This window comes from Trachemys scripta, chromosome 20 (genome assembly GCF_013100865.1).
Source record: "Trachemys scripta elegans isolate TJP31775 chromosome 20, CAS_Tse_1.0, whole genome shotgun sequence".
Lineage (NCBI taxonomy): Eukaryota > Metazoa > Chordata > Testudines > Emydidae > Trachemys > Trachemys scripta.
In genome coordinates this window covers 5,723,281-5,860,193 of record NC_048317.1, presented here as the reverse complement: position 1 = coordinate 5,860,193, position 136,913 = coordinate 5,723,281, and the positions used below count along the sequence as shown (strand labels likewise).

Sequence of the window (136,913 nt, the reverse complement as noted above, 5' to 3'; positions counted from 1 at the left end):
GGCCCCGCACAGCTCTGCCGGTGCCCCTCACTCCCAGCCCCCTGCCCCTGCTGCTCCAGTCCTGGGCCCCGCACAGCTCTGCCAGTTCCCTCACTCCCAGTCCCCTGCCCGTCCAGTCCTGGGCCCCGCACAGCTCTGCCGGTGCCCCTCACTCCCAGCTCCCTGTCCCTGCTGCTCCAGTCCTGGGCCCCGCACAGCTCTGCCGATGCCCCTCACTCGCAGCCCCGTGTCCCTGCTGCTCCAGTCCTGGGCCCCGCACAGCTCTGGCGGTGCCCCTCACTCCCTGCCCCCTTCCCCTGCTGCTCCAGTCCTGCAGCCAAGTGTGCCAATGCACCTCAACCCTTATCTGCAGCCCCCATTGCTGGCCCTGGCTTAGCTGATACAGGTACTAGAGATGCCGTTCATTTACCCGTCACTGTCCACTCCAAAGAGGAAAGGTGGCTGCATTAACCCTCTCCACCTTGGGTCTCTCATGCCCCCTTGGCACTGCAGCTGGGCCAGAATATACAGGTGCAGCTGCCTTTATCCCGCTCGGGCAGGAGCTGAGTTCCAGGGTGCTGAAGGAGCTGCAGGAACCAGATTTGCTTTGGCTGAGGGATCTGACTGTGGCTGTAGGGGCGCGGCTATTGGCCCACACCCTGCAACCGTTTGGCCCCGCTGCCTGGCCTACCTGCAAGAAACCAGCCAGATACGGGCAGACCCGGCTGGAAAGGGACCTGGAACATTTCCAAGAGCTCATTCCAAGCTCCCCGGGGCCTGGGGCCAAGTCACCCCGGGGCAGCAGCACGTCAGCCCAAACCCGAGCCAAGCGGCTTGCGGGCCCAGGAAGCCAGCAAGCCGGGGCAGCTACCCAGAGGTGGAAACACAGCAGGCTTGTGTCCTTCGTGTCTGCCTGGCAGCGCCCCGAGCGGGTGGCGGAGGCTGACATGCTATTCTTGGCTCTACCTGCTGGACTGGATCAAACCCTGCTAGAAACAGGACATTCCACGGTCCCCAGGGCTCCGCCCAGTCTTGTTCTGCATGTCCCTGGGGTGCCTGTTGCACAGCTTAACAATCCTCCCTGGAAGGTCTGCGGCTAAGGGTTTGATGCCACAGACTCCCTGTGCGACCTTGGACACGTCCCTTAGTCTCGCAGAGCCTCGGTTCCCCACCTGTGAAATGGGGGCATAATCCTTCCTTTGTCTGCTTGGACCAGCTCCCCCTCCGGCTGCGCCTGGCACAACGGGGCTCAGATCTCACCTAGGGCAGCTCAGTGCTCCTGCAGCATAAACTTTAAATACCGCCCTCTCTTGACCCCCATGCTACCCTCCTTCATGCCAGCCCCTCACCCCTGCTCCAACCCCTCCGCCTCCACTGCTCAACCCCCCGGTATCGGACAGTCTGAGCTGGCTGCATCCCCGCCACCTGGACATGCTGGGCTGCTGTCCTCTCCCCAGCCTGCTCTCCAGCCCGAACCCATCCCATTTGCTGCTGCCTTCCCCAGAAGGAGGTGCCTGACCAGCAGGGCTGCAGGGGAGCTCAGCTAGCTAGCGGCAGTAGTAGGTGTCCCAGTGTGAGCCCCATCACTAGGGGGTGCTGTAGACCACACCGCCCTCCTCCGGAGGGCACAGCCGGCCGCCAGTGTGGTTCGTCTGATCTCTGCGTCCCCGGCGGCTCGATCGGTGCAAACCTGGGGTTCGATCCACTCCTCTCTGAGCGACGCAAAGCGCCGGAGCGTGACTCACCGCAGGCTGGGCCCAAAGCACGGGACCCGCTTCCCCCTCCTTTCATCTCTCCCCACACATACGCTTCCTCTCCAGCCCAAGGAAGGGGAACTCCCTTCCTCCACCGCAGGGAAAATGTCTTCGCAGACCGAGGGAGCTTTTCCCACGAGCAGCGCCTAGAACTGACTCAGTGAAGGGCTCAGGCAGGACCAGGAGTCAGGGCGGGACGTGCTCCCAGCTGGGCCGTCTGTGCCATCCTGGGGACACGGGCAGATGGTGCCAATGGGGGGGACAGTCATTCGGGGTAATAGTGAGAACAAGGCAGGTGAAAACAGGGCTGTCAGCGCATACGGCACCCACCACACAGGTACCAGCGTCTGTACAGCCCAGGATGCTTCCCCGGGCGCAGGACGTGCTGGAGTTACGCCATATCCCTCACCCCTCTGACCATTGCTCCAGCCCCGATCCTGCACCACGAGGGGCCCAGGGGCCTTTTGCCATTAACTGCCATAGGGGCAGGATCCCGGTCTCAGCCTCCCAGGCGGCATCAGCTTTTCACAGCTGCTTCTAAGCACAAACCCAACGCCCGGCCTGCAACCGAGCCCCGCAGCCTGGCGCGCTGCACTCAGCGCAGAAGCTCGGAGGTGGAAGAGCAGCGGGGCTGCGGATCGGGGTTGAGGGGCACCAGCAGAGCTGCACGCGGGGCCCCAGGACGGGAAGAGCAGAGGGCAGGGCAGGCTGGTACAACTATTCCAGCCTGTGCCAGGCTTTGGCAGCCTCCTGCTCCCACGAGAACGAAACCCAGCCTGGGTTTTTCTTAAAGCAAAGGAAACGTATTTGTTTCTCCTCTTGGCTTGAACTGGCCCAGAGGGCACCGGGGGGGGGGGGGGGGGGGCCACCAGGGCCGGACCGGGCTGCTGGAAACGCTGGGCTGCAATTTGTCCTGCGACAACAAGCGCTGGCCCACACTGGGGCTGGTTCTTTGGCCCTGTCTCTCCTGTAGGCCTGCGGGGAGGGGGGAAGGGGAGGGGCGCTGGGCAGGCTGGCTCAGGCAGGGGGTCTCTTGGGAGACTGTTCTGCCATGCAGCCTCCACCCCACAGAGTCCAGTGGCTCCCAGAGATGACCTGCCCACCCCCGGGACACCGCCAGAGGAAAAACTCTCAACCTCCTCCCTCCAGAGGGGAATGGCCCTGTCTGGCTGCCATCCTTCCTCCGGCCTCTGCCCTCCCCGCAGGGCCCCCCAATGTACTTTGGTTCCTCATTCCAGGAAGGGCGCCGGCCTGGCACATGTTCAGTGCCACTCACCATGGCCCCCCCTCCAAATACACAGCGCCCTGCCCCTTCAGCAAACAGCCTAGTGTCTCAGTGTGACACCTCCCCCGATACACCCAGCCAGCCAACAGCCTCCCACCAACACCCCCTCGTTCTGGCCTCCGTGCGCATGCCCACACACCGCCCCGACGGCCCTTGCAAACGCCTCACCCGTGCGCGACACCCCACTAATTCCACGCCCCCATCTCCCTCCCCGACACCTTCTCAAACAGCCACATAACCCTGCCCGACACCTCTGGCACGCGGGCGCAGACACAAAATTGCTACGGCACGAGAGGCCCTCCTTACCCTGTGATTTTCACTGAGTGGGTGCCGTGTCTCCGGTGGTGCTCCGGCTTCCCAGCCATCACCGGCGTGTGCCGATAGACTCCACTCTTGTACACGAAGAAATCCTCGTGAACCTCCATGATGGCTGCAGACAGGGAGGAAAGAACAGTGTCACCATGGGGTGAGGGGACAGCTACACATCATCTGGGTGAGCAGGGCCCATGGTGCCCCCTTCAAGCCAGATTTCTTTCCCGGGTGATGCCCCTCTATCCTCTGCCCCTCTGGTGTTGGTAATTAGGTGACCTTGGTGGAGGGAGGTTGTGTGTACTGCACCTTTAAATTTCCTGAGCCATTTTGTGAGAGGTGGAGTTAATGCAGCATGCTCGGACAGAGACGCACACACTGTGCTCTCTCTCCCCCAAGCAGACTTGACTTTTGTTCTTTGTTGTTTGATTTAAATGGAAAGTCAGCCAGGCTAAACATATAGGGAAGTCTAGTGCAGATGGGGTGAACACAGCTGGGTTTTCGAGCAGGATTTCTCCCTCCCCTTTGGACTACTCCTGCCAAGGGAGCTTTTACAAAATTTATTATCACCCCGATTAAAAATCAAACCAATGGGAATTTGAGATCAGCTCCCTGCAGTTAATAACTGAACATGGTCCTAGCGATGCGCAGCCCCCATTTGTGACGAGAACAGGATGGGTTCCCCAGCACCAGAGACCATTAATCAGCTTAACTGCGGCTTTACCAATCACACAGCTTGTTAAACATTAACCCGCCTCGCCCTGCCTGCCAAAGGGAGCGTGTAGCGTGTGGGTATCCTGTGGTGCTGAGATGGGGAGGGGAGGCCACTAGCTAGCTGGGCGGGACACGTGAGGCCCTTGGTTTTCACTTTTTACTGATTTTTACTGAAAATGTCCCAGGTTTTACAAAAGCTCGTATTGGGTTTTTAGTGAGTTTCACCCGGAATTTTGGACCACTCAAGTACAGGAAAAAAACAATGATGTTAAGAAAATCCAGTCCAGCAGAGCTGTGTTTAGGTTGTAATAAGTTAGACAAAGTGTACCCGGGAGGCTGTTAAAGTGAGACCGCGGAGTGCGTGTGAACCATTAATGTGCAATTCATGAACTAAACCACAGTATGCAGCAGCTTTTACTTTCAGTACTCTTCCTTTTCTCAATTTGCTGCTGTTTCTGTCCTCCAACCCAATCTGGCTTCCAATATTAATCCTGGTATTTACCCAGAAAACTGTGAAGTTAATTTTTTGGCACTGATTTTTGATCCTTTTTTAAAATGTTTGTAATAAACACTAGTACAGTCCTGGGAAATTGTAAAGAAAAATAAAAACTGAAAACAAAGGGCCTTTGGTATATTCCATGAAACGGACTCACCACAGATTGAAATGCTGACGGACCATTTTTTGGTAAATGTTGAAATGAACACTTGCAAAGACAAAATGACGCAAGTCTGCTGCTTTGTGTCTGTACGCTGCCTGGAACAATGGGATTTTGGCTAGCCTTTAATGAACATGATTACTAATAGGTCGCTCAGGCCCATAACCTGGGCATCATCTTGTATTTGGCCTTCTCTATTGTTATTTATTATAATTTGTATTGTGGGACAATTGTGGGGCCCTGAGTCACAGACCAGGACCGCGCTGTGCTAGGAGCTGTACAAACACAGTACAAAGAGATGGTCCTTGCCCTAGACCCACACCCAGGCTGCGTCTAATTCTTGCCCCCTCTTTCTACATGATGGGATCCTGCTCCCTGAATCAGGAACGGGCCCCGTTTGCTGTCCCATTGGGAAGCACACAGTATTAAGTGTGGCCTCTGGCAGGTAACACTCAGGACACTAGCCCATGCCGAAAGGGCCAGCCTATTCTATTCCAAGCAGGTTCTCAGACCACGCTCCCCACCACAGCACCCGAGGGCTGGATTCACAAAGCACCTATGCCCAACATTTAGACATCAAAACCCTGCTGAGCGGCTGCCTAACCCACATTTCCACCAGGAAAATCCCCTATTTTTCAGCCATCCGGCACGCACAGCCCCCTGACGTCACTGAGCTGCTCTGTGCCTAAGCCCTGATGGGATCCTCAAAGCCCAGCACTTGAGGCTAATGTCTCCCCTGCCAGCTCCACCCCGAGGTTCTGGAGACGGGCGCCGGATGCGGCCAGTGATAGCAACAGAGGGGCATGCCCCCTTTACCCCACTCCCGGGGGGGGGAAGGAGCAGCCCAAATGGAAGCCAACCCCCTAGCCCCCCTCCTCTGCACTAGCCAGGGACTAGTAACAGGGTCTGCGGGAGAGGGAGGGGGCTCCCTGGGGCTGGACGGGTAGCAGGGTCTGTGCCGGAGTCGGATGGGGAGGGGATTCCCTGCGGCAGGTGGTGGGTAGGTCCAGTCCAGTGGCGCATCCCTTACCTTGCACGGGCCCATTCTCCATCAGCTCCTTCATGATCTCCTTCTCCTGCAAACACAGAGCAGGGCTGGGTCACACCCGGGCCGGGAGGTGGTGGCAGCTGGGCGACCCTGGGCTTTAATCTCGGCACGGCCCTCACCCCACCCCTCCAATGCCCTCCCGATTGGAGCCTGACGTCCCTGAGCGAGTGGGACTGGGCCAGCCCAGGTCCAGCCAGCGTTAACCCCTCAGGGGCTGGGCTCCGCCCGCAGAGGGCTCCGGGCGGGGCAGCGGCACTTACGCTGGAGGAGAGGCGGTAGGCGGGGGTCGACTGGTAGATCTCGTTGGAGTGGGTCTGGGGGTTAGGGCACTGCTGGGTGGCTTGTCTCTTCCCTCTGCCCGTGGAGCGACTTTGCATCATGCAGGGCCGGCTTGAGGGGGCGCTGTCCTTCTCCCGGCTGGTGAAGGGGTAGCAGCTGTCAGTCACCACCCTGGGAGGCAAGAGTGGGGGGTAAGAGAGGGCTGCAGAGCGGCAGGTGGGACAAAGCGCCAGCCCCCGGCACAGGGACGATGGGCCGGGGAGGGCTGGGACACCCAGTGCAGCTCCAGGATGGCTTGACCAATGCTGGCTCCGTCTCAGATTGGAGGCGACCGTGCCAGGGGATGGATCATTCTCTGGGCAATGCCAGCCTGTTCCTGGGCACAGTGCAACAAGTCCTGCCCTCTCTCTCCCCCCCTGGTTTTGCCAATGCCCCTCGATCCCAACCCATCGCTCTTCTGCTGTTCCAGCCCTGGGCTTCCCTCTCCACCTGCAGCTTTGCCAGTGCCCCACAGCCCCCCTGCTATATTCCTGCCCCCCGCCATACACACAGCCCCCCACTCTGAGCCCTGAACTCCCAGACACAGCTCGGCTGATTCATTCCACCTCTGCCCTGCAGCCCTCTCCCCCGCTGCCCCACTCCGGGGCTCCCTCCCCTGCCCAAAGCTCTGCTGACGCCCTTCCACCCTTTGTACCACACTCACCCTCTCCTGCGCAGATACCACCAGGCCCGGTCGATCCGGCCCCCGCTGCAGCCCTGCTGGTTCCGAGTGTCGCACGAGATCAGGTTCTGGGGGGACAGGGCGGGCGTCATGTGCCCCATGGAATGGATGGAGATCCTGTCCGATGCCACCGCTTGGAGGAAACTCACACGGTTAGGAGGTTCCTAACGTAGCAGATACAACTCTTCTCCCTTCCCCCAGCCAATCAGCCTCAGCCCCAGGGGCCCAAGCCCCAGGGGCCCGAGCCGGGACAGGGAGCAGCTGGCACTTGGCACGACGGACGGGCCCATTCTATGCACCACGCCAATGGGCAGAGCCATGGCAGCAAGGGGAGAGAGTGGCAGGGGTCTTCCAGTGAGCAGATACGGAGGGCTCCTTCTCTCTGCACCGGCCACCTCCTGCCGGGGCACGCTGCCCGGCACTGCTGCCCGACGGGCGCCTTACCTGCCGTGGAGAAAGCCCAGGAGCCAGCACAATTGCCCTGGTCCAGGGGCTCAAGGACCAACCCGGGCCACTTGTCAGCTGCGTTGAAATGGCTGGGGAGCCGCTCGTTGGTGTCCATGCTCATCTGCAGAGGCAGAGACAGGGAGCCTCAGCGGGCCACAGGGGCTCAGTGCCAGAGCACCAGGGACACCACGGCCGAGGGCGGCTGGAGTTCCAGGCTGCATTCAAGAGAGGAGCCCTTCTAGAGACAATACCCCAGGGCCAGCTGAGAGCCTGGCCTCTTCCCCTTTCCCCAGGAGCCTTTGCTTCCCCCCCGCCCCCCGCCAAAAGCCTCCTGTAGGATCCAAACCTCCCCCAAGCAGGCAATCAACCCCGACCCACTTGGTGGGTGTTAAACTGGAGATGGGCTTGTGGTAAAGGCCCTGGGCTGGGGCTTGGGAGCTCTGGGCCAGTTCCTGGCTTTGCCACTGACTCTGCACCAGTCACTTAGGCTCAGAGGTATGTAGGTGCCTAACTCCCATTGGCTTGGGTAAGTTTTCAAAGTGCCTAAGTCCCTTCTTCAAAAGGGACAGGCATGTAAGAGCCTCTTTGGAAGTCAATGGGCTTTGGGCTCCTAATTGACTTGGGTTCTTTGGAAATTTTCACCCTCTGCAGCTCTGTTCCCCAACTGCAAACTGGGGATACGAATCCTTCCTCTGTCTTGTCTAGTGACACTGCCAGCGCCGTGGGGCAGGGCTGTCTTCCCCTGGGTGTGCGCACCAGGGTGCCCTGAGCTCAGGTGCCGGCTTCTTGGGCTACTGGAACAACAACAGGCTTTCTTTAAACCTGGCTGAATTGCAACCCTCCAATTGCAGAACAAATGGCTGCCTTTCGTTTTGGAGTGAATTCAGGGAGTCCTTCCTGGGCAACGCTGCCCAGCCCCCGGCCGGCCGCCAGCCATGCACCGGGGCGGATGCAATTCAAATGCGGAGCATTTATGTGTGATCAGGAAACGTCTCTAAAAATACACATGGTCAGGGAGTGAAGGACACTGCGGCCTCGGACCGTGGTCCGCCCTTGCCCCCAAGCTCAGAGGGGAAGGCGCGTTGATGTTTGCGCTATGTTCTCTCTTGAGCGATCTCGCGCCAACGATAGGGGCACTCCAAGAAAAACAAAGCCAGGCCATAACAACAGAGACCCTTCTTTCCATCCTCCGCACCTTGATGATTTCAAGGTTCCCAGTGGGAGGAGGGATAAATATGAACTGCTGGGACTGGGGTCAGCACAAGACTATTTCAGGGCTCTGGTCTGGCCTTCCTTCCTTGGGGGAAAGAGGCCGCCAGCCGGCAAGGTGTGGAGGTGAAGGAGAATGGTGTAAACGCCTCGACCGTACAGACTTGCCCCGTCCCTGCAATGCAGCGAGAGAGTTCCCAGCCAGGATCGCACCCAAGGTCTCTGACCCCAAAGTACAGGCCTCTAAAGCACTAGCTCTGTTCAGCGAGAGCAGGGTAGGGTGTGGATCGACCGCCTAGCGCACTTGGCCAGGGTGCTACCCGCAGCTTGGCCTGGCATGGGGTTGCTGCACTTCTGCCTGCCGTCACCACCAGGAGGCGCTGTTGGGGCTGCTGCCCCGAGGTCGTTAATGGAATCTGAGCATGCTACCGCCTGACCGCCCCGATCTTTGCCACCCCCACGTCATGGCAACATGTGTCGGGCAGGAACAGCCCCCACCCGATTGGACGCAGCCCCCGCGCCTGGCTCAGATGAGTACAGGGAATCCCCAAAAACGGGAAAGCAAAATGAAAACTGGCCTTTCCCCCCATTCGCACCTCTTCCTGCCCTGGCTTAGACCACCCCCGAGTCCCGGGTCAAGCAGAAGCGCCAAGAGACAAAAAAAAAAAAAGCAGCAGGCGAACAATAGCGCAAGTTGGACTAACGACCTGTCCCATCCGCTGACAGCCTGGGTTTCCTGCCCGGCCGAGCCAGCTGACTTCCCCCCCAGCCCCCACTGGAAAAACAGCGTCTTGCTCTCCAAGAACGTGCTTGGAACAGAATGAGTCTGAGCAGTGCCCCGTCGCTTTTCCACACGCACCGGCAGGGGCCACCTTCCACGGGAAACTGTCAGTGTCGTGCCCTGGCAGCCCCTGCCCGCGTGTTTGTTCTGGCAGGAGCCTGGAGGGACAGACTGCGTCCGGGGTAATGCACCGTGCAGCAGGCTGGCTTTGCAGACTCAGCAGCGGCACAGCGGGGGCCCGGGGGCCGGCGCGGACCTCGCTTTCCGATGGGAAACAAACAGGGGAAGGAAAGGAAAAGATTCCAGGGATCGCAAGGCTGAAGCTACTGAGCTGGGGTTTCCAGAGGAACAGGTCCAATGAGACCCCCACGGAGCCTCCACTACAGGCCTGGGAGTATCGGCCCACTTCAGTCTTCCAAAAAATCCGACGTGGCTTTGTACCCCTGGACTGGGGGTTCCCTGGGGTAGCCTGCAGCCTCCTCCAGAGAACACGCCCCTTTCCCCTGCCCGCAGCCTGAGCCGGCTGTCAAAGGAGGCCGCCGTAACTGGGCAGTGACTGGCCCATAGCCGGCGGCTGCCCTGCCTCCTGGGGTTCTGGACAGAAGCACACGATCCCAGTCCCTGATCCCACGTGTGTGCTAGCATCACTGCCTGCGGGCGAGCAGCACGCTTCTGGGCACGTCCGCACGCCGGTGAGCATTGTGGGCAGGCAGGCCCTGATAGTGCTCCCCGCCACGTGGATCCTCACGGGCGTTAGCCCCAGCTCAGGAACTTGCCCGGGAAGGCTGTGCGGTGAAAGGCTGCCGGTGTGTGAAATCGAATCGGGACAGCCCGGAGCTTCCGCAGCTCGGCAATAATCAACGGCAGAGAGCAACAGCCCTGAGCCAAAGCATGGAGCCGTTTCCAGCACAAGGGGGAAGGCCCTGCCAGGATAGGAAGGAAGGTCAGTGCTGGACTGGGCCAATTCCCAGCTCAGGCACAGACACCCAGTATGACCTTGGTCTGGTCACTTAATCTACCCCGTGCCTCAGTGCTCATCTGTAGAATGGGGATAATGCCCCCCACAGGGATCAAATCCCAGCTGCAGGCTGGGACGGGAGAGTTAGTCTCAAGTGGGCAGGAACTAAACCCAACCCCCACGCTATTCAAGGCCTGGGCCAGGCAAGACAGACTCACCTGCAGCTCGTTCATGTGCATGACCGTGGGGGGTGGTTTGATGGTCCCCAGCCGGTAGTGGATCCCTTCGTCCAGCGTCATCCCCCAGAAATGGCTGTAGTTGGCGGCTCTCCAGCTAGCGAGGGACAGGCGCAGGTCCGATTAGAGAGCAAAGCACCCCCGACACGCTCACGACCCCAGGCGTGGACGGCTCAGCCTGAAGCTGTAGGGTGTTGACCAGCTCCACCCCCTGGAAGTGCTAGTTGGGGGCATGCGGGTGTTTAACGCAGAGATGGGTCTGGGCTGCAGGGCCCACGTCTGGCCACTTCAGGGCTTGTGAAGGGTCAGCGCCGGATTCCTCCCCGCCCTGACACGGAGAGGGGACTTAGCCACGCCATCCTAGGCCCTTATCTGGGCCCCGTTACTGTGGCATCAGCATTTTAATACATTCACTCTCTCGCTCCCGGGGAGGCAGGGGAGGGCGGTGCTAGTATCCCCAATGTACAGATGGGGAATGGAGCCACAGACAGGCTAAGGGACTTGCCCAAGGTCACTCTAGTGGTCTACAGCCGTGGTTGGTACGGAACCCAGGTGTCCGGCCAGTGCCTTAACCGCAAATCCAGCCGTGCTTTCTAGGTGGTAAGGGGCGTCTAACAGCATTTTAAGGGAAGGGTTTGGCTACCAGACGCTCACATGTCTCAGGAGAGGTTCCATCCCCCACCCTGGCCCTGATGTGCCAAGGCAATGGGGTGCAGGGGCTGTACCCTAGAGCGGGACGACATTTTTCTAACCAGAAAGGGCCCTTTTTTCTAAACCGAAAATTTTCATTCAAAATTGGTCGGTGGGTGGAATTTTTCTTTTTTTCGCAAAACCCCCCCCCCCCAACGTGCTGCCTTTTTGGGGGACCACGGGTACTGAAAATGTTCTCAGAACGGTTGTCAGGACTTTTCATTTACCAAAAGCAGGCTTGGAGGCACAAGGCAGAACGTTAACCCTCGCTTGCCCAGCATTTCTCCCTCTGTAATGAACTCTTCCTTCCTCCCGCCTTGCATCCGGCTTGTCGGTACAGACTGTAAGCTCTGTGGGACCGGCACTCTCTCTCGCTGGGTGTCTGTACAGCGCTGAGCACAATGGGGCCGTGATCTCAGCTGGGGGCTCTCGGAGCTACCAGGACCCAAACACTCACAGCGAACCTGGCCCAGCATTTTGCAGGTTTCTCAGAGCATCGGGCTGCCCCGTGGACCCGCAGTGGAATGCCGACACTTCCAACCTTCAGGCTTTCGAATGCCATGGCAAACCGTTCTCCCCGCCCACCCGGCAGAGGGCTCTTACCCATAATTCCCTCTGTTGATGGCATCAATCATCTCGCCATCGATGAGGCAGGCGTGCTGCTCACAGTCCCACTTCCCGTTCCCGCTGCAGGTGCTGGGAAGAGAAGGAGATAAGGGAAGGGTCAGCCAGGGAAGCAGATCCAGCTGGGGAACTGTGGGACAAGGCCTTGCCAACGGCGCGGGACGGACCCGCTACGTATCTGCCTGCGCTAGAGATCCGTCGTGTGAGGCCAGGACCAGTCGTTCCCTCTCACTCGCTCCCCGGCTGCGCCCAAAGTCACCTCAGCCACACATTGCCCATAGCACAAGTTGGGGGAGCTACCCCAGGTGGCAGCCGATAGTGGATCTTGAGGAAGCTGCATCCATTGTTGCTCCAGAGTTGTGATTCAGCTATCGGCCTCAGCTCCTGTGCCTTCCCACAACCCACCCCCAGCAGCCCATCTGCCTACGCTCTGCTCCGTTTGCAAGCCAGCACTCAGGGCCGGCTCCAGGCACCAGCATTCCAAGCAGGTGCTCGGGGCGGCAGTCTGCAAGGGGAGGCACTCCGTGTGTTTTTGCCGCCCCAAGCAGCGCGCTGAATTGCCGCCGTTGCCGGCGGGGGCAGTCCGTGTGCCGTTAGGGCAGCACGTGCGTTTCCGCGGTGGTGGCAATTCGGCGGCAGCTTCTATGTTCAGCTGCCCGCGGCGGCAATTCGGCGGCTTCTGTCTTCCGGCTGAAGACACCGAATTGCCGCTACCGCAGAAACGCGCGTGCCGCCCTAACGGCACATGGACAGCCCCCGCCATCCCCGGCGGCAATTTGGCACGCTGCTTGGGGCGGCAAAAACAGGAGAGCCGGCCCTGCCAGCACTTAAAGGGTTGGATGCTGCCTTCAGAGCAGCAACTAAACTCACTTCTCTGCACCTTTGGAGACACGTGGGTCTGCAAAACTGAGCCAGAAAGTCCTTGGCATGAGACTGTGACCCGTTCCCCTGCTGGTCCCTGCTGGAGCTTGGAAGGGCAAAGGAGCATGGGATGAAAACTAATGAGGCTGAAAGTTAGCCAGGCTTTTGCAAACATCAACAAACTCTGGAGCTGGGGGAAGGTTCAGAGCAGCTATTGCTGCCTTTCCATTAGTTCAGCAGCCCGTGTTAAAACCAGGGAACACGAGAGAGTCTGTACTAAACCTTCGGGGAAACCTAGCCAGCCCATGTCTGCGTTACGGGTTCGGCAGCGACATAACACTGTATCCCCACGGGTTTCTCCATCCCACCTTCCCCATCAAAGGCACCATTCTTCCGCCGCCCTGGCTTCATCTACGGAGCACCAGGGTGTGGGTTTTTCACACCCCTCCCTGACAGAGTCACCCTGATATCACGTCTCTGTGGAGACCAGGCCTGGGATGCATTAGAAGAGCTGGGGAGGAAAGGAAGAGCAGGCCCTGCTCAGAGACTTTCAGGCCCGAAGGACCCATCCTGATCATCTCTGACCTCCTGCACGGCACAGGCTGCAGAACCGAGTCGCCCACCGGCTCCTGCAGCAGGCCCAGCGCCTCTGGCTGAGTCACTGAAATCCTCAGATTTGACTGCAAGACTCCAAGTTACAGAGCAGCCACCGCTGTCTCTAGTTCAGTCCAGCAAGTGTCCTGTGCCCTACGTGGCAGGGGATCCGCGGGGCTGCGTGGGGGAGGGGGGGCTGCAGCTCTGGATCAGGGTGCAGCAGCAGAGCTGTGGAGAGCTGGGGGTGGGGAGCATGAAGCAGACCCCTGAGCTCCCTCACTCTCATAGGCACCGAATGAAACCCATCCCCCGCCCCCCACACCATTCCAGCACCTCCAGTCCCCTGGCGCCCACGGGGAGCTCACACAAGCCTTCTCCAGCATTAACCAAGCTCCAAGCAATGCTCGGTATTTTCTCCAAGAGCCCCGCTGGTTTTTGCTCCTTTTCCAGCCCAGAGAGGCTGCGCTTCCTTTTAAGGCGATGGAGCTGCCGTCAGGACTCTCCGAGGATAGACAGAGCTGAGCCGGCAGACCCGGGCCCAGCCTTAACACTTCACTCCCCGGGACGCTGAGTGGGAGATCTCGCCTGCCTTCCGCTCAGCAGGGGACGACTGCCCCTCTGGGGGACATTGGATGTCCAGTGTCCCTGCAACCCTGCTTCCAGGCAACCCACTGGGTGCACGGGGCTGCCTGGCTAGTCTGGGCGGGCGCCGCTGGGCAGATGAAGGCAGGTGTTCCACTGGGGTGTGGATAGCGACACCCTCGCCGCCACCCCACAGAGGAGAGAGGGTGGGAACGCAGCCAGGGTGGGGGAGAGGAGATATCCCCCCCGCCCCCCCACAGCCAGCTGCCCAGGACCAATGAAGAGCTGTGTGCCCCTCATCCTGTTCCCCGGCTCAATGGAGCTCTCAGCAACCAGGTGGAGGGAGAGGACAGTTTATAACCTGCTAGAAACCATCAGCAGTTTGAAGAGTAACCGGCCATCCCTCCCCAGGGATCACAGGAGACGCCCCTCCCTGCCCCGAGGCCCCAAGCAGCAGAGCTGTGAGGGCTGAGAAGCATTTCTGCTCCTGGAAGGGCTGCCGGGAGGGTGGCAGCCTCTGTGCCGGGCGCCAGGGGCACAGGGCTGAATGTGACTGCCCACGCCCCGGGCCGCTCCTCTCCCCTGGTCCTGGGGTCCATGAATTCACCCCACCCCAACTCATCAGCGACTGGCAGCTCCGCTGCACTCGCTAGCACTGAAAGACTCCGGGGTTCCATTCCTGGCTCTGACAAGCTGCCCTCCCGGAGCCTCAGTTTCCCATCTGACATGGAGATACGACTCTGGGGTGGAGGGGATCACTTCACTGATGACCCTTGTATTAAGCGATTTCAGATCCTTGCACGGATGGGACTATAGAAAAGCAAGACAGTCACATCCAATTAACCCTTCCCACCCCACTCCCGCCGAATGCCCCAGCCACGTCCCGACAGTCCACGTGGGTCTAGGTGGGCCCACAGCCCAGCCGGGAGGGAAGCACATCACTGTTCAGGGGGGAAAGGGCTGACCCGAAACAGGAACAACCATGATAGCCTCCCCTGGGGCCGGGGGTCGCAGGCTCCTCTCTCAGGCCCAACATTCCTGTGTGTGTTATAACCCCGGGGGATCTTCCCTCCCCTCTGCCTGGCGATCGCGCCGCTGCCTTGCGCCCATGAGGCAATGGAAAAAGCCAGAGTTCAAATTCCATGGCCTCCCAGATGCTTTCCAAGCCCTCCGCTCCCCCTCCTTGCTGTTTGATCTCCGCACACAAGGTGGTGCCCGGGTTGCTAGAGCATCTTGTTATTAACCCCTGGGGAGAGGATCTCGCCCCGCTGCAATCCACAGGGCGGAGCCCAGCCCGGGGAACTGCCCCGGGTGCAGACACTGCATCACTCTCAGGAACTAAATCAAGGAGCAGAGCAGGCCCTGTTAAAAATGGGGGGGAGGAGGGGTCATCTGTAAGGTGCCCAGTAGTCCCGTGGCAGGAAGTAAACAGAGGTTTCACAGACGTTCACACCACTTCTACCTCCTAGACTCTAGGCCGCTCTGGGGGCTGGAGTGGCCCCGGGGTAAGTTAGAGCAGCCCCTTGCGGCAACCATACCAGGTCACCAGTGACCCTTCCTACCTGCCCTAGCATGATGCTGTGCTGGAGGCTGGGAGGGGGAGCAGCAGGGCACTCCTTATGGCTGGAGAGAGACCTAATGGCCTCTAACTCTGGGCCAGAGCAGGGCTGGATCTGCCTGGGGGGTCTAGTAGGACAGGGGAGAGATAACTGAGTGGGAGTAGCTGGGGGTCACACAAGATGCAGATGCATCTGGAGTAAGAGCTGAAAGGGGAATTGCTTATTAAGTCCGACGTGGGGTCAGGACTGGGAATATTTTGGCAGGAGGAGCGTTCAGCCCCCAAAGGCCCAGCCCTGCTGGAAGACACTTCCCCTTCTGCAGGAAAGGCGGCCGGTTAATCTTGGGAACCTTGAGCCCTTACTGAAGCCCCCGCCCTGGGCAGGGTCTGACCCCTGCGGCCCCAGGAGCTTGGGAACTGGTCAGGGAAGAGTTTGCTTCAACACTGAGTGCATCCCACCCCCGCTTTCCTGCTGATAAAACACCAGCGAGAGTTGGCTCCTGAGACAGCCAGGCTGGGGAGTGGGGGGATTTCCAGAGATGCTCTGCTGTGATTGTCCTACACTCTGTATCCTCCCAACTCAATGCTGGGCTGCATGGGCTCGCGGGTGAGCTTCCTACCAGCTGATACACGGTGCTGCACTAACATCCGTATAAATCAGTGGAGTCACTCCGGATTCACACCAGTGTAACGGAGACAAGCATCCGGCCCATTATGAGCATGCAGGGATATCCCTGATCTACAGTAAGGCTCAGTTGGTGTATTTAGCTCTGATGCTTTTATGCCTTCGTTTTCTGTATCCTGCACCTTTAAATCTACAGGGCTCCTGCTCTCTGGAGAGGTGGGCAGCCATTTTGTGCTGAGTTCAGTACAGACTGTTAGGCGACACAGGCGCGCGCACATTGCGCTCTCTCATAGAGACGTCTTTTGTTCTCCGTTGTTCTCCTCATCTAAAATAAATGCCATTCGCACCTAAATCATCTGTTTGCTCTTTGCACCTGGAGAGGCATAACAGCCCAATCTGTCGTTCCCATCTCGATTTCTAGGATTCCAGAGATACTTTAGATTAGAAAGGGCTGTAAAGACTGGAATCAACTCTCAGCATGCCGCTGAGAAAGGAGGTTCATTCGTGATGCAACCATAGCCAGCTTTCATAAAGGGAGGCCAACCATTGCCTGTACTGGGGCTGCAGCCTGGGGGGTTTGACTAGATCACCTCTTGAGGTCTCTTCCAGACCTACATTGGGGTTATCAGGGCAGAATTTGGTCTCGGTGACACCTCTGCAGGAAACAGTGATGAACCCGAAACTGACCCAACCTGGGATTTCATCACCAATTTAACACTGGGCAAGTCGAAGGATTCGCTGTGGGTCATTAAACATGCAGGCCGAGTTTCCAGAAACCCCACGGCTGCGTTATGGCTCTGCCGTGGAAATTCTGGGCAGCCTGTGCCATTCCATTGCAGGCCAGGGAAAAGCTGGCAGTTCCCAAGGAGACTGGCACCCAAATCTCAGTGCCAGCCAAACCCCCGTGGATTGGCATCAGAGAACGCTGGAATCTGTGACAGGTCATGCCTCTGGCCCCACTCTCCTGCCAGTGCAGATGGCCCCTACAACACATTTTCTGATGCTCTGTGCAGTCTCATTTTACAAGCGATGGGTCTCCCGCTGAGCACACTGGGAGCCTTGTGAGATCTCTCTGTCAGGGGACGAGGCGGAAATCTTGGGGACGGGGTTCCACTAAGGAAAAATACATTTTGAATGGTTTAAAGAGAAACCTGAGTCATCGGACTTAGCTGATGGCAAACAGCTCATTAGCAGCTCAGGAAATAATTAGCAACGCCTGGCGTCAGCAAGACCCGTGATCAGAAGCCAATGCACTCACCAGAGGTTGCAGTTTTCTCTGTAGGTGGCTCCGGTTGGGTACTTGTGTCCACCACGATCACAACCTGGACAGGAGAGAGGTGAAGAACAGACCACGGTGAGGAACTGTTCTACAGGGGTACACGTGAGACTAGTTAGATCACTGCTACCACAAAGCAACTCCCCATAGCGTCCGTGGGAATCTTTCCATTGACTTCAAAGGAGCAGCACCAGGACCATAAGCCATACCACCAGCCCACGCAGAATAAGGAGCCGTGGTCACAGAGAGACTAAGTGAGTCGCCCAGGGTCACACAGGGAGTCTGTGGCAGAGCAGGGAACGGATCCCAAGTGAGCGCCCGAACCCCTGGCCCACCCTTCCAAACTAATCCCCCTGCCCATTTAGAATGGTTTGGGGTCTGCCTTGGAAATATTCTGCACCTCTCTGTATCACAGCCAATCTCAGACAGGTTTTCCAGGCCTACCTGAGCTGTACCAGAGGGCACCGCTCTTGTGTCTCAGGACATGAAAGGGTTTAATTCTGACTCATGGGAGGAGGAGCCAGGTACTACCAACTATTCCGGGGGCCAGTAGGTTGTGCAGTTATGCAGCTGTTGCTGGAACTGAGCTGAACTGCCCTGCCGGCCTTTAACCCACTCCTCCCCTTGCTGGTTCCCAGCCAGGAGGTGTGCCAAGGCAGCTGGACAAAGTGCAATTGGAGACGAGGGGGTGGGGGTGACTTATCACCCTCTGATTTATTGGTTCGTGGTGCAGGGGAGGCTGTTTGTGCGGTTTTGGGTTCGGTGCCAGACAAGCGAAGCGTGTCCCAGGTGTGATTCATGCCCTGCACCCTCTGATGTAAACGCGCCCCAGGCTTTCCTCTTTCCCCCCCCCGGCGCGGGGGGGGGGGGGGGGGGGGGACACACACAGGCTTTGCTCTCAGCTGCACGGATGTAAATCCAGAATAGTTCCGGATTCCCACCGGTGTAACAGATCAGAACTTGCCCCCTGGCTTAGGGGCCAGCTCCCCACACTCCCAGCATGGAACCCTCATGTCCCAGCGTGGCCGCCGCAGAGCCCCCTCTCGGGCCAACCCCTCCGTGACTCCGAAAAGGGTGCACACCGGCCCCCTGATTGGGATGGAGTAAAGAGCGCCCGGTGGTTTGTGCCACAACCATGGGACTCTGCGGTGGGGAGGGCAGGAGTCATTCCCAGAGAGCGGCGTTCACAGGGTGAGATCATGCGACAGACTCGCCCACGCCCCTGTGGATTGGAAACATTTCCGATAAAGGCCCCAGTTACAAACGCTTTATTCATCTTTGTACGCCGGCTGGTTCCTCAATGGCTTCTTAGAAAGAGTTTTGTGACACGCATCAGAGGGAGGGACACACAGCCCAGCGGATGCAGTCTCCCCAGCAAGGTACATCAGGGTTAACATGACAGTGAAACATAGGTGGCTCTGAGGACCATGATCTTGACTGATCAGGTTCTGATCTCAATGACAGCAGCATCAACGCAAGGCCCTGAGCACCGGACAATGAAAGGTCCCATTTTCAAGCATAGGGATGTTACGCATGGAACTGGCCAAATTCCAGCCCAGCTCCTTATCCTGGAATTCCCCTGACAGGGTCAAAGCAGACACCATCGTCTTGTTCACTCCCCATCCCAGCTGGCCAGGCAGCGTTGCTAAGCGATAGCTGCCACATTTCAACCCCGGGCAAAGGGACCCATTTATCTACCTAGGGTCAGATTCTGTGTCCAGTTGCACCAGGCGATGTTTTGGAGTGAGTCCGCTGAAGGCAAAAGCGTTATCTGGATTTACTCTGGCGTAACGGCACACAGAATATAGCCCACAGGCTGTCCTGCGCTGCAGGGCCTTCAGACGAAGGGTGCTAAGGAACGGTCAATAACTAATGTGGGCCAGATTCTCCGTTGGTGGAAGTCACCAGGGCGCCAGTGCATTTACATTGATTTACACCAGCTGAGGCTCTATGTTCCTAGAAATGGAACTGGAATGTACTGGGCCATATTCTGCTCTCAGTTACCCCCCAGGGCAAAGTCAGACAGGGCATTAGGAAGCCAAACCTCCATTGTCTCCAGTGGCATTTACATCTCTTACGCCAGGACTGGGTTTGCCCAGGAACAGGATCCGAGGTCTCCCTTCCCGGCCCATGAGTTTTCCAGCGCCTGGCACCTCTGGGGTTACGACTCTTCGCTCAAGAGGCGGGCAGAGCTCTAGGAAAGGCTGCTGGCAGCCCCCCCCTGCAGCCCAGGGCCAGAGAAAAGCCGTTATGACGCGTGTGAAGTGCACACATTCCCAGCCGCTGTTGGGCTGAGTTCTTGCAGCTGCCAAGGAAATGATCACATCTTAAGTAGGATCTGCGATAAGGGAGAGACCGATGACTGGCAACGTCCGCTGGGAAGGCTCCAAAGGCAGCCCGGTGCCGAGCAGACCGGCAGGGGGCGCAGGGAGACGCCTCCCCCATGTCTGGGGGTTTGACCCTGGGGTGGTCCCCTTATGGATGGGGACAGGGGGATGGCTGCTGAACAGCAGCCAAGTGGGCAGGAGAGGGAACAGAGGCCCTGTTGAGTGGAATTGCTGTTGACTCCACAGGAGAATAGAGGGGCGGGGGTCATTGAGAGCCAGGAAACACTGAGATTGCAGGTTCAAATCCTGTAGCAGGTGGGACCACACGTTATCCCCGTTCGATAGATGTCTGGGTGGCGAGGGTGGGTCCCAGCCTAGTTTGACCTACACAAACTCCACCAGAATGATTGGTCTGTCATTGGCAGCCTCAGTGGAGAAGCCAAGCGCTGAACAGGACCTGGGGACTGAGCTATGGGGGTCGCTCTGGGGCAGGCAGACAGGTGGGAGCTGTGTGGATGTGAGGGATGGTGCTTACATTGCTGCTGACCCCATGGGGATACCCAGAGGCCGTGGGCCAGGCCAGAGCGAGCTGCTGGAGGGGGTTTCCCCCACCTACCTTTGTGCACAGGCACGGGGGGCGGGATGCCCAGGCAGTACTCCCAGAAATCAGGGCAGCAGTCGGAGATGGTGCGGTTGCAGAAGAGGTCGCAGTAGCAGATGGTATCCAGGTAGGGCACGGTGCAGGCGTCGTCCCTGCCGGCACAACAGGCATCGCTCCTCTCACAGTACGAGCCGCCGGCGTCACGGATCCCCCGCTCGTGCAAGCCCGGTGCCAGCTCTCTGCGGGTCCGGGCCCCGTGGGCAGAGAGATCCTCTGCTGCCAACAGCCAGAGGGTCGGGAGAGTCCACAGCAGCCTCATCTCTGGGCCGACGTCCCTGGATCTGCAGGGGCCAGGCAGGGAGAGAGAAGGACGGGACGTGAGGAAGGCAGGGTCCGGAGTGGACACAGGCACCTCCTGGCCACAGCCTCGTTCCTAGGGCTGGGCTAAGAGCTCAGAGGGGGACATGAACCCTGCGGGACACTAGCGTCGCCATGATCTCACCTCGGGCCCCAGGCCACTGGCAGGTGCGTGGCAGCAGGGCTTCCGAACACAGGCAAGTGGGACTTGCCATGGGGGCTAGTGAATTGGTGGCTGCCAGGAGACCCTGGAACGGAGCTTTCCCAGCTTTGCCCAGAACCAGCCCGAGGACACCCAGGCCACACTGCCACCTGCACCGGTGCTTGCTTCGGGTCATCAGCATGACATGGGCCACAGTGCCGCCATGAGACGTCCTCCTTTAGGGCAGCCACTCAGGTGGCCAGCAGAGGATCTCCAGATAAGCCCCACTGCAGCCTCATAAAATGCGACATGCGGCTAGCACCAGTGGATGCACGAGTACGGGGGACAAGGGAGCTAAGGCAGCGACCTACCCTCCAGGGGAGCTGTCAGCTAGTTCCACTCTCCAGGAACGATCCCCCATAATCCCTCGCCAGACTTGCATGCACGGCTCTGCAGGAGACACCATGCATCCTCTGCGCCCCTGTGCAGGACAGCGTGAAACACCGGCCAGCCGGTCGCCCAGCTAGCAAAAGTGACTCTGCTCTGGAAACTCACTAGCAAGGGCATCGCCCAGAGGGAGAGGGGGAGATTTAACAAATGGCTCTGTCCTAAGTGCTGTGGGCAGAGGACAGATTCCCTTCCCTTTTGTGTTTCTTGCCATGGAAGCCACCCCAGAAGGTGGTTGATTCATCAGAGCTACTGATGCAGAGCTTGGGAGCTATCACTCAGAGCCGCAAAGGTATTTAGGCACCATCTGGGAGTTAAGTACCCAAATACCTTTCAGGGTCTGGCCCTAAGAGACCAGAGGGAGATGCAAGTCGGGGGTGTTCCCTTCCCAAGCAGATTGACAGCTGTCAGTCACATAGCATCACACCTGGCTGGGAAAAGGCAGGAGCTGGGGTGCTGATTGTTTGCAAGGTGTGGGAAGAAATGATCTGTTTGTTGCTTCCCAAATCTTTACCAGGATAAAGGTACAAAATACCTGGGTTCCCTGCACATCAGATAACCAAGGTGAGGGCTCCCAGCGGGTTAGATAGGATCAAGGCTGCAGGTTATGTAGGATCAAAGCCCAGGCTAGCAGGGAGTTTGATAAAATTGGGCCCCAAGCTCCCAGCAGCTCAGACAGCAGAAGCCAGCTGTAAGCTCTGTGCACGCTTAATATAAGACCAGGCTTTGGCTGCTAGTGTTGCCATCTCTCCTGATTCTGTTGCAAGCCTCGGGATCTTTGCGATTTTACCTTAAAGCCCCAGCTCCCGGAGTCAGGTGATTCCCCGAGAATCTCAGCTTCCGTTTAAAAAACTAAGTAAGTTTCTAGCCCTGCTGGTTGCAGAGAGAAACTGGAAAATGGGACCCCTGAGTGCTCCCCCACCAGGAGAAGCAGCTGATCTTTATTCTTCATTAAATCCCATGATTGTGCAGGGCCTGGCTTATGAGGAGGTGATACCAGCTTTGCCTTCACCATCAGGTCAGCCGCGGTGCAATGCTGCTCCCAGACTAGTCCGGGCAGCGAGAAGCTGCCAGGAACGTATCGGAGCATGTTCCTGTTTAATCCCCTCAAACTGGAGAAAGAAAGCAAGAACATGCCAGGGCAGCCAGCACGGCCTTCGTCTCCAGCGCCGGGCAGCCAAGGGCAGCCTCTGAAAGGGGGTGGGAGCAGCATGGCGGGCCACAGCCTATGAGGCACTCCATGGCTGGGCCAGGCTGTGTGTCTGGACCGCACACGCTGCCTCAGCATTGCTGTTACCAGGGCATAGCGTGGGGCGGGGAGGGGCCCCGTCTGATCGCAGCTTGGTGAGCTCCATGCAGCAGCTCAAATGCACTCGGGGGTTTCAGTTCTAAAGGGAGGGGGCTGCCGGACATGCGGCTGTACATGTCCTCCCCTGACCCCACCCCCATCATGCACTGGCCTGCGGTACATGGACCAAGGTTTTCTCGCACGCTCCTCTGCAGCGACACAGGCTCAGAGCAAAATCAGGCCCTACATGCCAACGCCAGGGGGAGTCTGGTCCATGGTGTGGCATTCATGTGGGGCCGGAGGGGCCCAATCCTGCATCTGGAATCCCCCCTCCCCGGGAATCGTCCAGCACTCCTGCTCTGGTAGCCTGCCTGCACTGGGGTGTTTTGCACCAATGTAACCTCGGGGCCCGATCCTCCCACGTACAGCACCTAGTGCAGGCACGTTCACCAGTGCAGAGTGGGTGGGAATCAACACCCCCGTGAGGGGCAGCGTCTCACGCTCACTCCGCACTGCTGTAAGTGACAGCACAAGGGACTGGGCGATGGAGACACAGGTCTCCAGCTGCTGCACTGGGGTAAAGGCTGAGACGTGCCCAGCGCAAGCCTCTTTTCACGCGGCAGTACCCCATCTACACTAGGGCTTCGCATGGGCATCGCTGCACCATTGCAGCCCCTGCCCGCAGTGACCCAGGTATAACTGTATGAATCCAGGCGTCGACACAAGAATTGGCACTGGTTTAGTTACATGGGTGCGAGCCCCTGGGGGGGATGTTCTGAATCTGGTGTAAGAGCAGTTTATTCCTGTCCATCTCTGGGACTTAGCTGGCCCCCATCACTCTCGTCTCTGAGCACCTCACAATCTTTAATGGATTTAGCCCAACTTCCTGTGAGGCAGGGCAGTGGGGAAACTGAGGCACAGAGCAACTAAGTGATTTGCCCAAGGACACCTACGGGGTCTGTGGCAGAGCAGGGACTTGAACCCAGGTCTCTTACAGCCTAGCCTCTTGCCCTAACCACTGGACCTTCCGACCTCTTAACCCTGTGGCTAAGCTCAAAAAGCCTGGTTGTAACCGAAATCACTGTCCACATGCTCGTGCACCAGGTCAGTTAAACCAGTTTAAAATCGCCCCTTTTGTTAAACCAGTGCAGCGAGCCCTGGAGACAAGCCCTGAGCCTACCGACATCTCTGCAATCACGGGCTAGGCTACGCCAAAACCAGAGTCCGTTATTTCTGTGGGAGTCTGTGCCTGGAACATGCTGGTTTCGCATTCAGAGTGTCCCATTTTGCTGTAGCTTGAGTCTTTTTTTTTTTTTAAACTTAAACCATTAAAAACTAAATAACTCAGGATCAATCGGGTTTAGGCTCCAAAGTCACTTGGGCACTTTTGAAACTGTTACCCTTCAACTCACTCAATCTGTGATGCTTTTAATCTGAAACCAGAGCGTCCAGCCCCAGTTTGCACCAGCGTCGCCAAAGCGGGGGATTAAACCGATTTTGTTCTTTCGGTGGCCGCTTGAGGGTGGATCCGGCCTGAGAGCGGGATCCACCCGCCCACCAAGAGTGAAAATAATTGGAAGTGTGTGTGACTTTTTGCCCTGCAATGCAACACCTCAGGGATGTTTCCTGCAACTCTTCCCCTCACGCCAATCCCTGCCCAGAGGTTTTATTCGCCTTCCTCTCAGTATTGTTCGGGGACATGTCAGAACGGAGCTTTCCTCTCTCCGTCTCTTTGATCTGCAAGGGCCAGTGTAGTATCCCGGACTGCAGGACTGAGCTCACTACAGGGCAGAATTGAGGGGCACTGGCTGAGCTGTGGATAGGGTGACCAGATATCCCGATTTTATAGGGACAGTCCCGATTTTGGGGTCTTTTTCTTATATAGGCTCCTATTACCCGCCACCCCGTCCCAGTTTTTCACACTTGCTGTCTGGTCACCCTAGCTGTGGGTGGGGAGGCCTGACCTGGGGCAGCAGGGGGCTGTGGGAATAGCAGAGCATTGCAGGACAGGATTGAGGGGAAATTAGTCCAGTACCTGCTCACGCTGTTCCTGGCTCCAGCCTGCGTTCAATCCTTCCCTCCCTTTCCTAGTCACTTGGGTGATAGCAGCCTTGCCTGTAAGTCCCTGGCCAGTCCTCCTGATAGGGGGTTTGAAAGTGCATCTCAATGTACAGTGCTGTGATCTAGGACTTAGACAATGTGATGAGTTTCCAGAGCTCAGCAGCTAACTTAGGCGGGGAAGGGGAGGGGGACGAAGGTCAAAAGGCAGGGAAGGAATTTCAATCTGTTTTTGCCAGCGCCTGTGCTTACTGCAAGGTAAGCAAGATGCCTTCATTTTGTTAGCTTAACCCTCTGACCTAGGTCTGGGACAAGCAACACAGGGCATAAATCCCAGAGCTGCAAAGCTAAAGTGGGCTCAGGAAAATGCTTGGAATCTGGCGGCCGGTGGTAATTAAACTTCCGCATACAGTAGCATCGCTGGGCGACTGTACAACACCCAGAGGTGGCTGCATTTCACTGCTGGGCGAGCGTTCCCCGGGCAGCATTGCTGTGTGACTGTAAAACAGCAGTTAGGTCCCACCCCAGAGGAGGCTGCATTTCAGTGTTGGGTGAAGTCATCTCTGCAAATGCGGGGCCAAATCTGGATCCCATTCCCCTTCTTGCAACCCTGCTGAAGTCAAGTAGGGGGGCGTAACATGAGGGCAGATCTTGCCCCCGGTCTGTAAAGCGTGGTGCGTATCCCTGGTGGGAAAGGAAGCCGGCAAAAAGGGGAAATCAGCTCCCCCCGGAAAGGCTGTTTTCCAGCCCCAGCCCAAACAAACCCTGCCTTCAGATCTTAGCAGCTGGCTGTTCGGGGCCGTGTTCTTTCCTCCCGGCTACACCTCTGTTACACACACCAGGGATAAGGAATCTAGGAGCTGTCCCAGTCCCTCCCAGTAACCCCCCCCAACCTTCCCACTCCACACAACCCCCATCGATAGTGCATCTACCCAGGCAGGTATGAAATATTTGCAAAGCCTTCCAACATTCACCCCAGCCCAGCCAGCCCCTCTGGGCTGGGACCGGCTGGCAGCTGATCCTCCTGGACTGCAACCAGCTCTGAACCTAAAGCTGAATCCAGGTCTTCAAGAAACAAAATCATGTCTCTCCCGTTCCCCTAAAGCAGTGAGAAATCCATGAAGCGGATTCCTTCCCCCTCCTCCTCCCCGGCTGCTCCCTGCAGAAATCGTCGCCCACAGCTCCAGCAAAACCCACAGGGAGGAGGCAAACCCCACTAGAGCCCAGCTCCCTGCCAGGAAAGAAGAGGATTTTACCTGAAACTTGCCTGTCCCAGCACAGCCGCAGTCTGGGCTCGCCAGCAAAAGCCCTGTCGTCCCCCTGCAGGACAGACTCCTAACGCAGGCAGAGCAGCGGAGCCACTCCTCTGGGCCTGGCTGTCTCGCACACACTGGTGCAAAGGGGCCCGGGCACTCCTTATGTAGCACCCGCCTTCCCACCTCCACTCATCCGCTGTCAGCCAGCCTCCCCTGGCTCCAGGGGGAAAGGCTGCAGCCTTCACATGCACAGCCCAGAGCAGAGCTCCACATTCCCAGACAAAGGATGGGGTTTCGGGGAGCTTCGGCTTGGCTTAGGGGACGGGAGCTGGGCAGGGAGATTTATGTCCCAATCCCAGCACTCTTTCTTCCCCTCGCCAGCACAGACACAGAGCAATCACCAGGCCAGATCAGAACTACGCTCCATCTAGCCCAGCCCCAGCCACATGAGAACCAACCCCATACGGTGTACCCGCTCCGTACCAGGCACATTCCCCGAAAGCTACACTGCCCTACCCTCTCGCAACCCCTGGCACCCGAAATAACGCCCCAGGGTGCCACTGTGCTGCAGCTTGTTCCTAGAGAATACGTAGGGTTGGCAGAATTTCAACGGCTAATGTAGGTGTTTATTTTTAAGCATTTTTTCCTCTTTTTATTGATTTAAATTCCCACAGTCGTGGGAAATCGTGGAGGGGCTCAGACAATTGGTGAACGGCTCCGAATGAGAAAGCTTTAGAAACCGCTCAGACACAAAGGGTCAGCATCACACCTCAAAATACACCCAGCAAATACCCCTAAGGCGACAAATCCGCCCTGGTTTTACTGTTCAGTCGCTGGTCCTTTTGTAACAAGCCTAGGTCAGACGTCTACTTGGCGGGATTGGGACTCTAAATTCTCCAGCAGCATTTCTCTGACTGGGCCAGGCTGTCGATTTTGATATTATGTGTCAGTTTGGGTGTGGGCAGTGAAATCAATGTTTATCGACATGTACCAGGAAAAATCGAATCCCGCCAAGTCTAAGGATCCTGCAGTGGTCCCAGGGCACATGGGCACTCCGGGCGCTACCAGGGAACAGCTGCAGATACGCTGCTGTAACCCCCAGAGCGTAGACACTTCCTATATTGACGGAAGGGATTTTTCAGTCAATGTAAATAATCCACACCCCTCCTGAGCCGTGATAGCAAGTATACACGAGAGGTTCACGTTTTACACCCCGAGCGATGCAGATAGGTCGATCACGATTGTAAAGTGTAGACCGGGGCCTGGTTAAGAAAGAAGCCCCTTGTGAGAAGGAGCAAGTCGCCTTCTACCAGTGTAAATCCATTGACTGCACTGGGGTTACTGCTGATTTTCACCAGTGTATGTGAGCCAGCCCAGGAGGGCTGGATGGTAGTTCATGTCCAGACCGCTTGGGGCAGAGCAGAGGGAGCAGTTTCCCAAATGTACCAACAACCGAACGGGGTATCCCCACTTGTTTAGGGCCCCTGCAAAGATGGGGGTAGCCCAGTCCCCAAGCGGGGACACAGCCAAGTTTAGTTGCTAGAGCAGGGGACTGGAAGTCCAGATGCCTAGGTTCTACGTCCCTGCCACTGACTCACTGCGTCACCTTGGGCAAGTCCCTTCCTTGCTCTGTGGCTCAGTTTCCCCCCCTTTGTGAAACAGGGATATCGTATTTATTGACCCACCTTGGTAAAACACTCGAGACCCCCCAGATGAAACAGACAGGCAAGCAGGCCAGCTGGCCCCGAAGAGATGTCAGGGCATGCGAGCGACAAAGCGACCTGCCTTAACGAGACACCACTCACGATTACAGCGAGGCGCGCCTGTAGCTCTTGTCAGGCTGAGGGCGTGAGCTGAGCGTGGGCGCTCAGGTCAGAGGGGATGGGGAAGGGAGGGCTCATACGTTTTAACTTCTTCCAGCTGCTCATTGTAAATTACATGGACTGATTTTCAGAGCAGCTCAGATCCTACTGAGGCTCCATGTAAGGGGACAGATTTTCAAGAACACTCAGGACATTGGGCACTAAGAACCTTTGAAAATCTGGCTCCTAGCGTCCCTTAGGCTCAGGTATCAGCAGGTAACTTCCTTCCTTACATGTGCCTTCGGCATCTTTCACTAGACCACCCTTACGGACTGTTAATCCATGCCACCGGCTAAGCAGCAGGCGATCACCAAGTAGGGTGACCAGATGTCCCGATTTTATAGGGACAGTCCCGATTTTTGGGTCTGTCATAACTATAAAGGGAAGGGTAACAGCCCTCCTGTGTACAATACTATAATCCCTCCTGGCCAGAGACACCAAAATCCTTTTACCTGTAAAGGGTTAAGAAGCTCAGGTAACCTGGCTGACACCTTACGCAAAGGACCAATAAGGGGACAAGATACTTTCAAATCTTGGTGGGGGGGGGAAGGCTTTTGTTTGTGCTCTTTGTTTTTGGGGAGAGTTCGCTCTTGGGACTGAGAGGGACCAGACATCAATCCATGCTCTCCAAATCTTTCTGAACAAGTCTCTCATATTTCAAACTTGTAAGTAAATAGCCAGGCAAGGCGTGTTAGTTTTATCTTTGTTTTCTCAACTTGTAAATGTACCTTTTACTAGGGTGTTTACCTCTGTTTGCTGTAACTTTGAACCCAAGGCTGGGGGGGGGTCCTCTGGGCTCTTTAAGTTTGATTACCCTGTAAAGTTATTTTCCATCCTGATTTTACAGAGATGATTTTTACCTTTTTCTTTAATTAAAAGCCTTCTTTTTAAGAACCTGATTGATTTTTCCTTGTTTTTAGATCCAAGGGGGTTGGATCTTGATCCACCAGGAGTTGGTGGGAGAAAGGAGGGGGGATGGTTAATTTCTCCTTGTTTTAAGATCCAAGGGGTTTGGATCTGTATTCACCAGGGAATTGGTGAAGAGTCTCTCAAGGCTACCCAGGGAAGGGAATTAGCACATTGGGAGTGGTGGCAGCGGACCAGATCTAAGCTGGTAGTTAAGCTTAGAAGTTTTCATGCAGGCCCCCACATCTATACCCTAAAGTTCAGAGTGGGGAAGGAGCCTTGACAGGGTTTTTTTTCTTATACAGGATCCTATTACTCCCCACCCCTGTCCCGATTTTTCACACTTGCTGTTTGGTCACCCTATCACCAAGGCAGCTGTGAATGGGATTGGTGTGGATAACACTGGTCCCCATTCGCACCCAGCCTTTTAGCCTGTGTCCAGGGTGTGGTGGAAAGTTAACCACGCATTGTGTTTGGATCAGAACAGCCTGAGGTTCCTTTATTACAAGCATGCAGGGAGAGGCAGCGAGCCCAGCTGCTCTGTTTAACAAAGAAATACAGAAGCTTATATAACTAAAAACCACATCTAGTTCAACACGCTTCCCCATTAATATTTTTCCCCAATACAGAAAAACAACACCTTATTAGGAATATAGAAGTACAAGCTTTTCCTGTATGATTAACAGGTTGCACTTGTGCGGTTAACACAGAAGCTTATATTTCTCAAGATTTGCTGTTGCAGTTGTGTCAAAGTTGTAATTTTCCTCACTCTCTCCTCCTGCCTTTTGACCACATATACCGTTATTTTGACCAGAGTTTTAGGCCTACTCAAATTTTTCTCTTACAAGGGATAAAAGGTGTGATGGCAGCAGGTGTTAACTAACATGCTAGAACAGGCCAGTGTAGACAAGGCTTTATCATGGTTAAGTTATAGTTTAGGGGCAGCCTAGGGTTTTCCTCAGCTAGCTAATGAGTTGAAACTACGACCTAGGATCTTGGGACACAGGAGACATGGGTTCCAGTCCCAGCTCTGCCACCAGCCTGCGAGTGACCTTGGGCAAGTCACCCCCCCCCCCTGCCTCAGTTACCCCATCTGTAAAATGGGGATAATGATATTGACCACCTTGATCAAGCGTTTAAAGATCTATGGAGGAAAAGCACTATATGACAATTAGGTGTTGTTATCAGCACGTGTTAAAGTCAATCCTGCATCCCTACTGGCCTGCTCCCTTGTAACACATTGCCCTGAGGGGTATGGAGCGGGGGACTGCTCGATCCAATAACAGACCACCCCCCAATTCCTCTCGACCCCAGCTCGCCCACCTGCCTGCTGCAGCCACTTTGCACCCTCCCCCTACCTGGCTGCTTGCGGTGCCAATCTCGGGTTGCAAAGTTCAGGGGAGTGCGTGCGTAACACGAGGGCGCTGCTTGTTTGAATCAGATTCCGTCGTAAGAGAATTAACCGCAGCGAGAGGGAACTTGACCTTAGAAATAAACTCCGTCCTTGAGGCAGGGATGGAATGCGGCTGGCTCTGAAAGTGAGGGACTGAAAGAACTAGTTGGAACTAGGCACAGGGCGGGCAGGACCCATGCTGGCTTCCAGACGATAATGCTGCCAATGCACCAATCCTGACCTGCACCCCCCTGCTATTCCAACCCTGGACTCCTCACACGCAGCTCAGCTGATGTACCCCAACCCTGACCTGCAGCAGCCCCGGCTAGTTCAGTCCCAGCATATCATGGGCATACCCTGCCCCTTGTGCTAGGAAAGGAACTCATATCTGCTGGTGCGGGGCCAATATCGGGAAGCTCATCCCAGTGGCAAGGTGACCCGGCTCCTTTGCAACCCCAGCCTCTAGATGCCAAAGGCTCGTGCATTAAATCCCCCGGTTTAGCAACCCCTGGGCATGGACGGAACGTCACAGAAGGGAGGTGCGCTGCTATCTCAGCCTTCCGTGGCCACGGCTGCTGGGTTTCACTTTCGGCGACAACTGCTGAAGGCAAGGAAGCCAGCGGGTTCGGTCTGGCTGAGTCTGGCCTGGAGGTGAGGCAAGCTACAGAGATGTGCAGATTAGTTCTACTTGTGTCCTTATGTAACCCTTCTGCCAGGTGCAGCCAGCAGCAGCAGGGGCCGGGTTCAGTATCTACGGGTTCCTTTTCAACAATTCAACACAAAACTGACTGGAGCCCCCACCCAGTGACCTGGGACAATTACACACCACGCGTGGGCACCTCTAAGAGGCAATACTTCCCCTCTCACAAGCACAGAGTCTGAGTGTAGCAAAAACTTTTGGTAAAAGGAGGGAAGTAACTCAGCACTAATTTGGGAAAACACCACAACTAGGATTCATAAACACAAACCATGAGCAAAAGACCCACCCCCAATTAAGTTGATCAGTGTCCTTTTCCCCTCAGGGTCCAGCAACCCAAAAGTCCCTTTAACATGCCCATCCCTTCTCTGTACCCCACTCACAGTTGCTGTCCTTGGCCAGGGCAGCCCCAGAGTTCAGAGGCTCATCTGCAGAGTTCACCTCCCACCCTGCATAGAAGGTGTGTGGGGGAGGGCAAGGAGGCACCTTACACACTGCACTGCTTGGGCACTTGCTTTTCACCCCAATGGCCCATTGCCACTCCTCTGGCCCTCTCCACCAGCCCCCCTGCTAGCCACTTACCACACTGCCTTCAGAACCTCCTCCACTTATTGGGCTTTGGAACCCATGTCCCCTGCCTAGTGAGTGCCATTTAGTTGAGGGTGAGTCCCTCCGTCAGGATAGGCCAGGTACAGTTCTGCTGCCCTCAGTTCACACAACAAAGATAACAACCCTTTATTACTCCTGCCCCAATAACAAGGAGACTGGGGATCCAACACCAGCCACACATGATCATTTGGGCAAGCAATCCCATCATGCTGAGCACCTAGGCAGGTGGGCGTGTCCATGCAAACGAGATCAGCTTCTGAACTCTTTTTCCACAGCTCACTACTAGATGTCAGGGGAGAGCTCACCCAGACTCTGCTTACACTTACATCACACCCGTCATCACCACGGTAACTGAACCCCTAATGAAACCTTAGTAGAACCCTATTGGACCGCTGTTGTCAGCCTATGAACTTCGCAGCCACAGGAGACCCTGGAGTATGGACTCATACAAGTAACCCTACATACGCCTCCCTAGATACATCTCGCCCACAGGGCACCATCATGCCATCACCCACGATGCATTGCTGTTTGCGCTCCGCACTGCGTTTGTATTTCGGACATTCAGACCTGGAGCTATTTGGGATTTGGAATCCCTGTCAGTTTCGGGAGGTGGGGGGCATCTCTACAAAATCCCAGGGGGCTCCCCCACTTCCCAGTGGTGATGTAATAGCAAAGGCAGTATGGAGTTCACTGAGCTGCACCCAGCAGGTACCGGGGCTGCAGGGTAAAGTCAGAGTAGAACAGAAGACTGTTCCCCTCACAAAACCTGCTGGGGTCTCTTGATGGCGCACCCTGACAGGAAAGCTAACCCGCCCTTGACAGAGCCAATGAAAAAAGCCGGACGCAAGAGCCCCCAGGTCATGCATCGGGACAGTCTCGCTGACAGGTCACAACCCTGAGCGACACACACCGGATCTCGTGTGCACCGCGAATGCAACTTCGTTTTGCTGGGCGTGTAGCAGCTGCGTCGCCGCAGGGCGCTTTAGGGAATAAAATGCAACAAGAGAGGGGCTGGGGGTGGGCGTCAGCTTCTGAAACCAGCGATGCTGAGAGATTATGCTGGGATGAATGGAGGTGACACACGGGCGGAAGTGACACATGCACCACTGAGGAGCGAGACTCCCTTATTCCCAAATAAATGCCGTGGCTAAAAGGGGCGGGGACATGGGATTCAGCCCCCTCCTCCACCTGCTAAGGGGGTGCTGAGCTACCCCCCTCGCCATGACAGCACTCGCTGGAGGCCTCCTGCAGAGGGCTGGTCTCCGATGAGCTCCGAAAGGAGATGGGGGGTTGAGGGTGTGGGTGGAGGGGTGCAGGGAGCCCACACCGGCCTGGGCGACAATCAGCTGTGCTGGGTTTCTTGGTACAGAGACCAGATCCTCCTGCAGCCCTGTCTCTCATCCGCTCAGGACCCCACCTGCCTGCCCTGCAATCGGGCTGACCCCCTCCTGCCCCCTGCGAGCCATCACACAACCGCCAAGTCACTGGAGCGGCTGCCCCGGCCTGCATCGCGATAGGCATTGCTGTGGAATAAAGAAGGTGACGTGAAACGGAGACCACAGAGGTCCTCTGTAAAGATCAGGGGTGACCCGAGGGGCCCTGAGACGGCAAAGGAAGCAAAAGGACGAGGCTGAATCATCCCGTGCTAACGTCTCCTCCGCCCAGTGAGTTTGCAAAATGCAGAATGGGCCACGCTGAGTCACACCGGCATGCGGGGGGCACAATGCCCCGTCAGCAGGCGTGTGGGTCAGCCAAGGCCCGTAGGCTGGGTGAGAACAAGCTGCACTCAGTACCCCAGTGTGTCACTTCCGGGGGACACTGTCAGCCCTCCAGCGCAAGGCCAGCCGGGTCAGACGCCCAGTGGCTCCAGTGAGGTGGGTGGACGGGGTCTGGATTTGGAGCTGGTGACGGACTGGCCGGGTAGCGTGGGGTCTGGGGGAGCTGAGCAGCAGGGTGACTACGGCCATTTCCAGACATTGCTCTCTGCTGCGACTGGGAGGAGCCTGGGATAAGAGGGAGAATGAATGAAGGAATAAATGAATGAATGAATGAATGAATGAATGGCAGACAAGCCTACAGGATGCCTCAGACCAAAATAATAACAATAATATTACCAGCTTCTCCATTTTCCGACCCTCCTGCCCTGCTGAGCCCTGTAACGAACACACAGCTGTCCACACGTCATGTCTGCTGCGTGCGACAGCAGCGCGCGATGGCTTGGCCTCAGAGCCACGACCCTACAGGCCCCTCCCAAGCATGGGAGCTGAAGGAGACAGAGACATGGAAGCCTCGGAGCGCCAAGATCCCCTCACACCCGCAGCCAGGGAACAGCTGGAATGAGCAGCATCCACAGGGGAAGAGGAAACAGGGTGTGCGTGGGGGTCGGGGCAGGCAGGAGTGAGAGTTGCACCCAGCTGAGAGGGTCGCCCGGCTGATGGGAGGAACAAATCCAGAGCCTCACTGGGGGTCCCAACCTGTGACTAAAGCACTGGGCTGGGACTCAGGACATCTGGGTTCAACCTTGTGTCTGCCACTGACTCCCTGCGTTACCTTGGCCAACTCGCTGTTGGCCAGATTTTCAAAAGCAGCTCCCACTCTTCCCTGGCCACCTCATTTAGATGCTGACAGGGCAACGGTTGGGCGTGGAGCCCTTTAGAAACTCTGGCCCTTAAATGTCTCCATTTCCCCTTGTGTGTAAAAGGGGGATAATAACCCTTCCCTGCCTCATGGGGATACGGGGGAAGGGGCCAGAGGGGGAATGCTTGGGAGGTGCTCATGTACTACAGTGGTGGGGGCCCTTGGTGGGCTAAGCAGCTGACAGACAGGCCGCTGGCTTGTCGGGCATGCATAGGCCAGTTCGGACCTGAGAGGCTCACTCCCGTGCCCTGAGCTAAAGACAGCTGGCTCCTCGGAGGAGCTGCTGTTAGACAATGTGTAATTAACCTGCAAAGTGCGCTGCTACGGGAGGCTATAAAGGCAAAGGCTCCAGAAAGGACCAGGGCTTTCTCTGACTAGCGGAGGTGTTGACAACAGGGGGCGCGACTACCCCTGAAATGGATTTTTTACTTGCGCCCAGTGGAGCAGATTATTGTTATACCAGTGAAAAAGGTTCATAGGAATTATCTTCAGTACACAGCAGTTTATTGAGAAGGAATTACACAAGCCGTAAAGGGTTATATTAAGCACATAACTTCTAAGTTAGACATTAGGAGCTATACATTAAGAGCTATAAATATTTTTTTTTACAAACATACACAAACAGGCCCTGCGCTAGCCTCACGCAGTTTCTGCTTGGCAAACACAGAAGGTGGTGACCAGTTTTATAGACGGCTTCTTCTCTCCTTGGTTTTTTTAGCCCTCTGGTCTGTTTTGGATTCCCCCAAAGTAAGGCCTTGGTCGCCTTGTGACCCCTCTCGTTTACAATCCTCCTTGAGCCCATGGAGCAGAGTTTGGGCTATTTGTAGCAGTGTTGCTTTTTTAAGCGTTAATTAAGGAATTCCAACCACAGTCATTTACTTTGCTTGATTTTTATACTTTTTTTTAAAGGAGTTACATGTCTTAAAAGCATGCCCAGTGGGCGTGTGGTTACTAATTTTTACTTGATTAGTGTTTTAGAAGGGGCTGGGGTGATGTGGGGGTGTGGTATTGAATGAAGCTCATCTTACGTTTACTCACTTATTAATTATTCACTCTATCTCTCTGCATGACATCCTTGCTGTAGGGTCACTATAACCAGGTCGACCTGTGCTCCATGCTGGAACTTTATACACGTGGTATTTACTTTTGCATGGGCCCCTATTTGCTGACCAATAGGTCCAATATCAATCGTACACACAGACTTTGCCGGTTCTTTATCAAATTTGCTTCTGCTTAAGGAGAACCTGCTCCTAGGATCCTCTGCAGCCCTTCAGCCATGTTTAAGGTATGTCAGGTTATGCTCACACCCTTCATTCAGTATGGCGACACTAATATGGCACTATCCCAACAGGCGGTACCTGCAATGACGCCAGCTCTGGGAAAACATACGTGAAAGACCACACCATGGGCATGCTTCAGGGCAGAAGCAGATCGCCCGATGCGGGCAGGAGGAAACGGCTTGCTCCTGGGACAGTATTGCACAATGAGGTGCCTCACGGGAATGTCCGCCCTTTCTCTGCAGCATCCAGCTGCGGTTGCATCCCAGGTACCAGGTTAGATGGGCCTGTAGTCTGTTCATGCCTTCCTGAGCTGGCGCCTCGGTGCGCTTTTGGGTTGTGCGAATAAAGGCGTCTCCACCCTGGGAGGAAGTTGCATGCTTCGTGTCAGGAGCACAAGGTCAACAGCTCTGTGTCGTTCGCTTGCTCGGTCCTTGACACTGCTTTTATGTGACAGCACACAGGCCCAGATCCGCAAAGATATTTAGACGCTTAATTCCCGCTGATTTCAGGATTTGGGCCTTAGCTCTTATACAGGCATGTTTCAGCCACAGATCTCAAAGTGCTTTACAAAGGAGAGGACAGTGGCATGAGGGAAACTGAGGTACAGAACAGCGACGTGACTGCTGTGAGGTCGCACGGTCAGTCAGTCACACAGCCAGGAGCAGGCCACTGGAATTGCCACCTGGATCAGACCAGTGGGTCCACCCAGCCCTGACGAGAATCCCCTGGAGTAAGGGGATATTGTGCCCTCCAGGGAAGTTTCCTCCTGACCTTCTGAATTAGAGATTAGCTCATGCCCTGAAGCATGAAGGTTTAGATCCCTTCCCAAACTCCTGGTTTGTTTTTTTTAACCCTCACTCTTGTGACTCTCATTAGCCACATAACTGGCCAGTCCCGCTGGGGAATCCTGCTAAACACTTTGGCCCCAAATAAGTCCTGATGCGCAGCCCTGGGCTCATCCCACTCCCAGATTTAGGCACAGAGCTGCCTGCTTGAGACAGCCACCCAGGCAGAATGCCTCCTCCGGGAACTGGTCCGGGTTGAGTCCCTGCGTTTGAGAGGGGACCTGCTCAGCCATGGGCCAGACAGGGCCCAGTGGGGTGCAGCACAACGGCCCAGGGCTGACCTTGGCCCACCGTGCTTTCCTGCACCACAGCAGCTCCTTGAAATGACTTCCTGTGCCGAGCGCTTCCCGGTCCCTCCCTGCTGCACCGGCGGCCGAGGACACAGCTCAGGGAACGGACAGGGTGATACCAATGGGATGTGCCGCAGGAAGGCATGGCAGGCTAGGCCGAGACCTGCAGGCTCCACTGCGCATACTTTCTCCATGACAAGGAAGGGATGGGAATCCATGGTGAGTCATGTCTTTCCAAGCGCCCCTGGGGAGCCAGAGCAGTCCCTGACTCCAAGGACGCCCCTGGCTTTGCTTTATTGTAACCCCTTCACTGCTGCTGGGCTGAACCCCATGGCGGTTCCCTGTCTGACATCGGTTGGGGGGAGGAGGGCGCGTGTGGGAGACCATCCAGCACACAGGGGGTTAAACAGTTTTAAGAAGGAATTTTCCTTGGTCGGCCAAGTCGGATTTATAGTCCCCAGACCCAGGACGTTCCCAAAGCCTGTTACCAGAATAGCTTTAGGGTCAGCACCTTCCCCCAATGACCGAGGCGTCCCTTCCAGAATTCCCCATTTCCCCCTGAGAGCCGCAATCTGGAGCTCCCTGTCCGGTTCTCAACAGGAGCCATTTGATCCAACTCCTGCTCAGCGTGAACCCACGCGCACACATCCCATAGCAATAACAGCCTGGCCTTCATAAAGCCACGGCCATCCACTGGCTCATTGGATCGGCTCATTTCACCTACCACTGAAAGGCAGCCGCCTCTGGTAACACAGCGCCGCCACACTGGGGTATTGCAGCAATACCGACTCCGAGGGCAGAGCGCCCCCCGCTGAATCACCCATACCACTGCCTCCGTCTGCAGGTTTCGCAGCCAGTCCAGCTCCCAGCTCAAGCAGCCCCAGCTGCGGAAAGCGTTACCCGGCCTTTATAGCAAACGCCCGCTGGGACGCGATTCGGCCCCTGTGCGTGCTGGGGGTGGACAGGTTAACGACGCCCGCAGAAGAGGCCGGGTGATGGGGTTTCTGCTGAAGAAAGTTGAGGCATCGCCGAAGTATTTTGGCTCTTTCCCCCCAGCCTCTTCCTGCGTTTGTGCCCAGCGCAGAGATCAGATACCACCGTCCCTGGAGGGGTGTGAGTGGGGGTGACAGCTGGGCAGGGCGCAGTGCTCTGGGCAGGGGCAGGGTGAGTAACGCTTCCTGGCGTTTGCCGGACTGTCAGCCAGATCCGTGCTGCTGGGGATCCCTGGGTGCCCCAGAGCCTCGGCCTCAGATCTAGACCCCCCCTCACCTACTTCCCCACACAGCCTATCAGCGGGGTGCAGCTCTGATACTCGGTGCCTGGTCCCAACCTCTCACTCCCCCGGCCAGCACAGAGGAGGGAATCTCAGCAGTGACCCCTCCTGGCTGACACAGACACACCGAATGGCCTCAGCGGAAGATCTAGTCTCCCTGTCCCAAGAGTCGGCAAAGAGGGTAACAGTTGGAGGGAAACTGAGGCGAGGGAGCCTCAGTCAAAGGAGAAGGACCCTAGGAGACCGACGCACCCCCGAGGGAAGCTGGCTGATCCAGGGTGACTCCAGGCTAACAAAGGGCCTTTACGAGTCGCTTCTATCCTGCCAGATTTTCTGGGGAGGCCCTGAGAGTGCGACGGGGAGTACGTGATGGGCACGTGACGGGGAGTACGAGAGAGCGCGTGAGCGAGGGACGGAGCGGTGGGCAGAAAGACAGCAATGATCTTCTAGCCTAGCCTCCTAGGTGAGGCCAGAGAACACAGGACAGCGCTTCCTGCACCAAGCCCTTCGATGGTAGGTGGATGGAGGAGTACAGCTGGGGACAGACAGACAGACAAATGTACATGGGGAGAGAGAGAGCGTGTGTGTGGGGGGGGGTGCTATGCATGCTGGTAGGTGGAGATCTCCTCTCTGCCCCCCATGCGCCCTGTCCCAGACACCCCATCTATATCCCAGCCAAACACTGCCGTCCTGTCTCTCTCCCCCCGCAAGCAGACTCACCGCGCGCAGGTGAGCAAAGGACACGCCCTGCCATGCGCCAGGTGCTGCCTGTGGTGCAATGCGGCAACCTTTTCTCCCCACCCACGGGCGAGATAGGGATCGTAATCTCTGCACGCACCGAGCACCTGGGCGGGCGGGCGGTGCGGGGACTCGCTGCTTTGGGGAGGGGCTCTCGGAAATGGCTTGAGACAGTGGCCTGCAAAGCTCTCATGGGGAGGAGGGCAGGGGGAAAGGCTTTGTCCTCTTCCAAAATCACCCAGACTTGCCTCTCCAATGTGCCGTCTCCTGTGCACTGCTTGCCATCGGACGGACCCCACTCTGCTTCCACCTCATCCTTTTGCAGCCTTGTGCGGGGTCGGCTCCCCTGGCATGGTCCAGAAGCCCCTGGATGGGAGCTGAGCCAGACCATCTCGGATTCCCAGCACTCCACAAGCTCCAGCCCCCAGGCCAGCCACTGTGTGTGAGGGCAGCATGGCCACTCGCTCTGGTGGGGAAGCAACTCGCCACCTACCTTGGGAGGGGTCTGAAAAATGCCCAGCGGGGCGCCGGCCGGGTCCTCAGCCTGGGTGTGTCGTTTGGGCCTTGGGCATGTCAGATACGACCCCCTTCAAGCAAGGCACGGAGAGGAGACAGGGCCACATGGAGGGAGGCGCTTTATTGATCACACCTGCACAGCACGGCTCTGACCAGCCCTGGCTAAACTCCCATCCCAGCATGCCCTGCGCTTCCTATCAAATCTGGGGTGAAGCATCTCAGGCAGCCCCCCCCCGGCTGGCTGCTCCAAAGTTCTGGTCCCGGATCTAGAGGGAATATTACAGGTCGTGCCCCTAGGAGTTTATCCCCTAGGGACAATTTACCTGCCCAGTCTCTCCCCACCTTCCCCCAGAGGGCGGCCACATGCAGGTGAGCCCCACGACAAGGTGACTCGGCTCGCGGGAGCATCTAGCACCCCAGCTGTCTGGCCATATTCAGCAGGTTGGGTGCAATACCACACCGCGTCCTCCTGGGGGCGCTGTGGGGGAAAGAGCCTGAACTGCCCTGCTCCTGTAGTTGAATTCAGCCTCTTGACCCCGTTATTTTTCAGACTGGGCCGCTTACAATGAGCAGAAAAGCGACCGATCGGCAGGGTTTGGTACTTGATTGCCCCTGGCTCCACCTTCAAAGCTCTGGCTCCACTGCAGGCTTGGCTCCAGCCAAGTGGGCCGGAGGGGTGCGTCTCTCGCTCTGGCCCCTGTGGTCCTGGCTGGGGTGCGGCAGGAGGGCGTCCCCAAAGGCCCAGGCACCTAGTGCTCATGCCCAGCTATTCCAGCAGCACTGGGGGCATCCCGCAGATTTGCTGAGCGCTGCCGGAAAACAACCCCGGCCTCTTCCCGGAGCCCCAGCAAAAGTTCACGGCCCCAGCGGGCTCGTCAAAGGCGGCTCTTGTCCCTGCCAGGCAGATCCGTGGACTGTGGGGGATGGAGGCGGAATAGTTTAGCAAGTGCAGGAAAGAACATTGTTGGAATGTGAAGGACTTGGCATGTGGCAGACTCGTTCCTAAACAAGCGGGGAACATATTAGCTGGCTAGACACACGGCCAAGGACAGGGCGGGCAGGGTATTGACCTGGACTGGTTCCCCTTTGCGAGCCAAGCAGGGGCTTTGGATGAACCAAAGGAAAAGGATGTCTACCCCCAGAGCGACCACCTGCCCTTGGGTTTGACAGGCGGTGGTGCAAGCTAGGAGGAGGCTGGGAGAGGGAGCGGGGCGGGGTAAGAAATTTGCAGTACCTCTGGCCCAGATGCTCAAAGGTATTTCAGTGCCTAACTCCCATGGGGGCGGGGGGGATCTGGGCCTCTGTGCAGCTGTCCAAGCAAAGCGCCTGGTTGGCAGGACCTGGTGGCTCGGCCCTCTACGACAGTCCTGGGGGTGTGCACCTGGGACGGGGGCTGCGAGGGAGGCCTGTGCGGTGCGAGAAGCGGGTGTCTCTCCCACGCAACCGATGGGGCAAACAATTCATGCAGGCCCTGATCAGGCGTGCGGAGCCTTCTGCCCTGCGTTAAGCTCCAGACCTGCGGGTGGAGCCCCCACCCCCCATCACACCCATCCCTGCATGCGTCCGGCTCCATTCCTGTGCAGCCTTGTTTGGTGGGGGGGATTCCACCTCCACCTGCCTGAATGAGCCTAGTAACGGGAGCCCCTTGGGAAGGCAGGAGGGAGGGAATGAGCTGGGAGCCTGAGCACACCTGGAAAGGAGCTTCCAAGTCTCCATGCTAAGAACAACGGCCCCTACCCTGGCTGATTGATCCTGGCTGGTCCGGGGCCCTGTGGTGGGGCCATGCTGCCGGTCGCCAGTCTGGACGTGCAGCAGAGCCACTCAGCTTGTCTGCCCACCCCTTTGCCCCGGGCGCTATCCCCCTCGCCAGCAGCCGGCTCTGGGAGTGCCGGGCACCATGCAGGAGGGAGGGAGAGACACAAGCGGGAGGTACGTCCTGTTTGTAAAGCTGTACCAGGATCGCACCATTTTGCTGCATGGTGCCAATGGGCTGTGCACTGCACCATGCACGCTGCGTCACACACAGTTACACTGTGTCACATGGCGTTGCTCAGTGCGTTGTTGCTGGGTGTTACATTGTGTAGCATTGAGTCACGCAGTGAGGTGTTGCTGGGTGTTGTATTGTGAAGCATTGAGTTGCACAGTGGGGTGTTGCTGGGTGTTACATTGCGTAGCATTGTGTTGCTCAGTGAGGTGTTGCATTGTGTAGCATTGCGTTGCTCAGTGCAGTGTTGCTGGGTGTTGCATTGAGTCGCACAGTGGGGTGTTGCATTGCGTAATATTGCATTGCTGGGTGGGGTGTTGCTGAGTGTTGCATGGCCCAACAGGGAGCTGCGGGATTCCACCTCACTGTGGTGTGCGCTGCTCGGTCGCATGGCGGAGCGTTGCACACGGGACGTTGTGCAGGGCCCTGATGCTGGGTCCGTCGTGCGGTGTTGTGCTCAGGGGGGAGCAGGTTGTGCAGTCTCCTGCTCCTTCCCTGACCCCAGCTCCCAAGGATCCTCCACTCCCTCTCTGAACACGAGCCAGCGATTCGGCCCCCAGCCTGCAGCAGGCCCACACTCTCCTCAGCCTGCCCTGCTCGTGGGCTCGCTCTCCCAGTGGGCACGGACCCCAAGCGTTCGCTGGCTGCTCCCCAAAGATCTGATGAGCCAATCGAACTTGCCAGCAGCCCGAGGAAACCCCGGGGGCTGAACACGCTGTGCGTGACACAGGCCAGCCTAGTACTTGTGACACACCCTCTCCGGCGGGATGCGTGTCCCTGACCCCCGCTGAGCAGCGCTAGGCAAGCCGGGGCATTGCTTCCAGGGGCTCTTCTTACCTGCCAGGGCGAGCCGCGTACTTGAGACGCAGTGCGCTCCTGCTGGGACCAGACGGCGCCCTCGGGCAGCCAGGGAATGCCAAGTGCCCAGTGACTGCAGCAGGGGAGGCTGGGAAGCTGCTGATAGCAGGAGGTGGCGGGGATGGGGTGGGGACAATTGGTCCAGGTGCCTTTGCACCTGGCCTCCTGGGGAGGGGGGGGGTTTCACATTCTTGAGATTCCTCGGCCCAGCACAGCTCCCTTGTGGCTAGTAGCTCAGACGCCTGCGAGCCCCGGGGGATGGGTTTGGAGCCCTCCGTGCGCTGCACCAGGGGGCCATGCTTCTGGGCTTCTGGCAGGGCAGGGGCTTGTCAAACAAGCCCGAGCAGCTCCGAGTTATGCCACCAGCTCCTCAGCCGGGCGCTGCCCCCCTACCACAGAGCCAACGGCGACGGTGTCCCAATCCCAGCAATGGTGAGTGTCCCCCCTGTGGGCGTCGCTGGCTCCATGTCTCCTCTCCCCTGCCAGTGCTAGAAATACCCTGACGGCGCGCCCGGTCGACCCCTCAACTCTGCCACCGGCTGCGTCGCCCCTAGGGAGAGAGGGTGGCCTACCAGAGCAGGACTCCTGGGTTCCATAACCAGCTCTAGGGCAGAGGAGGGTAATAGTTAGGGGTTAGAGCAGGGGCTGCTGGGCTCTATTCTACCGCTTTCTCGTGTGACTTTGGGTGAGTGACGCTCTGGGCCTCAGTTTCCCCATCTGTAGCTCAGGGGACTGATGCCCCCAGGGGAGGGGCTTGGGTGGTTAAACCAGCGTCGGCAAAGGGCTTTCAGCACCCCAGGCGGAAGGGGCTATCATCTAATAAATACAATGCCTACCGTGGTGACGGGGGCTGGGAGTAGCTCAAGACCGGGGGCCTGATTCTCCGCTGGCTCAGGCTACCTGTGACTTCCCTTGAGCTGATGACCGATACCCTGCGGGGGCGGGGTGGAGCTGGCCTGGGACCCCGAAATGTTGCCCTCCAGGATGGCTCCACTAGCATCATTCTGTCCAAAAGCAGTACACGGCCGCAGTGACTCTGGCATGGGTCTGGGGTGCCACCTACTGGGGCAATGAAGAAGCGACTGAGGCGAGTCCACCCCAGGTCCCTTACGGTCCGGGGCCGCCTGTGGAGGGATCGAAGAGGAAGAAGGAGGCAGGCAAGCAGCCGTCTACGTAAAACTTTAATGAAACAAATAAGTTAATAAGTTAGTAAAGTGAGGTAACTATCTTCGTCTCGGAAACAAGGGTCGCTGGGAATCACCTGGAGGGGTTTCCTACTTCTTCTCCTTTGGCCGAAGCCTTGGCCCCCCCAACCCCGACCGCATCCCCATCCTGTACAGACACGAGACATGTCTGCCCCGGAGAGGGGGCCGGCGGCTGCCCTCCCCCGCCGCAGCGCGATGGGTGCCATGCTCGGGGCAGGGGCCCGGGGCGGAGGGTCTCGGTGCACAAGTCAAGACAATGCTGGAGCATGCAAGCAGGTTGGGATGAGACCAGCTCCGGGCAGGGGTGTCCGCGGGGGCGGGCGGCATGCACTACCTAGGCATGGAATGCAAGCAAGACGCAGCTGAACGGGGAGGCTGCCCCCCATGTCCTAGCTCCGGTGCACGGCCCTACAGCAGGCACCTCTCCCACCCCGCCGCCGGTCGATCCGGGGAGTTGGCTGGGAGCTGGAAGGGGGGGGGGCAGGTTATACTGTACTCACGTCCCCCTCACCCCTTTAGAGACCTGCTGGGGCGGGTGAAGGGAGAGGGAGGTCCTTTTGACCTGACCTGCACCCCCACCATCTCAAGAAGGTCAGGGAGCCCCCAAGGGTGGTGAAAGGAGGCATTGGTGGGGCCAGGGGCCGGCGAGGCCCCCGCTCTGCCAGGGAATGGCACAGCAGCACGCATGCATGGGAGGGCACGTTCCAGAGCCAGGCTCTCTACTCCACACTTGCAGGCTGGACAATTGCCCAGCCATTCCCAAAAGCCACCCCTTGTACTAGCCTCCTTGCGGGACAGAGCTGGCCCCCGGCAGCCTCCCCGCCCCGCCCCACATCCCTCTCCAGCGGGGGTGGGGGGGTAGGATGCCAACCCTTCATGTCGAAATTCAAGAGCTGCTCTTGGCCACCCCGGAAGGCTGGTGCCGGATGCAACTTAACTGCAGGACGGGGCAGCGCTGCCCGGCTCTGCAGGGGTTTGCCTCGGACCGAGGGGCAGGGGGACAGAGCGCGCACGGTGACCCTGGAAGACATTTAACTGCATAGAAGGGGTAACGCGCAGGCACAAGAAACACATCCCACCTCTCCTTCCAGGCAGAGATCCTGCGTTAGGGGAGATCTATCCCGCACCCACCCTCTCGGGAGCACCAGCAGATATGGGGAAACGGTGGTGTTCAGCTTGGGAAGAGGGCTCCGGGGTCAAAGCCAAATCCGTTCCAAGATGGATTTGACGCCGCTGAAATCTCAGGGCTTTGGCTACCTTGGGCCAAAAATATCCCTCTTATGCCAGTGACCGTTCCTGTTGGATTTCAGTCACAGACCCACCAGGAAACAGGCCGGGGAAGGGGTTCTGAGTCCAGGTCTGACCCAGACAGCTCCAACGGATACTGAATAGTCCTGACCGCAGAGGATGTGCAAGGGAAATCAGGGCTCTTTTGGGAGCCAGAGTGGGGGCTAAGGCCCCCATCCTGCAGTGAACTCCCTTATGGTGCCCACGGGGGATCGGGGCCCAGGGTTTGAAATGAATGGGCTATCAATGGTGGGGGGGGAGGATCTATGGGTAAAGCACCAAAGTGCTGAGACGCACTCGAGCTGGGTGACTAAGGGCAGCAGGTACCCAAGTGAAGCCCCGTGCCCAGCTCTGAAGGGTGAGGCTGTAGAAGGGGGCAGGGGAGAGAAGCCATCCAGTTGGGGAACCACCTCTGGGAAAACGAGGTCTGGAGATATCCGGTACCCTAAGCTACCAGTGCCTCCCATGCCACTAGGAGATGTACGGAAGCCACAGCGGGCAAGCTGGGCCGCCTGAGCTGGGCAGACTAGACATGGTGGGGGGAGGAAGAGCTAACGCTAAGCTACAGCATCCTTACCCTCCTCCTGGCTGTGCCCACCCCCACCTATGCACCCCCCCCCCCCACCCCCCAACAGCCACGTGCAATGGACCAGATCCAGGCCTGCTGTTAACTCCACGGACTCGTGCAACAGGGCTGCATTTGGTCCAATGGGCCAGTTATCCCCTTTCAAGTCAAGGGCTTGATCTAAAGTCCGTCCGAGTCTGTCCGCCAGGCTCCAAAGGAGCAGCGTTTGCCCCGTGAAACCCCACTGACTCGAGCAGCCCCGGATCTGGTTCCAGGGGCATGGGATAAACAGCTATTGCCTAGGCCGACGGGCCACTCATCCGCCCCGCCCGTCGGGATCGAAGGTTGCATATTGAAACGCTGCCGTGCAGACGGTTCCGCTGTGCCTACAGAATCACAGTCACGGCTGCCGGAATCGGAGCCCCCTGCTCGCTGGGAGACAGGAAACACCCCCCGGGCATTCCCCAACTCTTTCCTAGGTCCGGAAGAAACCACATTCAGTCGAGTCACAGTGCCCCTTGTCTAGCACTGGACAGTAAAGGGTTATCTAGCCTTGCATAGCTGTTAGTAAGAACCCTGCTCTGCCTCCCTGGAGGGGCAATGGCGTAGAGCCGCAGGGTGAAGAGATCAGAACCGCCAACCTTGGAATTCAGAGGCTCTCCGTCATTCCATACCCTGTGTCAACGCTCATTCCGAGGACGGTTCCCGGAGAGGCGCCCAGAAGAAAGACCGAGTGACAAGGCGTGCTGGCCCGTTGCATCCCTGGCCAACTCGCCCTCCCGCTGCCCGGGGGCAGCGCCACCCCAACCAGGGATGTGCCCGGAGAGGGGGATTTCCTCCGCAGAGAAGACTGCCTGCAGAGGACAAAGTCTAGAGAGGCTGATCCTATAAATAAAAGAGCTTCTTAGATACCAGGCGTTTCTCTCGTCGGCTTTGTAGGTTTAACGCTTTAAGAAACTCTCACACCGCTGCATCCCCCGGGGTCCCGGCCCCAGCTGGCTCCCAGGTGCTGAAGACTAGTTGCTTAATAGTTCCTGCTTGTGCACGGTCAGAAGGAAGACTTGTTCAAGTAAAATCAAGGTGAGGCTCATAGTGCATCAGGACGTGTTAGACGAGGCCGCGTGGTCCCCAGCCCAGAAGCTGGCTGGGTTCACGGGTCGGTCTTCTTGCCTGCTAGCTATCAGTGTGTCTGTCTACAAGAACGTTCACCACCAGGCTCACGACCGGTCCCCCCAGCTCTCCCCCGGGACCGCCCCACCTGTGCTGGGAACCCCTCTCAGTCCATGTTGGTGCTGGCCGACCTGGAGATGTTTAAGGTCTGCGCGGACACTGAGATGTCCTCGTGCTCTACGGGGCTGTGGTAGTCGGAGGTGATGTCCGGGTCAAAGCTGGAGATCTGCATGCCGGCCAGGGCAAAGGAGTTTGTGGAGCCTTTCCGCAGGCACTGGGAATAGAAGCCCAGTAACAAGTCCAGCTTGTGCTCTATGGATTGCACCTGGAGGGGATGGGGAAGAAGAGGAGGATTGAGCCAAGCCTGGTGTAATCAGAATGGGGATTCAGCATGTGGGGAAGCAGGGGCTCCCCAGATTAAGGGGGGAGCAGGTTGCATGGTGAGGCAGAAGAGGGGGCTGGAGGGTGCAGTAGCTTTTCAGTTCTAGCCAGTTTGGGTCCAAATCCCGGTCAAGTTACATGTGAAAGCATTTTACTAACATGATGAACTGAACCTGTGTAGGTAGAGATGGGGCCCATTTCATAGCTGGGTAAACAGAGAGATTAAGTGACTCTCCCAGGGTCTATGAAGAAGCTGCCTGTCGGCCCCAGCAGTCCCAACTCCCAGTCCTCTCCTCTGTCCATTGGACCCCCCCACTCCCCTCCCGGAGCTGGGCATAGAACCCAGGAGTCCAGGCTCCCAGTCCCCCTGCTTTAACCACTAGAGAACACTCCCCTCCTAGAGCTGGAGATAGCACCCAGGAATCCTGGCTCCCAGCCCCCCTGCTCTAACCACCGGAGAACACTCCCCTCCTAGAGCTGGAGATAGCACCCAGGAATCCTGGCTCCCAGCCCCCCTGCTCTAACCACTGGAGAACACTCCCCTCCTAGAGCTGGAGATAGCACCCAGGAATCCTGGCTCCCAGCCCCTCTGCTCTTACCACTAGACGGCTAAAGAAAAAGAAAGTAACGTGACCTATGGTCTAGCTTCTCTTTCAACCGTAACAACCCCAGGATGTGGATGGCCAGACAGGCAGCCAGCTGGTTTCTCTCCAGCTGACACACACACATACAGGCATAGCAAGCGTGGGGGCCGGGCTGCGTGTTCGGGTGCGTGCATGGTGCTGCATGTGCCCCCCTGACTTCAGCCTTACTTGTTTCTCCACTTTGACCACTCGGCCCATCATGCTGAGCTCGTCCACCAGGTCAGCCTCCAGGGATTTTTCTCCCTTCTCCCGGGTCTTCTTATCGACAGTGATGGCTCCTCTTCCCACGATCTGGTCCACGCTGTGGGCAAGAAGAAAGGATGGAGGGGCGGAATGGGGGGGAGCAGAAGCTCAAGGGCCTTATTGCCAGCAAGAATCAGGCCCGGAGACGTAAGGCCCAGCAATCAATGGGAGTTCGGCCTGTACGTACCTTGGAGGGTCTGGGCCGCCTGGCCTCCTAGTCACTGTCACTACAGGTTGGGGGGAACCCACCTTTTCAGCCCGAGGGCCAAACAAATCATTTCAAGCAAAATCAATAGGGAAGCCTCCCTATTGACTCCCTGGAGTCTCTGCACATCTCCCTTTTCAGGGTCAAAATTCTGCTTGACGCAGAGGGTTTGGTTTTGATTTTATCCTTTTTTTGGGGTGGAAGGGTTGGGGTTTTAAGGGGTAGAAGGGGTATCAGTGTAGGGGTTTGTTGGCAGAAGGGGGGTCAGAGTAGGAGCTCAGGGTGGAAGGAGAGGGCAGTATTGGGTTTTGGGGTGTCAGTGTTTAGGGGTACAAGGGGGTCAATGTCAGGGTTTAGGGGTGTCCGTGTTGGGTTTAGGGCAGAAGGGGTCACTGTCAGGGTTTAGGGGTGTCCGTGTTGGGTTTAGGGGTGCAAGGGGATCAATGTCAGGGTTTAGGGGGTCAATGTCTGGGTTTAGGGGTGTCTGTGCTGGGTTTAGGGGTGCAAGGGGGTCACTGTCAGGGTTTAGAGGGTCAGTGTCTGGGTTTAGGGATACAAGGGGGTCAGTGTCTGGGTTTAGGGGTGTCTGCGTCGGGGTTTAGGGATACAAGGGATGCGAATGTGACCCTTCTCCAGCTGTCACTGGCTCCCCAGATGGGCCATCTCCTCAGGGAAAGCACAAGCCTTCTCGGCCTTCAGTGAGGTTTGGACGTGGGCCCTTCGCGTCTCAAAGCGCCAGCCTCTGCTGGTTACGCTAAAGGGCGAAGGCCCAGATTTTTAATGGTGCTTTGGCACTGCCTAAGTGATTTAGGCACCCACATCTCACTTTCAACATGATTTAGGTACCAAGGAGCCTCAATCCCATGGGCTGTCAAAGGGCTCTTGGCTCCTAACTGCCTACATCACAATGAACATACCTTTCAACGGCTGGGCCTAAGGGCTCAATCCAAAGCTCACTGACAGTGGGTGGCCTTTTCCCACTGATTTCAAAGGGCTTTGGGCCAGGCCAGGCTGGGAGCAGAGTCAAAGTCAAACCTCTTCTCTGGCCCTGCCCTGCATTGGGTGCATGGGGGGGTCACAGAGTCACTCTCCCAGCGTGCGTGACGTCAGCTATTGCGGCACCGCGTCCCGCCTGGCTAGGGGCTGCGGAAGCAGCTATGGGACGGGTCCCTGTGGGCTGGGAGTCGCTGTCCCCTGCAGTGGCCCTGGGCAGCAGGAGCAGCTGGGCTGGGCCCTTCACGCGCCAGCTCACCGTGACTGGAGGCTCTTGATGCGGCCCAGCATGTCGAGGTGGCCGGCTGAGTACTGCTCGATGACGTCCTTGACATCGTAGGGCCGCAGGGTCTCCTTGAACTTCCTCTTCGCAACTAGGAACTTCAGGATCCTGCCAGGGCACAAGCGGTTGCCTCAGAGAGGGGCGGTGTGGGGACGGGTCTGAGCAACAGACGTGACACGGGTCACGGCCCAGCTCTCTCAGAGGCCCTAGAACCCACCGGGACGGCTGAAGTCCAACAAGTCTCCAGCGCTCTCTTTAAGCCCTGGTCCCTGGGGATGGGACAGACTCTCACCTGTGGAACTCCCCACCACTGGAAGTCTGGATGACCCCCCAGGCCTTACCACCTTCAGTGTAAGGGCGACCTCTTGGCACAAGGGCTTTCCCCTTGGAGACCGTGACTACAGACTGGTCTGTCATCTGTTCCAGCTGCGTCAGGGTACAAGTTACACTCCTTGAAGTGACACGATTGCACCCCTGACACCCAGAGGTGCGGTGTGCAGCCAGCCGTGTCTGTCCCAGCCGCACCATTTCCAGAGCCTGGGAACAAACAGGCACACTGCAGGTGTTGGGGGAGGAGGGGAGACAATCTCTTTGGCCTTTGCAAGATGCCGAGAGCAGTTACTGGATCTTGGCTCCCCTCTTGCCATGGGAAATAACCTGCCTGCCTGTTTTCCATGACAGTGAAACCTGCTCTGGGAAGGAAGCAGAGGGGAAGAGAATAACCCAGCCTCTATCTAACAGGCTCCCCGCACCCTGGCTCTTTAGTCCTTGTCAAACGACTAGCAGCAATGCTGCTAACGCAGCGGAGGGAGAGATGCCGGGGGAGAGGGCTCATTAGCAGGGCCGTGATGGAGAATTTCATAACTCCGCAGACGGGGGTGGGGAGGAACATCTCTTGTGCAAACAGGCATCGTGAGCCAGCACAAGCCACTTGGGAACCTTGAGCTTGTGTTCTTCCAGCTTGTGTTAAGTGGTTTCAATTAGCTGGCGATGTTAGACATGCATACGCTGCAGGACCAAAGGCCAGCGCTGCGGGAAGGGATGGTGGCACGGACCGGCCAGGGCTAGGACATGTCACAGCATGGAGGAGCGCCTGCTGCTAACTCAGGAAAAGGGAAAAGGCCAGGGTTAGATTTCTCCAAAGCTGCCCCCCGTTCAGTGCCAGCAAACTGCAGGCACAAGAACCCGGTCTGGGGGTGCAAAGGACTATTGGGATGGTCAGGTCACAGCAGCTGATCTTGAAAAATGCAGACAGAATTGCACCCGCAACTGTTTGCATCCATGATAGAACCCAGGAGTCCTGACTTCTGCCTCCTCCCCGCTCTAACCCTAGACCTCACTCGCCTTCCAGAGCTGGCAATAGAATCCAGGTGTCCAGCCCTCTGCTCCGATCATTAATGATCTGGATGATGGGATGGATTGCACCCTCAGCAAGTTCGCAGATGACTCGAAGCTGGGGGGAGAGGTAGACACACTGGAGGGTAGGGACAGGGTCCAGAGTGACCTAGACAAATTGGAGGATTGGGCCAAAAGAAATCTGATGAGGTTCAACAAAGACAAGTGCAGAGTCCTGCACTTAGGATGGAATAATCCCATGCACTGCCACAGACTAGGAACTGAGTGGCTAGGCAGCAGTTCTGCCGAAAAGGACCTAGGGATTACAGTGGATGAGAAGCTGGATATGAGTCAACAGTGTGCCCTTGTTGCCAAGAAGGCTAACAGCATTTTGGGCTGTGTAAGTAGGAGCATTGCCAGCAGACTGAGGGACGCGATTATTCCCCTCTATTTGGCATTGGTGAGGCCTCATCTGGAGTACTGTGTCCAGTTTTGGTCCCCCCACTACAGAAGGGATGTGGACAAATTGGAGAGAGTCCAGCGGAGGGCAACGAAAATGATTACGGGGCTGGGGCACATGACTTACGAGGAGAGGCTGAGGGAACTGGGGTTATTTAGCTGCAGAAGAGAAGAGTGAGGGGGGATTTGATAGCAGCCTGCAACTACCTGAAGGGGGGTTCCAGAGAGGATGGAGCTCGGCTGTTCTCAGTGGTGGCAGATGACAGAACAAGGAGCAATGGTCTCAAGTTGCAGGGGGGAGGTCTAGGTTGGACATTAGGAAAAACTATTTCACTAGGAGGGTGGTGAAGCACTGGAATGGCTTACTGGTGGTGGAATCTCCATCCTTGGAGGTTTTTAAGGTCAGGCTTGACAAAGCCCTGGCTGGGATGATTTAGTTGGGGGTTGGTCCTGCTTTGAGCAGGGGGTTGGACTAGATGACCTCCTGAGGTCCCTTCCAACCCTGATCTTCTATGATTCTATGATGTGTTCTGTTCTCACAGCATCTACTTCACTCCTCTTAATGCCCCACTTCACCTCCCCGTTAGAGAGCCATCATGTTGTATGGGGGATATTTCAACCTATCTTCCCCCACCCCGTCTCCCAGTCTCCCCCACCATGCTCTCCGCAGACAGGAGCATTGCTACAGCCTTGGTACCCCAATCCAGCCAGAAGAGGTGACTAGAGATAGCGAGGTCCCTGTTCCAGTGGCACTGCCATTAGCAATGGCTCTATTCAGAACAGTCTCTTCAGATGGGTGGCGAGCGGCCAGGGAGGCCTGGCTTGTGTCTGCAGTATGGCACGTGCAGACCAGAAAAAGAATTAACCCAGACACATGAAAGCAGGAAAGCTCCTGTGACCAAACCAGCGTCTCCACCCACCCTGCTCCCTGTCTGCCTGCCCCTTTCAGTCCCGGTGCTGGATAGCTCAGTTCCCCAGGCTCAGGTGGCTACGCTGAAGTCAAAACGCACCTACTCAGCAGAGCCATACATTTGTGTCAGGGACCCTTACCGGGGAACAAAACTGTTGGCAAATCACTGAGACAGAAAGAGGGGGCGAGACTGGCCAGTCCTCAGCGTGCACAGAAGCTGCCGCTCTGGCACGCAGGTGCAGGGAGTTCCGAGGATGGCAAAGTCCACCTGGGCAAGAACCTCAGCCCTCCCGTCCCTGCCAGAACCTCGACCCTCTGAGGCTCGGAAGGAGCAACGGTCGGGCTGGCACGGAGACGAGGGGAAATGCCATTTGCTGTCGGCACACATTGGACGCCACCCTGGCTCAAAATTCCCAGGGTCTGGCTCAAAAGGGGCCTGGGCTGGAGCACAAAGAGTTGGACGCTGCAGAGAGCTGGTGCATGGACTGTGGAATGGGCCACTCTATTGTTTGAGAGTTTCAGGGCAAATTGTTAGCACGGCCTCAGAGGCTGGGCACAGAGCTTGCCTGCTCTCCTCCCCCATCACCCTCCCCACTCGCTGGCTACCCCGACCAGCCCGAGACCTAGTTTCCCCACCGCAGCAGCCAAAACCCTAATGAAGAACCTCCGAGAGCCCACCCAGGGGCAGCTGCCTGGGAGAGGCCCCAACCCAAACCTCCCGCAGGATGGAGGTGGCCAACGATTGCCAGGCCTGCTCCCTGCCATGGGCTGAGAACTGGTACCGGTGGGCGGGTGGGTGCAGGGATGGCTGGTGAGCTGGACTCACCTGACAGCCCGAATGAGCGTTTTCACAGCTGGCATGATGTCCTCGAAGGTCAGGTCGCACTGATAGCCCTTCTCCTCAGTGCTCTCCTCCACCAGGCCGTCAACTGAGGACAGAAAACAGGGACTTCCCATAAAGGGCTGGGGACGTGCTTCCCCCTTCCCAATTCAGGTGTGTTACATGGGGTGCAAATCTCCCTTTGAGCGATCCTCACCCTAGTCCTCTCTCCGCACAGGCACGGGTCTGGGTTCGAGGTCTCCTTCGGTTCACCATGAATAACATGGGCTCTACACAGTTCAGCTGCGGGTCCTGTGGCATTTGCCACCAGGCTCCTCTCTAGCTCCTCCCAACTGATGACCTCCCAGCATTTCCGCATCTTCACAGGCTCCCCATCCCCCTCTTGGGCAGGCCCGTCCCCAATCCACAGAGGGGGAAACTGAGGCACAGCGCGGCGGGTAACATTCCTGAAGTTGTGCAGTGGGTCAGTGGCCGAGAAGCGTGGCATCCTGGCTCCCACTCCTGTGCTCTAGCTACACAACTGCCCATGGAGGGGGGGAAGAGTCCATTCTGCAGGGCAACTCACATTCAAAAGACTTGGGTGCAAAATAGAAATGGGGGGGGAGAGAATGGGACTTACCCTCCACCGGTGGCCGAGGTTTGAGCCTCAGCGACGCCCGGAACCTGGTGCGGTCGTTGAAACTCCAGCTCTTCTGCACCTTGGTGGGGCTGGAGGCCTCCTGCACGTTCTCAGTGCTGGGGGAGCGGCGCATGGGCGGGGCCAGGTGCTGCTTTCCCCGGCTGCCCTGCCTCTGCGAGTTGTTGAGGCGGATGCGGTCCTTGATGCCCATTTTGTTGCTGCGGGGCGGGGGGGGAAGGACAGCCGGCATTAGCCCAGGGAGGGGGAGCTGCCGCGGAGGCCGGGAACCTGGAGGGGCACGTGCGGCTTCTTCCTACTGGACTGGGCCAGACCCTGAGCCCCTTGCTCTGGCCCTCTCCAGTGACGCCACATGGAAGAGCTCAGGCTGTGTCCTAGTGTTGGGGCTCGCCTGGAGCCGGCCCCGGCCACAATGGCACCACGAGCGCCTGGCACAAGTGACAAGTGTCAGAGGGGTAGCCGTGTTAGTCTGAATCTGTAAAAAGCAACAGAGGGTCCTGTGGCACCTTTAAGACTAACAGAAGTATTGGGAGCATAAGCTTTCATGGGTCAGAACCTCACTTCTTCAGATGCGACTTGCATCTGCGACTTGCATCTGAAGAAGTGAGGTTCTTACCCACGAAAGCTTATGCTCCCAGTACTTCTGTTAGTCTCAAAGGTGCCACAGGACCCTCTGTTGCTTGGCACAAGTGAGAATCCCTGGATTGGGCCGGGAAGTCGGATCCTTGGTGCAAACTTCGCAGCTCGGGTGCTGACTCCAGTAGCTGGTGCAATGAGCAGGGTGTGTGTGTGTGTGTGTGTGTGTGTGTGTGTTTATAGGAGCGTGATTCAGGAAAGCACTTTACCAAGCGCTTAAGTCCCGTTGACTTTAATGGGCTAGAAGCCCCGTGCTTCAGTGCTGCTCTGGATAAGGGGCCTTTGTGAATGCGGATGCTTTATGGTGACTGTATGCCCTGAACTGAAGGAATGATTGACCCTGATTATCCAATGGGGAAGGGTGCCTGGGTATTTCAGTTGAAACATTTTTCTGACAGCAAAGAGAGCGCCAGTGGGGCGGGGACAGCGGATGGGGTGGAGGGTGGAGAGAGACACAGACAGAGCACACGGTAGCTGGGACAGAAACCACCTGGTATGAAATGAAGCTAGACGAGAGACAGCAGGGAGGGGAGGAGACAGACAAACCCCGAGCTGAGCCCCGAGGGCGCAGAAGATACTTGTGTCTTGGCTGCAAGCAGCCTGGGGAAGCAGTGGCATTGGGCTAACTCCAAGCTGACTCCCGCCCCGCCAATGCCCTGAAGCACGTCCAATGGAGTAAGTCACCTTCTCCATCGCCTCGCTCAACCAGGGCCTTGCAGCCTACAATATCCAGCTGATTCTCTTGGCTCCACCTTCCCACCTCTCACCCTGGACTAAGAGGCCGGGTCAAGCTCTCAGCAGAGGACTAGATAAAACGACGCTATGTGCCGATGGCTAAACTTTGCCCAGCCTGCGGAGGGGGAAAGAGACCCATTGGCAATTCTTTATTTAGGTGGGTCAGGCCCTGAATTCCCTCCATTGGAACTATCTTCCAAATTCTCAACTCTTTTGTAGTTGTTTTTTAAATCTGCCCCTCCGCGGAAGGTCTGTAATAAAAACAGACCTCCTTTATGTAGGACCTACACCAAAACAATGTTCTGTGCTCACCCCTTGTGGCTGGAGAGCCGCAGCAGTTAGCTCACCCTCATAATCTCAAAGGCCACGGACAAATGAGGAAATACAACAAGAGAGACTTATGCTTGTTGCCACAGAGATGGACAATTAATAAGGGCCAAAACGAGGGTTATAAAAGAGACACAAATCAATAAGGAAACACAGTCCAGAGAGGGTGTTGGCAGACAATGGAGGGCGAAGACAAAGAGTCTGATTCGTGTCTCTGACACGGGGTTAGATCAGCTGCTGAAGTCAGCCGAGTTCCCCCCCAGCGCACACAAGAGGAGAATCGGGGCCTAACTCTTTCTGGTTTTATTATTCGTCATCATTTGTACTGCGGTAGCCCTTAGGAACCCAGGGCCCAACAGTGCCAGGCACTGCCTATGTCGAATGGCGGCCTTTTTGCACGATTCCCTTTATAATTCATTATGTGGACGATGTCTGGAATTGCCATCGTTCTGGTGAGTTTCCAGACCACAGTGGCATCTGCATAAAATCCAGCAGGGCCATAAGGGTGGGTGGGGTAGTAAAGACAGCAGTGGAGGCAAGTATGAAGGGGAAGTCAACCAGGCCTCAGTTCAGCAAGGTACTTCAGCACGTGCTTACGTGCTTTGCTGAATCAGGGCCCGAGGATGGAGCGAGAGGAAAGCAGAGGGGCGGAGCCCACGAAGGCCATGTGAGCAGAATCTCAGAAAGGCTCATGTCTGGGGTTTGCTTATAAGACAAAAACGTCATCAGAATTGGGGAGGGGTAAGAACTTGGAGGTGCTAAGGGACAACGGGCATTTGCAACACAGCTGGACCCTAAGCCCCGGACACAACCTTAGTACTTACTGCACAGGCTGAAAACAAAGGGAAGGATGAGAATGGCGACAGATGCACGTGACGTGGAACGGGACAGGCATGCCTGGCCACTGGAAACATGGCGAGGAGGTGTTTGGATGTGTCGGTTTGGAGGAGCGGGCCTGGCCCAGCCATAGAAGGCTCAAATCAAACAGATCTTCCCATGAGCAGCAGCAGGTTCTGACTCCAAGCAGCTGGCTCCCCGGCGCACAGAACATCCGTCACAGGGAGCAGTGTGCAGCAGCACGCCTGGATCCCAAGCCCATCTGGACCGCAGTGGGCTTGGGATCTGGCTTACAATGCAGAGCTTTAACTGAAGCTTGCATCCCTCTCCCACAAGCCGGTAGAGAAAGCTGCGTGGACGACCGACCGATACCCCGCAGGCATCATCTGTGGCTTCTGGAAGCCTGGTGGGCTCTAGAACGCGTGGCATTTTGTTAGGTTCTGAACCTAGAACCTTTTAGAACTTTGAGAGGCTCCGGTTCTGTGCTGGGATCGGGGAGCGGAGAGAGAGGTGGAGACACAAAGTTCTAGAAGTTCTCGCTGGGTCGTAAACCTCCAAAAGCCCTGCCCCGTTCTAGACCGTCTCTTGAATCCCTTTCCCCACCCACCCAAACCTGTCCGAGTTCTGCCATCGCGTCGCGGGCAGATCCCCAGCATGCCAGCAAGCACGACCGCCACATACCATGCAAAAATGGAGGCAGAGCCCTACAGCCCATGATCAATACTGAACAGGAGGGGCGGGGCCTGGTGGTTTGTCATCAGCGATCGGTTCGGTCTCTCGATCGGCCCTTTCGCTGTGGAGAGAACAACATGACCATTTCCGCTTCGGTCTCTTTCGAATGGAAAGGCAGGGGGAGGGACACTAAGTTTGAGCCAGAGATGGGAGACAACCCCCAAACATCCCCACAACCCCAGAACATGTCAGAGCGTGGCCCATTGCAGGATTCTGCAGCTCACAGAAAAACATTTTCAGGTTTTCATCTGGACCGGGGTCAGGGTGGAGGGTCCTCATCATTCTTGGGGAAAATAGATCACTTTGCACACACACACAAAAATAAAGTTTGCAACATTCACTGCCACTGTGCCCTCCCTTAGCACTTTTCATCCGGAGATCTCAAAGCACTCTACTGTTAATTTAACCTCATCTCTCCCCCTGGAGGTAGGGAAGATTTATTACAGATGGAGAAACTGAGGCACAGAGCCATTAAACAGCCTGGTCAAGGTTACAGAACAAATCAGGGCTGGGAATAGAACCCAGGCGTCCGGACTCGCTCTTTACTCCACTAACCTTCTGAAAGGAGGGACAGTTGAGCCCTGGTGGTTGGAGCATCTGCTCCACCAAGTGCCCAGCAAATGGCAGTTAAGATAGAATATCAAGGTTGGGTCTCCAAGCCCTCTGCCCAAAGGCCCCAGAACTTCAGTTCTCCCCCACTCCTCAAGACCAGCTTAATCCCCAGATAGGAGTCTGGATCAAACACGGGACAGAGCACCCTTGGCCCGGCCCAGCCCAGCGGAGATTAACCACCCCTGTTCAGATTCATCATGGATTTGGCTACGGCTCGATGGGCGATTCACTAACCTTCCCAATGGCAGCATTTGGCCCCGGGGCACGGGGTTCCCACTAGTGATGGCATGACCTCTGTCTGAGGCCAGACAGCCCCCCGCAGTGGCCAGGAGTGGGCCTATGGCCAGGCAGGCGAATTCATTGCACATACACAGTTCAGTAGCTACTCCGCTAGCACGGAATAAGCCCGGCCAAAGAGACGCTGGTGGCCCAGGGCTTGGCAACCTCTCCCCTGGCTTCTCCACCGCCCTGGCAATAAGCTAACGGCGCCGTTATCCTCGGACGTGAGCTGACTCACCCTACGTTACACAGGGTGTAACAGGGAAGGGGGCTGGTTTTTGGCCCAGCGTCAGCTGGGGGGCTCAGCTCATACAGTAACTGGATAGGACAGCGCACATTCTTCTGGTCATTGGCTCCCAGCCGGGTGGGGAAGGGCAGAAACTGGGGTTAATACGGCCGCTCTGGGGAGCCTAAAACCTCACGAGCAGAGTTGGCTCCAAAGCAGAATTTCCATCCCTGGGAAATTCTGAGATTTGGAAACGTGCTTTCATCTCAAAGCGGGATGAGAAGCTGAAATCTCGGAATTTTTCGCCCAAGAAAACATTCCAAAATGTTTCATTTCCACCAGGCGAAAATGTTTCGTTGCCACTTCATTGTTTTGACTTTTCTCGCCGATCATGAATTATTAACATAAAAGCGCATACATCTAAATGAAAGGTCTGGAGACTTTCCTGCTGAAAGGTCAACGGAATCAATAACGTTCCCACAGAATAGGTCCGTTCCGCTGACCCAGCGTTTTCCAATGGAAACCGATTCCACTGGAAAATTTCCCACTGGCTGTGCTTCTGAGTGTCCATTTGCTAATCTACGAGGGGTGCTGATGGGAGCTGAAATTCAAGGAGCTGTAGTAGAGGGGCAGATTGCAGAGAGCGGGGGCTCCGGGTTCTCATTTCCTCCCCAAGCAGTTCAACGAAGCAATCTAGAATAGCTAAGAGTCATTCCAGAAACGGTTTGTATTCAGGCACCCACAGAACCGCCGCGGGGTAGATTTTCAGCACAGCATTTCATGGGGTTATAGGCAGAGATGGAGAACACACCCAGACAGGTTTGGAATTTGCAGAACTTCATCAGGTTTTGATCTTTTGCAGAACAAAACCCCAAGGTGGTTGGGGTGCAGATTTGGTTTTTATCCAGACGCCCAAGGTGTATTATGGGGGTTGGATAAACACTTGCACAGCGCTTCCAACACATTCAGCTTATCCACTGTCATGATGCCAGTAAGCAGCATCCCCATTTTACAGATGGGGAAACTGAGGCACAAAGCAGTGACGTGACTAGTCTAAGGCCACAGAAGGGGCCAGCATCAGAGCCTACTCTGTACTCTGATCACTTCCATTATAATGCTGCAAGTTTTGATCCATCTCTACCCATATACTTAATTCCCCCATACAGCTGCACTGGAGATGCACCAGTCTACATACAGGAGAGCAGGCATATCTCCATTACCTCAGCCCTCGTTGCAAGGCACAGAGGGACCATCATGCACATCCCCGACAATCTGTTGCATTCCACACGGGCTCTGCCCCCAAAGCAAAAAGAGCCCCCAACACCTGGCCCCCAAACAAGTCATGGGAAGCGTATCCAAGCACGCGATACCTCTGTTTCCAGCCGGCGGGAATCCGAAAGAAATTCCGCTTACTACTAAAGATCTGGCTAGAGGGTGGAGAATAAAAGATACAGAAGAAAGAGAAAGAGAAAGTTAGTGAGACAAAAAGGGGTGTGGTGCGGGGGGGTGGCCTCGGAGCCCGGCTCTGCTGAGGCCTGGAGCAGTGGCATTGAGTGTGGACATCGCCACCTTCCGGCTGGGAAAAGGAGAGCAGCGTCCAGCGAGGAACATCCCCCGGCAGTAAAGCCAGCAATGCGCGGTGTGGCAGGAAGACTACAAAAGTAAAGCTGGACCCTGAGAATCTTGTTCCACGCGGGCTCACGTGGCTAAGAAGAGCGTTGGGAGGGTGCTCTGTCGACGAGAGAGGGCTGTGTACATGGAAGGAGCTAGTTAACAGAGACGGCGCCAGCAGGTGGCACTCAGGACTACATGGCATCGTCTGATCCTACAGAGCCCAGGCAAACGGATTCTCCCCTCTGAGCTCTTCACCGTGGTATCAGTGGTGGGCTCTGAGCCCTCGAGGGCTCTGCCCATACCCTTGTCATGGTTTGATGCATCTCCCCTAAAGAGCCCCATTTATCGAAACAAAACGCTGCTGGTCAATTTGACTGGCGGGCAGAGCCCTGGGCCAGAGTTAAACACCATCCGAGGAGAGAGGGCCAAACAGCAGGCACCAGCTCGGGCACACCTCTCCTCACCCCCATGAGAGGACACGCAGAGACCTCTGGCCTTCCGAAGCAGGAGTGGCAAACCACCCGAACTGCAGCCAAGCGACCCACGGAGGCCGTGACCCCGAGGTGTTTGGGGCGGGAGTGACCCCACCGGTGATTGCGCCGAGGAGAGACAAAGGGCTTTCCCTTCTGACCTTACCCTGAAGGGGGCATCATGGCAGTTCCCTAGATTTTATTTCAAGCCAAGATCTTACTGATGGCGTCGCGCGACCAGGGCCCCCTAAGGTGCGCTGGGAAGGTCCTGTGGTACAGTTTGGAACCAGCTAAACAGCACCCGTTGCACGTAAAAGGCAAAGAGCACAAAGCACTGTAGTTTGTGTAGGTCCTACATAAACACCACCACATTTCCCCCTCAGGAAGGAGGGGTGTGTGTGTCAAATTTCTCAGCAATGGAGCTCTCTGTAAAAACAGGTCGTTAGATGGATATTAAATAAAAACAAAAACATTTTGAATCTGAGCAACTCCCCTCCGCCCCTGACCTCCAACTGGCTACTGTAGCAATCTTAGGACAGATTAATATTTTGATCACAAGCTACTTGGCAGCATCTCTTTCAACACCACACAGGTTATTTTCCGCTCGTACCCCCCCAAATGGGTTCCCTGGCCCCGAGTACATTTCCTGGAGCAGCGGCTGAAGAATGTCAAAACACCTGGAGGGAACCTACCGTATGGTGACTCTTTGGGTGGGGGAAAAAATATACAGACACTGCGGCTTTAAGAGGAAGGTTACCTGAGACGTAAACACCTTGGGGGCGGTGCGTCTTCCTCTTTCCAGCTTCCGGGAATGAATGGGGATGCAAGAGGAATGGCAGGGAGGTGGAGATGGGGAGGAGAGAAAAAGAAGATGATAATGTCATGAGAGGTGATGTTAGCACAGGAGACGAAAGGACCAGGTGGGGGGGATACATGGACCCTTCCAACAGCATCTCACCTTAGGCCCAGTCCAATCAGGTGGCTGAATGCTATGTTGGACTGGCCCATCAAGATTGCAATACCTGCAGACTTCCAGATACCCTCTAGCATGCCCCAGCCCGAGGCCCCACCGCTGGGCCAACCACTGGGAACGCTGGTGTTATAGTGATGGGGCGATTCTCATCTCAGCGCCCGTGGGGTGGGCAGCAATTGACTCAGTGCCCCCCTGGCCCCCTTTGATTCGGCAGCCCAGAGCACCCAGGCTTGTGTGACCACAGTGCCATGCTCAGTTCCTGTGCATTGCCTCCAGGGAAGCAGGCCAGGAGTGGGGGAGGCTGGATGGCATCTTCTCTGGATAAGAACATGGACAAGGAGAGAGATTCATCCTGCATTTCGCCCTAGGGCCCAGGGAGCTGGCTCCGTGGGAACAGGAACGGACTCGTAGCGTCTCCAGAGACTCGCAAACGAACCTTCTGGGAGGTTTGACCAAAGTTCCGTTTTTCAACGTTGAGTAATTGTTCATATTTGCCGCGTCTTCCCCGCCTGGTGAAGAGGGAGGGAGCGTCACCAGGTGCTGGAGAGGTTCTAACACAGGTATCTCCAGCCTGAACAGAAGCAGGGTGCAATGATCATCCCAGCACTCAGCCCTTTGCACCCCAAGATCTCGATGCTCTTCACAGATGTTGGGGGTCAGTGTCATTCCCCCTGTTTTCCAGATGGGGAAATTGAGGCTAAAGGCAATGCAGGAGCAGAATTCTTATTGTCCGACCCCTAGCCATGGGCTCTAACTACACCGGGCTGCCTCCCGGAAGCTTTCCGCGAAGGAAAAGCCAGTTCTTGTTAGGCGTCCGTCTAACTTTGCAAACCGCTCTGAATTCCAGGCGGCTAAGCCAGTTTGAACCACTGCTTTGGGGTTTGCCTGGGGCTATTTAGTTCTTTTTGTGTTCTTCCAAACACAGCCTTACTCTGGGACCGCAGGTTTCCTGGATGCTACCTTCAGACACCGCATCCGCTGCAAGTGAGCACATGGGCCAGAGGGCAAGGGCGAGCCCTGGCACGCAGACCTCATCACGAGCCCCCACTGTCTCCTCTACTGCAGCTCCTGGTCACAAAGCCCCAGGGTCATTACGTCACCGTTAGGGACTGATTCTGCATTCACCGCACACCCACGTCAGGAACGCAGGATTGGGCCCATTCGGTGTCACCACAAGGCAATTTCTGTCTTTGCAGGACACTTACCAGAAGGATCCTTCAGTGTTTTCCCCAATTCGGAACTGGAGGGCTGGTTACCAGGCGGTTTCGCTCGGATCCCTGCTAGGCACAGTTGACTGCTGCAGAAGCATGACACAACTACGGAGTAGCTGAAGGCAAAGCAGGGCCTTGTAATTATGGCTCACGGAAGAAACTGGAACAGAGTTAGCTGAGCCCATGAGCTCAGAAAGGTGAGAGGTCTGCGGGAGCTAAGCGGTTGGGATAGTCTCCTGGCATCATGCATCAGCTCTAATGAAAACTAGAGCAGTCCGGTGCGCCGAGAGCCAAGCCAGCTTCTCTTCGTTTAACCGGTTCGCCCCCATTCCTCGGAGTCCCACGAATCCCTCTGGGACATCATGATGCACCTGGGCCAGAAATGGACGAGCACTTCGCACCATCCAGCCGACACATCTGCCAAGGGGCCGAACCCAAGAACCGGCTGGGATTTCACAGGCTGTTTGACACATACCTGGGTGCTTCACAAGCATCGTAGACTGGCTGTGTATTGACCAAAATAGTGCTCTGCTCTCAGAGGCCAGAGCCTCCTGCTCCATTCTCTCCCATCCAGCTGAGAAACCGCTGGCCTGCATCTTCCACGTTGCATCTCCCGGAACCTCCCGTTGCCCAGGAGAAAGTTCCAATATGGGCATTCTGGGGGTGGGTTTCTTCCAGCTTCTTAACCCCCGGAGTGGAAGAAAAGTCTGCAGGAAAATCTTCCATTCACCAGCTTTTACATTCATTTTCATCCTAGCTGGGGCTCTGTAGTGCTGGTATTTACTAGAGACGACCAGGGGACATTCTGGAAGTGCAGAGTGCCACCTAGCTGGGCCCCACAGCAAACGCACAAGTCTCCATGATTAGCCTGATTCCTCTTCATGACGCTAATGGAGTTAATAGACCTTCCAGCTCTCCGAATCTCCACATCCCCGTCACGGTGGGGGCACCCCTTCTGTGGACTCTGGATTTATGCTCATCAAATGCCCCACTCCTAATGGTGCTTTCTAGAGAAAGGCACCTGCCCCCTTTAACCAAAGCCTGCCTCAGACGAGCAAAGGAAGAAGGCCTGGCAAAGAACACCCGCCCCCCCCCCCCCCCGCAGGTCAGTTGGAGTCGGGGAAGAAAACTAGGAGAGGAATTAGGACCCGGTAAGAGTAAAGCCCATGGGAGTGTGTATTACCCTGTGGGGCCACGAGAGAACAGCAGGGGAATCACATGCTCGGGATCCGTGCGACCCTAACCCTCGTACCCAGCGTGTGGGGATGAAACACCCTCGCAGGCGACCTGCTCCCCCAAGACCAAACTAGCTCAGGACACTTGGGAGAAGCGATTTCCTTGTTCTCGGGGAACAGCACCTCCAGTCACACCGGGAGGGGCTCCCCAGAGCACTCGCCCCCCCAATTTCAATGGGAGCAGAGTTAGGCCAATGCCGAGTGCTTCTGAAAACCCCTGCCGGCCTGTCCTCCAGCCTGCGTGCATGGCCTACCAACTCGGTGCTCTGAGCCCAGCAGGTCCCCTCCTCTTCCGTCCCGCAGAGCCACTGGTCATCACAACTAGCTGCCTCTCACTCCGCAGAGCCAGCGTTAGCGCCTTCCTGCTGCGATTACCACAGCGCTTCGGGCCCTACCTCCGTATCCACGCGACTCCTAACCCAAGGGGAAGCCATGTCGCCAGAGGGGGCGAGCCTCCTTCCTTCCTTCCTAGCACCCCTCAAGAGACCACTCCTGCTCACGAATTAACCTCCACAGAGCATCCCTATGTACACACCATTACACAGTATATTAAGAATAATACATAAGCAACCAATTCATCCCAGACTGTAATTCCACTGGGGGGTCATGGAGACATCACAAACCACGAATACCTAGCACTTTTAATACCTAGCACTAATATCACCTAGCACTTTTCATCAGGAGATCTCAGAGCGCTTCATAATCTTTCAATGTATTTATCCTCACGGCCCCCTGTGAGAGAGTCCTTCCCACTTAGCCCCATTTTCCAGATGGGAAACTGAGGCACAGAGAGACTATGTGACTTGCCCAAGATCACAAAGGAAGCCTGAGACATAGCAGGGACTTGAACCAGGTCTCCCAAGCCTTCCTCTAGTGCTGTAACCTCTGCACCGCCCTTCCTCTCTGCTGGGAGTTTCAAATGCAGGGTTCCATTCTGCAGCACACTGGAGCTGACCTGCCTCGGCATCTGTCATTAGGAGCCTCTTTGAAGAGAGGCTGAAGACACATTTGGAAAGGAGACAAGCAAGAGGAGATACGTGAGCGGTAAAGAAAGTACAGAACAGCACAGTGCACAGGGCAGTCTAATTTACCCTTTCCCATAATGCCCAGGCAAAGAGGCACTCAGTGACACGGAAAGGCAATGTGTTTAAAAAAAAACCAACACCACAGATGAAGGGAAATTCTTTTTTTTAAAACCCAGCATTTGGTTAACCTGGGGAACTCACTGCTACAAGACAAGCTTGAGGCAAATTCCTCAGTGAAATTCAAAACAGAATTAGGCATGTCTATGAATCAGATCACTAGCTAGGATTAAAGTGAGAGAGACCCGTCCGTTTCTCCTACTTCAGGGTTTTGCCATCTCGGGTGGTAGCTCATGAAGAAATTTACCAGCGAGATATCATCACACAATTAGGGGCACGCTACAAAATTAGTTGCACGTTGGGGCATTTGCTTTTTCACCTGCAGCATCGGCGTTGGCCATGGATAAGGGAGCAGAAGGGCAAGCTGTCTCTTACGCTGTGTTGATACATACAATTCCTGGAGTTAGCTAGGATGCATCACATGTAATACACATTTATTCAGGGTGTGCACCTAGGCATATGCTCAGGTCACCAGTTTAAAATGTCCCGAGTGATGTTACTGCACAAGAGGTAGGTTTGACCGTTATGAGCGATTCTGATTATATGACGCTGCACGGACACTCAGAGTCCGTCTGCAGGGCAGTGTGAGGTGTGGCTGCAGCTGGAGCAGACAGACCTACGTTAGTTTTAATTGCAAGATGCACGGGCGTGGGCTTCAGCAGCACGAGTACCCATAGGCGCCGACTCCGTGGGTGCGGCGGGGTTGGAGCACCCATGGGGAAAATTTAGCGAATGCTCTGCACCCAGTGGCAGCCAAGCTCCCCCCTCCTCGCCTCCTTCTCCCACCCCCCCGAGCATGCCGTGTGCCCGCTCCTCCCCCGCCCTCCCAGCACTTCCTGCCCCCCAACAGCTGTTTGGCGGCGCTTAGGACTTTCCGGGAGGGAGGGGGAGGAGCGAGGACGTGGGCGCGCTCAGGGGAGGAGGTGGAGATGAGGCGGGGACTTGGGGGAAGAGGATGGAATGGGGGCGGGAAGGGGGTGGGGACTTTCGGGAAGGGGTGGAATGGGGGTAGGGCGAGGGTAGTGCAGGGGTGGGAAGAGGCGGGGCAGGGGCGGAGCCAGGGGCGGGGGGGCATCGAGCACCCACTGGGCAGAGGGGAAGTCGGCACTTATGTAATTACTCAGGCTCCGGGTGCACTTGTATAGCCCAGGTTGCCACGTCAACATTACGATTTGTAGCTATGCCAGCCTGGGTGTGTCTACCTGAGCTGCAATCGCGGTAGTGTAGACGTACCCTAAGAGCACCGGCGCACTGGGAATCCTAGCATTGGGATCCTAGCACCTCGGGCATTGGCTTGGGATGCTGGATTCCCCCTGGGTGCTGGAGAGCCCCTGGGAACACAGAGCACAGCCAGGTGGATTAGGGGTGATCTGTGCACAAGGGTGTGTAACACCCCTGCGCGAGTTGTCTGTGGGGACTGAACCTGCCACCTTTGAATCTGACAAGCAGAATCTCTAGTGCCTGTACTAAATGACTAGATCCATCAGCAGACACATAAACCTCTATACATGGTCCAGCCACTACAGGGAGACCAGGAGCCAGCCAGGGGTTACACCTGCCACCAACACGGACAAAAGCCAAACCACGCTCAGAAGACAGGAGGAGAGCAGTGCCGGCGACACACACACGCACAGGGCCAACACTGGGGGGGGGGAGAGACAAAGGACACACCAAGGAGCGGTAGCTGGGGGCACCCTACCTTTCCCCAGAGCAAAAAGCAGGGGCGATGGTTTTCTGGCCAGAGGTGAAGGAGTGATATGGCGGTGGGGCTCCGTCAGGAAACCTTTTCACCTCTGAATTCCTAACTCCTCCGTTGCGGACTCGGTGCAAATGCTCAAACATAAGGACCAGCTCTCTGGGGGTGGGTTCAAATAAAAACACGGAGAAATTAAACCTTCCAAGGCAAAAAGAAATCATAGCCACATGAATGAACAAAGCAGGGATCCAGGCAGGCGTAAAGCAACCCCCCCCCAACTTTAAAGACAGTTTCTTAGCAGCTTCTATCAGGCATTTGTAGGGGTCGAACTGGGCCAGCTCATGATAGCTTGGGGGGGCTGAGGGGGGCTGGTACGTTCCTGTGCTCCACAATCTCCGCTTTCTTTTTTTTTAAATAATTAAGTCTCTAGCCTTATGGCGGTGAAGATATCCTTCAAAATAGGACATGAAGGAATGACGTCTGTCTGAGTCTGCAGACAGCCTAAAACAATAGCTTTGAGGGAGCTTCCCCATTTAGCTCAATGAACTGTTTACTCTGAAGCCTAGTGATAGCAGTTTAAATGTCACCTTTGTTTGGTATATCACCAGGGGCGGCTCTAGCTTTTTTGCTGCCCCAAGCACAGCAGGCAGGCTGCCTTCGGCGGCATGTCTGCTGGAGGTCCCCGGTCCCGCGGATTCGGCGTACCCGCCGCCGAATTGCCGCCGAATCTGCAGGACCGGCAGACCTCCTGCAGACATGCTGCTGAAGGCTGCCTGACTGCCGCCCTCGCAGGGACCGGCAGGGCGCCCCCCACAGCTTGCCGCCCCAGGCATGCTCTTGGAGCGCTGGTGCCCGGAGCCGCCGCTGTATATCACAAGAAAGAAGAGGAATGATCCAGTCACGAAGATTTTCACAATCTACAGTGAGTGGCGTCTCGTGTTGTCGCGAGTGGGCAGAGCTGGGAAAGAACCACCATGTTTTCAGGCAGTTTGATCGCTGGGATTGTTTACAAGGAGTTTGGCTGCAGGCAGACACAGTTGGGTCTGTCCCAATTTTTCAGTGCTCTGCACAAACTCAGACGATACAAGAGAGACCGTGACATGTTGCTCACGCTGTATGTCTGAGAAGACCCTTTGCATAGAGACGTAAATCGTGCAATGAAACAAACGGGCCCGATGCGCCTCGTTCCCCCCGGCTGTAAATCAGAAGCAGGGGCACTGCTGGAAAGCCAGTATCGGGGAGCGGAGGGGCAGCCCCCCTGTTTCTAATCCTCTCTCCTGCAACTGACCCGATGCAGAATTCTGGCCCTGCTTATGCCAGTGGGGAGCACATCACGCACATGAGCTTGCACGGCAAGGTCTCCTTTTAGCACGATACGGTTGATGTTACAGTCTCTAGCCTTGAGCCAAAGCCCATTGAAATCGATGGAATGACTCCCGTTGATTTCAGAAGGGCTTTGGGTCAGGCCCCCGGGTGTCTTAATGCCAGTCACTGAATGACTGGCAGACCTGACAGCATTTTGCATCTTCCTTCTGAATATTTTACATCTGTGTGCTGTCTCTCCTAGGTACTTGAGTGCCTCTCAATCTTCCAGGTATTTATCCTCACCACACCACCGTGCTATGGTAGAGATGGGAAATTGAGGCACGGGGAAGCTAAGGAACATGCCAAAAGCTCACACAGGAAGTCTGTGGCAGAGCAGGGACTTGAACTATCATGTCACAGGGCCATCCTATCTCTCTCAAATTGTGGAATCGCATGAGAGCATAGGTATAGTTTGACTTCTATATTTGGGGGGGCAGCTCCAGTCAGGCCAATGGGGCCTCATGTTGGGGAGCAAATTCTGTGCCTGCCTGAAACTTGCAGTTGTGGAGGACAACACCTCCCCCGGCCCCTTTAAACTACGCCTGTGTCTGAGAGCTGCTGAACTCTGGGGAAGTTTGGATCCAACTCTGGGCGCCACCTCTGTTGTTTATTTTAAAAACAACCCCCACACTAGACAGTCTTCTGAACGGGACGGGCTCAAAAGTGACAGAGAAGCGAATGGGGATTCTAACGTAGGGCAGTTCTTCGCAGTTTGGTACCTCGGGTTAATTTCTGTGCCGTGGTGCTGCTGGGAATTGAGGGATTTGTGTTTCAGGCTGCTAAGAATTCTGTCTTTGTAAAATAAAACCACGGGTCATGGCAAAGAAACAAAACCACCCACTGTAGGACAAAGCAGACAAAACCTAAATCCATGGTCAGCAGCAGAAGGGGGGGAGGGTCAAGCTCGGGGGGAGGGGAGGGCATGTTTCCTTCCCTGACTCAAGCATGCTGGTGTAAAGTGGGGCAATTTTATTATTTGCCTAATATCAGTGAGCTTGGCGCTGTACAATTGACAACACAGAGCCAGGCTCTGCCCCGTGCAGACCAGCAACACAGATACGTGGTGGATGGACACAACTGGACAATCCAGAAGCAATGACGATTCCGGGTGTTGTTTCCCTACACAACGCTATTTCTTAGCATCAGAGGCCTTGGGAATTCCCCTTCCAACAATGTATTCCTAGGGGATCAGGGGGAAGAGCAAAGGAGGTGGGTTGATTTAACAGGGGAGGCAGCGTCCATGGATACCCAAAGGGCCTGCGCCTCCTTCCTCCCTTACACAGACATTGTCTTTCCTACTCTGCCCTCCCACCTCCCCAGAGGCGACACATGGGGCTGGCCTGCAGCCCGTCAAGCCCAGGTCTCAGAGCGCCGAGCAATCCTCCCGGCTCCAGCTAATTTCAACAACAGCCACCAGCGGAATCCGTCCATTTCGGTCCCATCAGCAGCAGGGCTCCAGCTTATCTGGGAAACGTTATGGGAGGGGAGAGAGAGACAGAGCGGGCAGGGCTGGAATGGATGCAGCGGCGGCGGGTCTCCAAAGGGAGTGGCCCCTGGGGGTGATGGAGGATGATGGAGGAGGAAATCAGGAATTTTCGCAGCGGCTCCATTCCGCCCCTGCGCCCCATAGACACTAACTCTGCAGGAGGCAGAGGATGATGGGGGAGAGCAAAGCCGATTTTGCCCTTTATGGATGGGCTGGATAGAAAGTTCAGCTCTGCCTCCTTCTCCCAACCCACCTGGATGAGAAGGGGCGCCATCCTGGGGAAGCTATTAACTGCAAAACCTTTGGCAACCCAAGCACCCCTATTCCTCCCCCGGCCCCGCCATTAAGTTAAGTTATTTCCACTGTCAAAAGGAATTCTGGTCCTCAGGGCTGTGTATATAGATTCAATGGACTGGCGGGCTGGGAAATGCCGGCACAGGAAGGGTTAACAGAAATCTCAGCCTGACTGCGTTTCAGGTCTCGGACCATCGAGCCAACATAGGGGCCTTGAGCCCGGTTCTGATCGCACCTAACACCCGGTTTACCCCAGAGCAATGCCACTGACTTCAGCGGGACGGCTCCCGTTTGACTCCAATGTAAACGGGGGAGAACAGACACTGGCTTGCAGCATTTGACATCTCAGCTCCAGGGGTGCCTCAAAGTCTGGAATCATAGACCAGGGTCCAGTCTGTGCCCCACTTTCCCGCCCTCCTCCCCAAAAAGGATGCTAGGAATTCTACCATTAGATGCCCACAGTACATGCCTGGGGTGAGCATGCGGAGTCTTGCCTCATTAAACCAAGTGGGCTGTGGCATACGTGCCTGATGGCACCAGCTCTGATAAACTGCTCTCTCTGGAAGCGCATCTGAGCATCACGGTCACGTGACCCCTGGTCAAGGTGCAGAGGTTTCAGCGTTCTCCCGCACGGAGAATGCATCTCCAGAGAGTGACCAGGGGGCACCGGCTCTGGAGTTTTGAACTGTCATGACGCTGAAAGGGTTAACTCCATCAGCTAACCCGGGACTCGTCCCTCTCCCTGCGTCAATGCCCGTGGGGCCAGGGGGGTAATTCTGCACCCTGCCTCGGTGACCCCCCCCCTTTTCTGGGGGGAGCAATGGGACTCCAGCCTCTGCAGCCACACGAGGCATCTCCACCACCTCTGCTGTGCCCGGCAGCCAGCGGGCTGGCGGGGAAGGTGGTGATGAGCAACATCAGGCTACATACCCAGTTCCTGGGGCAAAGCTGCTCACATCCACGCTGCTCCTAAGCCCTGCGGGGTCGTCCAGTGGGCAGGGCCGAATCCTGCCCTCAACAGACACGGAGGCAATTGACCTTCAGAGCCCTGCATACGCCACTGCTCTCGGAGGAGGAGACTGCTAGATGGCAGGGACCACCCTTCCCCTTCCCCCCACAGCACCCGGTCTGTGGTCACCCGCGTGGCGTGGCGCCTACCTGAAGGATGGGAGAATGCTGTCATAGTAACACCAGGTGGCGGTCAGGTAGGCTCGGCTCACGTCTGTCGAATACAGGCGCCAGGCAGCCTGCACCAGAGAGAGAGGGATGGTGTGGTAGTGTCCACGGAGGAGACGCCAGGAACTGGCAGGGCAGGGAGAGGTGCTGTTGGCAGGACCGAGGGGCACTGGCAGGGTGGTGCCCAGGGATGCTAAGGGATTGGTGGGTGAGTGAACGGGGAGCCCAGGACTGGAATAATAGTGAATGCTTCAGGGTCAGGCCAGAGGTGGCTGGGCACGTGGGAACTCGCAGTGCCCTGCTCTATGACTCGGGGTCTAGGTTGGATGCTGCAGGCAGGAGTTCTCATCCTGGCATCTCAAAACAGCCTGGCCCCTCTGAGGGCGTCAAAATTCACTCCCAGTTCCACCCCCTTCCCTTGAACAGACAGCAAACAGCAGCCGCAGGCCGTGAGCCAGCACCTCCTGCTGCCACCTGGAGCCCATTGATCCACAGACCCCATTCCTGCTGGTGGTGCTTTGGGTGCATTAGCACCCCGTCTTTGGACGGTGCAAATGCCTCTGCCCCAGCCGGACGCCCAGGCTGCGGGGTGGGAAACGGTCCAACTGGCTCAGATCAGACGGACCAAGCGCAGACCTGGAGGCCTTTTGGGGGTTCTGTGTCTGAGTCAATCAGAGGGGAGCACAGGAAAGAGGGGTATGTGCGGGGGGGATCCACTCCCTTCCAGGGGCATGGCGGGGACAGCTAGGAAAGCAGAGCTAGTGGGAAGCTCTCCTGGTGCTTCGCTGGGGATGAGGGGGGGACAGCGCAGGGCCTAGCCCCCCCAGCAGCTCTGCCCACGCCAGACATGCTGACGTGAAACTGGCGTAGCTGGAGTGGAGAACCAGGCCCCCTGTTCTTCTCACCCACCCCCCGCACCTGCCTGTTTCAAGCCGTTCTCCCCAGTCTAGCCTCTCGCTGAGGCTTCAGGTAACACTCCCAAGAAGCTGGTGCCATTAATTAAGGAGCGATCACAATGGAGGAGCCTTATCGGAGACCTCACGGCTTCCCATCTGCACCCACGGCACATCAGCGCCTGATGAATGCCGGGCAGCGATGGCCAGAGTTATTGGGGCGGGGGGGTGGCCGCGTGTCCCGGTCCTTGCTTTGTATTGTGGGGCGACAGGCAGGTGGGGCCCTTTGTCTCGTCCCGTGCCCAGCTCCATTAATTAACGTCAGGTTTTTTCCTTCCCCGCCGCTGAGATGAAAGGAGGAGTAGGGCTGCATTCAGAGGGCCGGGGAGCTGTGAAAGCCGGGGCCAGCTGACTGGCTGGCAGCTGCAGATAGACGAGGGGCATCGGGGGCTTCCTTTTGTGTGCCTGTTCTCTGAAACTGGGGAGATAAGGAGGGATTCTAAAGTTTCACTTCTCTAGCAAGCTGATCTAGACAAGGGGACTGATTTGCCAGGGCCCCCCTCCGGCTCGGCTACAGGCACGGCGGACCCTCGCCAAGGGACATGTCAGATGTGCTGAAGCATGCAAATGCGGACGGAGCTGCCCTGGCAGAGCTGTGTGCATGGAGAGCCCAAGGCTGGAAGAGCAGGGGGGCTGTATCTGCAGAGCCGTACCTGCCGGGGCAGAGAGGGGGGAATGCAGGATTGGGATAGCTGTGGGGCTGCAGACTGGACTGAGGGGTATCTGCAGAGTGGGGGTGCTGGGGCACTAGATTGGGACAGCAGGCAGTGCTGGGCTGGATGTTCAGATCGAGGGGCATTGGCAGAGTTATGTGTATATGGGGGAGAGGAAGTCTGGAACAGCAGAGGGGCCAGGCCGCTTGTGCGGATCGAGGGGCATCGGCAGAGCTGTACGGGGGGGGGGGGGGGGGGGGGGGGGGGGCGCCCCACAGACTGAGCTCAGGGCCATCGGCAGAGGTGTACGGGGCGGGGGAGCTGGGGGCGACCCACAGACTGAGCTCAGGCCCATCGGCAGAGCTGGGTAGTGACTCCAGACCGAGGTGGAGGAGGGGTTTCCCCAGGGAGAGGCGTGGGTGTCCGACGGTACCTGGATCAGGTTCGCTGCCGGCGTCCGCCTCTTCTCAAAGTGTTTCTGGCGATGCTGCTCCTGGACTTTCAGGGCGAAGCCGGAGCCCAGAATCCCCTGCAGGAGAAAGGGGCCAGCATGCGTGAAACGGGATCCAGAACCTGCCTGGCCCGTGCGGCAGCTGGACAAACTGCCCCGACACAGTCTGAGCCCCACCGGCCTGCGGGGTCCCAAGGAAGCATCCCTCTGTCCCCCGGCATGAACACAGAGTGCTCAGAGCCCGGGGGAGGAGACGGGCTCCAAACTCGCCAACGCCCCCCGTCTGGCTAGCAGGACGATCCACTCTTTGGGAGGGAGCAAAGAGGGCCCCCCCAGAGTAGGACTCTGTTGGCTCTGCCAGACCATCTCTCCTCCCACAGGGCCCTGGCAGCTCCAGAGGCAAGCTAGGAGCCGGCAGTCCCACTGGGGCAGGGTGGGGTATTGGGTGCCACCGTCCCTGCGGTGACATGGTAGGGCATTGCTCTTCTCTTGAGGGAAGGAAGGGGGGGGGGGGAAGAAGGAAAAAAGGGACAAAGAGAACATAGAAAGGAAGAGAGGAAAGAAAAGAAGGAAAGTGAAAAGAAAACGAAGGAAGAGAATGATCTCTATTGCAGGGACTATTCTGGAGCCACTGGGCTGTGACCCTTTAAGGCGCACTGGGGAGGGGGGGTTTCTTCCAGCTGTCTGCCCTGTCCAGGGCAGCCCCGACTGCCAGCCTAGGGTCCCCGAGGCCTGGCTCTCCCTCCCCCTGGTAGCGCCGGGCGTTACCGGGATGCCGCAAGGGGCTACTCACGGCAGGCAGAGCGAAGAAGGAGATGCCCAGGAGCGCGAAGCCGGCCGCCAGCACCCTGCCCAGCCACGTATTGGGGGTCTTGTCCCCGTAGCCGATGGTGGTGAGCGTGATCTGCGGGGGGAGAGAACACAGAGAGGCCTTGACGGAGCTCTCCTCGCCCCCGCGCCCCCCAGTCCGCGCCGTCCTCCCAGTGGGAGGGGGGTTTTGCAGCCACACTTACTGTGCCCCACCAGAGCGAGTCAGCATAGGTGGCGAACTCCGTGTTGGCGTCTTTCTCGGCCAGGTAGACGAGGAAGGAGGCGAAAATGAGCACCAGGAAGCCGATGTACCAGGCTGTGATCAGCTCCTGCCAAGGGCAGACGGGGAAGGGAGGGGACCAAAGCCAAGATGGGGGGGGGGGGGGTGTGAAGGCCCAATACACGACACAACACAATGCAATGTTCCCTCTGCAGAGCGCCCCGGACGCCACCCCAGCCAGAGCTGAGCACTCACTACCGGCAAAGGGGCAGAGAGGCTCCAATGGCAGGGAGCACTGGAGGGGGTGGGGGTACTCCCAGCTGTCTGCCCTCTGCGGGGCAGCCCCGACTGCCAGCCTGAGCTCCTAGGGACCAGGTACGTGGAGCTGATCTCACCCAGCAGCTGCAGAGGAGAAGGCTCTTGCGCACGCGTTGGGCGGGCACAGAGAGGCCGCCGGCGCTAAGTGACTGGAGGGGAACGTTCTGCGTGGTTGACTGGGGCGAGGCCATGGGGGGGCTGGGTCCGTTTCAAAATGAACGGGGAGACGTAGGCGGTTAACGGGGAAGAGCAGAAGGACGGCTCAGTGGTGAGGGTGAGGGTGCCCTCCTAGGACTAGGGAGACCGCTGGGTTCAAGTCCCTGCTCTACTGTAGACGCCCCTGGGCAATCTTGGACAAGTCACTCTGTGCCTCAGTGTCCCCATCTGGACTGTGGGGATCATAGCCCTTCTGTGAGGTTAAATACATTCAAGCCTGTGAGATGCTCAGATACTAGTGATGGGGGCCATAGAAGGAGCCAGTCCAGACCTATCTGTGCAGGGTGAAGAGGGTGCGCAGGGTGAAGGGGGCCCAGGCCTGGGTAGAGCAGGGGGCTGTCGGCCAGGATTGAGTGGCAGGGGCAAAGCTGGATGCACCAGTCCACCCTGTGCCCGGCTCTGCCCTGTCTGTTTTACCACCGCCCGCCTCCCATGGCACCGACGCTGAAACCCAGCCCTGCCCCCGGGCCAGCGCCATCTTCCAGCTCACCTTGCTGTGGGCATAGACCACTGAGCCCAGTAGCTTCCAGGTGCCCCCCCTGCGGTCCATGCGCACCATCCGCAGGATCTGCAGGAAGCGCATGCTGCGCAGTGCCGAGGTAGCGAAGATATTCCCCTGCGTGCCGGCGGCGATAACGGCCAGCGAGGCGATGAACACGATGAAATCTGTGACCCAGAGCACAGGGAGATGGGTGAGGGGTTAGCTGGCTAGCAGGGTGGCAGGGATAGCTCGGTGGTTTGAGCATTGGCCTGCTAACCCAGGGTTGTGAGTTCAATCCTTGAGGGGGCCACTTAGGAATCTGGGGCAAAAATCTGTCTGGGGATTGGTCCCCTTTGAGCAGGGGGTTGGACTAGATACCTCCTGAGGTCCCTTCCAACCCTGATAGTCTATGATCCTAGCTTTGCCCAGCATGGGATACATCCCAGCCCACCTGCCTAGGAGCTCGCATGGGTCTCATCCCCAGAGCATCACATCTCCCTGGACTGCTTCTGAGCGCTCCTGGAACAGGCTAGCAGGGGGGGGAAGTCTATCACTGGTTTTCCCCCCTGTCCCCCCCACGCATATGCCCTGAGGTTTCCATTCTCCCCAGACTGCCCCTGCACGGCCCTTTGAAAGTGGGTCAGTCTCCGAGAGCCCGGGGAAAGGCCATTGGGTCCATCAAGAATATCCTCCTTGGCTGATCCCCTCGCCCTGGTCACTTATCGTAGGAGCATGCCAGCAGTGATGGTGGTGCTGCTACAACTCTCCAGTAGGAGGCAGTCAATGCCTCGCTCTATTCTCTGGGCTGGAGGAGCTCTCTCCACCGGGCGTTTGGGGGAGGGGGACCATCCTGCTGCCCTCTTCAGAAGTTCTCCACTTTTGCATCTCCCTCCCCATCCAGATGTGACCCTGTGTCCCTGATCAAAGCCACCGACCCTTCCCTGCCTACCCTAGGCTAGCCATCGCCCCCAAACGGTGACCAGCGCCACCCCAAAGGGGCACGGATGGGGCAGGAATGGGAACCCCCCTGCCTCAAGCCCACTTCAAATTGAAATCTTAGCCCCAGTCAGGTCCTAGAACCACTGCTCTTCTCTAGAACTCGGCCCGACCCAAAACCGCTGCCAGCTCCCGAAACACTGGGATAAGCCCCAGGAGCCCCAGAGAAAAGGCTCCACCCCACTCTCAGCTGGCCCTGTCAGTACTCACATCAGGTCCTTCCCCGAACGCGGCCTGGGTTCCAGCCGCTCTGAGGTCTCCCCACACCCCATCACTGAGCAGGACACTCATACACAGCGTTTAACTGGGCTTGGAGAAAATGTGGACTTGAACTTGGACTTCCCAGAAGTTCTGGATCCAGGTGCCCTTGATGGGGACAACATTTGGATTCTGCTCCTTCTTGCTCTCCCCACCTCACTGCACCCCGATTTGAGGAGGTGGGGGTTGAATTTTGGGGCACTTTACTCTTAGGGCGGGATTTTCCAAGGAGTCTAAGGCTCCCAAATTCAGCAGAGACCTGGGCACCTCCGTCCTTCCATAACCCCGGGCACAACCTATTCTGATCCCATCTCCTTTCAGCTTTGCTCCTGAGGGTGCCATGGGGCTGTCTGGCCTGGTAACCATGAGCGCTTGCGAGGAGTTGGACGAGGGGGCTCTCCTGTGTGTTAAGGCTCTCCTGATGTGCCCATCACCATTGCCTCCAAGTGGCCCCAAAGAGACCTAGGATGCCCTTCCCATCTCTAGTTCCTATGATAACCAGGGACCAGTGGGAGCCCTAGAGATGGGTGCAGAGAGCAATTCCCTGCGGTGCACCTCTGGGTGCCCCATGGGGAGGATCACAGGGTGCATCGGGTGGCTTTCCTTGCCCACACGTACCTATTATGCAGAAGGGTTTCCTGGCAAAGCGGAACCGCCCCTGCCAGCCCCGGTAACGGCAGCAGCAGCCAGCTGCCCAGATGCGGATGATGTACTCCATGCCGAACACCACAATCATGACGAACTCCTGCCGGGGGCGCAGAGAGAGAGAGAGAGAGAGAGAGACTGGGTTGGTTAATCTGGGAGGGCCCGGAGTGCGGCTGCCTGTAAAAGCCTCTAGAACTGTGTATGAACCTTCATTTAAGTCACGCCTGAGGGGGTTAGCTGGCTCCTCGCTCCCTTTGCAGAGAGGCATCCTCCAGGTGACCTGCCCAGCTAGACAAACCTGCCCAGACCTTGCAGCCAGAAACAGGAGCCTGCACGGGCAGAGAGACCCAGGGACCTGCTTCCTAAATATAAAATCCCTTCCCATAAATAATCGATCCCTCTTGGTGCTAGGCCCAGCCCTGCTGGCCCCACTGGTTCCATGTCTGCAGCAAAGGCTCTCTCAGGAGGAGGACGACATGGGTGTTTGCTGCAAGGCTCGGCGCTGGATTCCAGTCTCCACCGCTCAGGCGGTTCTCAGGCACCCTCAGCACGAGCGTGGACTGAAATCAGCCGTAGAGCGCCGGGGCAAATTGGCGCGTATGGGCCTCAGTTCACATCCACTCCTGCTGGCCTCTCGGAGAAAGCGTGTGAATGGGACACGAAAGAATTCCCTAAGCCACTGTGACTATAGCCCTGGTGTGAGAAGAGGGGGAAACTGGGAGCACACGACTAACTAGGAGATAAGAATAGAGAGGTTTATAAAGTCCCCTCCTTACCAGGGCCCAACCTCAAACCCATGCCAATCAATGCAGAGATTCCCATGGACTTCACTGGGTTTTGGCTCAGTTCCTTAGGAAACCAGAGCTTCAATGCTGAGCAGCAAAGCAAACCTCTCCGCGCCTCCTTGTTCACCGGGAAAGTCAAGGAGACAAGCCAGGAGCCCTCAACTGTGGAGCCTTTCGGAGCCGCCCTGCTCCTCCTGCATGTGCCCAGCTTAAATATATATGGGTAATTTTCCTCCGCTGTCAGCATTGTACTGCTTTGCCTGCTACCTTTTGTACACACCAGCCCCTATTTTGCTTACTAGCGAGAAAGTCACAAGGACCTTCCTAATTTAGTCTCCATCACAGTCGGGAGAAATCCAGCGTCAGCTGTTTCTGACAGTTTGGGGGAAAGTTGCTTTTTTTAGGTTTCTTTCCCCCTCCCTTTCCAGTTGTTTTTTTGCATGTCCATACATTTGGCTATAGGCTTCCCAGACACATTCCACTAGAGCGTCTCCATTTCAAAATCCTCCAGGAGATTGTGCAGCTACGCTGTGCTGCCTTCCACTCACTCCTGCAAACATCGCGCAGCCATGAGAGCCCTGGAGGAGGCTGCAGAGTGGGTTCTCTTGGGTTCGAGGCCCAGTCGTGCCACAGATCTTGGGCAAACCACGTCACTTGGAATTCACACGTGCAAGTTACACCAGGAACGAAAGCCAGGTTAAAACCCATCAGGTAAGAACGTCCAGGTGCAAAGTTGCACAGATTTAAAATCACCCCTACAGCTAAACTGGTGCAATTGCTGCATGTAGGAGAGACCGTAGTTCCCCTCCTGTATGCTGATGCTGGCCTCAGTTCACATCCACTCCTAATGGGACATGAAAGAATTCCCTAGGGCATCATGGCTATAGCCCTGGTGTGAAAACTGGGAGCACACAGCTAGTTAGGAGATGAGGCTAGAGAGGTTTATAAAGTCCCCTCCTTACCAGGATGAACAGACATTGGTTGGCTAGTTTCTGATGCTCTGGGATGGTGGAGAACACGGACAGCACCAAGCAACTGAAGACTAGGAGGAATCTGAAATAACAAATGATTAGAACGGATTAGCAGGCATTGATGCATCAACCTGGCGCTAGAGCAGGTGCAGTGAGCCCATCTGGATGGGTGAGACGGAATCCATTCCAGCCCGGTGCCCACCATAGCTGCCAGCTTCCCCGGATCAGCTGGAACGCAGCCATGGCCAGACCTTACCCTGCTCTGCATTGGGGCGACTGGATACTGCTGAGGGGAGAGGGCATTCTGGCATTTCAGGCAGATGCAAACAGCCAAGCCACCCAACCTAATCACCAGTCCCACATGGGCACCAGCTATCCCAAATGCCCAGCTGGTACCAAGTATGCCAGAACCAGCTGCATCGTCCAGCCAGACTTTGGTAACACCTGCAAGACCAGGTCATCCCGAATTAGACCCAGGACAGATGAGGCTTAATGAAATTACTAGCATGTAGCAGCACCCACGTAAGACTGGCAGGGTCTTTGCCTGCCAACAGCACGGCTTCTGGAGCTGAGCACGGCCAAAATCAGCGGGGTGTAATCCAACATCTCGATTCCGGTTCAGAACCAACACATTGTTTCTTCCTGCCAGGTGCCCTGCTCAGGACCCCAGGGATCAAGAGACCCAACCCCTCACAGCTGACCCCTGGCCTGGCTTGCTCCAGTTCCAGCACATGGCAGCATCATTCTCACCCACAGTAAGGCGCCCGCCAAAGGCACGGGCCACCAGGGCTGGAATAAGGACCTCAAGGGCAAGCTACCAAAGCTGTCCATGTGAACAGCAGCTCCCCCACTCAGGGGGAAGGTGCCGAGGGAAAACAGCAAGGGACAGGTGCTGTAGGTGATTTGGGGGCTGGGGGGTGAATACTGGCTCAGAAGGGTTAAAGGCTTCACTTCTTTCGTAGGACAGGGGGAGGGGAAGGAGGAGGGAATTTTGACACCAAACGCTAATCTGAGCCGCAAGGTTTTACCATCCTTAGATAAGATACTGTGACTGGAAGCTGTTTGGGGCTGGGACTGTCTTTCGCTCTGTGTTTGTGCAGCACCGAGCATGGTCCATGACGGGAGCTGCTAGACACGACGATAATGCAAAAATGAAATCATCATCGGACGAGGCAGGTATCTCAGGCGGGTGAGCTGCACGTCTGCACTTAATTCAAGCTACCATGGAGAACGGGCCCCCCTCAGGCTCCCCGTTTGTTTTGATGGACTTGTTAGCTCTTCGGCGATCCCACCAAGCTGCCTGCCGAACAGTGTCCCCAGCAAAACTTCTAAAAATCGGATTGACCTGCAGGGGCCACACGCGGCCCCGAGATGGCAGCAGAGAGCAGGGGAGCTGGTGGCCCAAGACTGCTTCTGAAAGCTACAGCGGAGGGATGAAGGGACCCAGGCCGGAGGGTTGGGGGGCTGCTGAGCAGTGGAGCCAGAGCGCAAGTCAAGGGAGCATTAAGAGATTCAGTTTGGCCTCTTCCGAGGAACCTGGGTGGGGCGTGGGGCGCCGAGACATGCGCCAGATGTTCTGTTCTTCGGGAACTCAACTGTGGCTTCTTTTCCAATGTGAAACGTGCCCTGGGCAAAACCCAGGAGGGCAAGGACCTAATGAAGACAGAAGTGGGAAAGGTCCATTCGCTCCCTTAGTCCTTCCTCAGAGCAGGCCCAGAATCATTCCCTGTAACACATTCTCCAGGCTAAAGGGCCTCAAGGGATGGGGGGAGGGGGGTGATTTTCCATCATTGCCTTTGAGACATTGCGCCCGGCAGATCTCACCGCCGGGAAGTTTGTAAACTGGATTCAGCCTGGATTTCCCCCTTCGGAACGTGTCAAACCCGCCGCCCCGGCTAGCCCTCCCTGGTCAGCTCTTCCACCCCCTTCAAATTGTAGCAGGCAGTCCGATGCACGTATTACAGTCCGATGCACGTATTACAATACACCTATTACCATGGCGCCCGGGGGGCTGTGTTTGGGGGGGAAACAAATCTGGTTTCCAAGCAATGATGCGGGGCCAAGTTCAGAGCAGATGTAAACTCACCAAAGGGAGAAGCACCTCGGTGTGGCCGATGAGCACTAGCAAAACCAGGGCCTGAAAGGCAGCGTAAGCCTGTGAAATGGATCAACTGGGGTTTGCCATTGCACGGCCCCAGCATTTCTGCTTTCCCTTTCCCGGCTGTGGGGACCAGAGCTCCAAACATTCTGAGCTGTAGGCAAGGAGAAGCTCAGCCCTTAACACTGGGGCCTCGGGGCCTTTTCATCCGAAACGTGGAGTCCTAGCCAGGTGGCACCCTTCAGCTGCCCCCTAGATCTCTATTTGCCTCCCGAGGACTCCTTCGCCCATGGGGCTCCTGTGATACACGCTGTCCCATGAGCGAGGGAGAGAACTTTAGCCGGGGGCGGGGGCGGAAGGGAGCTGGGGTACCCTCCCTTTCACTGTTTTAAAGCGTAGCATCTTTCCACTGGAATAATGCTTTGCATTTTCTAGAGCACTAATTGGTGGGGGAAGGGGTGCTTTATGAACATTAATTAAGCTCCACAAACTACCCTGCACTGCAGATAAACAATATCCTGGTTTTACAGAAGGGCCAAGGCATGGGCGGGGAAAGGACTTCCCCAGGATCACACAATAGATCCGCAGCACAGCACACAACCGAACTGAGCAGTCCTGCCTCCCAGCTCCCTGCGCTAACCCCTAGACAACACTCCCTCCCCAGAGCTGGGGAAAACACAGGAGTCTCACCTCCCAGTCCCTTTCTCTTACCCCAAACCTGGGAAAAGAACCCAGGAGTCCGGAGTTCCTTGCCATACCCACTAGACACCACTAGCTGTAAACAAAAAGTTCTCCAAAGTAGTTTATATTTAAAACAAAGCCAAATTCCACATTTTTTTAACTCCCTGCAGCCGCATTTGCCCTGCGGTCACTCACCCTGGATCTTAGGGGTCTCAGGAAGCCGGCCCCTGCAGTCCCACGCTCTCTCAGCAGCCTACCACAAAACAGCCCAGGGAATCCCCAAGTCATTACCCCGAATGGCGGCCGAGGAAAGCGCTGAGCGCCAACAAAGAATGAAACCAGCCAATAATATTCCGGCTTCGGAAAACTGCCGGAGTTGGGCCAGTACGTTAAATATTTAATCACAAGAAAGACTTTCCGGCGTCCCCTGGGGAGGGCCCTAAGAACCCACCTGCACTGTGGCAACATGCGTCTCACGCCATTCCTGGGCGAACGAGAGCGCGTGCCGGGGGCAGGAGGGCAAACCGAGCCCGTAGCAGAGAGGAAGAGAGGGTGTGAGAGGGGCGGCCCTATGGGCAGAGGGGAGTTAATCTTACCAAAACCCTGGGATTCTCCTTTATCGTACAGTCTGGGACAAAAACAAATGCCTGCGTATGTGTGTAAGACAGTGCCCTGCACAGCAATACTGGGCTGTACTGTACAACCCCCATTTCCTGAGGCGGGGGGTCAGGGCAGGGGGAAGCAGAGAGGGCAGTCTGGGGCACGCCCAGGCTTGCAGGAGTGGGTGGATTGAATCCCTGGCCATGTTTGGGGGCAGTGCTACTTTGCCTTTCTATCGCTCTGGAGGATTTCAAAGTGCCGTCTGACCCCAGGTGAGTTTCACAGACCCAGGCATAGGGAGATCGAGCCACTTCCCCAGAGTCACAAGGGCCAAGTCAGCTACGGAGCTGGCCACGGAACCCAGGAGTCCTGATGAGCAGGCCTGGCCTCCAACCACTTCCTTCATCTCCTCCCGTGCAGGAGGATGGGGGCGTTTCGGGTGAGGACAGAATTCCCCACGGGAGAGTCGGCGCAGACAGGCTGAACTACTCCACCCACCTTGAGCCTCTGCCCCCGCCTTGGCCTCGCACAGATGGTTCAGGCTCCGTCCTGCAGATCTGGCCCATGTAGGCAGCATTCGTGCGCACCGGAGCCATTCGACTGTTGGCTCGTTAGGGGTAAACGCCGGCAGTGCTTGCAAATAAACCAACCAACCAACCAACCATGGTTTCAAGCATGCAGAGAAAAGGTGCAAGTTAGAGGACTTGTGCCCCATACGAATCAGGACTGCTAGGAAAAATTGGGAAGGGCGACGAGAGGTCTCCACCGAGCATCTAGGAGTCAAGATGCCTGTGATGGGTATGAAGGAGAGGCAGAGACAGAAAGCACCTTTCTGCATTCACCTGCCTGGTCCCTGCAGGTGGAATTTCCCAACGCGTTTAACTCCTGTTGGCTTCGGTGAGAGCGGAGCGGAGGGCTCATGGGAATCTCCTGCTAAAGTGTTTGGGTTTGGTTGGGTTTCCTTTCCCTTTATGGGAAAGTCCGTGTTCGGCATGACACCAAAGGGCTGTCTCTAGAAAGTAGCTGATTGCCTGCAGAAGCCAAGAGAGAAGGAGAGTCTCTCGGTGGGGTTCTGTTCGCACCCCCTATGGAATCGTGCCGCTGGAGTGGGATTCTCTAGGACAACACGCTGATAGAAAGGGGAGCGGTTTCGATTCAGGAGCAGAGGACTTTTCCCTAAGGGCAGGAAGGTGAGGGCACTGGTCCCATATCACTGCCAAGGGGCTGCCAGGAGCCCTGCGGGCATTTCCTCTCCGGGACAGATGGGTTAAAAGATGGGGTTTATGAGCCTGAGTTACGGAGTGAGTCCAGCAGCAGCTTTTGAGAGAGATCGCCCTGAGCCGGCTCTGCCAGGGGGTTAGATTCGGCTGCTGGCGCAGGGCTTCCGGCTTCTGCCCCAATACACCTTCTCCAGTCCACTTGAAGCACTGCCAGGATCCAAACCTCACCCCGGGGCTCCCTGAGTCTGAAGTCGGCCGCCTCGGATCACTTCTAAAATAAACGGCTGGGTGAAGAGCGAGCGAGCGAGCTGGAGAAGGAGATAAACACCGAAGGCAGGTGGATCCTGCTGAGAGCTCGACTGGCCCTTGCAATCCGCTCGGAGGCGGCTGTGCTAACACAACAGCAGAGCAGGGGCTGAACTGCAGCGAACAAGCATCATCTGCTGCTCCCCGAGTCCTCTTGCTCGCTAGGGCACGCTGGCTATGCCCGCTCTCTCCCTGGGGCAGCTCGCTTCTCCCAGCCCCCTGCCTCACACGCTGGAGGGGAGGGGCACGCAGCAGCCCAGCTATAGCCCTTCTAAGGCAGAGTGGCCTAGCAGAGAGAGCACTGCCAGACGTCTGATGGAGACCTGGGTTCTAGTCCCAGCTATGGTAGGGACCGTGGGAGATTCACCTCCCTGAATCTCAGTTTCCCCCGCTGGGGCTAATGGTACCGAGGCAAAGTAGCACCAGTCTCCTTGTTATCTTTGAAGAGGAGCCAACACACAATCCATGCCCCTGCGCCCCAGACTGACCGAGGACTGGACATTCCCGGCGGTGAGGACCAGCCCTCCTCTCCGCCTGTGGGTGGCGCTCTAGAGAAAGGCTGAAATGCAAGAACAGTCAAGAAGAGACGCATCAAGGGGATCTAACCTAGGCCACGCTGGTGCCAGATTGTTTCCTATAGGCTAGTGATGAGGCTGCCGCTCCATGTTCCCATGCAAACGTTAAAACAGGGGAAGAGCTGGGTAACCCAGCACAAAAGCTGGAACGAATGTTTCGCACGGCTCTTTAAATACACACACACTGCTTCCTAGGCAAGGGCCTTCTGTTGCAAGCGAAGGGAGTGGGGGACAGGGAACCAGCCGTGCCTGAGAACACCAGAGACTCGATCGTAACACGGCCTGCCAAAGCGCTAGCACAGAAACACTCACGGCTGCTTGGAGTCCGTTCGCCCAGGTGAGTTCTGGGCTCCGTTAAAACAAAAGGGGCTTTGGCACATTTAAAAGAAGAAGAAGAAGAAAAAAAGCCCAGAATCTGGAGACGTAGCAAATGGAACTCTCCAAAAATACATTTTTTCCCCTGATCCAGCGATTCTAAATATGGAAAGTGGAAGGCTCGTGCCGCTGGTTCACGTGACCACGTACAAAGGGCCATCAATCTGCAGGAGCTGGCCTTGCGTAACAGCACAGGGAGGTCGACCGAGCTCCCCCCCTCCCTCCCCGCCAGCTTGTCTTGGAGCGGGAAGCGCCACCCTGGAGACTGGAGTGTGCGAAGCACAGAAGTGACAGGAGCGGTACTGTGGGAGTTGGAAGTTTTTCTTCCCCCCACACCCTGGCCAAAATTCCCCAGAGCCAGATCCCCGGCCAGTGTTAATCCGCTGAACAGTCAAGAGAGCTGCATTGGGTTCACACCAGCTGTGGATTTGGTGCCAGTGTCGCTCCGGGCAGGGTGTCCGTCTTTCCCTGGTGGCCTCGTTACACCTGATCCTTCTATACTGGCTCCAGAAGAAGGAAAATGTAAAGCCCTGCTGAGAACTCACTCGGTGTCCCAGCACGTCTGTAGGAGACCCGGGCTCTGCGTGCAGCTGACCGCGCGTGGAGCGAAGCCCCGTGGAAGGGACATGGGAGGGCAACGATCTCCCTACCCCTCCATTGGCACAACAGGTCTCGTTTTCTCACACTCGCCCCATTATCCCCATGAAGAGCTGAGTCCCGTAGTCCCCAAAACAGGGCCACTCTGGTTCTTCCACGAGCTCCACTCGGATCCTGGCACCACTATTCGCACGGTGCTGTGCCTCTCCCTGGGACACCAAACCCAGTGGAGGCTCCGGGGGGCAGCCTGGGAACGGAAACGGTGTAACACTGCAAACCACGAGCTCTCTGGGGCAGGGAGCATCCCTCCCCGTGGGACGTGCAGCTCCGAGCACGGGAGGGTCTTGCATGCCATCGGGGTGTCTGGATGCTACTGCAAGCCAAACAACAAATTCATCATAACAGTAATGGAAACCAGCCGCTCTCTGCATGGCCCATGAGGCTCGGCACTCGCCCTGTGGGTCATTTAGGGGGCCCCCAACCTACACAGGTTCTTTCCCCAACTTTGGCTGAAACGGCTCCAAAACCAGCTTCCCCGACAAAATAAAAATCTGCCAGGGCGAATCAATCAGTCTGCTAAAGATAGCACCGGGGGGATTCGGTCTCAGCCCCTCTGCTGGGAGGGCAGGGGGAGGGCGAGCTGCTCCCTCACTGACATTGAGTCTCTGTAGCGTTTCTCGTCTCCTTTTGCTGCTGACTTGGGGCATTAAAGCCGAATCAGCTGTAACGAGTCTCTGGGGCCTGAAACCAAACCCAGGCGTTTTCTTCAGCAAGCTCGGCTCTAGGAAAAACAAGGGGGAACTTTTCCTTTAGCACACCCTGCGTCGCTGTCTCAGCGGCACAGGTGCCAGCAGCGGGCACTCAAGCCAGGTCCCCCGGCCAGCTACAACACCATTGGGTTTTTGGCCAGATGCTCACTTCTGCCTGGCCAGAAGGTGGTGGGTTTGTACCTCCCTGGGAAAGAGCAGCTAGGGATGAGGGCAAGAAGAGCAGACCCCGGAAAGTGGGGGCGGGTGGCTGGGAATACGAGGTATGTACCTGGGAGGCAAGCCCCTCCAGCTACGCTCCATTTTCAGCAAGCGGGCGCGGGTACATCTCCTCGAGCCAGGCGGGGCTGAACTTTGCCCATGAGAAGGCAGAAGCAAGGAGAACAGCTCCTTCCTTGCAGAGCCCTCCTCCCGAAATTTCTAGGAAAAGCTTGCCCGGCCCGTCAGCGTTGGAGCATCAACCTTCTCCCAGGCTCTTTCGGACTTGCAGCAAAATCACCATCGCCGGAAACCCAACCTTAATGGAGCTGCATCGACTTGAGCGCCAAGGAGGGGTGCATTGGGCAGAGGGGCACGCTCTCCTCTTTACTAAAGCCATATCCATGCTGGGATGAGAGCCCCTGGAGTGGCTCCCCCAGGGCAAACCCCTAACGTTGACGTGCTTTGTACAGCACAGTGTGATTTGTACAGGTGCAACTTACCTGGGTTTGAAACCAGCGTTAATCTGCACAGGTGTAAATCAAGCCTGCACTAGGGGTTCTCACTGGTGCCAGATAAGCCCCACATTGCCCAAGGCCCCAGTTCCATGGTGACGACCCCACCTCCTCTGCCTTGCTGGGGGTTTGGGGTTTTTTTTGCAGAACTGCTGAGTGCCTGCAAAGGTCAAAGGAAGAACGGCAGCGCCTCGAATCCCCACTTTCCCAGCCTGTCAGCAGAACATGAAACCCAGCCTGGCCCCATGGCGGCTGAAACCCGCTAAAGAAGCTCTAAAAAGAGAAGGAAACAGCTGGGTAAGTTTAAAACATAAACATGAGGGTTAGAGGGGGGACGATTCCCCTCCTTGCAATTGCTGCACATTGAAAGCAGAGACACCTGGCTGCTGACGGCGAAGAAACCAAAGCAAACAGGGCAGCAGCCGGGATCCAGCAGGGGATGAGGGGAGGGGCTGTAAGGAGCTGGTAGAGTTTGGGTGGAATCAGGCTCCTTCTGCAAGTGTGAGAGGGCTGAGAGAGCCCAGTGCTGGGGGTTGGCTGGGGTCCGAGGTCATCACGCTACTCACGCTCGGCATTTCCCAGCCACTGCTTGGGAATGTTAAGCCCCACAGTCTCAGTATCACCACTCCCATTTTCACGGACAGGGGAAACTGAGGCACAGAGCTGGCAAGCCACGTACCCAAGGTCACACCACACATCTGTGGCAGGACTGGGAATGGAGCCCAGGCGTTCTGAGCGCACAAGTCCCCTGCTCTAACCACTGGGAAGCACTTCACTCCCGCAACGGGGCCAGGGTGAGTCCTTGTGAGGTCAACGTACACTAAGCCAGATCGCCAGGGGCTGCCGCTGGGAGTGTGAATGGCACGTTATCTCCTGGGGTCTCTTCCCAGCCCACAGTATTAATGCACAACCTAAAAGCAGGTACATCTCTACACACACACTTACCGAGAATCTCCCCTTTGCCTGGCCTCCTCCATTAAACTGTCATTACAGGCTGAACTAATCAAGGACTCCGGGCTTGACTTTCAAAGGCGCCAAGCATGATGCCAACACACACACACACACACACACACACATCTGGGACTCCAGCCTCACCCTTTCATTAGGGACACGCTTTGTCCCTACAGCACAGAACATCTCTCCCCTATTCCAGGGGCTCGGGGTGCTGTTGAAGATGGCAGTAGTAATAACAGGTGTGCAAACGTGTCACCGACGGAGCAGTGGCACAGGATGGTGCCAAGTGAGGGGATGGTCACGCTAGAGCATCAGAGTTCTGGGGTGGGTTAGGTGACTGTCAGCCTGGCCTGCAGTGTCACGTGACCGTCACACAGCCTGGTGCAGCGAGAACGGGGAGTCTGATCGGCAGCCTCTGGTCCCAGCCCAGAAAATTAATGTCTCAGGTTTGCAACGAGTGTGGTCACGCCGGGGCCACAACGAGCTTCATGCAGGGTGTTGTACCAAGACAGATCGGAGCTTCAACTGTGGACAAACGTCCCAGCAAGGGGATAACAGCAGAGACAACCCAGCTGCGGCCTTTGTCCCTGGAAGCTTTGCACTTAAATATCTGTTACTTACTCTGGAAGAAAGATCTTAAAGCTTTCCACTGCACACATGTGCGCAAATACAAACACACACACACACGAGGTTCCAAGACCCTCCCAGAAATTGCAAGGCCAAGGGCCACAGACAATCTTTCTCCCTATGAATTATGAACAAACCCCCTTCCTTCCCATGCAGCATTTACACAGTTAACTTTTTCAGCATAAAGGGGGCAAGTCCAGAAGCAGGCCGGAGGAAGCAGGAAGGAAGGATCTTTGCCTCTGGAAGCCCCTAATTCCCCACGGGGTCTGGCACAGACCCTCCAGCGCCTACCCAGTGGCGTGTGCAGCCTAGTAGCAAAGGCCACGTTAGGAATGCAGCAGGAGAATGAATGTCCTTTTTAAGAGCCCTCATACAAGTCCCATCTGGTTCCTTGATTATCCTCTCTGGGCAGTTTCCATAGAAAGCTGCCAACTTAGCCATTACTCCATCAGGACAAACACGGGAGTCACAACAGAGAGGTTCCTGTCACACCATGAACCTGCACTGGCACATCACGAGACCATGTTACCTCATGACCCTTGCCCAAAATCAGGACTTGGAGGGCACCAAATTGCCTGGGGCTGGGGGAAGAGGACAGGACAATAGGCCTCCGTACAATATACGATCAGTTTAAAAGGCAAAAGAAGATTTGTCTAAGAGGCTGACGCCGGATCCTTTCTGCTCGATGCATCGGCAATGGAGATTATACAATCAGAGTTTCACAAGCAATTACACGGGTAATGAGGCACGAAGCAGAGGGGAATGCAGAAATCTCTGGGCGAGGTCAGCTCTGTGCAAAGCTCTGAGCTTCTCGTTAACCTAAGGAGATGGGATTTGAGAGCCGCTCTGGGCTCCCTTTTACTTTCCAATCACAACCCAACGTTGGGGACAACCCCCGTCCCTGCAGACGTCTGCCAAGGATCCCAGAGAGGTGGCATTGGCCCCGGATGATCAGACGCGGGGTCGGTGGGGAGACTGTGACTGTGTCATGGGGAGAAGTCTCACACTGTGCCCGTGGTGTGGCAGCCAACCAGCAACGAGCTGCCCTGCTGGAGACATAGAGCTCATGGCCAATAGGGACCATCGGATCATTGCGTCCGACCTCCTGTAGATCACAGCCCGCTACCCCCACGCCGAGCCCTTTAGACCCCAGAGTATTACAGCCCACAGGAGACTAAATTATTGTGTGTCGCAGGCTGCACCGATCCCCAAGGCCATTGCAATGGCCAGATAGGACCAACCCCCCTACAGACCCACAGAAAGACCCGCCTTCCCTAATGCCAGGCTTATTGTGAAGGCAGGAAATGGCATCTCCCCTCCCCTGTTTCACGACTACAGAACCGAGTTTCTATAGGGTCAACTCAGGCATGGCTGCGGCTCGCTGGATATTGAGTTAGGGCATCAGACTTCAGGGCAGGAAGTGAACACACCTGCCTCTTTTGGGTTCACCCATCCCCACTCCGCGCACAGGGCGGTTCGGCTGCACGGCGTAAGGACAAGGAGCACTAACCCTGCCAGCGTGGATGTGCTTTGAACCCCGGCGGGCTGTAGTGCTGCAGGGCAGCGGTGCGAGAGGCCAGCCTCAGGCAGGTTGGAAACTTTCTGCTGCTCAAGTATGTTCCTGCATCGTCTTCCCCTCCTACCCCAGCCCAGGGAATCCCATTCGATTCCCAGCCATTGCAGGCCCTTTCCCCAGGACGGCCAGGATGCTTCCAGCACTGGCTGGTGGAGGCCGAGATTGGAATGGAAAAGTTCTTCTGTGTTGCCACTTAGGCTCCTGCAAAATGAGTCTGTTGGCCTCGTGCCCAGGAAGCAGACAAAGGGACCATTTCAGATGGCTAAGGAGCACCTGAAGGCGGATTGCAGGAGTGTAATTGTTTAATACATGCACTAAGGGTGCATAAATTGTTTATACAAGCCACAACTCCAGAGCACTGAAAACAGAGAATCAAGGCGACACAAAGATGCTGGAATGGACCATCACCCTCTCTACAGACATCTGTGTTCCCTGGTCAGTCTGGTTCCAGGGGAGGCCACCTGGGTATGTTCATGGCAGCAAGGAAGAGGAGGAGAGGAAGGAAAAGGCGAGGGTGGGGGGTGTACCAATGGGAGAACAAGCCAAGAAGGGAAGGGGGGAGGCAGGAAGAGGAGGAGAGATGGAAGGAGGAGGCCACGGCAGAAGGAGAGTTGTGGGGAAAGGGGGAAGACATTTAAAAAGGGAACAGAAAACAAATTCTGTCTCTCTCAGCAGGGCCCCACCTTAGCATCTAACTTGGAATCGGCTTCTCTGGAGTGGCGGGGAAGGAGCAGAAAGTCTAGGATGTCACCAGCTCCCCCCTCAACTCATCAGGCCCCTGGAAGTCTAAAATGCCGCCCCACTGTGCCCACCATTAAATGACGCTCAGCTTTGCACCCTCGAATCAGCGGCAGGAGACATAGGGGAGGCTGTTGGAAACCGGCAGGTGTGTTTCGTCAGCAAAATGAACGCCCCAGGAATGGGGATTTAAACCCATACAATTGCCTTTAGAGAGAGGGACTCTGGGACACCTGGCCATGGATATCCCTGGGGAATACGCTGGGCACACAGGACAAAACTCACGGTGCCACCTTCCAAGAGGAAGCCAGGCCTAGCTGGCGCCAGAGCCTGGCAGAGTTAGCTCACCATCGCAGCAGCTGTCACTGGGATGGGGAGGAAAGATCGGAGACAGCGCTGTCCTAGCATCAGTGCAGAGAACAGGGAGCACCTCAGCCAGAGAGCTGGCTCCCGTTGTCAGCAGAGGGTCCCCTGGTCCTGTCCAAACTCATTGTCCCCTTTGGGGCAGCCTGTTCCCCACCTCACCCCACCCTCACTCGCTCATCCGGCCCCCACACCGGCCCTGTAATCCGAAAGTGGGATTAGCGTCCGGGAGCCGGGGAGGAGAGGCCTAGAAGGGGCCGACAGGAGAGGGACGGGGCGGCAGCATTGGGAAAACTCTCCCCGAAGCCGTCACCCGCTAGGGCTTAACCTCGAAAGCCTGGCCAGTACCCAAGCCTGGCTTTCTGGGAGCATCTAAGCTGCTTAGGGAGAGTCAGGTGGCTCGAGAAACGGCTTTGGGAAGGGGCCCGTTGCAGTGAGGAAAATGCGAACTGAAAAGATAAGGGAGGTGTCCGGGGGAGAGGGGGGATTTTCCAGTTCTGGCTGTCTCCCCGGCGGGCCCAGCGGGACACCGGCCCCCAGAGACTGAGCATGTTGCACCCAGGATGAGTTGCAGGACAGGAGCACAGTGTTGGGTGTGGGGAGGCTGCAGGACAGGTCTGAGGGACACTAGAGGAGCTGGGGGAGGCCAGGGCTGGGATAGCAGGGTGGGCTGAAGATCAGGAGTGACTGAGGACAGCTGTGAGCTGACTGCTGAGGGGAGGGGGGCAGAGGAAGCCGGGTCACCAGAGCAGGGCCAGGGCTTTCCTAGGAGTCACTCAGCCACTGCGGGGCTCCCCCAAACTGGCACCAGGCCGCATGATGGCTGAGCTGACACCGGACAGGAGCCTTTGCAACAGGGGGAGGCTCAGAGCGACCCATCCGCAGTGGGGGCGAGGGGAGGAGATCAGGCTTGATGGGGGTGGAGGAGCGCAGAAGAAAGCCCCTAACACCTGGGGTACGGGAGAGGCAATTTGGGATGAGATATCAGCACAGACCACACTGAGAACAGCCTCGCCCCCTCTCAAGGGCTTCCAGGAGGGAAGCATAACCCAGGCCAGCTGATTCTCCCCTCTGCTCAGAGAGTCTCTTCTTGCTGCTGCTGTCCAGTCCAGCTCGCCTGCACTGCAAAAGTACACGTACAAATCTAGAGACCCCCAACCGGACAATATCCCCCCGCCCCCGACTCGGCCCTGCTGTGCATCGGGCAGAGCAGGATTTTCGCCTTCCTAGCTGTCAGAGGGCGAGCACAGGAGCTCAAAGACAAGGCACCTCCGCGGCCTTTGGGGTTAATTCTGCTTTTTCACGAGTGCTCCATCTCCGCCAGGAGGGCGAAGAAAGCAGGGAGAGGCACCCTAAGACAGAGACACAGATTGTGAGCCAAAGGAGAAATGAAGCCAATAACCTCATCAGGGTCGATTGCACTTGCAGATTTCTGCACCCCCAGGCCCTGAGCAAGCAAGAAAGAGTAGGCCCAAGATGCCGTTGCACGTGCATTAGCCAGCTGCAGGCCTCAGCATTCCTGAGCCCAAAGAGGAATTTCCTCCCGGCCAGGAATCAGCCACTCACACCAACCTTGCACAGGAGCAGCGGCTTTTATTGATTGTAAAGGGGGCTGCCTTGATTTCAGACAGCGAGGAGCATGGGAGTTAGGTACCGAAATACCTTTGAGGGTCCGGGCCTAGGTTAGCATCTGAGCAGTGCTTGGAAGATGTACCGGGCCACTCTCCAGCTGGAGGGTGACTCGCTGGTGAACGGTAGCCATAGGATGGCGCTCACCGTTCTGCAACTTTGTCAGCTCTGTGATGGGCCGCAGGGAGTCCACGTGTGCGGGGAACCCTAGCAGCTCCCACATGACAGAGACCAGTGGCTAGGGCACTTGCCTGGGTGTTGGGAGACCTGGGTCCACCGGACTTACTTAGCCTCTGTGCCTCAGTTTCCCCACCTGTACAGCACTGCCATGGCTCACAGAGGTACGAGGAGGATAAATGCAGTAAAGAGTCTGATGCTACAGTGGCGGGAGTCATATAAGTGTCTTGGAATTCCCTTTCTGAGCCCAACCCCCTCACGATCAGAGGTCTTAGGCCCTACTGGCTCCCGCCTCCCCAAAAGGGGGTACTTCCCCCCCAAATGAACAATTAAGACGGGAACAGACAGGTGGGGCCCGAGCTGGAAAGTTGCGACTCTCCTGGCTCATCCTCATTAGAGCAGCTGTCGCCAGATGCTCCCTGTCTGCATGGTTAGCGTGGGCAGCCGAAGGGCGGACTCGCAGCACAAGCGCCAGCATGGGAACAGGTGAGCCGGGGAGCTGTAAGCTGCTAAGTCAGGGGAAAAGGAGCTCGACGGGTGGTGGTCGTGGGCGGGGAGGAATGGCACAAGCTGGCCAGTTGCGAGGAAGCGCTGAGTGAGGCTGGGATGAAGAGGAAGAGCTGTTCTCCCCCCCCCCCCCCCCGCTCTGCTCACACGGTCACACCCCATCCACCAGAGGCTCTGCAGGAGTGCTTGGTTTTTCTGGGTTCCTACCTCCTGTCTTGTCCCCAGTGACCCCAGCACTGAGCCCGTGGGTTTGTGTTAGCCCCACCATGCCCCCGGGCCTCTGACCTGCCCCTCTCCACAGCAGAGTGAGGGAGCCAATGGACTATCATCCCAGAGCCCCATTCACTATCCCGTCCCAGCTGGGACGGGAGGGGCTGAAAGGGAGATGGGCCCCAGGAGTGGCTGCCGGTCAGGAGCAAAGTGCATCAGCAAAGTGGTGGGAGCTCTGGGGGGGGGAGAAGAAAAGAGTCAGGCTCAAGGTGCACCTACCCATAGAGTGGGCTGGGAGGGGGCCGAATGCACTTGCAGTGAACACCAAATAGTTCTGATAGCGAGAAGCTCTTCTATAGGCAGCGTGCGAGCCGGGATCGGGAGAGCGACGCCCAGCCCCAGCCCACCAAGCACTAGCTGTGGCAAATTCCCCAGAGCAGAGGGCACGGCCCGGGGCACCAGGGCACTATGGGCATTCTCTGGCAGGGCGAAATGCGCCAGCACCCTCCCCACCGTGCCTGCTGGGAGAGGGCTGCATTGCTGGCCATGGCGCAGCGGTGCCCCCTCCGGCCACTGGTGCTGAGAACGGTTTCACTGCTAGCGCTGATGGGACAACCTCACTTTCAGCCCCCGCACCGGACAAGGGACAGAGCTGGGTAAATGCAGGGGGGGTCTGGCCCGTCTGCCCTAGCCACAGACCCACTTTCAAAGCCAGATTGGAGGGGAGCAGTCACGGCTGGTTGTTGGCAGCAAGGGGGCACTGCCCCACTGCAGAAGATGCCTCGGTGTAGGTGGGGCGGGGATGTGTGGGAGTAATCGTCACAGGGGCTAACCTGCCACGGGCCTGGCACTGGGCAGAACGACCGGTGCAGCTCTGAGTACAACTTCAGTGAGAGTTGCTGAGAACGTCCTTCCCAGAACCCCATCCCCACCCGCCAGCCCGTGGGTGCTGCACCCTACCCTCGCTTTGGGAGCCTCCTGTCCAGACAGATGGGGGCTGCATTGCCCGAGCGCAGTAAATGCCAGCCCCCCGGGGGGAAAAACACAAACCAAATTCACGTTCTAGCTCCCAATCCAAGCCCCGCGCTCTGGGTAACAAGTCAGCCGAGGGAAAACACTCTGAGCCTGTCATACACAGCTCAGCAAAGGGACACCTCTCCCTTTCGGAATTGTCCTGTTTTCCCTCCCCTCCGAGCTACCCTAAGCTCACCCCGAAGCGCCTCCCCCGCTGATCCGCGGCAGAGAATCTGCCTGGCTGAGAGCAGCTTCCTTCTGCTTTACCAGCATGCTCAGGACTTGATCTTAATAGATCTGGCAGCTGAGCCAGTGGTAACTGGCCATGCTCGGCTCTGCCCTGCCCTGTCGCACGCCACTCCTGTCTGGTGGCTCCATCCATCCTGGCACCTCCGGGTCCACAGCCCTGCCTCACCGTTCTCGGCCTCGGAGCAGCACTGCCGAGCGATCTAGGAGCTCTGCTGCTTGCATCCACAGTCCCGTCTCCAGGCTGCGGAAGGAGGAGAGAAGTTGTTTTGGAAGGCCCCGGGGGATACAGTAGGGGGCGCTCTCCCTGCCAAGTCAGTGCTGACCCCGCCAGCACCAGGCTTGGGGGGCGCTGTGCTGCAGGGGGCAGCTCACTCACTCCAGGGGCTCCCGCCCCCGAAGTCGGCGCTGACCCTAATGCGGTGCTGTGCTTCAGGGAAACGGCCTTCCGCTGAGGTCCCGATCACCTGAGCGCCAAGCACTCCTGATACATTGCACAGGAACAGAGGGCATCCGATCCCAGCGTCCAGGCCCCTAGGGCTGTCAGTCCTTCCGCACGGGGATTCAGCTCCCACGAGCACTGAGCCTTGTCTGCTCTTATATAAACAGCATGTCCTATAAATCCACTGTCCCTAGCTCTGCCGCCCTTTTAGGAGAGCAGGAGACGGCAGCCGATCTGCTCGGAGGGATATAAATAATCGGCTGTGGAGCAAGATTGTTTTGGCCCGGTAACCATGGCGAGGGCTGCTGCCTTGTTTATCCTGCTCTGTGTTAGAGACTCCAGCCCTCATCCCTGGCAAAGCTCTCCCAGGCCGCCAAGCTCCCCGCTACCGGCACCCACCAGCAGTCAGGGGTCTCAGAGCCTGGAGGCCACCCTGCCACTTGGTGAGGGCTCCCGTTAACCCGCCTCCTCACGCCGGGCCTGAACCCTCTTCCTTCAGCAAACCTCGCCCGTCTGAGCTAACCGAGCAATGCCGGTAGCTGACAGCAGTAGTAGGCTGTTATCCTATGTGGACCTGCCCCCAGCGCTGGAGGATGTGACACTCAGTGTGTTACCTTGGCACTGCAATATCTGAACTCAGGGGACATGCTGGATTTCTGCCTCCGGCGATTTGGGTTCAAATCCTGGTGGTGCTAGGAGACCAACAGATTCACTTCTCTTTAGAAGGAAATTATGCACCATCCCCAACGGGCTTGGGACAGCAGCTGGGGTGGGGGCCCATGAGGGGAGGAGATTTCAGATCCCCATGGGCTCCACAAGAGGCAGGGTGCAGAGGGAGGCTTGGCTGGCAGGGCCTGCATATCTCCACCAGCCCCCTGCACACAAAGGCGTAGGACTGCCGATCCGGGCCTCGGATGCTACTCCGCAGCCTGTGGGGGTAGAGACCGCCCTACGCACGCTGCATTGCGCTCCTGTGCCACGCTGCATTGCGCCCCTGTGCCACGCTGCCAGGGACAGCTCTTCGGTTGCTGAGCAGAGAGAGAAACCTCTTCCCAGCTGAGTAGTAGAGCCCAGTATCCCCCAGAAGGGCCTGGCGTGCACAGACCGGACTGCTGGCGAAGTGCAATGCCAAGGAGCAGTGAGAACCCTCAGCCGGCACGCGGTGGGAGGCTGCCCACCTTAGCCACAAGCACTGGTTAAAAACAACAACAGTCACACCTGCGGAAACCCGATACAGAACTCCCAGCATGCAACGCACCGGGAGCTGGGAGACACCCCAGCTCAGGCCTCCGTGCCCAGCTCTGAATCAAAGCTGACGGCGATCGCATCTCTCTCCTTTTACTCTCCCTCTAAGCTGCTCTTCAGCCTCACCAAACAGTCCTGGTCCTGGGGTTTGCTCAGCTCACGTCCCGCCGCATCAGGAGGGTCCGGGAGCTGTTAAATAAGGCGGGGACCTGCCCTGACCCGTTTATGGGGCTTGTGAGGTTCGGGTTTCACTGCAGTTTGGATGCAAGAGTCCCGAGGCTGGAGCGAGTTTTGCTTTGAGTTCATGCCAATTCAGGATACGGGAGGTACCAATCCAGGGACCCTCACCCAAATCAAACCTACCACCTGCTTCCCCAGACGGTGGAGCTGCTGAGATCAGTGCACAGCGCAGAGAGAGGGTCGGTCACCGTCACTGGAGCTACAGGCATGCTCTGCAGGATCGGGGCCAGAGCGTGCTGTGCTTCGCAGGATCAAGCCCTGAATGCACAGCTGGAAGCTCAGGATCATGGCCCCTGGTTACAGAGAGAATTGGCCATTGGATGAAACTGGGCTTCAGCCCTCTACTCTCCCTCCTCCGGCCCCAGGGCAGCTGTTGCTTCCTTGCACCTGCTGTGGCCCTGAGCCCGCTCTGGTGTTTATTTTATCGTCTCATCTGCTAATATCGCCAAACAAACCCAGCCCTCCTTCACAGGCAGCGAGATATGCAAAGCAGAGAGGCTCTGACGGATGCTGCGCTTGCAGGCTCACTGCAAGGAAGTTCTTCTTCACGCAGCACACAGTCAGCTTGTGGAACTCCTTGCCGGAGGAGGTTGTGAAGGCTAGGACTATAACAGCGTTTAAAAGAGAACTGGATACATTCATGGTGGTTAAGTCCATTAACGGCTATTAGCCAGGATGGGTAAGGAATGGTGTCCCTAGCCTCTGTTTGTCAGAGGGTGGAGATGGATGGCAGGAGAGAGATCACTTGATCATTACTTGTTAGGTTCACTCCCTCTGGGGCACCTGGCATTGGCCATTGTCGGCAGACAGGATACTGGGCTAGATGGACCTTTGGTCTGACCCGGTACGGCCGTTCTTATGGCCTACTGAGGAATGGAATCGCTGGAGAGAAATTCCACTCCTAGCTTCCCCGGGCAAACCCGGCCCAATTCCAGTGGCGTCCGCAGCGTTATTGTGGACACATGGAATCCGGCCCACTGCACCCACCAGTGCTTGAGATATCCGTAAATCTTCCCAGCCACAGAGCTCAAAGCACTCTCCAAAGGAAGGCCAGTATCCTTATCCGCTATCTTAAAGAAAGAGGGGAGCGAAAACACAAAACCATCTCCCCAAGGTCAAACAGCAAGCCAGTGGCAGAGGCCCTTGTAGAACCCAGGAGTCCAGACTCCCTGGCCCATCGCCAGTTCACCCATAGCTACATACCCCTACACAATTGCTAAAAGCTCCAGGACACCAGGCAAGGTGCATACTAATCGCATTAGTACGGACCTAGAAAAGGATGTAGAGGGGGTCTTTCAGGGGGTCTTCTCCATTCCCATCCTCCCTAGACCTCTCTCCGGGCCTGGAAAGGCTTAGAGCCTCGAGTTTGAGGAAGGTTTGAATAGAAGCTATTGCAAAAGACACCCAGAAGCATCTCGGAATCCTTGCTACTTTGCAGGGCTTGTCCAGGCAGCAGAGTGATATCATGTTGGAACATGGCCCAGAGGGAGTCATGGTTACTTACAGGACATTAAACATGACTTAGCATTCAGTTCAGGCATGGGCAGTCATGTTTAAAGTCAAGTAAGCTGGTCAGGGTCCATCCTGGTGTCCAAATAGATACAGGCGGGATGGGGCCAAACAGAGAGAGAGACACACACCAAAGTAAGTTAATACATTAAAAACTCAGCGTCAGCAAGAACTTCTGGGGCTACATTTTGCTCTCCGTTCCAAGAGCAAACCTGGATTAACTCCACCGACTTCGATGGATTTACCACTACGTAACAGAGATCAGAAGCTGGTCTTTTCGCTGGCTGTTTAGCAGAATTCCTAGCTGGCAGTTGCTAAACCTCCTGTAACTTTCCAACACACTGACTTAAAATAGCTTTACTGCCATGCCACCACCCGCACTGTCTTCTCCTTAGACTGCAACCTCTTCAGGGCAACGTCTCTCACTATGGGTTTATACAGCCCCTAGCACAACGAGGCCTTGATTTAGGTTGAGGCCTCCAGCCGCTACCGTGATGAAAGAGAAGCACATACCAGTAATACTAGGAGTGGATCCAAAGTATTTCTAATGCTCACGACACCCAAGGACGCAGGCATCAAAGATGAAACCAAAGCAGTGAACACTTAGGAGCAACGCCAGGGAAAGCTTCTCCGCTGGGAAATGCACTAAGCTATAGAACAGTTGTCAGGGACTGGGCGGTGGCCAGTCTGCTCTGGTGCTTAAAACCAGGAGCGGGGAGTCCGAGCCAGGAACTGGGAGACCTGCCAAGGGTCAGAGCTAGAGTCAGAAGCCAGGCCAGGCACGAGGCAGGCCCAGGAGAGCGCGCAGCTGTGGACAAAAGTCCTGAGTAGCCAGTGTGCTGCACTCAGGAGATTCTGCAGCAGCCCAGCTGGGCCCGTTAACCGGCCGGAGGACTGAGCGGTCCAGCCCCGGGCTCGGCTGGGGCAACTCAACCCATCATTCCTGAGACTGGCTCCAAGGAAGCAGGGAAAGCCCCATCGCTTGGGACATTTAAGATTAGAGAGGATGAGACCTTAGCAACCATCCTACAATAGGGGAGGGATGCTTGGCTGGATCCTGACAGGTGTTGTCCATGACTCACTGCCACAGTGCGCGGCCAACCCCCCGCTTTACTCGTGACGCCCGTCTCCACTAGCTGGAGAAGGATCGCTGAGAGCCGGAGTTGGGGGGGTGGGGAGAGGAGACGTTCCCTGGCAAAGCTCCGTGGACAGTTGGCTGGATCTGCAAGGAGCTGGGGACATCACTGCTCTAGCTGGTGCCGAGTGAGGAAAAGTTCATCCCCCGGTTCTACTTCCCAGCCCCTAGGAGGAGCAGGTTTTGCTCCCACTTCCAATGCACGAGGCAGAGCACGTCCCCACGTGCGAGTGGGGGAGGCCACCCTATGAGCTGCGGAGGAGCGCAGGTGTCTCTCGCAGTAACTGGCTCGCTCTCTTCCCCGACCTGCTTTTGCCAGCCTTTATTTCAATAGCTCTGCATAGAGGCAGGTGCTTTCCAGGCAGGGCAAGACCCAGCAGCGGGGGGGGGGGGGGGGCAGCAGCAGAGATGGGGCTGCTAGCAGCTCCCTGGATTGCCCGGGAGAAAAGCCCTTGGCACCATAAGAATCAGGCTCCTTCCCAGAAACAAAGGACCCGAGCCTGACGCGCAGAGACAGCTGCATCGCTCAGTGCAGCGAGAGCCCCGCTCTCCTCCCAAGCCGGCCCAAACCTGCCAAGGAAAATACATAAAAATAGGGTGAGCGTAAGCAGGCCTCGTGCTCCGCCAGGCAATCAACGCCAGGGCGTCTTGAGAGGGAAAGCGCAGGGGGTTAGTGCTTGGATCTGAGGCTCCCGCCTAGTGTCCTTCTGCTTCCATCCTGGGATGGTGACCGGCCACCGTGGGGACGGGTTGCTTTTTGCAATGGCTGTAACGGGATATAGAGCCTTTCGCTCCGGGGGGCTGGCACAGAACCAGCCCAAGCTGGGACTGGGAGTCGTGGCTGTGCCTCTGAGGCGGGGTTCTGTTCAATTGTATAGAACTGCAGGCCCAAATCCAGAGGGACGTAGCCAGATTCCCTGAGGGCTCCAGTGGGGAGGAGCTCGGGCTGTGGCCTGTAGACAGAGGAGCAGACCTTGCTGCTCCTCTCAGGCAGGACAGCAGAAAAGGCACTGGCCAGGAAGGGCAATATGTAACCTTACGCTATCTTGGCACCTCTGGGATTCTGGCCTGCTCCGGGATAAAGCGACATCTCGCCTTCCCTGGCCTGTGCCCAGTGGACAAAGTGATCCCTGGGGAAAAGGAACATTGCAGAGGGCTCTTGCAAACGAAGTTACCCAGGTGAGGCTGGGCCCGGGAGAACCAGTGACAGACTGGTCTGAGAGGACAGCCACTTAGAAGCAGGGTTTGGTGGGGCAGAAAGGAGCCGGTAGTGTGGCCATTTCCCACCGCCCTTTCCTCTTAATTGGGGGGAATATGCCACAGAGCAGGAACACGCTTGGCCAACTACATACCCAAAATTCTACCCACACACATCAATCTTGACCTGCTGCTGTTCCAGTCCTGCTAACACACCTTCATTTGAAGCCGCAACATCCTCTGTCCCCATGCAGCTCTGCTGCTGTGTCTCAAACCCTAACCTGCCCCCCTGCCGCCCCCTGTTAAATCTCTCCCCCCACCCCAAGCCTGTGCATGGGGAAAGGATGGAGCAGAGAGACCTAACGTTCCCTTTGTCCTAGGGAATGGGCACAAGAACGCTGCCAAAACGCCGGCACCATCGGGATGGAGGATTCGGGAGTAAAACGATCCGCGAGGCAGCTGCATTCAAAGGCTGAGAGGCTGCAGTTTCTGAAAGGCTGGCGAGCGTGAGAACGGAGAACAAGGCTGAGGGAGATGCCTGGAGCCTTTCAGAAGGGCAGTTGGGTTAATTGGCTAACGAAGCGTCTGAGGTGCAGGGAAAGGGTGTACCTCGGAATGGTTCTGGCATGGAAGGCTGCGAGCTGGCGGGTCTGAGAGCCAGCGAGCTCCCATTAGATGCAGCCCGGTCTCACTGCCAACCTGGGCTGGATTTGAACTGGTGACCTAGAGGCAAAAGGCTGCCCTCGGGGTCCAGCCACCTTGTGAACAATCCAGGCCTCAACACGGAGGGACCCAATTACAGCAGAACAGGAAGCGAGAGAAAGCAGAGTCCTTGTGCTGACTCAGCCATTTGCCTTGCACTCAGTCCCAGGGGATCTCGGCTTAGCACTAAAATATAACTCTAAGTGTACCTAAGCGCCAAGCCTCTGCTGGGAACGGTGGGGGGAATCAAATGGGAGATCTCCCCCCCCGCCGTTGTAAACTGCTGTGTTCTCTTTGTCCTGCAAGAGCAATGCCAGTCGGGGCACCTGTTGCACACGGGGAGGGGGGTGAGCTGAGCCCTGGGGGGTTTCAGGCGAGAGGTAGCTGGCTGCAGTGGAGCTTAGCAAAGGCTGGGTGTGGAGAGTGGGATCTAGCAGCAGAAGGCGGAGGGGTGGGGGGGGGAAATCAATCCACAGTTTCACTTTGTGGCTTAGTCACTTAATTTTACGCATTGGTGGCAATGCGTCAGGCCTGGGAAACTGCAGTATTGGCCTTTTTTTGTTGTTGTTCCTTCCCCGTAATATTTTTCACTCCAAGATCCTAAGGAGGGGTGGGGGGGGGCAAACTCCAAGCAGATCATTATATTCTGCCTTCCTAAAATCCCCCTGAACTGTCAAATGGATAAGTTGTTCCTCTTCACTTCCAGGCCGGAATTGTTGGGTAGTGTTTTGTGGCTGTTAAACTGCTGTCAACTTCCACCCCAGAGGTGGCTGCAGCTCCGACTCTCAAATGTGGGTCAGTACACTTCTCTCTATTTCACAGATGGGCTGAGTGAGGCACAGAGAAGGTTACTGAAGGTACGTCGACACAGCAAAAACCACCCAGGGCAGCAAGGCTCGGAGCCCAGGTCAACTGACTCAGGCTGATGCTCCGGGGCTAAAAACAGCGGTGTAGGTGTTCTGATCGAGCTCTGAAACCCGGAGCAGCGGGGAGGGGCTCAGAGCCCAGGCTCCAGTCCGATCCGGAACATCTCCAAGGCTGTTTTTAGCCCTGTAGCGTGAGGCCAAGTCAGCTGGCCTGGGCTCTGAGACTCAGAGGGCTTCTCACTGTGCAGACACTCTGAGAAACTGTAACCGATCCCCAGAGCATCTCAAAGGGCAGATTTGAGCTGCTTGGGCACAAGGCTCCAGAGAAATGCAAAACCAAGGTACTTGTAGGATATTTCTACCCAGGCAGAGAGGCTGCTGCTCCTGGCCACAGACCCTTGGAGAGAAGAGCTGAGATCTGGGGCCAACGGCTAGGGAACAAAGCAACGGTAAAAGGCTCCTGTGAGACTGGATGCCTGAGAGAGGGAATATTGCACCCAAAGCATCCCGGCCATTTGATAGGCAGGGGATTGACGGGACACCGGCCGGCTGTAATGGGAACTTTTCCTGGCAGAGTTCCTGTGAGCAAGAAAGACGGGTATTGGACATGAGAGGCTTTCAGAGACACTCCCAATGACAACCATCCGATCCCAAATCACCTCCCCTCTCTGCATCCGTCTCTCCCACCAGCCCCCTGGGACTGGAAAGCAGAGCTGGAAAGCTCTCTCCCTTCCACCAGCATCCCCACCACTCCCTACCTCGTGGTAGGGTCCCCGTCACCCCATCCTTTTCTCAAGGCCACTGACCTGCCAGGACAGAGTGTCACAGGACGGCAGCCTGGCTCAGGGAGGCTTGGATTGGGAAGCTGTCAATCTGTTCTCATAACGACCACCACCAGAGAATCGAAATGCCAGAGAGGGATCCAGGAGAATCACCCAATTTGGCGGGGTGATTATAATCAAGCTGAAATCTGGGGCCAGTTTAGTGAGGGGTGTGCAAACCATGGCCGAGTTTGGACAGAGACAGGTGCCCTGATCTGTGGGCTTGGGTGGAAACTGGGTTTTTTAAACAAAGGAGGCTGGGGGCTAAGTTTTGACCTTTGGATTATTCAGACTCCAAATGAAACAAACAAAACCTATTTTTTTAAAATGTGAGTGAAACACACAAAGACGAGGGTCAGCACAAGCCCCCTTGAAGTGAAACTGCCACGGCTCCTACCCGCCGTATGGAGGGGGCCACCCCATGGGGTGTGGGGGATGGCTCAGGGACGGGTCTCTGCCACTCACACCGCAAGACAAATCCACCTCCTGGGAGCTGAGCTGCCCTGTAAGTGACCCTCACTGAATCACAGAAGTGTAGGGCGGGAAGGGACCGCGAGAGGTCATCTAGTCCAGCCCTTCCCAGGCTAAGGCAGGGGCTTGTCCAACCTAGTCTTAAAAACCTCTTCAAAACACTGTCTCCAGCTGCTTGGATTCTCTGGGACGCGTCTGCTATCAGGCAAGAGTTTCTTTACATTCTCCAAACACCCAGTGCTCTGTCACGGACCCGCCCCTGGCACATGGAAACCACGCTTGGCTGAGTACTCCTTTTAAATACACTTTGGGCCTATCCTTGCCCTGGAAAAACTGCCCAGCCAATGACGGAGGCAGTTAAGTCAGTGGGAATTGTGTCTGGGCAAGTAGTGTGGGATCAGGCCATTTGAGAGTGCTTTTTAAAAGACCCCCTTCTCTTGCAGGAATGAGCGGCTCTGGAGAGGACCCAATGCCCACACTCCTGGGCCGGTGGATGCCAGGTGGCCCGTTACAGAGAGACACGCTTGAGCTCCAGAGGATGGAAACAGTCCCACATGGTCTCTGCCAGATGATGCAAGAGACGCAGGTGCCAACCTCAAGCTGCCACTTCCCAGGTTCTTCTTACAAAACAGCAGGAGCCCGGGAGAAGTGGGAAGAAGCCGCAGAATGATCCAGGGTTAGGGGCTGCCAGCCCAGCAGGCACAGCCGTAAATAACCAGTAACGTCCCTTCGGCCTATGAAACGCCAAACCGGCAGCCAGTCGGCTCACCCACTGCCTCTCCAAAGAGCCACCTCTACAACTCCGTCTGCCTCCCCGCGCTAGAGAGCGTGACTGCACCCAGCGGCTTTCCCTCCCAAGGATACCAGAGTACTAGGCAAACCCTCCAGCTGCCTCCTGATCAGCTCAGTAGCCTCGCATTTTACAGATGAGGATGCCACAACACGGGAAGATTAAGTGACTTGATCAAGGTTTTGGAGCAAATCGGTGGCAGAGCTCAGCAGTCCTAAGTCCCAGGAATTGGTGAACAGGAACAACCTCCCCTCTCTTTTCAGAGCAAAAAGCTAGAGGCCCTGCCCGGCAGCTCTCGTGCATGTACCAAGTTCAGCGTTCTGACCTAGTGGCATTTCACATCCTCCCGGCACGGCTATGAGGGACCACCCAAAGTGTGGGGCCGGGGCAGGCAGCACAGGGGCTACTTAGGCGAGTGCAGTGCTTGTGCTGGGCTCTGTGATAGTGGCTGCGTGCGCAGCCTCTGACACTAGAGAGGGCGTATTGGCCACGCCCTGCCATCAGATGGGAACCTCTGCTCGCCACCAGAGTCCCTGTTGACACAAATCATCTCCTGGGGAGACGCCTGGCTTCCCCTAGGCCGTCCAGTCCACGGCCCATCCTTCTCCCCGTCCATACCCTTCAGTGGCAGAGCCCCAATCCGCAGAGACCATCCATCATCTCAGCCCACGCACCCTGACGGTAATGCGCGGAGAGGGACTGCTGAAACTCAATCCGAGGAAGGACGCTCTAAATATTTCATGGCACACGTTTACTCCCGCTGCTCTCGCTCCCCTCGGCCCATTCATTATAGAGCAAGGCCCCCGGGACAGAGCGCATGCACTTCCTGGGGGAGGAGATGAGTGCCTCACTGCGATTTTTAAAACCTCAAGGTCTGTTCTTGCGGAGTCAGGAGGCCTGGGCTCCGGCCCACGGGAGGCCATGAACATCTCGTCTGAGCTTGCCAAATCGTCGGACCAGGATCTGCAAGAGTGGCCACTGGTTTGGGGGGTCTTAGGTCGGCAACTGTAGGGTCTCACTTTCACAGGCACTGAGCAACCCCCGATGACCTCCGGAAATCAGGCCCTGGGGGGTGGGGAGGGCACCCAATCACTGAGTAACCCCAAACCAGGGGGCCTTAAACGCTCTGCTCCTCAGCTTCTTAGGGACAATGTTCACAGGGGGTAGTGAGCCTTAATGAAGAGGAAGACAGCCTAACAGTTAGGTCACTACTCTAGGACTTGGGTTCACGTCCCTCCTCTGCCACAGACTTCCTGCATGATCTTGGGCAAGTCACGTAGTCGCTCTATGCCTCAGTTTCCCTTGTCTAGGGATAATAGCCCTGCTGCACAGGAGTGCGATGAGGCTAACACATTAACAGGCGGGAGCCAGCACTCCGATACTACAGAGATGAATTTGTTGCATACGTGCTGTGCTTTGAGAGCGTCGGGGCTGAAGGTGCTATTGGCCAGGCACCGTATAAAAGACAGTGCGCCAAGAGTTAGTTTGTCCATGAGTGTTAGTGAGCTAAATCAGGTGGAATGTGGCTGGCAAACCCTCTGCTTTCTCCCTCTTCCGTTCCCCACGCCTCCCCCCAAAATCAGATTTAAAAACGGGGGAATAAAGGGTACATCTATACTTACCTCCGGACCCGGAGGTAAGCAATCGATCTTCTGGGATCGATCCCGGAACTGCTCGCCGTCGACGCCGGTACTCCTGCTCGGCGAGAGGAGTACGTGGAGTCGACGGGGGAGCCTGCCTGCCGCGTGTGGACCCGCGGTAAGTTCGAACTAAGATAGTTCGACTTTAGCAACGTGAATAACGTAGCTGAAGTTGTGTATCTTAGTTCGAAGTGGGGGGTTAGTGTGGACCAGCCCAAAGACGCTGAATGGGCGTGTGCCGGTCCCATTAAATACACTCCCGGGAAAAGCATTGGCCTGGTTCAGTGGAGCCGCTGTGCCTGTGCATTAAGTGGTGGCTGGAGCTTATGCATGTTTAATCCCCCGCTTGCTCGCTTAAGAGAGAGACTTCAGTACGGAACGGCAGCAGCGAGCGAAGGGAGAGTCCATCTGTTTGCCAACGTCCCGCGCCAATTTAGCGGAGCCATAGGGGGACTAACACACAGCCGGCATCATTAAAAAACAGCAGTGCCTGACTTCTCATTAGCGTTACGGTAGCATCTGCGGGTACGTCTCCATTGCACGCTAAGCCCGGGCTCGGACTCAGGATTGAGCCCAACCCTCTTCCAACCACACCTGAATCAGTGTGACTCGGGTCAGCCAGCACACAGGACCCAGGTCTTAGGCTCCTGCTGGGGAGGGAGATGGGATCGGAGCCTGGGTCCTACTCTGACGAGGGTCCAAGCCCAGTCATTTTGCAGAGTGGCCCCACGTCACGCCGCAGACCCGAGTGAGAAGGACTGTGTGGTGTGGACACATTAGCAGGGCTGCAAGACCAGAGTCCAGCAACTGTAAATCCAGATTTGCCATGCAATGTGGACGCTCAAGCACAGGCCCGGAACCACCAAGTCCAGGTCCCATAGACCTGGGCTCAGGGGGAAGTGTAGACGAACCCTTACTGGTCCAGCTGTGCGAGGGGCCGCACAGCGCTATGCGATGCAGATGCAGTGAGAGACGGGCCCTGCCGCCGAGAGCTTGCAATCTAAAGAGACAAGTACTATCTCCATTTCCCAGCTGGGGAAATAAAGACACAGAGATTAAGTGACTCCCACAGAGAGCCCATAGCAGAACCCCGATCTCCTGAGTCCCAGGCCAGTGTGTTAACCCCAAGGCTGTCCCTCCTCTGAGCTACCTCGTGGCGATGGACACAGGGCTGCCGTACGTTACGACGGACACACTGGCTTGGTCACTTTGATAACGCTCTGTTTCCGAAGGGGCTTGACTGGCTGTTTGCCACGTTTTGCCCATTTCAGCAGCAGCCTCGCCAGGCCTATTGCTCGTGCTGCGTGCGTACTGCCCAGCTGGCATCTCACTCAAGGTGCCTCTGAGGCAAGGTTCCCCATCCACATCCCACCCAACTAATTCAGCCCCTGGTGCCTGGCTTGCATGGGAAAGTGAGCCGCTGGGGCAGAGGAAATCGGCTGCTGCTCTGCGCAAGTCTCTGTAGTAATAGGATGCAAGGGAATAATAATAAAAAGAACCACCAGAAAATATCAGCTGTCAGCAGCCTGGTTCCCAGCCAGCACGTTACAGCGTTTGCTAGGAGGGATCAGAAACACTTAACATCGGTGCCTGCCTTGGTTTCATCCCCCATGTTCACCTAGGCTGCCTGAGCGGTTCCAGGGTCCAAAAAGGGACATACTGTACCTGCAAGAGACACACGATTGTGAAGCCGGCTAGCCCTGTAGATTCACACCCGGCTAGACCAGGCCCCAAGAGAATCAGCAGCGCAGGCCCAGCTGCATGGCCCATGCACAGACAACTCTCCCACCGACATGGGAGGGTGTTTAGGGCTGGCTCTGGGCAATGCCCAACAGGGCCGGCTCCAGGCACCAGCCCTCCAAGCATGTGCTTGAGGCGGCACCTTGAGGGGGGCGGCGCTCACCCGGGGAGAGCAGGGCCGCGGCCCGGCTCTCCGCCCTTCTCCCGGCGCTCCGGCCGGCCGGGGAGAGCGGGGCCGCCCTCCCCCGGCGCTCTGCCCTCCTCCTGGCGCTCCAGCCGGTCGGGGAGAGTGGGGCCATGGCCGGGCTCTCCGTCCTCCTCCCGGCGCTCCGGCCGGCCGGGGAGAGCGGGGCCATGGCCGGGCTCACCGCCCTCCCCCTGGCGCTCCGGCCAGCCAGAAAGAGCGGGGCCGCCCTCCCCCGGCGCTCTGTCTGGCCGGGGAGAGCGGGGTCCCGGCCGGGCTCGCCGCCCTCCCCGCCACGCTCCCCGCCGGGGGAGGGCAGGAGGCTTTTTTGCCTGGGGCGGCAAAAAAGCCAGAGCCGGCCCTGATGCCCAGCCAGGCTGAAATTGCAGCCTACAGGGGAAATGGTTCTTCGTTTCAGTGCAAGGAGTTGCAGAGGCAAAAGTTCCAATCAGCAAAGTTAAGAAAAACCTTTCGCTCGTTGCTAGCTGGCTTCATCTTCAAAGCGCTGGGCAGACACAGGCCTCGATTTATCCCCCGGTCCTGGCAGCTTCTGCCATGGGGGACACAGAAGTGGAGCCCCCCCAGGGATGGAAAGTCCACCTGGGGGTTGGGGCAGTAGTAGGACAAGGTGTCTGCAACCTTAGCAGCTGCACAGTGGATGGGGCTGGATGGGGCTGATCCGTGAGGATGTATATGGCCAAAGTCTCTGATTCAGAGCATCTCCCAGGAGGCCTCATCTTGTGGAGCCGTGGCTGCAGAGTCAAGCCACCCCTGCCTTCCCCCAGACCCAGGGGCGAATCCCTCACCGGGCTGGGGGCATGTGTGAAAACTGCCCTGCACCAGCAAGGGCATATCCAGCTAATTCCCCTTCAGGTCAATATTACCCCCATAATACAGATGGGGAAACTGAGGCACAGAGCTGCTATGTGAGATTCCCAAGGGCCACACAGGAAGGCAGTGTCAGAATCAGGATTAGAACTCTGGACTCGTGACTTGGAGGCGACCACCAGACTGGACTTGCCCAGCGTCTCCAGCTAAGGGAGAGAGAGAAATGCTCTATTGCATATTCTTGATCTTCTTTGTTGAAGCTGAATTACTTTCAAAACCCTTCCTAGGTACACATGCAAGGAGACAGGACGGGGCCCCACAGATGCAACAGCTCTCTGGGGCGCCAGGCTTTCGTTAACAGCGTAAGAGATGCACAAACAATCCCTAGTAGGTTCCCATTTGCCTTCTCCCTCTGATCGCGTCCTGAACTCCAGACACACAGGTGAGATTTTAACAAGAAGGGCTGGAGGTAAAATGCATCAAATCAACACTAACAAGGGAAGCAAAGCAAACAGGTCCGTGGACTGCAGCTGAGCCTGGGGGTGGGGGGAGAATTATAAATTTAAGGGGTTTGGTTTTGTTATTGGTTCAATCTTCTGTAATTTGCTCCTGGTCAAATTGCTCTTCTAATGAAACGCTCCTCTAGGAAAGCAAATTCTGCTGAGCCAAGTTTTCAGTGCCCGGCAGTTTCATAACCATTAATATAAGCTAGTAGGAACCCGGTTCTTTCAGAGCAGGAATATGGAAAGTGACGGTGAGCACCCTGAGGTAGGGGGTGTGTGTGTGTGTGTGCGTGTGTGTGCAGTGGCAGCTGCTGCTGAGAGGTGTTGTGGGAACGGAAAAGTTACAGGCGGTTTTTCCCCACCCCCCCAAAATACATTTAGAGTCCGGTTCTTATTTCAATTATAGTAGCAACTAAGAGCTGCAATGGAGCGTTCAGATCGTAAGCTCTTTGGGGCTCTTTTTGTTCTGTGGTTGTACAGCGCCTAGCACAGCGGGGCCCTAGTCCATACTGGAGCTCTTAGGTGCAACCTCAGTATATATAAACAGCCTCAACCAAGTTTGGGGCCCCACTGTGCTAGGCGCTGTACATACATCTAACAAGATACAGACAAGAGAAGGAATTTTGTCCCAATTTACAGAGACTATGGCCCAGATCCTCAGTTTACCAATGGAAAGAGACTCATATTTGAGACCTGGATTTGGGATCTTAAACCGGTTTTAACAGCGGGGAGCATTTCATTCCACAGTGTATAGTTCCATTTAATACCCTATTTCCACAGTCCTCCAAGATGACGGCGCCCAGGTCTATGTCACAAGCCGAGCGTCTGTCCTCAGCTCTCCCCCTGAGCCTGAGCAAGTCACTTTCTTTGCCTCAGCGCTGCCCTTTCGACGCGAGACGTTAACTCCCCCATCTTGACGATGCAATTATGAAAAGCAGGACAGACAGGACCAGCCGGCACAGTCAAGGTAGCAAAACGCATGTCTACACTGAGTGCTCGCTACAGTAACTTCCTGGAGATTTTATAGGGTCACTACCATGGTAGACAGAGCTTAAATTGATCGCACCCTTTAAGTTACTGGCTTCAACATCCTGAACATAAAACACGTCCAAATCCACCCAAAAATGAAGGCTCTGATGCTTAAGATCCCAGCCCATCAGCAAACCCTATCAAGCTGTTGTGATCCTAGATACAGCTGTGCACCACGTCGCAACGCTGGGGCAGATGGGGAGAGCAACCAGACCTCCCGGCACCTATGCACCTGTCCAGGGCACCTCCAGACCCGTGTATGCAATCTGAGCATAGCCCCTAAGCAGAGAGTGGAGATCCGATTTAGCCCACAGCTCTCGGCCTGCAGGATTTTAAATATCTGGGGGACACGGAACAACTTTTAGGGTTTCTCTAAGTTCCAGTCTAAGGTTTCCCCTTTGAGGGCCATGGAGATTAGGCAGATCTGCGAGAACACTCAGAACCACCGTCCCAAGAGAGCTCTCCAAAGCGTGGAGAGCTGCAGCATTGGGGTGAAGCCGTGTCAACTTCCTGTATCGATCGCCAAGCGGCGCTGGTATTTATAGAAAGAAGTCCACCAAAAGAGAGACCGGAGACTGCAGTTAATGTTGGGGGGTGAAGAAAGGGGCAGAAAGAGACACACTATGCTCCCCTCACCCTGCACACAGATTTCTGGCCAGCTCTAACAAATATGTGAAGAGGGACGGGATTGTACAGATTCAGACTGCAAGCTATTCAGGGCAGAGACTGCCTACTGCTCTGTGCACGTGCAGCACCTAGCACAGGGTGCCCCGCTCCTGGCTGGCCCAGAGGTACTACCTTAATCAACGGGATTCACAATTATTCAGGGCTTTGGAGACATGATCTGCCCCATGCTACAAGAGCATCCCCTGCCTTCGACTTCAGTCCCACTGCCTCCCCCAGCCCCCTTTGAGAAGAAAAGTGGTATCTTGCCAGGTTTGCTAGTTATTAGTTCTTTGTACTCTGGTCGCAGTCAGGGTCGGGGCTAGGAGCTGTACACACTTAGGGTAGTCGGTCCCTGCCCCGAAGAACTTGCAATCTAGAAGACAAGACGGCCAACAAGAAAAAAAAACTGGTAGCAACACAGAACTAGTTTCCAAGGCAGGGCGTGTAATCCTTTCCCTGACTCCACATCACAGTCTCGAGGCCAAGTTTGTGACGCAACAACACATCTCACGGTAAAGGTCACAAACAGGGGTCCTACCTGCGACTGACAGAGCCACAGACCTTTAGCCATTGCTGGGGCAGGTATGGTGGGGACCTTGCTGCCTGTACGCACAGGTCCAGGGAAAACCCTGAACTCGGTGTCCTGGAGAGTTTCATTGTGGATCACTACACTCTGCCCCCCACCCCCCCTTTGCCAGCTCATTCGACAGGAGTCCCTTGGCACTAATCCTTCCCAGCAAGGCCTGGCAGGGAAACAGAAGCTATTGCATAGGCATGGAAGTGGCGCAGATGAGCGAAGACAGAGAGAGAACGCAGTCCCTCTTCCAGCAGCTCGGAGTCTCGTTTGAAGGCTTCCAGAACCCCACGTGGGATGTGGCAGGAGGAGGATCCAGCTAGCAGGGAGCTCGTTCTCCAGCTTCCATGACGAAGTCTAAACGTGCCCGTCCTCAAGGCCCTAACGGGAATCAGGATGGGCAGGTGGGTAGCGCCCCTAGTACGGCGCCTTGCTTGGCAGCGCTGTACTAGGGGTGCTAGTGGATAGTCTTGTTCCACTGGAGTTATTTTTAGAGGGGGTGGGGCAGAAGGAGGGCCTGGATGGCGTGTGTGTGTATGTGTTTGTGTGCGCGCACCACTCTCATTACTCTCTGAAAGCAAGATTCTCCTTCCCTTTCTTCTTTCAGAGCACAGCAAAACCTGTGTAACACACAGCTACCAACCCTTCCGCGCCAGCTGCCACCATTAATTCCTCACAGGAGGATCTCTGTTTCTAGCCCAACATTTGCACACACACAAAAAAACCCAACAACAAACAAACAAACAAAGAAAAAACCACCCCAGCGAACGACTTTGAGGGTCCCGAGAAGAGTTACAGATGGCAGACCGGCTCCTGTCTGATCTCCCCCGGGAATGCAGATGCCCTGTTATCAAGTGACAAATCCATCCTGCCGTCTCACCAGGCTAGCTTAAATCAGACCCACTTTCTTCCCCTCTTAACAGGCTCTGACTCATACATTCTGTTCCCAGTGGTACGTTCTGTTCCCAGTTGGTACGTTCTATTCCCACTGCTCCCCAAAACCAAGATGGGGCAGCACGGTGGTGACCTCCTGGTTGCTTCTGACGACCCGGCACTAAACCGGCGTGGCTTGGGCTCTGGCAGCGAGAGCTAAACACAACCACACGCCAAAAGGCACGGGATGCACGCACAGCACGGACATGCTTAGCACATACATGTGCATAGACAGGTATACAGCAGCCTGGACACTCAGCCTTACCCTTTCTGCTATTTTTAGGTGTGGTGTGTGTGTGTGGGAGGCGGGGGTCTCCCACTCTCGGACGCCAAACACCTCCTGTCCTCTCCCAATCATGCGGCTCCAACCGCTCACCCCCCTCCACTCCAGTCTTCCATTCCCCACACCCAGCCCCACTACTTTGGCCCCCACAGCGGTACCTGCCAGCGGTGACTTATACAGGCTGCAATACACCTCGTGCCTGGATAACGCTGTCTTGTGAAATGGGCCAGAGCAGGGAGAGCACAGATGCACCGGTGGCTGCCTGCTGCGCTTCCTCCTGTGCCCACAGGAATCGAGCGCATGGTACAGATTGAAGAACGTGCTCTGGGTCTGCAGAGAGAACAGCCAACTGCATGGCGCAGCGGGACCGGTGGTTAGCACAGGCACATCAGTGGGTGCATCACACTCAGCACTTCCACAAGGCTCTTCCAGCCAGAGAGCTCCATGCGCTTTAAAAAAAAAAAAAGCATAGGGAAATACCATGCTTTCCATCTGTAAGATGGGGAAACTGAGGCCAGAGGAGGAAGGAGAGAACTGCCTTTGCCCAAGGTCACGGGTAGAGCCGGGATCAGAAGGCAGGTGTCCCGATTCCCAGTCTGATGTAGTTCCTCGTTTCCTGGAGATATTCTCACAGCAACAAGCAACTTCCTTTCCCTCTTCTCAGATTCAAATCCAGGGGCATTTTCTCTCATCGCATTCGATCACGACGGGTCTCCCGGGGAGATGACAGGCACTTTGGGACCAAAGTCCAATTGCTACCCACACGCCAATTTAGCAAAAGCTTCCCCAGGGGAGTTCAAATCGCTGCTCAAGCACCGCGTAAACCCTGGCTAGAAACATTCCTGCTTCTGAAGATCCAGCGGATGGGTCAGGTCAAACGCTGGTTGGTCTGGGAGAAGCTTCCTGCAGCTTCAACTCTCCTGGCTGGGTCTCATGAGACACCACACGGGTTAATGGCACTACAGGCCAAACTACGGGTCCCCCTGACCCAAAATTAGCCAGGCACAGAATAAAGAGCATCTTTGGGAGCTTCCCCTCCGCTCTCCCCATTCCACCTCCATGAAAATACCTGGAGCAAATTAAGAGGGAAGCGGAAGGAGGAAAAAATGAAATAAAATGAAGCCAACCGCAGCTCGGGACGTTGGCACTGTTCTGGGAGCAGAGTGATCTCCCTGGAGACCGCTCAGCAGGGTTTTCCCACAAGGCCTCAGTCGGCCTTCAATAGCGACTAGAGGAGACAAGCCCAGCGCTTCCGCTTGCCCCACCTGTGGCTGAATCCAGCGATAGACCTGGACACAGCCCCAAGGGCATCCCAAGGGGCTGCATTGGACTCCGCTGCTATCGGAGGAGGCCAGAGGAGCAGGCTAGCCTCTCCCCACTCAACTCTCTCCTAAGGGCAGAGTAATGCCGCAACACCCCCCCACTAAGAGCAGATCTAGGTAGTCATTATCCCCCAGCCCTTCTCCCACTCACACACACAGCACAAGAGACAGTCCCTGCCCCGAAGTGCTGACAATCTAAATAGAGCAGACAAAGGGGGGAAGGGAGAGAGAGAGACACAGGTTCACCCTAGCTCATACAGGAGGTCAGTCTTAGACCTGGGACTAGAATCCTGGTCTCCCCGCTGCACTACCCACACTGCCTCAGCAAACCTTCGGGTGCTTTGGAAGCCCATTCATGCTGCAGCACAGAGAATCTACGGCCCCTCCTAAGACATTCAGACTCTGTGAGCTTTAAATCAGAATACGGCGGGGGGAGAAATCCTCATACGCCTTGCATCGCGAAAAACGAAACAGGAAGGGACCTGCCGTCAGAAAGGCTCTAAATAGATATTTATTTACATGTGCAAACTTGCGGCTCGGAATCCTCTGTCTGAGGCACTCTGCACTTCACACACTTCGCTCAGATTTCCAGGGGGTGTCAGAATCGGCCCCCGTAGTGCCCCATTCAGCCGAAGAGTTCCACACCCTTTACAGGGATGAATGAGGTAGGCTGCTGCCCTCTCTTCCAGGCCCTGGTGGTAGCGCCCAGGTTGTGCTTCTGGGGAAAACAGTGGCACAGAGATGCAGCTCCCCTGCAACTTGCACAGAGCCAACCTAGAAGAGGATCTAGCCGTGCTTCCACCCAGTCATGCACTCTCACCGCTTAACCACACTTCCCCTTCTGTGCACACGTTCATCGCTCAGCGGCGTTTTTCGGCTCTCTTGCTTTGCAGATCAAGGGCTAGATCCGCAAGGGGAATTAGGAACCTAAATGCCTCTTCAGGCACCCAAGCCCAAAATGTGGAGCCTCAAAGCCTCTCCCCAGCTGCTGCCTAACCCCATGGGCACCTACACCCCTTAGACATCAAACTCGCCCCCCCCCCCCCCCCGTAAAGTCCCCGGGGTGACTACATTTCTGCCGCCGGGCATGTGGAATGCCACATAAACCTTGACACCCAGCTCACTCTGACTCCAGCCGCATCCTCCCACTCAGCATTGCCCGACATATTTCACCGGTGGGGCCTGACCCCAGAGACGTTTTCAGTGGCCACCCAGCAGATAGGACCTTGCACAGAGCAAGGAGGAGGAGGTGCAAGCTGCGAGAGGAGGAGATGTGGTGTGGTGTGGAGCATCCAGTCACCAGGATATACAGTAGATCTCTCTCTGGCCCAAGGAATATAGACTATTTATGCCATGGAGAGAGACCTGCCCCAGAGCTCCTTACGCCCAGTGGCTGGGGCACTCACTTGGAAGGTGGGATAGCCAAGTCCCTGCTCCACACAAGGCTGGGGGTGGGGTGGATTTGATTCTGGGTCACTCCACTTCCTGGGCGAGTGTTCGAACTGCTGAGCTAAATGTGGCAAGGGGAACTCCTCCTCCTTCTGTAACCCCTCCAGTCCCTCCCCCTGGGGAGAAAGGGTGTAGGTGCCCAGCATGGCTGCAAATCCCAAACAGATGGAGACATCTTCCCTCCAGCCCCGATGCCTAACTCCCTTTGGCTTCTGCTCTATCCCTCTCCTTGGCATTTCCTCTTGGCTAGCTTAGGCAGGTCCCCACTCAGCCACTGACTTTTGTGGGTCCTTTTTTAGGCACTTAACACTCCCCTGGCATGGAACAGGGAGACCGGGTGACCCTCGCCAGGCAGCAAGGCACGTAGAGTTGGCGTTGCAATGACTAGTGTTTGAGTCACCCTTACAGATCTAGCCCCGGATTCCGATCTGGGTAATTCCAATGGCGTTCCACACAGGGAGAGGATGGAAAGGCCCTTTCATGGGGAAGAGGTTGGTTCCTAATTCACTCTACCTACACAAAGAGGTTCCCAACACTTCTGCCAAGGGGGCTAACACTCTAGGATCAGGGCAGGGAGTTTGCCTACTGCCTTTTCTTCCTTTGCCTTTGTACAACTAAAGAGAAATACGGTAAGAGCGCGCTGGCTGAAATAACCCACTTAAAAGAGGAAAAAATGTGCCTCTGGGACACAGAACACCTGCTCTTTGATTTATGGACCTCCTATTTACCCAGAGCACCATTGCAACTGTTTTAAGCACAAAGAAATCACAAGCTATCTAATTAGGCAGAAAGACAACTCGCTAATTTTCTGTGTCCAAGCCCCATTCCTCCCAAATTAACACCACCTGACGCTGCAGCGACGCAAGGTTCGGAGGCCTCCTGGTCCCCCTTTCGTTCTGCAATAATTAGCCTTTCTGCTGAACCAAGAAATGCCTGCACAGCACTGGTACGCACTGATCATTAATGCCTTGCATTCTATACAAAACCAATTATGTCACAGCCAGTGCTGAGCTGGTGTCCTCTAACGCAATCACTCTTCATTCCGTGTCTCCCCAGCGCACGCACACACAAGTCCGTTCCTTCTAAGTCACCGTTTGATAAATGACGCTGTCTTCCCTTTGCCATCCCTGAGAAGGGGAGTTTGTTAATGAAATTAACAGACTCATGTACATACCAGGTAGCTCACCCACCAGAGATCCGTTACGTGATTATTATGTTTTTCTAGCGCCCATCCCTGTAGAACCAAGGCATCACTGCTCCTGCCTTTCTGAAAGGAAGAGTTCTTTCTAGACAGAACCTTGGTTTGAATTTTAAGAAAAATAAACAGAAATAGTCAGACAAATGAAGGTATTTCTTGTTTTCTCGCCAAGTGAGAATGGAGGGCAACTCATCCCATTTCTAGGTCTTTATTAATTATTATTATTATGTTTAAGATGCTTTGGTTTTTAAATTTTAAAATTCCAAACAGTCAATGAAAACTTTAGGGACAAAGTCCGAAGGGGGATTAACACAAATCTTTTGTTTCTTCAGAAACAAGCTAAACTAAGCAACCAATATCCCTTTGGCCACAATACCATGCTGGGAAAGGTGTTTTTTTTTCCAGGGGTTCCATTTGCTTTCCTGGATTATCACAGCTACACTATAGTTCATGACAGCAACAGAACCTTTGGCCCAATTGATATCTAGGGAAGGCAGACCCAGAAAGCGAGCTGTGTTTATGTTCTGGGTCCATTCCAGGGCTTGAAGCTACTAAACTGTCAACATTGTTGTTTAACACAAAACCCCCCCCACCTTTTTTATTTGAAGTCATGCAAAGCAGAAACTACCATCTCAAATTTGAAAAAGAAACAAACTGAGAGGAAGTGATCTGGGAGGTATTCTCACCTCATCTGTTCAAACAATGGAGCGCTTTTTTTTTTTTTAAAGCCACAAAAGTTGTTTGGAACCCAACCCCCCTCCTCCCAAAATAAGATGTTAGTAGAAAACGCAACACACTAGTCAATGGAGTGGAACGTAACCTAGGCTGTTAACAATATGTACCCGGATTTGAAAGGTGTGAACTGAATTCATAGGAAACTAGTGCAAACTTTGGAAGAGTTTGGAAGCTGTGTGCAAGCAGGTGTGGATTCTTTACGTTCACATGGGGACAAGACAGAGGAACGTGGACCCCTGGGGACTCTCCCAGCAGGTTCTGCTGGCAGTTCAGAACTCTTTAGAGGGGGTTGGGATTAAGGTGGAAAGGAGATTGACAAGAGAGCCATCTGGGAGGAAGAGACTGATTGTGAAAGGTGGGCTGAAATGGTGGAAGGGGATCAGGACTAGAAGCTGGTGGATATTGGATCAAGAAAGGACTTCGGGGTTAGGATGGCATTGGCGGAAGAGGAGTGGAGCAGAGGAAGGACTGGAAAGAAGCCGGGGTAGGAATCAGCCCTGAGAGAAAGGAAGTGGGCAAGGAGAAACAGGGGGACTGGTGGAAAGGAGTGGAGATGAAACCTGGGACTGGGGACTAAAAGGAGCCCCATGGGACTAGCACTGGGAGACAGGTACCACTATGGAGACTGGAGTGGTGCAGTGAGGACTGGGATGGGGACCAGGGATGCTCCCCTATCCAGAACTCAGACAAGAGCCTGGTAGTTGTGGGGTGTGGACCAAGGCGTTATGCAGGAGCCACACAAATGCATGACCCCTGGGGAAGGAGGATGAGGGACCTCCTGGGGATTAGATTGGTGGGCTGGTCCTTCGGGGAATAGGGGTCAGGATGGAGATGGGGGGGCTAATTGATGGGACCCCTATAGATGAGCCAGCCTGGCCCAGTACTGGGATTAAGGTGTGTAGATGGGGGCAGGGCTGGGGGGCTCTGAGATCGGGGTTTTCCTGAAGGGTCAGGCTGGGACCCCACTCACATGTTGGACCCTGCCACCCCAGGGATGCGGTGCAATTGGGAACCTAGGGGTCAGACAGGGCCACATGAAGGTGGGTGGATGGGTGTCAGGCTGGGGGCACCCCAAGGAATGGCAGCCAGGAGGCACCCAGGGGCCAGGGGGCAAGGACAGGTTGGGGGGCCCACAGATGGGAACCCATCCCAGGCAGGTAGCTGGGTGTCAGGCTGGGGGGGACAGGGATGGGTGCCCCTCGGACTCACATGAAGGCGGGTAGCTGGGTGTCAGGCTGGAGGGGACGGGGATGGGCGCCCCCCGGGCGGGGGCCGGCGGGGGCCCGGCGGACTCACATGAAGGCGTGGTAGATGAACGCCCAGCCGCGGGGTCTCTCCAGCACGTTGTACAGACAGTTCTGCAGGCGCCGGTAACGCTTGTGCGCGGCGGAGCGGGCGGCTGCCCCGCCGGGCGGCGCTGGCAGCGGGGTCCCCAACAGCCCCAGGCGCCGGGGGCTGCCCGCGGGCGGCTCGTTCCTCTCCGTCTGCACCTCGGTCAGGGCGACGAACTCCACCCGCCGGGGGTCGCCGGGGACCGGGGGCGGCGAGAGCATGGAGAGGTCCCCCTCGCCGGGCGGCTGCAGCCCGGCCATGGCGCGCTCACGGCACGGAGGGGGGCCCCGGGACGGGACGGCCCCGCATGGCCCGAGCTCCAGGCGAGTCCGGGCCCCGGGCTGGGACGGAGGGAGGGGAGCTCTCCGCGCGCCCCCTGGCTCCCCAAAGGGGCCCTTTCCTGGCGCTCCTGCCCCGGGCAGCGAGGGGACCGCGCGCCCCTGCAAGTTGGACCGGCTCCGAGCCCGGCTCCGTCCGGTACGCTCCCCGCAGGAGGCCGGGAAAGGAGCCCGGGACGCCTGGCAGGTTCAGCCCATTCGATGTCGTTGGAGGGGGACACGCAGCTTCCCTCCCCGAGCCGCGGGGAGACCCCCCCCAGCTCCCCGGCTCGGCGGCGGGGGGGCGGACGCGTCCCGAGGCTCCTGCGCCGAAGCCTGGAGAGGAGCCGAAGTTTCCAAGAGTTGCAGTTTACATGGCACTGGGGGGCTGGTTAGTGTCAAAGCGCAGCGAATCGCGCAGGACTCGGAGCCGCCGCCGCCGCCCTCCCAGCCCCGGGCGCTCCCCGGCCCCTCTCCATGCCGCTGGATTTTCCACCTGCCTTTTGCTTACACTCACATGTCACCTCTCCTCCTCCCGGGCCCTTTCTCTCCTCCCCCAGCCCCTCCCTGCCCGCAGCCCGGCCTTTTCCCAACCACTTACTGGGCCGGAGGGGGTGGGGACTCCGCCGGCTGGGCTCTCAGGCGCTTCCCAGCTTCCCCCACCTGTCCGGGGCTTGCCCGACCCGGGCCCAGCTACATCACCCTGCGGTAGGAGTTCTCCGGCGGCATCTCGCAGTCCAGCGCTGTGGTTTTCCCCCCTCCCCCCATCCTACAGCCAAACCACTGTGAGCTGGTTACGCAGTAAAGGGTCAGGCATTTCTGGGGCTGATCGGCCTCTAGTCAGATCCCGGAGGGGAGGTAAAGAATGAACAGGGTTAGACAACCTCATGCTTCAGGGCGCAAAGCAAACCCCATGCGGTCAGGAAGGAACCTCCCCCTGGAGAGCTTGGTCTATAATCCAGCGTTTTAAGATCTAGGGCATCTTCCTGGGAAGTGCTGGCCAGTGTCAGAGAAGGGGCTGGACGCTCTGGTCTGGCCACTGCGACGGAGTCTTTTTTATATTCTGATGCCCAAATACATTTGTTAGTCTCTAAGGTGCCACGAGGACTCCTGGTTGTTTTTCCTGATAGGGACTAACCCGGCTACCTCTCTGAGACCTGTTTTTTATATCTGTGGCACTGTTTTTCTCTAATGCCAGCAGGCAGCCTTCACCTGGAGTGGATCAAAATCTGTTTCCAAATAGGGGAGGGCCTGATTGGCAACGCTTGTTAAAAACCCGACCAATTGAAGGTCCCGGCAATAGGGAAGAGGCTGCCGGCTGCTTGCAGCTTTGTGGGTTTAAGTTGTCACCTGCCCACCGTGACCTGTCCAGCAGAGCTCTGGGGAGGTCCTGGGTTCCGTTTCTTTGGCGCCTGCCTGCAGGGGCTTTGCGACTGTTCAGCTTTGGCCACAATTTTGAGCTTCTCTTTGAGGTTCAAGAAACTCCCTCAAAAAAGAAAAAGAAAAAAAAAAGTGAAATTCGGTCAAAACCCACTAAATTCCACCACCTTGCCCCGAAAGCCAAACGCCGTCCCACCCCGGCAGCTCCCTCCCAGCGAGACCGAGGCTGGCTGGAAAGGGTTGAGATAGTGCAGAAGATCTGGGCTCAACTTGCCCTGAGCCCTGAAACCAGCTGAGCACCCATGTCAGAGCCATGCAAGGCTTAGAAACACATAAACACGGTCCATCCTGGCCGACACTGGGGCCCTCCGGAGCTAAAAGCATCAGGCTCTCCACTGGAGCTAAAGGATTGTGTCCTACGGCCGGGAGCTGGAATAGACTCCGTCCTCTGCACGAGGCCCAGCAGAGGAGATACGCGCACTGGACCATGGGGTAACTTACATATAACTTGGTGCTTTCGGCCAAGTTTCACTTTGCCTTTCGGGCAGCCTGTTCTAATCCGACTCCCAGAGAGAGACCCCACGTCGCCTGTAGCCGAAGGAAACTGACTCCCTGATGGCTCACTGGGCTCTGGGGAATGCATCATCTGCCACTGGTCCCAGACATCAGCCATCTGTGATTGTTTAACTTCAGCATCTCTGAGGGCCAGCTGGGGCAAGCCAGGCAGGGAGCACGGGGTCTGAATGCTCCACACAGGCTCTGGGGGCACCAGCTACGTTTGGAGAACTGGGACCCCCAATAAACAGGGAATCAGCAGAGCAGGGAGACATGGCTGCAGCTTGTTTGAAAGGGATCTTGGATAATCTGGACTCTGTTGTAAACCAATCCTGGTGTGTGCTGTGGGCAGATTCACCAGGCAGGCCGGCCAAGCAAAGGCCAGGTGCTCAAGTGTCAATCTGTGGGCAGCAAATTATCTTGATCTCCTTACACCTTCTGCAGCCACAGCTGGTGGAGGCCACTCTCAGAGAGGCAACTGGCCTAGAGGGACCACGGTCTGGTGCATTCTGGCAATCCCTATGGGTGTGTTTGTTAGTCAACAGAAGATACAAAGACACTGCAATAAAACCGCCCCCAGCACCAAGTCTCAGAGCCTGGGTCAATTGACGGGGGCTCATGGTGCTAAACATGGCAGGGGAGACGTTGGGGCTCAGACTGGAGTCTAGGCGCTGAGACCCACCCCCCCATCCCTGGGTTTCAGAGCCCAGGCTCTAGCCTGAGCCACAATATCGACCCTGCAGTTTTCTAGTCCCCCCACCCAAACCCCGCAACCCTGAATCAGCTGACCTGGGTCAGCCGCGCCCATGCTGTAGGTCTTTTATTGCAGTGGACAGAGACTTCCCCGCTTTCCCCCAGCTGGGAAGGAGAGACGATGGATGCTTCCTGGCTACTGTTGAGAATCTCTCCCTGTCCCTGCCCAGCCCTGCGGGTCTCCCATTATTAAAGCTAGGCTGTGTCTGCTTCTAGCGACCACTGTTTGCCTCCTGCAGCCGTGTGGCCCGTGTCATGTACGCCCTGAACTCAAACACTCTCAGAGTTCAAGGGCTGAGCCGTGGGGCCAGGGCCCTGTGTACGTGCCCCAGGACCAGCACTCGGCCACACCCGGCTTATTTCTGATTGGTTTATTTCCTGGGCAGCCTCTAAACATAACATTCACCTGCAGATCTCCCAGCACTTTGGATCTGCATGAGCTAAGCCTCACAGTCCCCTGACGCTGAGGGGCAGGTACGATCACCGATTTAGATGGGGAAACTGAGGCACGGGGCGATTAAACAATTTACCCTACGTGACATGAGGAGGGGAGGGTCAGCAGCATGTGCCACAGGCCTAGCACCTCTCCCCTACCCCAGCCGCACTTCCTCTCCAAGGGGTTAAAGAAGCTGGTTTTATTTTCAAAGCCAGTTTCCCCAAGTGCACCCCAGGGCCCACGTTGCTGAAAGCGAAGTAGCGTGAGTGAAAATTAAAGGCTTAGATTAGTGAATTATTTATCAGGGTGGTTGAGGATCCTGGCCCAAGCGCCCGGCCCCACGGAGCGTCGCTGCATGTGTTGGGTGCTTCGGAAACCCGTGCAATAAATAAATGACTAGATAATTTGTTTGCCACCTAATACGTCTCCCCGCAAAGGATTTGCCCGCACGCCTGAGCTGCTTGCACACTCGGGAAAGCTGCAACATGGAGAGCGAAGCAGAATGAATCTCTTCCCATCCAGGAAAGGCAGGAGAAGGGGTGAAACCCAGATCTAGGAAGGTATTTAGGCTCCTAACTTGCATTGCTATTAATGGAAGGAAGGAGCTTGGTGGATCTGGGTCTCACTGCCTAAGGCTTGGGGAGGAACCAATGGGCCAGGTTAAATTTAACAGTTGGGCAGGTGCATCCCAGTGCAGAGAGTTACTGTAGGCTGGAGAATTCATGGGTAACCAGCCAGTCTCCTCTTGTATTCATAGACTCATAGAAATCTGGAAGGGACCTGAAGAGGCGCTGAGGCAGGACCAAGTAAACCTAGACAGCCCTGACAGGGGTTTGTCCCACCTGTTCTTAAAATCCTCCAATGACGGAGATTCCACAACCTCCCTTGGAAGCCTGTCCCAGAGCTGAGAGTTAGAAAGGTTTTTTTCCTACTATTTAACGCAAAAGTCCCTTGCTGAAGATAAAGCCAATTACTTCTTGTCCTACTTTCAGGGGACACGGAGAACAATTGATCACCGTCCTCTTTATAACAGCCCTTCGCATAGTTGAAAGACTTATCAGGACTCCCCTCGGTCTTCTTTTCTCAAGGTTAAATGTGCCCAGTGCTTTTAACCTTTCCTTGTTGGTCCGATTTTCTAAAGCTTTTAGCATTTTTGTTGCTCTGCTCCGGACTCTCTCCAGTTTACCCAGGTTTCCTAAAGCGTGGCCCCCAGAACGGGATACAGGACTCCAGCTGAGGCCTCAGCAGGGCTGAGCAGAGTGGGACAATTGCTCTCCACGTCTTCCGTACGCCACTCCTGTTAATACATCCCAGAATGATATTAGCCTTTTTCGCAACTGCATCCCATTGTTGACCCCTATTCAGGAGCGGTGCCAGGGTTTTTGCCGCCCTAGGCGGCAGCGCTCCTTCTCTGAGCATTCGGCGGCGGGGGGTCCTTCCGCTCTGCGTCTTCAGGGAACTTCGGCGGCGGGTCCCAGAATGAGTGAAGGACCCGCCGAATTTCCGCCGAAGACCTGGAGTGGAAGGACCCCCCGCTGCTAAATTTCCGCCGAAGGTGGCAAAATGCCATCCCCCAAATCCTGCCGTCCTAGGCGACCGCCTAGGGTCGCCTAGTGGAAGCGCCGGCCCTGCCCCTATTCAATTTGTGATCTTCTGTAACCCCCAGCCCCTGTTCCACAGTGGTGCTTCCCCCTCCCCCACCCCGAGCCAGTTACTCCCCATGTGGTAGCTGACTAGGTGGTAGCACGGTGGAACAGGAGCTGGAAAAGGAGTCTTTGGGGTTAAAGGGTAAAAAATAGAGATTTTTCTAGGGGCAGATTTCATCCTGACCCCCTGTTACTACATGACATGAGTCATACAAAGACTAAAGTTGCCAAGAAGAATTGGGGCATGAGGGGTGGATGGGTAATTAAAGGACAGAGCGGAGTCACGCTCTAAGCCCCTATTATCCGGACATTTCGTCTGTCCCACACGCCTCTCCCACAGACACGCTGGAAATGGTCATGCAAACACCACCGGGCGTGACGATGTGCCGGTAAGGAGACACTTCCTTCTTAGCAGCTGGCTGTTATTCCCCAGGAACTGATTCAGTCTCTGCAGATCTTCCCCCAAGAATCTAATTCTTCTCTCCAGCTGCTGCTCTGTGACTGAGCCGCCCTGCCCCAGGAGGATGTAACTGTGGAACTCCTGATGGCTGTCGTCTCTTTATGAATGCTGCAGCTATGACATAATTCTGGAATTCCTTGCCTGCTGTAAGGCGTATGGGCGGAGGACGCTCTGGCAGATAAAGTACGTTGCTGTTCATCACTGGTATAAAAGGAGACGGATCTGCTTCAGCAATCTGAGGGGTACGGCTAGCTCGAACTTCGGAGGCTTGTGTCCTAGGAATGCAAAGATCCACCAGTGGAATGCTCTTCCTATGTGGCAAGGACTGACCCTGTGCCCAATATAGTGTATGTGTGTGTGTGGGGGGGGCATTTTACAGCAGCCTACCCTCAAAGCCGCTGTTGTTCATTCAGTGCACTCACTAGAGGCAGATTTATGTTTCTAGTGGAACTGATGAAAGCAGATTGCAGGAGGGATGAGGGGTTATGGAGGTAGAGTTAAAGGTGACCTGCAAAGGACTTTTAATCAAGTTGGGTGTTATCTTTATAATGTAAAAATAAGGCTTGAAGGATTGGGTTTTGTTTGTTTATTCTTCTTGTTTTCCCCCCTGAGATCTAGATCAGGAGTGGCCAGCCTGGTTTTCCCAGAGAAACACTGGCAGGGAGGATTGTTAACAAAGGCCTCATTTCTCCAAACTTATCACAAAATAGCTGTTACTACGTTAAAAAAAAAGAGAGAGAGAGGGCTTCTAACAATCTGACTAAAATGACCTCCATCGTTCCGCTTTCAGGCGCTCGCCTCTTCCAATCTCGCCTCTAAAAATCAGGCCCCAAATCTCCTTTCGTATGTTAACCAAAACTGTGATTACTAAAAGGGAAATACTTTTTTAAAAATTAATCTACTTCTCACCCTTTATTTACGGAGCCGCTGAAAGAAGAATCAACTCGTCAATTTCACTTCAGTTTCAGATCCAGTTCCCCTGGCTGGCTCCAGGCACTAGCACCAGACTGCAATAGTTGGGTTGCAGACATCACAAAGGGTGTGAGAGCGCCCAAGCCAGGCCCATGTCTATTTTGGGTTCATTTGTATTGATCCTGGGCTATTCAAAGTCTTATTTATCAAACATACATCTGGGGTTTAAACTCCCCCGGCAGCATCTATTTAAAGTATATTTTCAATCTTAGCTCTCTCCTCAGGGTTCTTTTCTCTGGAAATCAATCTTATGTTTGTTTACCCGGGTTACTAAGCTAATGGAGATGCGCTGCTCTTGCAGGTGTTTTCCTGGTCAGTGTGTGTGTAATCACTGTGGAGACGCACCTCTCTGGGGGCCCGGACTGGTGAAACCGGGAGTTGGCATTGCTTGAAGAAGGGCTGGCTCTCTCCAAACATCCGTGTCTTTGCCTCGGCTGTTAGAGCTTGGTGTGTTCCCCTCGTCCAAACGTGGAAACTCCTCGTGGATTCTAGAGCGAAGGGTTTGTTGGTTGTGTCTTTGAGAAAGAGCCAGGGAGTCGCAATCAATATCGCACTGACCTATCCATCAGAACTGTCAAAGGTTTCGGGAAGCTAGCCCACGCCACCGGCTGTTTCACCACCGTCTCCCCCACAGCCCTGTCTGGCTGCACCCCCTTTTCTCTCTCCCCCTACTCCCCCCACCCCATGATGAAACTTTAAAGAGGGACTCCAAGGCCTGGTAGATTAAGTGCGGGGAGGCCTGCATGCTTTGAGCCCATTTGCCTCTTGGGACTGCAGTGTAATTCCTGGCACTGCAGAGAGGACAGAATTTGCATGCACAGGATTTCCAGTAAGTTTTTTCAGATCCTGTATGTGGTAGAAGCTGCTGGGCTGGGGCGGGGGTGGGAGTAGAAAGCAGAGAGGAGCCGCAGGGTGACTATGGGATGACTTCTTGCCGAATCTAATAGGGGACAGCTATGTTCCAGCCCTGAGCTCGGGGGCCAGGGGAGAGGGGGGGGAGCTCACAGGAGCTCTGGCTTTGTGCAGAGGGTGCAGAATGCCAGCCCGGTGCTCGGGATCCTGGCACCAAACTGCGAGCGTGGTTAGATCAAAGGGAAAATCCAAACAGACCTGGGGTTTCAGAAAGCCCTGGGCAGCAAGTCGAGCTGGGGTGGTGAGCTGACATTGCAGCTTGTCACCTGCACAGCCCTGGGCCCATCCTGCTCACGTCGCATGTGAAAGTGAGTTCCGAGGGTTCCACCCGCCTCCGGTTCTTGCACCACATCAAAAAAGTCACCGCGTTTGGCCTGTGGGTGAGACTGTCTGCTAGGGGCCCGAGCCTGGGAGGGCAGAGGCAGCTGCAGCCAGGGGCGCTGACGATGGAAACCACGTCTTTGGTGTTTGCTATTACTACTCCGAGCCAGCACCCCTAGTTCCAGAGACACTGGCTGCAGCCTGGGAGTGAGATGCATTGAGAGCGCTTTGGAAGGGGTCAGGCTGTGAATACTGGAAGGGAAGTACAGGCCAGAGCTGCGTGAGCAGACAGTCTGGATTTGCAATGGGGGGGGGGGGGCTGCATGTCAGGTGTGAGGGGTGTTGGCAGAGCTGTGTGAGGAGCCCCCGTTTGGAATAGCATGACGGGCTGCAGGGGGGGGGGATTGAGGTGCATGGGGGGCGGGGGTCCCAAGAACAGAGGAGCAGGAGCTGCCGCCAGAGCGGGATGCCTGCAGAGCACCTGCCTGCACATACTTGGCCCCAGCCCAGGGCCATTAGTTCCTGGCTCTCAAGCTCACACGCACTTGAACGTACTAAACAAAAGTCTTAGGCGGAGGCCGTCCCCTGGTGACAGCAGCTCCTGACAACTAGCAACGGGGATGGATTCCAACAACTCCCATCTTTAACCCCGGCCCATCTGCACCTTCCCAGCCTCCTGGGCACGGGACAGCTCAGAGGGAAAAGGGAAATAGGCACGCCTGCAGCCTGCTGAGTCAGCAAAGCTCGTGTGCCCCAGGAGCCCAGAGTGGCGGGTGCTCTGAGAATGGGGCTGCCCTGACAAAGGACCGAGACCCAGGGGCTGACTTATAGTGGGAGCTGGGGGCAGACAGGGCTCCCTGCTTGCTGCAGGATTGGCCACTTGCCTGGCTCTGGAACTAGAAAGAAACCAGGATTTTTCCTGAGTCAAGGGTGAATTCCAGGCATGTGAAGAAAGAGCGAAGTTCTCCTCTTTCTTCATCTCCTTCTTCCTCCCTTCACTGGAGCGTGGCGGAAGAGTTAAATCCAAGGAGCTGAGGGTCAGGGCTGCTGGGTTCTTTCCCCAGCTCTGTGTGAGCAGGGAACGGGACGTAGCCATTTAAGAAGGGGACCCAAGTCAGGACTCCTGGGTTCTCTTCCTGGCCCTGACAAAGTGTGTGACTTTGGGTAAGTCACTTAACCTCTCTGCACCATCTGGTAAATGGGGATCATGGTACAACTCGCCCACAAGGCTTAACTAATCTGTAAAGTGCTTTGAAATCCTCAGGTGGAAGGTGCTGTCAGATCAGCAGAGCGGTTAGGGAGAACTCCAGATGGCACCCGCCTCGGCATGGAGGGGAGGAAAGAGACCCACCTGCAGAGCACTGGCCCTGCAGCCAGAAGGAAAGCAGCAAAGAGACACCCCAGGGAACAAACGGAGCTCCCTCCTCCTCACGGCCCATCCCGCCCTGAGCTGGGGAGGAACGGATCTGCTGAGAGCGGCGAGTTCTGGCTGAGACGTGACACGTTGTGAGCTCGTGGCCTTCAGCAACCTCAAGCATCTAAACTCAGACGTCGACGTTGCCAGGCTTCTTTTGGGGAGGGCCGGAACCCAACAGGCTGATTTGGTGCTTCATTGGTGTAAGTCCTAGGGCCACCCTGCCCGCAGCGGTGCCCACGCAGCGCCGCGCCGGTCGTTGGGATTGCACGTGGGCCACAGACAAGCTCCAGCCTGGCTGCTAAGAAGCTCAGCAGCCCAGGCTGAGTGGTTCCTTGCTGGGGTTCAACATCCTCCACCCTCAAAACAAGCCCCACATGGCGCTCACTTAACCGCAGGCTCCTTTGAAGGTGGCAGCAGCCCACCTGCTCTCTGGGCCTTCAGCTTGCAAGCGTCACGTACGCCGGCTGGCGGTTGTGGTTTGGTGGAGAACCAACTGCTGTAAATGAAGCAGAAATCCTCGTGCGCGCCCGGCTTAGTTCATCAACCCTGGCTGAGCAACACGACGTCTCGGCGAGGGACGAGAGCACAGGTTGCCCTGGCTGTGTCTAGGAAAAATCTTGCAATGGTATTTTTTTAGACTTGGGTTTAGTATTGGGGGGTGGGGTGGGGTGCGGGGACCTTGCTTCTTAGAGCTCCTTAAATCAATCCTTAAAATAATGAGCTCAAGCCCCTACAGCACTTGTCATCCATTGATCCAGAAGGCAGAGAAATGCTATTCCCATTCTACCAAAGGGGAAAGTGAGGCACAAAGCAGACGAATGACTTGCCCCAGGCCAGTGGCAGAGCTGGGAATAGAATCCAGATCTTCCAAATCCCGGTTGTCCTATTCTGAAGGCCATACTTCCAGAAACACAATAGGGAGGGGTGTCACAACCATGAGGTTCACAGGGATTTGGGGGAAATCAGGTGACGCTCTTGGCTTCTCTTTAAGAAGGGGCAAAGCCGGGATACGGGAAAGCTGAATTTAGCACCTGGTCAGCACTGAGGAGTAAGATGTTTCCAAGCACAAAGGGCAGCAAGGGGGGGGGTTGGCAGGTGCTCGTGCATGTGGGATAATCTCTCGACACCCGGACATACGCACGCAGAGCACAAGCACAGTAGGCCCGGTGCGGCAAAGGACAGAGGGATCTTGGGAACACTGGTGTAAATCTAGGTTTGAAATGGTGCCAGCCCAAGGCCCCGAGCCTGCAAAGACTTGTGCACGTGTTTAACTTTAAGTGTACGAGCAGGACCAAAGCCCTCCATGCTCTGTGCTGTGGGGTTCGCTGGGGCTGCATAGTGCTTCAAGAGAAGCAGGGGCGTAAGTCTTTGCCAGATCTGGGCCAGTCCCGGGAATGCCATCAGTGGCCACAATGGCACGGTTACAAAGCTCCGTCACAAACCAAGCGGCAGACCACAGAGCGGGTTAGCGTGTGGTCAGTTCTGGTCTGATGCAGAATGAAACCCAAAAGCCAAACTCTTGACATTTTTCACACAATGGAATTCTTGTTTTCCAGCCAGCCCTTTAAAAAAATAAAATAATCAGACCCAGGGTTTGTCCGGGGAGGGGGGAAGCCACCATGCCCCCCAAAGCTGGGAGGGATCTGTAAAACGGCCTGTCAACACTTTTTTCCATGGAAAATGGTGTGTTTGACTAATTTTTGTAGAAAGCTGCTAACTTTCCTCAAAAGTTGGTTTGGGGATTTTCCCCCCCCCCCCAGCAGTTTATGGCCAAAATTATTTGGCTTCTGATGAAATTTTACCATTTCCCCTGCCCCCCCCCCTCCCTTTTCGTACCAGCTCTAATCTGTCGCACAGATCTGGCTCACACCCCAGGGAAGCACTGTCAGGCACAGTGATCCCCAGCTCCCATGTGGCCAGCAGACCTCTTCCCCCCCCCCCCATGTTTTCGCAGAAAGCTCAGACTTTCAGAAAGTTCCAAAGTTGCCATGAACCATAGGCCCCAACTCCCTGGGTGCTCTGCAAAAAAATATAATGGGTACTCAGCACCCACCAGCCCGCAGCGCCCGCTGTTTGGTTGTGTGCCAGTCAGCTAATCTGAGGCACCACCAAATAGCTGATCAAGGACACCGCCAAACAGGGAGGGCGGAGAGCAGCGAGCAGTGGGGGCCACGGGGAAGGGGCAGAGTGGGGGCGGGAATAGACGGGGCAAGGGTGGGGCCTCAGGGGAAGGGGTGGAGTGGGGGTGAGGCCTTGGGGTGGAGCAGGGGTGAAGCGCCCCCAGGGAAAAGAAAGTTGGTGCCTAGGTCATGAACTCCCATCGTGCGTTTCACAGATGGTTCTTTCTCTCTCAGCACTGCCCCGTGGCGACACTCCCCCGGACGGCTGAGAGAGGTGCAGTGACTTACCCAAGGTCCCACAGCGAGTCTGTGGCAGAGCTGGAAATAGACCCCCCCCCGGCGATAGGATCCCCGTGCTCAGCGCTTTCCTAACCCCGGCCTGGGTGCAGCTCAGGTATCAGATGTTACCGTATCACAGGGTAGCAGTCAGCACAAAAGACGGGAGCTTGGGCCTTTGCCAGAGCCGAGTGGCTTTTCTCCTCTCCCCTTTTCTAATCAATACAGCCCGGCCCCCCGCCGGGCGAGGCCCAGCAAAGCCCCCAGCAGGCCATATCCACCTGTGGGATGCCATTTCATGTGCAATGGTTTGCACCAGAGCAAAGTTTTGGTTATGCTGCTGAAACGTCACCTGGGAGAAAGGGGATGAGACAAACCATGCGGCGGGATGGACATGGTGACAGCGCGGCAGGGCCCAGGGGAGCAAAAAGCCTCCTCTTAACGTCTTCGCCGGCTGCCTGCATAGGACCTGCAAACCGCTGCCCAAGCCCTGAGCGCAGGCGAGCAGGGCCACTCGCTTTACGGCCTGGCGCCCGGCTCCGAGTAGCAGCCACTGCCCCAGGGTCAGTCGGAGTCCAAAGCAGGCGGGGAGGGGGTTGGGTGTGTAGGGCGGGCTGCCGTGGGGATGGAATCTGACAGTGGATGGAGGTTGGGCAGGTGGCATGGAGGGGTTGGAGAGATGGGGTGGGGTGGGGGGAGGATATTGGCTCAACTATAGGTTTGGTTCAGTTGAGGTCCTTGGCCCAGTTCGCCACAGGTAGAAGCCCCTGTTAGGGCAAGCGTTGACGGTGACCCTCCCTTACTGCAGCTGGAACAAGGGACCACCCAACCGGCTCACGAGGAGCCCTGCCTCCTGCAGATCAGACACCTCGCCTGGCACGCAGACCTGGTCCTGGGAGCAGCCATTTGCCATTCTCCTCCTTGGGGTTTTTTCCTTCTCGCCCCCCCATGATGAGAAGGGCAAGACCCCCACACTGGGTATCAGCGCTCCTCCACACGGCTGCTTTTCAGAGCTTGCCTCCCAAGCCCCAGGGAAGATCACAAGCCTTGCAACTCAAACGGTGACTGCTGGGTGTCCCTCCCTGCGCTGGGGCTGGACTGGTGTAAAAGCTCTTAGCTGCACGTCTTCTTTTCAATGCGACGCGGCTGCGGCTCTGAGCACGGAGCACCTGCTACTGCACCAGCCTGAAATCAGAGGAGGGGGAAGTCGAGTTTCGCACATTTGCTGCCCCTGCTGCATTGTCATATATTTCCCCAAGGGGAAGTAGGTTATTTCCCTTGTGTTTTACAACTGCAATTAAAAGAATCAGCCGCTAACACCCTGGGGGGGGGGGATAATATACATTAGAAAAAGGAAACAAAATATTTTGAAGAAAAGTCCCAAAATGGTCTTTTTTTTTAAATAAAAAAAGGCTAATTTTTTGTTTTCCATTTTTTCCCAATTAAACTTGAAATTGAAACATTTTCATTCCCCCCTTCCTCCCATCTTCTAGGGACAAAATGGGGGGTTGGGGGGATTTGAATAGATTGAAAATTTCGAAAAATTTGGATGGAAAAAAATTCATGAAATTTTGTTTTCAAAAGTTTTCCCATTTTTGAGCGGCTCTAGAAGGGGGGGGGTGAAGGAGTGAAATGGGGAACCTTCCCCCCGTGGAACATTTTCATGGGTAACAATTTCTAAATAACAAGAAAATAATTTCTTTTTGAAACCTGCCAAAGACAATTTGAAAGCTTCCCATGAAGTTTCTCGACCGTTTTCCCACCAGATGTAGCGAAGTTCCCAAGGATCATGGTGGATTCTCCATGCCTGACTATTTTTAAATCAAGATTGGACGTTTTTCTAACAGATCTGCTCTAGGAGATATTGTGGGGAAGTTCTCTAGCTTGGGTTATCCAGGGGGTCAGAGTAGATGATCCCTTCTGGCCTTGAAATCTATGAACGGGGTCATTTTTCTCCCTCTCCCCAGCTCCAGGGAATCCCTATCCAGGGCAGAATTGACCCAGGCTGGGAGGGTGACAGGGATCCACTAGAATAACAAAGATTAATAAGAGCCTGGGTGCGCTTGCATCTCTAGGGCTTTGGCTGAGACATTGAGGGGTCGTTCCTTGATTGAAAGAAGGTGGAAAAGTAGTGTTGCTTGTCGGATGGATTTTCTTATGTCCCTCTGCAGACTCCCTGATAAGCAACGTGCAAAACAAACCAGCCACCTGTTAGACACATTGGTGCAGCTCAATCGTTTCTTATGGAGAGTTAAGCGGAGGGACAGCTGTGAGACGTCCGTTAGACTCAGCTGTTCCTGCCCAAAGGCCCCTGGGCCTGACTGGCATCCTGCCCCCACTCACCACGCCAAGCGCTGTAAAAGGAGTCTTCCTCCCAAGACACCCCCAGAGGTTTCTGTTGCCCAAGAACAGCCTGGGCTTTTTTTGTAACATGCTAGGCGCCTCCGCACCACATTGCTGGGCGCTCGGATGCCTGCAGTGGTGAAATGAAACAGGCATCAAAGCATGTGTGAGTCGAACCAGTTGGAGGTCAGAGGTGGGCTGAGAGAGTTGTGGTGACACAGGTTCAAATCCTGGCAATCTCAATTCAAGCATTTCATCCCTCCCAGCCAAATACACCAAGTCCTGGGCAATTTAGCACATGGGCACCTTTCAGACAAGGGCTTAAATATATACTGACTCTTGGTGCTAAGTGAATGCTAAGATCCCATAGCACTTTTATAAAAACTAATGGTTTGTCCTAGCCCGGTTATTACCATTAACTTTCTGTTGTGGGTGTTGCCTGCTGTCCTCCACCCCAGAGACAGCTGCATTTCAGTGGTGCTGATCCTGCAAAAGGCTCCTGGCAATCCCTGTCACCCCCTGACGGGTTCAGTGAGGCTCTGCCCAGACAGAGCTCACTGCAGGATCGGGGCTGTACTTTGCAAAGCACTTGGGCGGGAAAGGCTCTACAGAAAGCATCAGACTCATTATTTCACCCATAATATCCCAACGCCCAAGCGCCTGGGGTGCACCACTCGAGTTTTCCACTCTAGGATGGCTCTCATTTTTTTCTCCCCGTACAAGAGGGAGGCTATCGGGGTTACTTCAGGATACAAAATCACTCAGACAAGTTCAGCCAACCAGCAATACCTCCGTTCATCTTCAGTACCCTCAGCTGTGGGGGCGAGGCTTACAGCTTGTGAAACTAGCCCGGTGGAAATATTATTCTGATTCATCATCATCATCCTCTACAAATGTTTTAAAAACTTAAACACTGACTGTAAACATTCAAGAGGGCCTTCTTTTATGAAGAAAAACCCCCCTGCTGTCCGACCTGCGTGGGTTCCTCGGGGAAGCGCATTTCCAAACAGCCAGCTGCCATAAATCAGCATCGATCTGCTGACAAACAGCAGCTGAGGATCTGGACCTTTCGAGCCAGAAGGTGGGGAAGACCGGGAACGATTGCCCAACGTTTTATGGAACACAGGGTCAGAATTCCCGGGCAGGCCTTAAGGGGGGGATCAAACCACAACTGCAAATGCCAGGGGCAAGTTCTGTTCCCAGGTGCACGTCTGCCGCAGACACGAGCCACATTCAAATGAGAAATTAGGCACAATTTTTTTTAAAATCGTGCGGGCGAGCAGCCATGGGAACAAACGACCAAGGGAAGAGGGGGACTCGTCAGCTCTCGACATCTTGTCGGCATTTTTGGAAGCAGCTTTTGTCAAATACAAGTTACTGGACTCAGCACAGGGGTGAAATTTAACAGCCTATGTTATGCAGAGTCAGACTAGATGATCTAATGGCCCTTTTGGTAACTAACTCTCCCCCCCACAACTTTCAACAGAGCTAGAGGTGTACAAGAGCCGCGCCTGCCCTTTTAACGCTATCTATATGCTTTAGACATACACAATCCAGCCACGCTACAAGTACGACAATGACACAATGGGCCTGAGTGTTCACTGCCCTGAATGTCAGTCATTTTGCACCCCTATGAAGTGTGACCAGTCTGACTCAATAGTGTTTTCACAGCCCTTTGCACAGGTGCAAGGGAGCAGAACCAGGGCCTGTTTTTTTCCAAACACACCACACAATGTGTTTTTATACAGATCAATCCCCTAATAACCTACTCAGCTTTGCTCGTGTGCTTTATACCTCCTCAGAAACAAGCAAGCGCATGGGACCTTATCCCACGGGATTGTTAGAGTTTATTTCTTACACAGCAGTAAGTTATGCTCTTTGTATATCTCCAATTGCTTTGCAGGCTGTTGAAGCAATTCCCACACAGTGATCGTCCTTATCCCAGAGGGTGACCTTAGCACCAGACTTTTGCTTGGGGAGGGTCACATAACCTGTGCTGACGACTTGCAAACCTCAGAACAAGGGCAGTTGTCGTAACAAACTGCCCACTGAGAAGAGAATGCTGATTCCCAAGTGTCGGCGACAGTGGCACATTCTCTCGCTGTGTGGTTTGTGCTTAGCTAATCACTCCCGAGGAGGAAGAAAAGCCTAAATTGATCCTACAGACTCCTTGTAAAGAAAGAACCCAGCTAATGGTCATCTTTCAGCCGAGTGTGAGCACGAACGCTGAGATCAGAGGTAAAAGCATACATCACAAACCCTTCTCCCCTCCCCCCCCAGTGATTAAATCAGAAATTATGGCCGACTCAGAAGTCTAAATGCTAAGTGCTTTCTTTTCCCTAGCAGGAGAGGCAGAAATAGCATTGGTCATCTTCTGCCAAACCCCGAGATCACATTCTTTTCTTCCTCCTCAACAGGAGGGACGGAGTGGTGCCATCTTGAAACCGATCAGTGTGTTCAGCTAATCAAATTACCCAATGCCTTGGCAATGTGCAATGCCAGGTGCAAAAAGACAGCTACATCTCTTCACTGCGGCCACTGCCATTAGCGTGCAAGGCAGACATTCTTCTATGATCCAGCCCAGCCATCGTTTTAGGTCTTGTTGTAACATTTAAAGTCATCCTATCTTAGTTCCCAAGGCCAGAAGAGACCACTAGATCATCTAGTCCAGTGGCTAGTATATGGAACAGTATAGACACTTCATTGTATGAAATTTAATTTGTACTGACTTCGCTAGTGCTTTTTATGTAGCCTGTTGTAAAATTAGACAAATATCTAGATGACTTGAGTATCCCCTGGAAGACTTCTGCGTACCCCCAGGGGAATGCGTATCCCTGGTTGAGAACCTCTAATCTAGTCTGATCTCCTGTACAGCCCAGACCAGAGAATTTCATGCAGATATTCCTGTACTGAGCTTATTGTCTAACTTCGCAGAGCTACCAAACCCAGTGTTGGATGAAATCCAGGCAGGCTGTGTCCTAACGACCTCCTGAAGCAGCTAATTCCACATGTGGACTGAGTAGAGGGGTGTTTCCTGTGATGGGCTCTAAACATACCACCCTTCCATTTACGGGAGCGGTCCCACGTTTTCTCGTAAGGATGAGGGAAGGCAGCTGTTTTCAAGTCTCCTCTAACTCTCCTTTCCAGCTAGATAACCTCACCTTTTGCCACCTCTGGCTTTCCCCAAACCCCACCTTGTCACTGCTTTAAAGTTGCCCTTGTTTGGGTTATTTTCGAGGTGTAGTTTTGCAGGTGGGATGATGTTTTTCAGGCACAAGTTCCCAGCAGGACTTAACACTGTGCAATTTCTAAAGCACCTTTTTCTTCCACCGGAGTTCATACCGGCTCCTGTGCAATGGGGTAACATTTTCACTGAGCTGTCCGGGCAGAGTCCTACATCTTTCCCCAGAGGATGCTGCAGTTCACAGTGCAGAGATTATTTTTGGTAGTATACGTTTCCTTGGGTTTCTCCCGGTTCAATTTCATTTGCCATTGTGCTTTCTTAATCCTCCCTGCCCCCCAGCCAATGTCATTTGCCTGGAATCTCAAACTTCCTAGGCTTGTACTGCCCAAGAGAGTCGTGTGTTGCAGCTAAACCCCAGAACCGGCTCTCCACTGCTCAAGTCACTAAAGGTGAGATCTCAGTAGTACTCAGCATTGACCTAGCTCAGATCATTGACTCCAACGGGAGCAGAGTTAGGACAAGGCTGAGTGCTTTTGAAAACCCCAGCTCAATGTATCACCAATGGGGGACCTCAGCATTCATGGTCCTCCACTTCAAGGAGCTTGTTTCCTATAATTTAACCCTCTTTAATCCAGGCTCTGACTGTGCTATTTACCCCAATCATTCTTGTCCTTTATTGGTTTTAAGAGGCCGTCTCAAAAGCCTTTTTGAAAAAAATCCAGTAAACTAGACCCCTTGAGTCAGCTCTTCACTTTTACAAGGCGCTGGGACACTTCAGCGAGGCACCATTTCCACTTATAGACGTTGTTTGACCTGAAGTGCTGTGCTACAGTATCCTTAATTACATGCTAATTCTCCAGCTGGGCTTCTTGGCATAAACTAAATGCTGCTCCTTTGTTTTGCCAACTGAACTGCTTATGAAGCAATTAACTTCTTTTTGCCGTCATCCCAAACACTTCACTTTCACGCTTAGCTGGGCTTATAATGGCCAGGACTGGAACAGCCACGTTGCTTGGGTCAGTTGCTCATGGTCACCAAGTTAACCAGGATGCTACCAATTTCCAGCAGCTTTCTTGGTGCAAAGATTATTGCCTGAAGAACACACCTGGCCCGTGAGGGAGTGAGAATGGAGGAGGAACCCTCTGATGTGTCGTATGTTGAGTACGGGCAGAACTGCCATCCACATACTTGCTGAATGAAGTTCATCTATGTAATTATATAGAGCACAGTACATCCACACACACACACACACACCAGGTTAACTCTCAATACTTCTACATCTCCTTAAGCAGGACACAGACCCATGCAAAATGTGCACAGTTGTGTGGTGCCCTCTAGTGGCCATCTTTGGACATGAAGCATTTGTTCAGCTCAAACAAGTGTATGTGTGGAATTATTTGCTCCCACCTATTTTCAGGTGATTCTTCTAACACAGGCAAATTTTTAAGACAGCTAAAGTTGACCCTGGATTCTTCAATCAAGAACACTGATCCAAGTCATGCTTCAGCTGAGAAAGCTGTGACAGGTTACAATAAAAAGCACCAATTTTGAGGAAGGCTTCAGCCCCGAAATGTTTAATTATCTACACATTTAAACTTAATCAGAGGAAAGTCCTGGTTCATAAGGCCCAGAATGTTTGGACATGCACCAAACCTCCTCTGACTCTCTAGGTCAGATCAGATCGGTCTTCAGGCCTATTAATTTGTAGAAGTCAAGCATTGAAACAACTGGAATTTTCTTTCTTTGGAGGCGGTTATCTCTGAAATTCCCATACATTCAGGGCTATGCCTGAAGGCAGATGTCTACTCTTAAAGTTCTACATGCTAACTCTGCTCGCTGCACAGCTGAGTTTGAGATTGTGAGGAAGAAACAGATGGTCTCACTGATGTTATTGAATTATAATTGGCCACAGTCCATTACAATCCAAGTGTTCCATCACCTAAACTGTTCAGATTACCTGCTGAGCACAGTTTTAGCCACAGTCTTCTTATTTTAAAAACTGGGTGAATTTGATGCTTTTAAAAATAAGAAATTTAACAATTAGCTACAGCCAGACAGTGCAAGGGAGAGATTCCTTCACACACCTCTGCTCAGGCACCTCACACCAACCTGAGGCCTCTCCGGAGCAGAGTCTGCCAGTTGTACCATGCTGTTAGCTGTGCCAACATCTAACAAGGGACCTGGTTAGGATAATCAAAATTGCGTCCATCTTTTGGACAAGATATAAACAGAAGTTCTGACCACATTTGAGCATAAGGTTGTATTTAATAAAAATGGAGCATCTAGCCGAGTTCAAACACCGACAATTACATCTGTCTCCCTAAGTCCCACCCGCCCCGTAGCTTCTACTGGACAAAGGGCATTCTTAACCTCTTGTACTGAACTGTCATGCAGTGTTGCTATGCACAGTTAAATAGCTGTGTTCTACCCAGCTGCATTTCAGTGGTGGATGATATGATCAGGTGTATAGTTTGTATTCTAGTTTATGGAGTGTGTGGCTATC

At 55.9% G+C, this 136,913-nt stretch overlaps 2 protein-coding genes across 4 annotated transcripts in view; both read right to left on the bottom strand.

Moving 5' to 3' along the window:
* TINAGL1 (tubulointerstitial nephritis antigen like 1) overlaps positions 1 to 25,831 on the bottom strand; it is a 31,183-nt gene extending 5,352 nt beyond the window's left edge. Inside the window, exons 1-11 of one of the 3 annotated variants that reach the window (XM_034753867.1) lie at positions 25,663 to 25,831; positions 24,384 to 24,486; positions 20,130 to 20,455; positions 17,169 to 17,232; positions 11,670 to 11,762; positions 10,359 to 10,473; positions 7,190 to 7,313; positions 6,728 to 6,878; positions 6,006 to 6,195; positions 5,728 to 5,773; positions 3,325 to 3,448 (exon numbers count right to left, since the gene is read on the bottom strand). In XM_034753867.1, the coding sequence (XP_034609758.1) occupies positions 3,325 to 3,448; positions 5,728 to 5,773; positions 6,006 to 6,195; positions 6,728 to 6,878; positions 7,190 to 7,313; positions 10,359 to 10,473; positions 11,670 to 11,762; positions 17,169 to 17,232; positions 20,130 to 20,433 (1,211 nt within the window). In that variant the 5' untranslated portion in view covers positions 20,434 to 20,455; positions 24,384 to 24,486; positions 25,663 to 25,831. The remainder of the gene's footprint in view (positions 1 to 3,324; positions 3,449 to 5,727; positions 5,774 to 6,005; positions 6,196 to 6,727; positions 6,879 to 7,189; positions 7,314 to 10,358; positions 10,474 to 11,669; positions 11,763 to 17,168; positions 17,233 to 20,129; positions 20,456 to 24,383; positions 24,487 to 25,662) is intronic. The other 2 variants (XM_034753868.1, XM_034753866.1) reach the window with 2 other exon arrangements.
* A 19,004-nt stretch (positions 25,832 to 44,835) lies between these two features.
* Positions 44,836 to 118,128, bottom strand: KCNQ4 (potassium voltage-gated channel subfamily Q member 4). The gene is made up of 14 exons (XM_034754301.1): positions 117,283 to 118,128; positions 77,503 to 77,593; positions 75,729 to 75,855; positions 73,866 to 74,041; positions 72,825 to 72,950; positions 72,605 to 72,715; positions 71,794 to 71,889; positions 69,737 to 69,825; positions 65,437 to 65,592; positions 52,691 to 52,908; positions 52,057 to 52,159; positions 48,503 to 48,634; positions 46,971 to 47,103; positions 44,836 to 46,102 (listed from the first exon to the last, which is right to left on the bottom strand). Exons 1-14 carry the CDS (start codon positions 117,576 to 117,578, stop codon positions 45,884 to 45,886), a joined length of 2,073 nt encoding a protein of 690 aa, XP_034610192.1. The 5' UTR covers positions 117,579 to 118,128; the 3' UTR covers positions 44,836 to 45,883.
* Positions 118,129 to 136,913: the final 18,785 nt, after the last annotated feature.

What these genes read in the sequence shown, in the direction of transcription:
- KCNQ4 (XM_034754301.1), bottom strand. Translation starts at nt 117,578, where the DNA reads ATGGCCGGGCTGCAGCCGCCCGGCGAGGGGGACCTCTCCATGCTCTCG. An exon ending in TGGTCTATGCCCACAGCAAG is followed by an intron (nt 72,951 to 73,865) that starts GTGAGCTGGAAG and finishes TGCCCTTGGCAG; the next exon opens with GAGCTGATCACAGCCTGGTA. An exon ending in ACGCTCATTCGGGCTGTCAG is followed by an intron (nt 48,635 to 52,056) that starts GTGAGTCCAGCT and finishes GTGCCCTGGCAG; the next exon opens with GATCCTGAAGTTCCTAGTTG.